The 144,179-nt window shown below is 42.9% G+C and overlaps 3 protein-coding genes across 6 annotated transcripts in view; 1 reads left to right on the forward strand and 2 right to left on the reverse strand.

The window, feature by feature from the left end:
* Positions 1 to 41,241: 41,241 nt before the first annotated feature.
* Positions 41,242 to 49,959, reverse strand: Slc35d3 (solute carrier family 35, member D3). 2 transcript variants are annotated; one of them, XM_006512916.4, is made up of 3 exons: positions 43,909 to 49,959; positions 43,153 to 43,635; positions 42,910 to 42,994 (listed from the first exon to the last, which is right to left on the reverse strand). In XM_006512916.4, the coding sequence occupies exons 1-2, from the start codon at positions 44,345 to 44,347 to the stop codon at positions 43,190 to 43,192; spliced, it is 885 nt and encodes a 294-aa protein (XP_006512979.1). In that variant the 5' UTR covers positions 44,348 to 49,959; the 3' UTR covers positions 42,910 to 42,994; positions 43,153 to 43,189. The 2 variants fall into 2 exon arrangements, with proteins under 2 accessions (NP_083805.1, XP_006512979.1); NM_029529.3 differs by lacking the exon at positions 43,153 to 43,635 and having other exon boundaries at positions 41,242 to 42,994; positions 43,909 to 44,784.
* A 3,455-nt stretch (positions 49,960 to 53,414) lies between these two features.
* On the reverse strand, positions 53,415 to 100,999 carry Pex7 (peroxisomal biogenesis factor 7). Of its 2 annotated transcripts, NM_008822.2 has the most exons (10): positions 100,784 to 100,999; positions 99,170 to 99,227; positions 97,888 to 98,038; positions 88,050 to 88,127; positions 87,575 to 87,683; positions 81,981 to 82,087; positions 80,385 to 80,498; positions 78,103 to 78,158; positions 62,619 to 62,718; positions 53,415 to 54,319 (listed from the first exon to the last, which is right to left on the reverse strand). In NM_008822.2, the coding sequence occupies exons 1-10, from the start codon at positions 100,896 to 100,898 to the stop codon at positions 54,251 to 54,253; spliced, it is 957 nt and encodes a 318-aa protein (NP_032848.1). In that variant the 5' UTR covers positions 100,899 to 100,999; the 3' UTR covers positions 53,415 to 54,250. The 2 variants fall into 2 exon arrangements, with proteins under 2 accessions (NP_032848.1, NP_001155297.1); NM_001161825.1 differs by lacking the exon at positions 88,050 to 88,127.
* A 26,426-nt stretch (positions 101,000 to 127,425) lies between these two features.
* Positions 127,426 to 144,179, forward strand: part of Map3k5 (mitogen-activated protein kinase kinase kinase 5) — a 208,650-nt gene continuing 191,896 nt past the window's right edge. The window contains exon 1 of one of the 2 annotated variants that reach the window (XM_006512739.4): positions 127,426 to 128,399. In XM_006512739.4, coding sequence (XP_006512802.1) covers positions 127,931 to 128,399 — 469 coding nt within the window. In that variant the 5' untranslated portion in view covers positions 127,426 to 127,930. The remainder of the gene's footprint in view (positions 128,400 to 144,179) is intronic. The other variant, NM_008580.4, reaches the window with a different exon arrangement.

The following is a 144,179-nucleotide window of genomic DNA, read 5'->3' on the forward strand; positions in this document are numbered from 1 at the left end:
TGTTTAAATGTAACAATTAATTTCTCTTCCAGAAATTAAACCCCGTGTTTTTGTAACATTCCTAGGTCATAAAGCATAACAAAAATGTATATTTATAAAGAAAACTTTTAAAAATTATTTTAATCTTCTCTCACATTTTACCACAGTTTTTCCTCCCGCCACTCCTCCCAACCCCAAGCCCAATCCCACCTCCCATCTCTCCCAGATCCACTCTTTCTGTATTTGCTTTTGAAAAAGACCAGGTCTCCCAGGGATATCAACTGAACATGACATAACAAGTGACAAATAAGACAGACTGTGGTGGTTTGTATAGGCTTGGCCCAGGGAGTGAAACTCAGGAGGTGTGGTCTTGTTAGAGTAGGTGTATCACTGTGGATGTGGGCTTAAGACCCTCGTCATAGCTGACTGGAAGTCAGTATTCTGCTAGTGGCCTTCAGATGAAGATGTAGCCCCTCCTGCACCATGCCTGCCTGGATCTGCCATGTTCCCACCTTGATGATAATCAACTGAACCTCTGCACCTGTAAGCTGCCCCCGATTAAATGTTGTCCTTATAAGACTTGCCTTGGTCATGTAATCTGTTCACAGCAGTAAAACCCTAACTAAGACACAGACATTCAAATATGTGAGACTACTGGGGTCATTCTCATTCTGATCACCACAAAGTTGATCTTCACAATTGCAGTATTTCTAGAATTGATGTATCTCCTATATTATAGGAGTCCCATAAAAATACCAAGCTACATACCATAGCACATATGCAGAGGGCCTAGGTCACACCCATGTAGGCTCCCTGATTGTCGGATCCATCTCTGTGAGCCTCTATGAGCCCTGCTTAGTTGATTCTGTGGGCTGTGTTCTTGTAGTGTGCTTGACCCTTCTGGCTTCTACAATCCTTCCTCCTCTTCTTCAGGGTTTCCCTGGCTCCGCCTAGTATTTGGCTGTGGGTCTGCATCTGCTCCCACCAGTTGCTGGATAACACCTCTCTGATGACAACTGGGCACTGATCTATGAGTACAGCGGAACTCCATCATTGGGAGTCACTGGGTTTTCTTGTTTGTTTGTTTTGTTTTTGGTTAACCGTGTTTGGTTCTGTCTTATGTCTCTGGGCTGTCCTGCCTCTGGTTCCTGGTCCTCCAGGCAGTGTCAGGTGTGAGTCCCATCTTGTGGTATGGGCCTCAAGTTGAACCAGTCATTGGTTGACCATTTTCATAAGTCCTGTGCCACCATTACCTCAGCACATCTTTAAGGCAGGACAAATTGTAGGTGGAAGGTTTGTGGCTGGGTTGATATTCCAGTCCCAAGGCTGGGCGCCTTGCCTAGTTATAGAAGATTGTCAGCTTAGGCTCTGTGTCCTCCATTACTAGGAGTCTTCACTAGGACCACTCTGATAGATTCCAGAGAGGCCATTGCACTAGGTTTATGCATCACACCCCCAATTCCAGTCACCTCTCCCATACTCTCTCCCTCTAACCCCCCATCTGATCCCCCACTCATTCCCATCTTCACTTACCAACAGTTCACCCACAAAATGCATTCTATTTCCCCTTCTTAGAGAGATCCATGAGTCTACCCTTCATCCCTTCTTTTTACTTAACCCTTCTGGGTACATGGATTATAGCATGGCTACACTTTACTAAGCAGCTAATGCCCACTAAAAAGTGACCACACACCATATTTGTCTCTCTGGGTCTGGGTTTCATCACTTGGGATGATTTTTTTTTTTTTGCTCCATCTATTTGCCTGCAAATTTCACGATGTCATTGTCTAAATAATTGTTATTGATAATTACATATGTCTCTTTGATTTCTACAAGATTTTAAATTCTTTATCATCTTTTATTTCAGTAAGCAGTGAAACAGGACTGCATTTGATAAATGTTCCTATAGTAACCATACAATCATATACACTCAGCCAACATCCAGTCTAATCATGAACATTTATCCCAACCCCCAGCTTGTTTCCCTGCATCTTCCACTTCTCTGTGTTCGAGTCCCCCACAGGAACTACTTGAACTATGCTTCATGCTGCCCTTGTTAGAAATATTTCTTTCCTTACTAAAGTTGCCATTTTCTGCCCATGGTTCATCTTGTATTTATGTATTATCTAACAAAAATATCTTTTACCTATCACTTATTTACTTCTATTAGTTTGAACAACATTGTTTTTTGCCACATTGTGCCAGAATAACCATTAGCCAATTAAAAATAAGATTGGCTGATTCCACCGATTCGTCCTAAATTCATTCTTCTACATCACCAGTTTGAGGGGCTTGTAAGTGGCGAAAACAGGAATTTTTGTAGCATTTAAATGCATCCCTACTTAGATCCTTGTTAGTCCCTATAACTGTCCCTCCTCCTACTAGACACAGACATCAGTACTCCTGTGATGTTTTCCAATGTGCTTCAGTGTGGCAAAATCAGAAAGACTACAGGCAAGTTCTGGTTTTGCTTTGCTCTTCATCCTCTGGATCCTTATTGCTTCATCCATTTAGTGATTTTATACCACACATCACTGGGGCCTTCAGAGCTTTAGGCTTGGTCTTAGGGTTTTAATGCTCTGAACAGACACCATGACCAAGGCAACTCTTGTAAAGGAAAATATTTATTTGGCACTGGCTTACAGTTCAGAGGTTCAGTCCATTATCATCAAGGCAGCATCCAGTCAGACATGGGGCTGGAAGACCTAAGAGTTCTACATCTTCATCCAAAGGAAGCCAGGAGCTGACTGTCTCTCATGTGGTTAAGAGAGGATCTTAAAAGCCCAGCCCCACAATGACACACTTCCTCTAACAAGGCCACACCCCTTAGTAGTGCCACTCCCTGGGTCAGTGTATTCAAACCACCACAGGCTTCATTTTGATTTTGCTTCATACGCAGCCACAGGAAAGCCCTGTGAGAAGATTCAAGTGCGAGAAGAGGCACTGGTGAAGAGCAAGCTGCTCTAATGGAAGCTGAGGAGTTGGGTGGGAAGTGCCTCCTGACCTTCCCACTCTCAGAACAGCCCTGGGGTCTTGAAGCCAAGGTTAGTGCCTGAGAATACATCCTGGACTAGGTGAACTAGGTCAGGGTGACGTAAGCATCACACAATCACACACCTTAGCATTTCCACCAGGATCGGAATCTACCACACATTTTTTATTCAGTCATCCATTCAACAAAGACTTAAGGAGGACTTACTGTGTTCTTGGACCCAAAGAACCCAAAGCTCCTTATCTAAGGAATGATCCAGTCCTCGAGAGCCATGCTCTCTGATGGGAAATCTGAAGACTCAATTCAATTCATCCAAAACTGTCTGGATTTAAGCAGATTTGCCTTCTCTACATATAAGAATTAGGAAACTTTCCTCTGTCTCAATTTATGTTTTCTTAAACATAGAGTTCAATGAATTAGATATGAAGTGAGGAACTATGTATAAAGCATTAAGTAAGAGCTGTTATCTCTAATCTACATTTTAACAAAGTAACTTCTTAGCTCATCCTCAGATATATAACATGCTAGTTGCAATGTGTCTAATACACTTTGAAGATACCTGCATCTTAGTTTCACCTGAAAATGGCCTGCCCAAAGTCAGTTTGTCATGTACAATCCCAAATCACCATGCTTCCTTCCAATACTGGCAGAATATGCTCCAGTAGAGTGGAGTGTGTATGCTATCTCTCCCACCCATCTCATAATCACAGCCATTAGATGCTTAATGATGGCAATGTTTGGTACCTAGGAAACAGCTTGTACCCATTTCTTACTATACAGATCAAAGCTACACAAGATATGTCAGACCACATTTATCCCATCTGGAACATCAATAGAAGCAATTCACCAGTATGGACGGGTGACAACACAATTAATCATATGACAGTTTCTTAGCCCCTCTCCAGAATGTTTGCGAGCGTTTCAGCTTTTAGATTGGGGTGGAGGTGGGTTATTTCCATATGCATGATGAAGTGCCTTGAGGATAGAATCCAAGTCTAGACAAGGATGGAACCCAAGTCTAGACAAGAATTCATTTATGCTTCATGTGCACATTGTTCTCATAGGCTATTAAAATATTATATTTTCAGAACTTAACCCTATAAGATTGCATGTGCAGGTTTTCCATTTATGATGTCCTGCATCATGTGGGTACTGAAAACATTTTGGATTTTGGAGCATTCCAAATTTTGAATGCTCCATCTGTATTGCTTCAGAAGGGCTTTGCAGACTGAAGTACAAAGGCAATGCCTACTGAAGTGCCACGTTCACACTCTCAGGACAGCCTTTGCACAAGATCTTACACACTGAGGAGTCCTGGGCGAGAAGTTTCTTTTTACCCACTTGGTGGACTTGAATAAAGCCCAAATCTCTCCAACTCTCCCCTATCTCTGAGTGCACACATCCACCATTCAGGGTAAACAGCAATCCCACTGATGGCTCTAGTGAACAGGTTTCCCAGTGGCTAGGCTGGGACTAGCAATCGGAGGAAGGCACACTTCAGAAATTCTCTGGATACACAGTGCTGCCCCAACCCTCAGCAGAAGCTGTTCCCATCATGCCCCACCCTACCCATCCTGATGGCTCACAACGTGAATGGTGAATATATTTAGGTTTAGCCAAGCAGTCTAAGCTCTGTCAGGTAGCAGCTAATCCTGTAACAATGAACATGTCACCTTCTCAGCCCTCTTCTCTCTCTTTTAAAAAGGGAAGAGTTTTCAGTAGGATTTCTAAGATTCCTTCCAGGGTTGATATCCGAGCACACAGATTCTAAACTCCTCTCTGTGACAGCCCTTCCAACATTTAAATGAATCTGTCACATCACCTCTCCTCGGCAAACATCCCCTTCCCTTTTGAGTGTCCCTGTCACTCCTGGTTTCCAGACCCCTCTCTGCTCTGGCCATTCTCCCCTGGAAGTAGGCCAGTTCATAAGCTCGGTTCAGATAACGGCCACAGTGGAGCCTGCCTGGGACTTCTCCCAGGGAATCTGATCACTGCCAGAACCAAGACTGGCAGACTCAATTAGAACATCTGGTCACCTTCCTGGTCCCCACAACCCTGTGTACAACCACCAGTCTCACTATCTAATGAGTTCGATTTAAAATTCTGGCTACTAAGAAAAGATGACAGAAGTGCCGGCTCATGGCTTAAGTAAAGAGACGCATTAAGAAAGCCCACTGAAATATTTACCCCAGTGCCCCCAGTTCCCAAAGAAAGGCTTGTTCTGAAGGGATGGACTGAAAAAAGGAGAGAAGAAAAAGCCATCACCCACCAGGCTAAACAGCCAGAGATGTTGCTGCCACCGTGTGGCAGCTGCTATATTCTGTCTATGTATGGACAGAAGGATTACCATCCAATGACTAAGACCGAGAACATCAAGGGAGCCTGCACACCTGACCAAAAAGCAAAACAAAACAAAACAAACTAACTAACAAAAAACCCCACCCGGATTCTTTCCCTCTGCTCCTATCACAGGTTTTCCTCTTAGCCTCTGTCATATCAGAAGGACACATTCTTTAAAGAGCTCCTCACACAGGATATCCATCCACATGGTAGCAAGGACAAACCAGTGTTCAGTCATACCAGAGTGTGAGACAGTTTCAGAACCATAGACGGTCCCTCCCTTCCTCTCTTTCTTCTTCTCTCCTCCTTCCTTCCTTCCTTCCCTCTGAACATCTCCCGCCCCTTACCTTAACCAATCTAAGTGTCTGGCTAGGACACACCATGTATCAAACTTTCTCATTCCTTTGCCTCTACCTGAAAGACAAAATAACTATTTAAGAGTGATTATTATTCAGACCAGAGAGAACACAGCCTTTACAGAGAGATGGTGGTAAAGATGAAAACTAAAAGTAAGGTTGGAAAGATACTTCAGAGCCGAGAAAGAAAAATAAGGGACTATAAGAGAAACCAGTATGACACAGCACCTCCTCCTGTGCATCCCACACACACTGCCCTTCCTGCTTCTTTTCATCTTTCTGTCTCCAGGATGTTGCTGCTCCACAAGGGCCTGACGTGTGAAGAGAGAAAAGGAAGAAACAGAATGGCCTCGAGGCAAAAGAGTCTCCAGAGGTACCTTTTAGCTATTTGCACACGCAGCCCTGTCATGTGCTGTGTCCCTGTTCTCTGAGGAGTTACCCCCTTCCTTATAACAACTAACCTCCTCCTGGCAGCCTGTTTCTGTCACTGCCTTTATGCCACTCAGCCTTCAAGAACACCTTACTGTTTCACTGCAAGAAGCATGGAACCGCATTCAGTGTACGTATAGTGTGCACACAGATATACAGTCTATCTATATTGTTACATTTTCAGAGAGGGCATCCAAACAGGTCCTTCAGGCATGTGAAAATGGGGTAGAGGCAGCAATGTTGAGAAGTTCTACCGCACATAACATGCACCTTAGAGTCAGAGCTTCTCAACAAACTCCCTCACTGTCCAGCATGCCAAGCAGAAAGGCTGTGTGTAATTCGGATTAATAAAATATCCTTGGGGGACAGAAGGAGGAAGGAGGGAAGTGTCTGCATCCATGTGTGCATGCAGGGCTACAAACAAGGGCAGACATTTAATGTGCTTAAACAAGGCACAGCATGGGTCTGCTTTGTTGGGGTGCCTAGGAGAATGAGCTTCTGACCTGATCTCCCCCCCAGAAAGTTACCCCAAGATTGAGGCACCTTGGTGGAGTTCCACTAGCCTGCCACTGGCTCCACCTCTCTCTTATGTGCCTGGCCTGAGTACACACCTTCTTCTGAGGGTCAATGCACCTCACCCCTGTTCAACTAGCTCCAAAGAAAGAAGATAGGATGTCCCCTGAGCAACAGATACTGCCCAGAGTGAGGAAGAGGGGATGACAAGCATAGATCAGGCCAATCATACAGTCTATGTAATTACCAGCTCAGAGAGCCATATCATTAGGAATAGCAAGCTTCTACATGGCTCCCATCATATTCTGCCATATCCTGATAAAGCATACCACTTTGAAATTTATTATTTTTATTACATTTTCTTTTACTAGCCATTAATTTAAACAATTAACTCTGGCTGTGTCTCTCTACACCATATGCACACGTATACTCTGGTCCCTTGCTTGAATGATATGAAAGACAGATAATACTGAGGCTCAGGAGCCAATAATTCAAAGTTTGACACATCAGCATGCAGAGAGCTTTGAATTAAGATAACAGCCTCACAACTAAGGCCTCTCTGATGTCCTCCCACACCCCACAGTCCCATTACTTTCTTCTCCCCCCACCCAAATGTACGGACCAGCTTTCTCTAATGATCCCCTCTAGGCAGATCTTCCAGTGGACTAAGTGGTAATAAGGAGGGCTGGGTGGGAACAGCACACCAGAGCACAGAAGAATTCATCACAGACTGAAGTCTGCCAAGGGTCATCATGGGCCCCAGATACCTCGTCCAACTGCCTATATCTTCCACATCTCTCTAGTAAGAGGACATTTAATCTTCCAATCATCACTAAGCTATTGGAGTTCAGTTCCCTGTGAGAGCACCATGCTCATAAGGAACTTGCGTACCCCCTCTCCGGTGAGCCTGGCTGCTGCTTGCACATTTCAGGAGGCTCAGTTCCAAACCTTGGTGGTGGAGGGATGGATAATTAGTTTCCTTTGTCCCTATTTGGAATGTGCTAGTAGACAGGCAGACAGACAGACAGGCACGCAGGCAGATGAGGGGGAAGGAAGAGAGGGAAGGAAGAAGAGTAAGGGAGAGAGAGTTATGTTTTTCCCCCCTGGGGATCAGGAAGGAAGCACAGATGTGAGGGGAAGAAGAGACTGCCGCCTTAACTTTTCTGAGTTACGTGGGTAACAGTAACTACCTTCTTCTCCTAAAAATCTTTATCTCCTCACTTATGAAAGAAAGAGTTTACTAAAGTCCCTTCTATCCTTCAGATTCCCTGTCTTGGAACATCCTCACAGTTTGGAGGTGACACGTGGATTGGGGGTAGGGGTGGGTATTCGAATTTGTCTGGCAAATATTTTATGTCCTCTTTGTGAATTTCCTGCAAGTTTGAACTGATCTGAGCTGCCAATTATAATGTTATTTGGTAGGAAGCTGCGATCTATTTAGACCCATCTCAGTTCCCAGTGAGAGAAAATTTGTACAACAGCAGCAGCCTGTTAAGTTCAGTTTCAAATAATCACACTGTCTTTGAGATAGATAAGAGGGTAGCTGGGTGGGCAAACAAAGAAAGCAGAGTGGACAGGCATCTTTGCTGTCTAGCTTTAGGTATAATTCACTGCGGGCACCAAGGAAATTAAGTGGCAGGTGTACATCTTTCAGCAATTATAGGATTGGACGTTGTCCCAGTTCTAAGAGCAGGTGCCTGGTGAGGTCTGTAGCCTGAGTCCACGTAGGCAGGGCTCTCTGTTTGCCATCTTTTCAAAGGGCTCAGTGGTATTTTTATTAAACTGCCCCCTTTCCACTGACACATCAGAAGCAGTATACTGGCCTTGCTAAGGGAGCAACAATGTTTAGGACTAATGACAAGAGTAGTCCCTGGTGATAGATACATTTCCCTCCCCACCCCACCCCCCAAAAAAAGATCTAGGAATTCACAGAGAGTTCCAAAAACCCCAAAGTCTATTTTCTTCTTATAAAATATTTCCTGAAAATAAATACACAGACACAACCACCGCACATACTCCAGGCCACTGTCAAAGTAGGTGGATTTTAAGATTCTTAAGAGCAATGATAAATGATGGACATTCCCACGGGGACATTTTTATCTGGTTCTCTTTTGAGGGCAGCGTTCCGTTAATTCTGTGAAGTGGTTGCCTTGTCTGGTTGTTCCCAGATCATACAGGAAACCCCCGTCAAGCAAAGCTCACGTTAGGACGAGAAGCTCAGACAGAAGCTTCCTCACGGCCCCTCAGCCCTGGCTCAACTGAGGCCTCAGCTGTCAACACTACCTTGTGACTGTCACTTTGCAGGCCACTTCCTGCAGCTGCCATCTGGCTGATTAGAAGGGCAAAAGGCCTCTGGTGACAAGCCCTCAGGACACGTCTCCAACCCTTTAGGAAACAGAAGGACAGGCAGGACTCTAATTAGAGACCTAGGGGCCACTAATAAATAGTTGGAGCAGCCTTCAAGAGAAGAACTCTCGCATCTGAGGACCAGAGCTCCTTGTGCATCATTTTCCACATCTCTGCCAGCACCTGCCCATCATCTCTAGTCTGGCCTATCCTTGTCTGCCTTTCCTTTCTTTTTCATTCTATTTAACTATGAATCTGAGTATTGAGCCCACAGCTCTGTTGTTAAGAATGTCTCCTCCTGTATCAGACCTTTGTGTTGTCTGCTTATATCTATCAGATACCAGATATGGAGCTAAATGCTGGCAATTCAAAGGCTGCAAGCAGTGACACCCCTCTTTTAAAAGTACTTACAGCCAAGATGATCCCATATCTTGTTCCATATCGATCCATTTCCCCTCAGTTTGCTTAGGGCACTGGCTAAGACTTTAGGCTCTGAGCCCAGAGCTAACGTACATTTGACCCCAGCTTCACCCTCCGCATTCTGCATTTCTTGTCTTCACTCATATACCAAGCAACTTACTCAGAACCCAGCAACTTTTAAGACGTCTTACAATGAGAAAGGGAGTAGACGCCATCAATCAGTCTGACTTCATGCACTAAGACACTATGCTATGTTTCTTCCCCAAATTTTGCCAGCCTTTCTCACTTAAAAATATAACACAGAGCTGGGCCGTAGTTCGAGAGTACAGCACATGGCTAGCATCCCTGAGTTCAGTCCCCAGCATTGGGAAAAAAAGAATGTTGAATATATATGTAAATCTTTCATGTATTTAATATGCATGTACATAATTATGTTTAATAATCTTAGTAGTATTCTATCAATACCCATTCACATAAATGTAAGAATATTTACAAATAAATACATTTCTCAACTGTTGAGTTTATAGATTTAACCAACCTCCTGGCTTAATTTTTTTTTCAGTTTCTTACTATTATAAACAACTGTTACCATTATCCTTACAAACACAGGGATATTATGACTATAATTTTTGGGGATCACCCCTTTCAAGGCAAAAACCCTCTTCCTTCTTTAATACTCTAATGCACTGCTTCTCAACCTATGGGTCTCGAACCCTTTGGAGGTCAAAGGGGTTGCATATCGGATATCCTGCACACCAGATGATTACATTACGATTCACAACAGTAGCAAAATCACAGTTCTAAGGTTGGGTCACCACAAGAGAAACTGTATTAAAGGGTCATAGTATTAGGATGGTTGAGAACCACTGGTCTAGAGGCTGATCCTAACGCGCTCCAGGAACCTCCAGTCAGCGTGAACTTCTGATTCTTCCGGACCTTTCCCAACACTCAAAATGGTTTTGTCATTTTGAGAAATGAAAGCTTTTTTAAAAGTATATACACATATTACTCTATGAACATTTCTTTATTAATTAGCTCCCATTTATAATTTGATTTCTTTTTGAAAATAGATTTTCCCTGATGTCTAATGGAGTATTAGAATTTTCCTTGTTGACTGTAATGTCTTTCCTATATACTAACATTAACCTTTTGTCTGAATTGAAATGTTTTCATTAACTTTTAATGGTGAGGAGTTTTGCCACCTTAAAATTCACATATCTGTCTACTTATAGACGAGCCATCAACTCCCAGAGAGTGAATTCATTCACTTTCTTGGCTTCTAGTCCTTCTAAAAAGTCATTTTTAAAACTAAGCGTTCCACACAACCAACACCAATGTGTTAGAAACAGCTGCCATGAGTAAAGGAAGAAATATGTTGTAAGGAAAGAATATAAAGATATTACTGTTGAAGGACCTCGACTTTCAGAATCGTAATTTTATTGTAAGTTTGAAGATAGGGAAAAGCAAACTGATGAACGATTCACAAACGTGGTGTGGACCCACGGAGCAATTGAAAGACGCTCCTGCATCCCAGCATTACAACTGAGCAAACAGAACTGAGCCACGCCATCTGGCTCTACAGCAGTCAATTTCTCTGAAAACCAAGACTCTTAACCAAACTGTTGTGGCGTACGTCGTTAATATAAGCATTCTGGGAGTAGAGAAAGATAAGAAGTTCAAGGTCGGTCCTGCCTTACAGGACGTGCTGGGACAAAAATAGACCAGAAACTGAGGGAATAACCAACTAAAAACTGCCCCAAACTGAGACCCATACCACGGGCAAGAACCATTAATGATGTTTCGTTATGCTTGCAGAAAGAAACCTAGCATAACTGTCTTCTGAGAGGCCCCCACCCAGAAGCCAATGGAATGAGATGCAGACTCTCGGGGAATCTTACAGAAGAGCTGGGAGAAGATTTAGGGACCGGAAGAGTACAGGGACTCCACAGAGTCAACTACCTGGACCCTTGGAGGCTCCCAGAGACTGAATCACCAACCAAAGAGTGAGCATAGGTCTCAACCTAAGCCCCTGCACATTCGATGTTCCCCCAAACAACTGCAGCAGGTGCTGCCTGGCTGTGGATCCCGCACTCCTAATGGACAGCCATGTCTGACCTCAGTGAAAGAGGGTGCGATTAGTCCTGCAGCGACTTGATGTGTGTGGGGTGACACCCAGAGGGGGGCTTCTCCTTCTCAGAAGAGAGAAGGGGAAGGGGAAAGAGAGAAGGGGGAAGCTTTGCATGAGAGAGTGCTGGGAGAAGAGGAAGGGTTGTAATGGGGATAAATAAATGAATTTAATAATATTTTTTAAAAAAGAAGTTCAAAGTGATCCTTTGATATAGCAGCCTTAATTTGGGCATTTTGATGACATTGTCGCTATGGTGGCATCTCACTGCTTTGGCTCTGGAAAGCTAATGTGGCCCGCCTACTGAAAAATGAAAATTCCAGGCCAGCGGGGAGTGGGGGGAGGGGCGAACATTTTCTTTTCCCACTTTTTTTCCCTCTTCTCCTCCTTCCTAGTATTTTCTCATTTCCTAGTTCATGTAGCAATGCTAGGGGCACAGGAATAACTTGCAGGGTGAGGGAAGAAGGTGGCTTGCTCCGGGGAACAGGTGAGGACGGTGGGTGGGATCAATGGGGTCAAGAGGATTGGGCGGCGATGGAGTCTCCACGCCCCCACTATACCATTCTTCATTCAAAGCACTCATATTCAAAAAAGCGCTCAGTATTGCAAGGCAGCTCTTGGCACTGGGACGGGAGCCTCTTCCTGGGCACCGGTCTCCAGGATCTGCCTTGATCTCATGACCAGGTGGCAGGCTAGACCGTCCTGGAATCCTCCCGGAACGCAGTCTGCACCCACCATGCTATAATTAACTCCTTATCGCCTCTGCCAGCTGCCGGCAGCCCACTACCCGACCCCCACTACCAGTAGCCACCGAGGTGGTAGTGATAGACAGAGACAAGATGCCCTTCCCAGTGAGGTCGGGCCGCAGCCCAGAATGCAGGCATTTAATTACCGCCCTCTAGGACTGCTTTTTGATACTATTCCTAGAACCAATTAGCCTGAACCTTTCATTTAAATGCAACTTGAAAATGCACAAACAAATGACTATGGCACTGTATTTTAACGGTTTAAACAACTCCGTTTGTTCAAGTAAAGCCGATAAATAGCTTTCCAGAAATACACAGAAGGGCACTTTGGGGCTGATGAAATGTCTAACAATGACAGCTGTGAAGCCACAAAGGAAGTACCACTTAGGTGGCATTTGCTAATGAGTTGTCTTTGGGAAGAGAAAGGGGAAAGTTGTTAGAATAATGGAAAAGGCTTCTCCCACCCACTTTATGAAATAAGAATCCCCTCCATTATCACTTTGAGGTATGAGCTGGTTGAAGCCGGATGGAAACAGGTGACTTCGCTGAATGAGAGAATGATGTTTCAGAGGCCTCTGATTAAATAGCTATCGTCTACCCAGGAATATCCCAGCATTATGTTATATCACACAATACATTATCTAGGCAGTGTGTGTGTGTGTGTGTGTGTGTGTGTGTGTGTGTGTGTGCGCGCGCTTAAAAGACACAGCAGAATTTCAGCAAAAAGCCACTGAGTGGTTTATTTCAGGGAACACAGTTAAAGGTTATGCTAAAAACTGAGAAACTAATTTTCTTTTTCTTTTCATCTTTGACATCATGTATTCAGAATTAGTTAACAACTGAGTTTCGTGAACTCCGAGTTCAAGCAAAGATTTTCAATTTTAATCTTGTTTTACTTCCATTCTCATTTAGAGATGGTTTTTAAATATTAGTTTAATTGATTTTCCAGCTGGAGCCTAACCCTAACCATGCTGATTTCGAATTACATCTCTTAACTGTGTAAATCCAAAAGCAAACATTTCCCTGAATTAACACAGACCTGTCAATCTGCAAGTGAGTAGACTGACCAGAATCTCAGCCTGCTCCTGAATGACACCGGAAATGATCACATATGTCACCCTAGAAGTCAGCTGCCATGCAAACGAACGGCCAGAAGTTTTGAAGATGAAGAAAGATCGTCTTTCCAGTTGAGAAAGAACCGGGCCTGGGTTATTCCAGCTCAAAGGGCATTTTAATTTAATTTAAGATGAGGAAGCAACCTCCAGATATAAATCTGTGCTAATGACAGACACCAAGGACACAGAAGCCACCTGCTTGGCCTGGACCGTGAGTTCCCCTTTCTGTCTTCTGATTTAGACCTTGGTAGACCCCCATTCTATTCTCCATCTTAGTTCCTTTCTTCATTAAATCCTGGAATAAAAATCAACCTCTCCAATGTTGTGTCTGCCAATCAAATGTGTGTTATTTTGTAGGTTTCATTGGTCTGGGTTTCTGTGTAGGAGCCAATAACATTGGGTACTAAGTCTGATGCTGGTGGCACTCATCATTGTCCCGTGAATGATACGGAGAGACCACACACAAAATGGAATGAATTCTTTTGTGTCCTTCGGCTGACTATTTTTCTACTTGACTTCTGTGGGGGTCTCCCTGTTGATTGTCCTCTGTACACTCTGTTCCCATCCTCCTCTTTCCCAGCCTTGAGATCAGTCCTGCTCCTTTCTCATTCAAGTCCATCATCCCAACTCCAGTGCTCCTTAGGTTCTCGGATCCTTAAAAGCCTCTGTAAGTTTTTTGGTAAGATCATCGGAGATGAAGAACCTGTGATCCTGATGTACCGGAGACTATCCAGAGAACATGCAGGCCCTCTGTTCCCATCCCTTATTGTACCAACATCCTCACCAGAAAAAAAAAAAAAAAAAGTGGGGCTGGGGAATCACTTATCTTACCCATTCTTTCTAGGGGATTCAAGTTTCTTTTCTGTGGGTTCTTGGTCTCACTAATAAAGGGATTTAAAAATTAACTCAGACGGGAGCTCAAGGACCATTTTATTAGAAAGAAAAACAACAGGGCGGGCAAGTTCTAAATCCCCAAGCTGCCAGGAAGAAGGAGCCAGAAGGAAAGGGGAAGTCATGACTTTGGAGTTAGATACTGAGGAAGAAGGCCTGGAGAAGGTTATCTTCAGAGAAACAGTGAGAAACAGAGAAACAGTGGGAAATAGGCTTAGGCTTTGGGCTGGTATCTGATAATAATAAAAAAATTAAGTCACACCTTTTATTCAGAACTCAGAAAAGCAGACAGGCTTATCAGTGCTTCAGGGAAGCTCTGTAAGCAGCCACTTAAGGGAGGGATCCTGGGAGGGGCGGGTACAGCATCTCATTAAAGGGGGATAGTTACTCCTCCCTTCTCCCTAGCGCCTCTTCAGGTGAGTTGAATTTCCTGTGGGGTAGTCTTCTGCCTACAGATTGCTAGGCCTAGATGGAATAATTCTAAGAGAGAAGGTAGTATGAAATATTCTTGCCTGATAAAATAGTTTATCAGATTGCCATATTTCCATACAGGGCCAGAAGTGGACCTCGGATTCCATTCTTTTGACAGTTAATGGGCCTCAACAGAGCACTTTACCTTTCCATTCTGTATGGGAGAGGCGATTGTGAAGTTATTATTTCAGACATTGTTGGGGAAACAGAGATGGGGTCCAAAGGTGGGAATTTCTATTACTGACTTTACATCACCAGGCTTTGGTAGTGCCCCAGAGCTTAAAACTCTTACAACCATCCAGAATGAAATAAATTTATAATCTGGTGTTTGATATCAAATGGTGTTTAGTCTTAATAAAGAAATAGTACCTGAATTTCTCAAAGGAAAGATCTTTTGTGCAGTCACCAAGCAAAGGGGCCAGGAGAGAAGACGAGGAAGAAGGACAGACATACAGGAGCGCACACACATGCACATGAACACACACAGAAGGGCAGGGTGCTCAAATTTGTCTCCCATATCAGCTGAGAGTGAAGTTTATTGGAAAGAAAAGGGGGGGGGGCTGCTTGTTGGTAAGATATTCAAAGCTGGGCAGTGGTGGTGCACGCCTTTAATCCCAGCACTTGGGAGGCAGAGGCAGGTGGATTTCTGAGCTCGAGGCCAGCCTGGTCTACAGAGTGAGTTCCAGGACAGCCAGGGCTACACAGAGAAACCCTGTCTCAAAACACCAAAAATAAAAAATAAATTTTAAAAAAAGGTTCAGAAAACAGAATTTATGGTTCTTTTGCCCATATGTAAACTGTCACAGCTCTTTAGAGGTCACAGGTTTCTTTGGGTGGGTTTTGAACTCGTGACCAAAATGTCATTGACCATTGAGATGGTTTCTGTGCATTTATTTCTGTTCTTGAAAAGGCAATTCCAAACCAAACCATCCTTGACTGAATTCTGGTAGCTTTCCCCTTGGTCCCCCACCAAATTAAAAACAAAAACAAAAACAAAAACAAAAAACTTAAGAACTTCGTTATTTAAGAAATGTGTGTCTAGATGTGTCTAGGTCTAAGCCGACTTCAGTGTTTGTGTTAAGCCTGTGTATGAGTCACTCCTGGGCAACAAATCCTTTTCATTTCACGTGACATCCAATCTGTCTTGTAGATCATGGTGGCATTGTTAGGATGTGTGCTCCTGGATGTTTTAAGGTGGGGATACATTCTGAGAGATACAACATTGGACAAATTTGTCCTTGTGTTAGTACCAAAGAGATGCTGTAGGCACAGAACTGATTATAGGGGCCTATTCAGATTTCCAGGTTCTCATCCTAGAACAAAGAATCAGACCAGGGAAAAATAGATGGTGAGAAGTGGAGAAAGATGTTAAGGAAGATAAAGGCAAGTGGACTAGAGAACCAGGAAGGGGCTCAGGGCCATGACTCCTGGTTCTTCACAGGCCATTTATACAGTACCCACATTCTCCCGTGGTCTTGTTCAGTGGGGTTTTCTTGTGTGTGCTCTGTTTTTGCTTGTTTGTTTGTCAATGTATTTCCTTATCTTATTTTATGAATATAAGTGCTTTGTCTACATCTATATACGTGAACCCCATGTGTGTCTGGTACCTGCAGAGGTCAGAAGAAAATATCACATCCCCCAGAATTGAATTACAAATAGTTGTAAGCTACCATGTGAGTACTGAGAACTGAACAGGGTCCTCTGCATGAGCAGTAAGGGCTCTTAACCACTGAGCCATCTCTCCAGGTCCTAACACGCTCTGTTGTTTGCAAGCAGTTCAGTTAGAAAGGGTTTCCAGTCTTCCTCTGACAATGAATGTTGATCATGGTGGCCTTTCTCCATGCTCCCCTCCTACCACACAGCCCCTTACAAAAGTGAAGAAAGAACAGCTAGAATGTTACTAGGCAACACCATCTTGTGGGACCACCACCACTGGTGTCTGTCTGTGTCTTGAGGAGTGTGTACCTTTCCTGTAGCCGAGCTCTTCTCGACTCATTTGGTGGATAAAGTTTCTCAACACTCACATCTTTTAGGAAATCGATGCTATGAATGGGAGCTGAACTCCATCCCCTCCCACTAACAATAGTACCATGCCATGAACACTTAGAGCAGCTTTTTAGCAGCACATCTAAATCACGACAGTTGTACTTATAATAGAAGTTTGGTTGATATTTAGAAACTAACATTAACAATATAAAGACACCAAGGCCCAACTGAAAAGAACTAAGAATCGTGATGAAAAGTCAACCCAGAAGGTCTTTAAACACTTAGGGTCCTATAGTCAAAGGAAATTAAAAGACAATTTCCATTTTTAACTATGTATTTTTTTGTTTCAGAAATATATTCACGCTTTCAAGCACAGGAAATATATGATAAAAAAATTGTACTGATAAATAGAATTGAAATATGATTTCAAAAAGTTTAAGGGACAAGGAAATGAATAAAAATTTCCTTATTGTGTTTAAATAAGACTCTAATGAATACATTAAAACTATCTAACAATTTTAGTAAGGCAAAAGTACGACTGGATCCTTTGCAACTATACATATTTAAGTTGAAAGTTTTGGATAATCAACTTTAAAATGTTCAAGAAAGTTCTGTCCTCTGGAAATTCACAAGCAGAAATACTGAGAACTCCGACTCTGCCTCCTTCCAGCCCCGTCCACATCCATGGCTGAGTGGCCGAGAGCACAAATACTGTTGCCGCGAAGTACCAAGCATGCTTTCCTGAGCCAAGGATCCGACGAGCATTTGTGAACTTCTTCATTTGAAAACACACGGTAATTTAAGCATAGTGCAATACCATCTCAAAGAGCATTTTGAATAGAGATGCGAAAATACCCTCAAAAATCAGATCCTATGCATTTGTGAGCGTGGCTCTCACAAGCACTTGGGATCCCCATTCATAAAACAGGGAAAATAATACACTTTACAGGCACCTCAAGGGGAGGTTTGAGTAGAGAGATGCAAAGCGTTTGCCAAACTGTGACTTACATTCAATACAGACTGCTGGTACATTCTGAACCAAGAAGGTATCTACAAACTAACTCCCAATTCTCTCTCTGTCTCTGTCTCTGTCTCTGTCTCTGTCTCTGTCTCTCTCTGTCTCTGTCTCTGTCTCTGTCTCTCTCTCTCTCTCTCCATACTTAGCCACCTGACTGACTGTGAATACTACCTTCAGGGAAGAAAAAGCAGTGTCTTTTGTTCACCCATGACAAGGCAAAGCTATACCCCTAGCACAAGACAGATTCACAAGAGATGAGCATGCAAATTTAAATGATGTTTCACACGGCACCAAAGCCCTCAGAAATGAAGTCTGAAGCCCCAAGGGAACTTGGGAATTGCTCTTCTTGGGTTTAATGAGTGATAGTCACAGAGGAGCTTGGCTAGCCAGAGAGGGAAGATGGCCTAATGATGATAAACTGGGGGTCTTAGCTAGGCCGGTTTGCTCAACTTCTTAGCAGCTTCTGTGTGTAGATAGGGCTTCTCTGGGATGAAGTGGTCTACTTCAGGTAAGGAGAATAAGAAAATTCCCTTATGGCTATGTTTCAAGAAAGGCAGGAGAAAGTGGGGTTTGCCTTGCTTACACAGCTTTCTCAATCACAAGGTGTCATATTTGGGGCTATCATGCTCTGAAGGTTCCAACCATCCCAATGTCTCCTGCTGGCCTCTCTCTCCTCCACCTCCACTGACTCATGCCCTTTCTGTACAAGCCTGTTCCTCCCTCTCAAGACACATGCTTAAGGACAAGCAGCTCTCTTTCCCTTTGCTATACACACACACACACACATGCTCATATATATGATATAGCATATAATAGATATTATAATATAATAAATATAATATAGGCATACTATGTTTATATAATATAAATTAATATAAAAATTAATGTAATAGAATAAAAAACCAAATAGATTCTAATTGTTTTGTATTAATTATTTTTATTAGTTGCACAGAGTAGGGAGTTTTATGACATGTCCACCACTCATAAAGTGTTCACAGATCAGCTTCACCACATTGTTACTCTCTTATCCTCTTCTTTTCCTGCCCCATTTTTGATAGTCCCCCTTTTATTTTCATAGCCTCTCCCTACCACCAGATTACATACATGGTAGAAATGTGAGCTGGCCATCCTGTTAAGTGTGGCTTAGAGTAAAATGACTTAACACAATGATCTCTAGATATACCTGTCTTTCTCAAGTGACACACTCCCATTCTCTATGGTGACATAAAACTCCATTTCCATAAAACTCCTTGTCAATATTACTTTCTCTGAGCCTTGGGATCTCCATTCATGGTTTTTTTTATCCATTGATTCCACAACTTGGCCATTGTGTCTGTCTATATTAGAGTAGCAACAAACACTGGTGTGCAGCCATACTGGGCTGACTTTGTTCCCCTTTCCCTCTCTCTCTGAGAAAAATCTCAGAAATGTATAGCAGTTCTATCTTTACCTTTGTGGGGAACGTCCACACAGTGCCATAATGGCCACGCTAACTTACATTCCCACCAGCAGTGTATAAATTTTCTTTTCCCCTCCCACTCCCCTCCCCTTCCTTTCCCCACACCATCTTCACCAGCATTTGTTGTTTTCTTGATAATAAACATTCTAACTGGGGTGAGATGGAATCTCAATGTCATTTTGCATTTTTAATTTGCATTTTCCTAAAGGCTAAAAAATGTTGAATAATTTTCATGTATTTGTATGGTCATTTGCATATCTTCATTTGAAAATATACTACCACTTGAAGATGGTGCAATATAACCTAACAGCATGCTTCCTGAGCAGTGTTATGAATGGAAATATAAAATAACGTCTCAGGAAGCTTGGATCCAACATGAATTCAGTGCATAAATATGTATTGTGTCTAGGGAAGATTTAATGACTTCTTTCACTCTCTGACTGATGGCATCCACCTGTAGGTTCACCCACAAATTTCCAGTCACCAAGCACTGAGTGACAAAGGCTCAAGACAACACTCCAGGAAGGAGAATATGCCAGGAGAGGAGACACAAGGCCATTTTGATCCTCAACCTACTCCACCCTGTTTGCTTGTTCTCTTCCTAGCCTAACAATACCAAATATATTTGCCCCTGGTGCTTGGTTTTACAGAGTCACATAGGTACTGTTTACTCAACCTGTCACTGCCCTGAAAGGAAGGAAGGTGTTCTCAAGACAGACACTTGTGTCCCTCTCTAGGCTTTCATTTTCCAAAACCTACTTTAATAAGGGTTCTTTAGCACTTCAGCCTCCCTTATAGCCCACGATCAAAGGTCGGGGAGGAAAATGGATAATAGGAAAGGGGGACATGGACCTGTTTAGAAGTAGTTCTTTGGGGAGACTCCCATCTTCATTGTCCGCAGTCTACTCCACTTGAATGAGCAGCAGTGCCTCGATCCAGAGGAAACCATGAGGCTCTGCCAATCGGCACATGTCTGATGAAGCAGCAAGAAGCAGCTGGAGCACCACCCGAAGGTTTTTGGTGCCTTTCTCTTTACAAAGTTACTGCAAGCGAAGATCAGAGATGAGAACAAGGTGAACCAATGTCAGAGCATCATCAGCACCAGCAAGGCAAAGCCCAGTGAAGGCCAGCAAGGTGAGCCAATGCCAGAGTGTCATCCATGTCTGTTGGCTGATACTTAAACCCTTTCCAAACATCACGCCTTCCCAAGTGTCCACTCTAGCAAAGCATCACATGTGTTTTTTCCAGGCAGCTTCCATAAAAACATGCGTGTATGTTCTCAGCAAAACGTCCTCTCATAAGACAGTTTCCAGAAAAAAAATCACAGACACAACAAAACCAGAAATTTCCACTTCACCCCTCACATCCACCACGAGATCGTTGACACAATGATCTTCAAGGGATTAGAATAGCCTAAAGAGTCTTGTGCTGAAAGAAAGAAAAGGGCTTTGACTAAAGCCTGGTGCCAGCCAGAAGAGGAGCTTGTCTCCCAGGAAGAGGTTTCACATACTACTAACCTGTCGGGCTGTGGAAGAGAGTCTATGGCTAGACTGTCAATGACGGATGAGACCTTGACCAGGACTTCCTGGTCAGACATACCTCTTGCTTAACATAAACCTCACACAAGGTCCCTCAAGACAAACTTGAGGTCCTTGTCCCTCACCCATCATGGCTAGGAAACCGAGAATGTCAAACGCTCCAGCTTAATGCATTGTCTTGCTTTAATTCAGACTGCCCCCCAAGCCGGTAGAATGGTGGCCCCCACAGTTAAGGTGAGTCTATCTCATAACCTACATCTTGATAATCTTCACAAAATATAAACAGTCCCTCATAGGTGTGCCCAGAGACTTGTCTCCTAGATGATACTGGATCCCATCAAGTAGACAATCAGTCCTAACCATCACACGCAGTATCATAAAAAGCAATTTCACCTCCCTGAAAATCCTCTGTGTGTCACCTACTTACTTTCCACTCTTCAGCCACTAATAACCTCTTTTTTGGTGCGTGTCTCCATAGTTTGGCACTACAGCACATTTTAAAGTAATGACAATCTTCCAACCTTCAGTAATGTGTTGACTCTCCTGGATTCTGAGCTTTTTGATGCCCATAAAATAAGTCCCTCACTAGGCTTCCTGGAAAGAGTTTTCTCCATGTTTCCTACTAATGCATACTGCTGTAGTTTTCCCCCAAATAAATGACTCAATTGATCTCCCTTTCAGAAAAAGACCTTGTACAAATCAACACAGTGCAGAATTATAAGTCTAAATTTCCTGATAAATAGAATATTCCAAAGAAAAGGTTCTCTTCTGCCAGTAACAGAGTCGGCTCCATCACTGCCTGATCTCAGAAACCCAGTCTCCTGGAGAGTTATTTTCATCTCCCTGGAAATCAAACTCACTGGTGAGTCCTGCATGCCAAAGCTCCATAAATGGATGCAGTTTTGACATCAGTGCTAATGGCTGTAGGGTAAGAGGGTGTCAGAGGAAAGCACAGGCTGGAAACCACTTTCCAGAGAGGAAAGAGACTAGAGGTGGCTAGGCACTGACAGGGGAGCCTGGATCCCTGAGGGATTCAGCTATGACTTGCCAATTCGTTTTATTCTCTCTTCAGTGGTCTCAGTAGCAACAACAGCAATAGAGCCAAGAGCTTGGTCACAGCTGAGGAACTAATGCCTGTGTTTACTGGTTTAAAAGATTTGTAGGAAAAAAATAGACCTTGGTTATTAGCTATGAAAGGAAGTAATTATCCGTGATTCCCATTTTATTAGTAAAATGTTGAGAATGGGGGAAAAGGGATTAAATAACATCTGCAAGAGATGTTCTCTCACCTAATAAAGGGAGTCTTTATTAGTAGCTGCTTCAGAAACAGACTGCCACAAAAGGCACAAAATCCCCTCCCCACTGCACGCTCCCCCCACCCTGTACCATTTGTAACTCAATAATTCGCCAGCCTCACATAATCATGGGATAGATATTCTTTTACTTATAAATTCAGTGGATCTAGAGTTTCATGTAGAATAGCGGTGAAGAAGGTCATTACTAAAGATAAGATTACTCTTAATCATTCAACATCTTTGAGTTTTTATCTTCTGGTTTATGTTAGTCCTTCTGAAGGGAAACAGACGGGTTCAAATGCGTCACAATTGGCCTTTACTGATGTTGCTTCAAAGGAAGAAGCCATCTTTATTGCTGTGCAGTTGTTGGACCCTTGCTTGGCTGCCATTTCATGCTAATGGACACTATCTTTTTTCTATTTTACAGTTAGGATTTGATTCCACATTTCACTTTGATGCACTTACAAAGAGAGATTCAAATTATCTGTTGTTTCCTTTAAGTGTGATATTAAAATCTCATCCTATGCCTTTCTTCTAGGTACTTCAGAAAGAATCTTTCAAATCAATAACTGTGTTCTATCCACAGAGGTTTAATGGAGGAGCAGGAGGCTGGAACGAGATGAAGGAAATGAATTGTTCCAGAGATGAAAAAGCTCCCAGGCATATGTCATAAGTTTGAGACAAATTAAGGAAAAGCGGGTTGGGAGGAGTCTGAGGCTGTGGGTGGCTGCCTCGAGAGGCTGCTCACAACCTGACATGTTTCAGATCTTTTGACACGGTCATGCAAGCAACAGAAACTTATATGGTTTTTAGTCTCCCAGGTAGCAGGGAAATGATGATGTGGGAGGATTAGGGGGGGGAAAATGAGTTTCTCATTTTTTTAATTTAAATTACTTTTGAGCTACTTCTAGACTGCAGCAGAGTTGATAAACCACCCAGTTCATATACTCAAACCTCCCAACTCCTCCACAGCTCAGCCAAAATTTCCCAAGGACTTGTTTTACCCAAATCCCAGCTCCGCTCACTCAGGTGGTGTGTGGAGGGACTGGTCTGTGTGGTCACTGTGTTCATGGTCCAAGAAGACAGGTAAAAGAAGACAGTCTGCCTCTAGTGAGAAAGTCAGGCTAATAAACACAGGAGAGATGCTGCAGGGAGTCAGCTGACTGTGCCAGGCCCCTAACCCAGCTGGGACAGCATAAGTGGGTGACAGATGTCTTCCCAGAGGAGGTAACAGAAGTCTTTCCGGAGGAGGTGACAGCTCACATCGAGTTGAAGGGTGGACAGAAGTTGTTCAGGTAAAGGGAAGACATCCCTATCAGTCTTGGCTGCGTTTTCCTAGATGTAAGATTTGCTACAGAACAATGAGGTTTGGAGAAGAGAGGCCAAAGCTGTGAGCTTTCATTCTGGGATGGGCGGATGCCACTAATAAAGGGAACTCATCCTGGGTTTGTATCAACAGCAGCATTACTGAGCCTAGTCCTCTCCAAGTGACTGTAGTCAGGGCTCCCTGGCAGGGATAAAAAGTGCAGTGGAACCCCTACATGTGAGGACCAAAGAACACGTAAGGCTCCCGAGAACGGGGCAGGCCAGAGGAGTTGGGGAGGCAGTGAGTGAAAGCCAAGGCATGGCAGACATCGGATAACTTGGAGCTCTGAAGAAGGGTGTCATGGAGGAGGAAAGGGGGGGACAAGAAGCACAAGAGGGCACAGCTCGGGTGGGAAGCATTTCATGGATGGAAATATCCCTCAGACAACCAATACAGAAAAGTAGAATTGTGCTAGAAAGTGGGGTAGAAAGATACACTTGGGTGCTACCAGAGTGTAGATAAAGTCATGGGTTAGGAGGAGACATGGAGGCTCCTCAATATCTAAGGGGCTCTGGAAAATAGACAAAAAAAAACAGTTAGGTAGATGAGCAGAATGAAAACTGTGAGAGTCCTGGAGATCCCAGCCTTAGTGAAGCAGCCCAGGTCAAAAAGGCAGAGTTCAGACCAAGTGAAGCTGGGAAATCAAAAAATAACAAGGATATAGACTCCGGATTTAAAAAGCAAGCCCAGTGCCAGAGGCAAAGTGTGTTGTCTGTGTGTGAGAGAGAGACAGAGACAGAGTCAGAGAGATAGAGACAGCTACAGAGACAGAAAGAAAGAAAGAAAGAAAGAAAGAAAGAAAGAAAGAAAGAAAGAAAGAAAGAAAGAGGAAAAGAGAGAGAGAGAAAGGGAGACAAAGAAAAACAGACGGACAGAAAGAAAGAAGGAAAGAGGGAGAGAGGAAGAAAGAAAGAAAGAAAGAAAGAAAGAAAGAAAGAAAGAAAGAAAGAAAGAAAGAAAGGAAGGAAGAAAGAGAAAATAAGAAAGAAAGAGAGAGAGAGAGAAGGAAGGAAGGAAGGAAAGAGAGAGAGAGAAAGACAGGCAGGCAGATTTTAGGAATGTGTCAGGCCGTTTCTTGCGGAGAGCACTGAGTGGTTCTCAACCTTCCTAATGCTGTGACCTTTTAATTCAGTTCCTCATGTTGTGGTGACCCGCAACCATAAATTATTTTTGTTGCTACCTCATAACTGTAACTTTGCCACTGTTATGAATCATCATGTAAATATTTTTAGAGACAGAAGTTTGCCACAGGAGTTGAGACCCACAGGTTGAGAACTGCTGACCTACAGAAATGTGTTATCTAGCATTCTAGAGGCCCTGGGTTCAATCCCCAGTACTGAAAAAGAAAATACACAATAATGTGTATATATACACATTTTAAAAAATATTCTTTTATGTCTTGCCCAGTGAGAACTCTGGCTCTAATCTAATCTCAGATAAAATAGCAAATACTAATGTATGAGGTCTGGAAATCAATGTGTCTGGTATATGTGGTCTGAAAATTGATACTCTTGCTGTATGTGGTCCAGAAATGTATGCTCCTGGTGTGTGTGGTCTAAGAGTAGATGGCCCTGGTCTATGTGGTCCAGGGATGCATTCTCCTGGTGTGTGTGGTCTAAGAGTAGATGGCCCTGGTGTATGTGGTCCAGGGATGTATGCTCCTGGTGTAAGTGGTCCAAGAATTGATACACCCAGTTGCACTGCAACACGTCAGAAGTTTGGCTGGAGTTTTCCACTTTGTTCTCTGTAAATTCTACCATGAACGTTTTTGTTCTGCCTCCATTCAAGCTTCAGGAAAACTGAGTCAAAAATGGTCTCTCGTTTGTCCAAAGCCTCCTACTGATAGCTACACAGCTGGTATGTGGTTCTAGAAATTGGTGGCAGGTGCCGGGGCTAGATCAGGGCCTTGCACATGATAGACATGTGCTCTACCACTGAGCTACACCACCCTATTCCTTCTAAGCTAAGGCACTGGTATCCTGGGGGGGTGGGGGTGCTGTGTAGTGACTTCTCCATAGAGATCTGTTTTCCATTAGTGAACTGTCAAAGCTAGGTTGGGAGGCCTCCATCTCAGATGCATCTGGTACACAATGCAGCTAAGAACTAAGTAGCCAACTATAGAAGCCAACCACTGACAATCAGGCTATGCAAAAAATCCATCTATTTGAATTCTTTCCTCTCTAATTCCCATCTATACACATGAGCACACAATCCAATTCTTTTCAAACTCTATTTAAATCTAGGAAGAAATTGGTTGGTTTTAGCACCATAAGCGGCTGGCTCAGCATGTTGGAGTCTTCAAGCACAATCCTTTTCCTTAGCAGTTTCAAAAGAACTCATCCAATAAAAGGTTTTAGGTTTTTTTTTTCTTTATATCAAGTTTCTTAGAATATTTAAATTTATTTTTTTCTGGGCATGGCATGCATACAAGTATATTGCAAATTCAGAGCCTGGAATGGTGAGAGGGGTTCAAGGCCATGTTGGGCTTCCCAGTGAGTTCTAACAGGTCTGGGATACAGAGTAAAAAGGCATTGAAGGAAGAAAAAGCCCTCTGGGTTTAATTCACAGCACAATAAAACAAGTGTAGGATCAGAAGTCTTGGTTCCACAGTGAGTTTGAGGCCAGACTGGACAATAGGAGATCCTATCTCAAAAACTATATAAATGAATAATTTACATCTAAACTTTCTTTTGCTCTGCGGTATGCAACAGTGAACACATCGGAGTATTTTGCTGGTAAATTTTCACAAGATGAACACACCAAGGAAACAGCACCCAGGTGACTGAATCTTTTGGAAAATTATTTGTTCTTTGTTCTCACAGTTATAAAGCTTACTTGGTAATTCAGCTCTCTACCTCAGAGTGAATTTAGAAGGGCTAGCTAATTATAGCTTTAAATGTAAAACACTTTGACAAACTTGAAGTACGTAGAGAGCTTCTTAAATTGATTATAATGTCACATGGTTTCTAACTGAAATTATTTCACCTGGGAGAATGTCAAACTGTCCTCATTAGCAAATCACAGAAGAAATGTGTTTGAAATTCGACTTAACAGAGACTTGTGAATTTTTAAACTATGGGCGCCTTGTTACCTGAAATATTCCTGTTTGGATTCTCTGAGTCAACCCCTTCCCTTTCCTCCAGCAATGCGAAGCTCTGTGTTGGAAACATTGCTTGTCTCACCATAAACCCCATGGACTGGGAGTTGGTCCTGTCCTCACAGGTCCCCAGCCTCAATCCCTGGTTTGCACACATTTTAACACTGCTATGAAGAGAGCCATAATCAGGTTCAAACTCCATCCATCCATGGGTTACCCAAGACTGCTGTTTGTAGCCAGGATTGTCAAGGCTTGAAACAGCTCAGGCAAGCTCAACACCGGAGTGGGAGTGATGAATTTAGCAACGGGTGCTTCTCCTACCTCCCTGGGTAGGGGCGGGATAAAGAAATGATCCCCCTGGAAGAGACCAATGGTAGAACAGGGTCCCTGACATAAGCTACAAGAAAAGCAGCACAGGATTTTCATGCCCAAACACAATGGTAGGCTGGGGAGTTGGCTTGCCTTGCAAGCATGAGAACCTAAATTTATTCCCCAGAACCGTCATGGAAAAAGCCAGGCAAGATCATCCATGTTTGCAGTTCCAGCACGGGACAGGCAGAGGCAGGCAGGTGCTTGGGGCTTGCTGGCCAGATAAGCAAGGCTACTTGGGGAGCTTAAGAAAACAAAAATCATAGACAGTACCTGAGGAATGACACTGGGGTTGTCTTTAGGCCTCTACACTCATGTGTGCACATATATGCACATATACCCCCACCTCACACACTGATGTCAATGGTGCATGAGGTATCATAGGATAAAGATGTAAACCAGAGAGTAACGACACTCCCTGAAGCACATGAAGGTCGCCTTAGCACTACCACTATAAATTTTGTTGTTTGTATCCACATGACTGAGGTTGTATGAAGCACTGCTTCCCTTTCCGTTACGGTTTGCATGTGATTTGTTCCCCCATAGGTTCATGTGTTTAATCACCTGGCCCCCAGTGGGGGGCACTGTTTGGAGAGAAGTTGAAAAAAAAAATCTCGTAAAACAGTTACCTGGTTGGAACAAAAGTCAACCCAGATCACTGTTTGCAGGAGGTCGTGGAGACTGCTGGACATGGGGCCTGGCTGGCAGACACCAGGCCACACAGGAAAGGCCTGAGGCTTGTAGGCTAGCTTGCTCCTTACCCAAGCTCTGTCTCCTAGTTCCTGAATATATAAAGACCCAGCTACACAATCCTGCCACTGCCACCCAGGCCTTCCATGGATGGTGGTGAGACACAGTGGTGGATCTGCCACCGCCACCCAGGCCTTCCGTGCCACGTGGATTGCACTATCTCAAACCGTGAGCCAAAATAAATCCCTGTTCCTCACCTTCAACTTGCTTTTGCTACATATTCTGTCCCCCATTTTTCTTAAAACACTAGGGTCTCGCTATGTAAGCCAGGCTGGCCTTGAACTCAGAGAACCCTCACTGCCTCTGTCTCTTTAGTGCTGGGATTAAAGATCGTACCACATGCTCAGCATTAACACTCTTTGTTTCTTAAACAAGGCCTCTGTGTGTAGCTCTGGCCCTAACACACTTTTCAATAATTATTTTGATCAATCTAGTCATTTACATAATCTCGGGGGATTAATTTTTCTTCTTCTTTTTTTTTTTGTTTTCTGTTTTGTTTTGTTTTTCGACACAGGGTTTCTCTGTATAGCCCTGGCTGTCCTGGAACTCACTTTGTAGACCAGGCTGGCCTCGAACTCAGAAATCCGCCTGCCTCTGCCTCCCAAATGCTGGGATTAAAGGCGTGAGCCACCACTGCCCGGCTGGGATTAACTTTTCTTTTGCTTCCCCTCTGAAAAGATCACAACGCATTGCTTTGGATTCTGGTTTATTCGCCAATCTGAGATTCATAAGTCACCTACTATGTGCATGCTTCTTGTCTTTCTAAGAATGTGAACTCTCTCAAAGCAAGAACAAAATCCTTTTTTTAAAAAAAAATCATTTATTAGTTAAAAGCACTTAAAAATAGTAACATGGATTGGAACAACAGTCAATAAATATCAGAAGCACTTAGTTATAATCAAATAACTGGAAGAAATCATCACATCACAGGCATGCAGTTAGAGCCACTGCCATGTTCAGCCAAAACCTCTGGCTTGTGTCATCTACCAGCCTATCTCTCTTGTTATTAACACCCTTAAGTTTGTCTCTATCCCTCTCTGTTTCTCTATGTCTTATGAAATCTGTTTTGGGGATTTGTCTCAAAAATCCAAAAAAAGACTACTCTGAATAACAAATAGTCCAGCCACTCACCTGACCCTTGGTGAGAAGAGTCCAATAAGCAGACATCCAATAAGCAGACTTCTTCTAATGGAACTCTTTAGCTACTTAATCTATGTCAATAACCAACTATCTATTTTTGTCTTAGGGTTGGCTAATTTTCACAAGGCACAGATAAAATTGCTTAGGAAATCGTTTCATCTTGAACAACTGTCCGACTCTTAGCCAATTATTGATGTTCTCTCTAGGAAAGCACAGTTTTATACTTCCTTGGATGCCCAAGTTCCACCCACAGTATAGTGCTAATCAATGTGTTAATTAGGTGATCAGTTACAGTCGTGTTATGAAAGTCAGACCTTTAAAGTCAGGCCACTATCGCACACAACAAGCAAAACAACTATCCAACAAGGTTGAACATCAAAGAAAGAGAGCAACACAAGTCCTCTCAGGATCCGAATTCCAGCTTCTTCAGCGGAGACCCAGGCTCCATCTCTTTCCAAAGACCTTTGCCCCAGGATAGCTAACAATGCATCCTGCACAAGTGGCTCCCTACAAAACATCTTGGATTATACCCTTGTGCTCAGCATCAACCGCTCTGTAGCATCGCAGGAAAATATCACTTTACATATCTTACAGTGGCAATTATTCCCTTAGCAGAGTACAACACCCCTGCTTGGGCAGCTCCGGAGAGCCCATGAATAGAGGGAAATGAGGAAGCTACTTGAGGATGTATGTAAATGAGCAAGGTAGGAATTTCATTGACCTTCTCAGACAAAGCGCTCTTTATAAATCTTGAATACTGGTATTACTGAGCATTTCAAATGCAAAATATGCACATATCTGTTTTGCTCATTAAGATGTCTGTTCAACCAAGTGTGCAGCACCTCATTTAAATAATTATCTAATGGAGTACATCACACTTCTGGGCTGTGTCTTAAGGGTATTCAATCAGGAGCCTCTCTAGCACGCTTAGGGATGTTTGTTAATTAAAAGATCTGGAGACTAAACTGGAGTATGTCCAGCTTGGGGAGGATCTCAAAGTTAGGTCAATAAAGATGATTGCCGTCACTATTTCTCATGAACTACCAGTGCTGTGGTCTACCAGACATTCACACATGCCCTCAGCTACACAAGGGTAGCTGTGCTGAAGAGGCCACTCTTAGAGAGCCACCCTGGCTCATCTTCCACAGCGGGGCTCTTCCTGTTTGTCTAGCCTTACAAATACCCCTGAGGGCCTTTTCCATTACTGAATCCAAACACAAAGCCAAACAACAAAACTCAGGAGTCTCCAACTCTCTCTGGCTTATGTAACACATTTCTCGCCCAGATTTAAGGATAACCTCATTTTTCATCAAGAGAACAATAACCCACTTTAATGAAAAGAGGAGAAGAAGAAATTATTCAACAATATCCCCAAACAGAAAATTCAGTGTGGTTTCAGCAAATTGCTAATTTTCAACTTTTCATACTAAATTTGTCTGGGGAATTTAAGATAGTTTAGAAAACAATTATAATAAGTCTAAAAACATGTTGGATGCACCAGCTGAGATTTGTGCATTCTGTACGCACATTCTTAATGCCAACCAGATTCAAAAAACCGAAATCACAGGAAAACTAATACAAACTGTCCCCAGCCCACTCAGTCTAATGGGAACACAAATACAGAAATATATACCAAAGTCCAGTGTCAGGTGTTTAATAAACTCTTCTAGAAAAGCCAGAGGAAGTTGGCAAAGCTATTTAGACAATAGGAATATCTACTTAAACAAACTGTGTTTAGACTATTTCTTTTTTTTAAAGACTTATTTATTTGTTTGTTTGTTTGTTTGTTTGTTTATTTATTTATTTATTATATGTAAGTACACTGTAGCTGACTTCAGACAAACCAGAAGAGGGCAGCAGATCTCATTATGGGTGGTTGTGAGCCACCACGTGGTTGCTGGGATTTGAACTCAGGACCTTCGGAAGAACAGTCAGCACTCTTAACCACTGAGCCATCTCGCCAGCCCATAGACTATTCCTGCAAAGCAAATCAATTCTCAATTTTGGGAAAGCAGGTAGAGGGGGCGTTGGAGACAGGGTTTCTCTGTGTAGCCCTGGATGCCCTGGAACTCAACTTTGTAAACTAGGCTGTCCTCGAACTCAGAGATCTGCCTGTCTCCTGTGTGATGAGATTAAAGGTGTGAGCCATCACTGCCCAACCAATTATTACTCTTTAACTTCAAATGAGGAACTGAGTGCTGGCCTGTGGCTCAGAGATAGATCACTCAGGGGTATGAGGCTCTGGTTTAAATTCCCAGTAAAATATAAAAGAATATAAAATTAAAAAGCAGTTGGGGTATAGTCAGTATTTTGTTTTACTTTAAGGATTTAATCCTGGAGCTCTTTGAGCATCTTGGTTTTCAAAGAGGAAACGAAATTCCCCAAGGCACATGCTCCGCCCAACTCTTTACTTCCTATTAGCATTAACTGCAGACTTGGTCATTAGGTGTAATACCTTTGTCAGCAGTTGGTTGGCTGTCTTCCAAAGGGAACCACTTCTCCAACTTTCCTTATGGGACTACTAAACTTCAAATTCTCCCTGGCCAACAACTTCTCTTGGACTTTCAAATAACACCTCTAACCATACACAACCTTTGTGTTGCTGCGGTTGAATGAGTGGCCACATTTTCTTCTTCATTTCATGATTTTCTCATCACAGGGTCTCCTGGTGGTGGTACTGGGATAACTCTCCAGGACACTGGAATTCCTAAGTTTATCTTGGATGCCACTAAGGTCATACAGCTCATCCTCTTGATGTTCTTAAAGAAAGGTTCCCCCTAGATAAGCCAGGTAGCACAAACCTCAGCTACTGAGATACTGAAGCCAGGGGGTAGTAAGTTCAAGTCCTGCTCGGGGAATGCATTGGGTATAAGCACAGCCTAGGCAATTTACTGAGACTGTCTCAATATTTAAAAATAGGAAAATAACTGAGTGCTAGTAGACTGTTAGTCTAGCATGTGTGAGCCCCTAGGTCCAATCCCCAGTACCAAAAACAGAGGGAGAAAGAGGAGGAAGAGAAAGGAGAGAGAAAAAGAGACAGAGACAGAGAGAGACAGAGAGGGAGGGAGAAAGAGAGGGGGAGGGAAAGAGAGAGAGGATATGCTGGCTAGTTTTATGTCAACTTCACACAAGCTATAATATCGAGGGGACCTCAATTAAGACATTGTCTCCATAAGATAGGGCTATAGACAAACCTGTAGGGCATTTTCTTAATTAGTGATTGATTGGGGGAGGGGGTCAGGTCATTGTGAGTAGTGCCATCCCTGGGCAGGTGGTACTGCGGTATTAAAAAAGCAAGCAGAGCGAGCCATGAAGAGCAAGCCTGTAAGCATCTCTCCTGCATGCCTTTGTATCAGCTCCTGCCTCCCAGTTTCTCTCCAAGTCCTGTGCAGTTTTGACTTCCTTTTGGTGTAGAAATGTAAGCCAAATAAACCCTTTGTTCCCCAAGTTGCTTTGGTCAAGGTGCTTCACCACAGCAATAGTGACCCTAAGGCAGTGATTGCAGGAGAAGGGGAGGGAGACAGAGACTCTCCTGCCTTGTATCCTTTCACCCTCTTCTCTGGCCTTTTCTTCCGTCAGTTCACTTTCTTGCTAGCTCACTTGTTCGTTCATTCATTCATTCATTCATTCATTTTATTACCATGCCCTTAGATTCTGCCTACCTTCATTAACATAACTCCTTGCTAACTCAGTGGCTGCTAACTACTTAACTAAGACCCACCTTTCTCCATTTTCAGGCATGCTAGGCAGACATACCAGGATAGCTTCAAGTAGGGCCACATTAGGGAGGCTTCTGATACACCCAGTCTAGTCATTTCCTTTTTATTAGTTATATTGATCACCTTCCCAAAGGAATAACAGAAACCCTGGCACAGATATTGAAAAAGAAAAAAAAAAAAACCCTCAGCTGCCAAGAGCTACTTCAAATATTGCTCAAAGATTAAAAGAAAGGCCAGGACAACTTCACCCATTGTTTTCTGTCTGACCTATTTCTACCTTCCCTGTCTGAATTGTTAACAATATTCTGTATTATTTTTCTAACACTGGGTATCCTAGGCCTTCAGAAAAAGTTTCTTTATGAACATTTTTATTAAATGAATTGAATCAAGGAAGGTCTAAAATCTAACTATGGTGAGCCCCAGGGCACCAGGATACTGGGCAGGAGCTCTGGCTGGGCTGAGTGGAAGTCAGTCTACACCAAGCCATTCTGTTTGGCTGCCTTTGATGCAGCCAGGTTCCTACATCAGATTCAATTATAGCATTTGCTTTTCCAAGAATGGCACTATAGGCAAGTCAGACTTACCTATCAGACCATTTCAAAAGGGTTTTACAACTCACAATGGTTTCCAACTGAATGAGAAAACTCAAGTTGAGCTTTCATTTCATAACTTGGAATTCTCTTTTGTCGGCCAGCCAACTAATATATTCATTGAGGGTTAGACCATGGTCCAAGAGCAATAGGCATCCAAAGTGTGAGCGCCGATAAGAAGATGGAATGCTGCCTCTCTGAGCAGTTCTGTCTAGCCTCTGTCTCTCTTTCTACAGTCATCTTTTCTTATGGTTATGAAATTAAAGAGGAAGATCTTTACTTACGAAACCATTCATCAACTGAGAAAGGCAGTGCTGTCCTGTGATTGCAGCAGGGTTCTGGAAGGCTTAGGTAATATTAAGCGAAGTGGATTTCCCTTTGTACATTGCAGTGACAGTAAGTGCCTACAGAAATGGCTGCTTACCAATTCAGTAATAAGGTCTGCAGACTGTATTGCAGCGTTTGGAAGATGGCCACTAGGAACAATGCAAAATGTAACTTTTTTTTCCCCTTTTTGCTTATACAGTTCACCAGAAAATTGATCATTATTCCTTAAGGAAGAACATGAACTAGTAGTTTAAACTGAGTTGCTTATTATAGACTACTGTAAAGATACCTGGGCAGAGCAATTATTGATGAGGAAGAATGGGAGTCCTCTAGAGAGCCTGGCAATCAGCAGAAAAGCACTCTGCATAGAGCTGGGCTATTGGATTCCAGTCATGACCTGTCTTCACTGCTGCGAAGTCAAGATGGGGTGCTACAGAGCAGAGATTTATAGCTGCTGGTGTTATGCTAAATCACACAATAGCACTCTAGCCATAACTGTATGGAGAGCCAGCCCCAAGATCAACAGCACTTCTTTAAATAGCAGGAAACACAGACGTACAGTCTACATGAAGCCTGGTAGCAAAACAAAAGTCAACAGATTTCATCATCGGGTCCAGATATTAAAATTTCCATGTTAATTACCCAAACAAGAAAATGAATAGATTTTTATCCAGACATTTGGCATAAAATACTTTGAATCAAGTTTTCTCTCTTCTATATACCAAGCAGAGTTGACACAGAGAAAGAGGTGCATCACACGTATTTGTCATCATAGCAGGGAGAGGTACCAAACAATGATCATTGGTCCTGTCCTGTTACTTAGCATGTCAGTGAAGGCATCAGGAAGCCAGGCTTTCCCAACATTCCTCAAGCTATGGTCAGCATAGTGCTCATCCTCTGACTGTCTGTCTCTCAGGGGGTAAACTCTCAGATCTCACATCAAAGTCAAGGTAGTCTCTTCCTAGCATAAAAAAAAAAAAAGAAGACCACTCCAAAACCTCTCCACACACACACTTGTTCTTTCCTCTCATTTGCTAGAACTTGATATTTTCCCTAATCCAGCCATTGGCCAAGAGACACCAATTTGTCATGATTGATTAACAAGAAGGTGATGCAGCCTGCCAGCCTTCCCTAAGCACAGCGTGGCTGGTACCTACAAAACTTTAGAGTTTGCTGTGTAAAGAAAACTGGGGAAGGGGAGAGGGCAAATGGACAGACCAGCAACTATGCATGTTGTAAAAATTTCCCATGATAACTTCCTACATGAGTTTGGTGTGGCCGAGTAAAAGGGATGGGGTGATGTTTAATAAGATACAGTGATAGTTAGCTTTGCCGTGGCTGTGACCAAACACTTGCAGAACCTACTTAAAGAGAGAAAATGTCTATGTCAGTTCCTGTTTTCAGATTATTCCATCCATGCCCTTACTGTAGGAGGCTTTGAGCATACGGAACATTGTAAGCCATATCCCAAAGCCAGTTTTGTATTTGCAGTATTTTCAGTAAAACAAGTTTGCAGGAGTGGGTTAAAAGAGCTACCTGAAAAGCAATTTCTGAAGGACCAGAAGGCACCATTCATTCCCAACAGGCAAGGTGAGAATTGCCCGGGGCTGGGGAGGATCGGGTAGAAAAGAGTAACTTGCAATGGATGCATGACTTCTTAGTATGATTAAAACTGCTCTCAAGTCAGACAATGATTGCCCTAGGTAGCTTCTCTGTCACTGTGACAAAACACGAAGCAAAAGCCACGTGGGAAGGAGATGATCTATCTCATCTTACAGCTTGTAGTCAATCGCTCAGGGAAGTTGGGGCAGGGACTAAAGGCAGGAACTGAAGGAGAGACTCCAGAGGAACACTGGCTTGATCTCCATGGCTCTCTTAGCTTCAGCCCTCTTTCTTGTATACCCCAGGACCTCCTGCCCAAGAGTGGAACCAAACCACTTGCTATGGACCGGGTCTTCCCATATAATCGGTAATCCACAGACTGTTCCCAGAGACTTGTCTACAAGTCAGTCTGACGGAAACAGGCTCTCAGTTAAAGTTCCCTCTTTTCAGATGACTCTAGCTTGTGTCAAATTGTCAAAAACTAGCCAGCACTGAGGTGTAACTATATCAATGCCTAATAATTAAGCACTTAAAATGAGCAATTTTATGGTGCCTAACATATTTGTATTGTATGCTAAAGATATTTTTTTAAAAATGATCAACATAAGAAGCCATCCACAGCTTTGATTAATGGAAGTAAGAGAGAGAGGATGCCACAGGAATCCTGAGAAGTCCAGTGAAGGCCTGGGCTTCTCAAAGTTCCAGAAGGTGAAAGATGTTTTAACTTAAGTATTAAAGGGGCCACTGATCAAATACTCAGTTATAATATAACTGAGCTCCTTTCTCTACTTGGCTTTGTCAGAGTGCCTCAACTCTCTTCTGGTCACTTACAAACAGAATTCTACACACACACACACACACACACACACACACACACACACACACGACCGCAAACACACATGAACACAATTTTTCTTAAAAAAGAAATTGTCATTCATTCCCATCTTCATGGGGGAAAAAAAGACAAATAAATAAAAATCAATGACTGCTTTTGGACCCGTTTGAGAACTAAAGACAAGGATCAAATCACCACCCCAAACTCTGGAGGGCTAAGTTGATCTAGAAAGTTATAACCAAGGTCTTACCTGAGTCAGAAGCCCCTGGAGCTATGATTGATAGAAACATCTAACTGATTATTTTCATAATGTGTAGGTGAGTTTGGCTGTCTATGACTACAGTGAATAACTAACTAGAAGCCACAGTCCTGGGCAAACTCGTACATTTATAGGTTTCACATCCAGGAATTCTACAATTGGAAACAGGCTCAAAAAGATCCCCTGGCCTTCAGACAGAAAAAGGTAAAGAGCAAGCTTTGTGAAACGAGCCCGGAGCATTTTCTGTCATACAGCATCCCCTCTCCAGATACAAAACTGTAGCAGAGCCTCTCTTACCTGAGCCCTGGGCCTTTAGTCTTCCTACGTTAAGCCTCTCTACCTTTCCTTTCTCTTGTGTGAGAAGAGAAGCTAAGAAACATCTGTAAAGGGAACAAAACTAGGGACATGGGTCCACTAGGACTTAATGAGAATGCACGGTCAAGATAGGGGTTTATATAAGGTTTGGATGGATGAAGAAGGATGACGGATAATGAGGTGATGGGTGGATGCATGCATCCTTGGGGGATGGAGGAACCACAGATAAAAATCACCCCATTATATAATATAATACTACTCAAAATAAAAACCATATTATTTTGCTTGTAGCACCATGGGTAGAACTGGAGAACACTGAGTTAAATAAGTCAGGCATAGAAAGACAATTAGCACATGTTCTCACTCGAATGTGCAAGCTAAAAATGTCAGATTCATAGAACTCAAGGGCCGAACGGTGGTAACATAGAGCCCGAGGAAGGGGATGGCTTACCACACACCGAAATACAGTGAAATAGAGAATCCTAAGGTCTCCAGTTCAAGGTGATCACTTACAACAACTTAAACATCGTAAAACTGACTAGAGGGGAATTTGAAATTTCTCAACACAAAGAAATGATAAATCGAAAAAAAAATGTTCTATATTCTCTTCTGCTATTGTGATGATGCTCTCCCGCCAAAAGCAACTGTGGAGAGGAAAGGGTTGGTTTAGTTCTATACTTCCAGGACATCATTTATACTTCCAAGACATCATTTATACTTCCAGGACATCATAGTCCATCATTGAAGGAGTTTAATGCAGGAACTGAAAGACGAGAACCTTAAGGCAGGAACCATAGAGGAATGTGTCTTGCTGATTCATTCACTGGCTCATTTTGATAGTTTCATTATAAATCCTGAGGCCACCGGCTTAAGGAATGGTGTCACCCACAGTGGGCTGGTCCCTCCTATAATTAATAATCAAGACAGCCCCTCACAGGTATACTCATAGGCAGATATTATCTAGTAATTCCTTATGTGAGGCTTCTCTCAGATGACTCTCGGCTATGTCAAGTTGTCAAAGCTATCTAGGACAAGACGGGAATGTCATTTACCACAATGCAGCCCCTGTACACTATTGTAGAACATTTCTCTCATAGTCACACCAATATAGTCCCACCTAATAGTCACACCAACAGGGATCCACTGTAATGGCTGGACTGCAATAGAAAGAGCTGAAGACAATAGAGAGAAAAACAGGTACAGCAGAGAAGTTTGGAGTCTAGCACTATAGTTGCCGCAAGCAGTACAATTTCTAGCCCTGGGAACAATACACCTCTCATTCAAGGGCCTATTTGACTCCGCTCCTGTCCTCTAGGGTATCCATCAAATGGTTTTTCCCAATAAGAAAAGCATCAAGTATTGTTGGGCTGTCCCTAGAAGGATAGTGAGGAGCCTCCTGAACTGAAATTCACAAGGAAGTTACAAGTCGTGAGGCCCCTCCCTGAGCTTACCTAAGAAATAAATAATTGCTAGGGGAGAGGAGACTCTTGTGAGGCACAGGTGCAGGCTGAGCAGAGCACCCCCTTCCTCCCTCTCTGGCTCGCTCCAAGGAGGGGCTTTGTGAGTCATCAGGCATCCTGGGAGGACCTTTGGAGATACAACTGTCTTTGAGTCAGTCATGCTCCTGAAAGCCCTCATTCCTGCTCCCTGGAAGAAGCCCCCAAACCTCATTAGCTACACTTGTGTCTTAGTTAGGGTTTTACTGCTGCCAACAGACACCAGGAGCAAAGCAACTTTTATAGGGACAACATTTAATTGGGGCTGGCTTACAGATTCAGAGGCTCTGTCCGTTATCATCAAGATAGGCACATGGCAGCGCTCAGGCAGGCATGGCACAGGAGAAACTGAAAGTTCAGCCTCTCCATCTGAAGGCTGCTAGGAAAGCAGTTAGGAGGAGGGTCTTAAAGCCCACAAAGACACACTTCCAACTCCAACAAGGCCACACCCCCTAACAGCACCACTCCGTGGGCCACGCATATTCTATCCTCCACGGCTTGGGTGGAGTCATTTCTTGGGTAGATGGTTGGTACCCTATCTGAGATGAATCTATTCACTTCTCCTCAGAGAAAGTCAAACAATAGACATGCAAAGTGACAAGAGAACAAGTCTAAAGAGACAAAGCAAAGGTCTGAATTGAATTTGGAGGTGTATGATACGGGTTTTAGGACTATCTGAGAGGGAGTTATAAATAACTATGTTAAGATCCCTTGTGCTAAAAGCAAGTAGTGTGTAAGAACGGATCGATACAGGAAGCCTGGAAACTAGGAAAGATTTTTATTTTTAAAGAAGAAGAAATGCTAAACACTGTTAACAAAAGCACCCAGACTGAAAAAGAAATGAAGAATTCCTCCGACTGGCTCATCAGCAGGACTAAACTCAACTAAGGAGAGTCAGTGAATTTAACGTGAACTCAAATAATCCAACCAACAAGCAAGCAAACAGATCTAAGGTGAGACCCCGTGTGGTGGTTAAGGCATTTAAGGCCAGCCTCAGCCTCATAAGAACTCAGTGCCAGCTTGGCTAGAGAAAAGCATCTCATGAAAAACAAAAACCCAAATTAATTAGTTAATTAATTTGATCTCCCTCCAAGTAAGAAAACAATCCCCAAATATTTTTTAAATGCAACAAACAAACAAAAACAAAACCCAGTCAAACAAAAACCCCTTCTGTCCGTTAGATTAGGGTTTGTGAATTTCTCGGTCTTTTCCTGAGCGTTTGCTATGAAGGACCTGGAGAATCCAGCCCTGTGACAGGAGGGACTGCTCGCTTATGGGAGTTAGGTCCCTGCTCAGCTGTACTCAGCACATACATGTGCACCTACCTCCTGTGTGCATCTCTGGCAATCCTTTCCCCAGGGCTTCTGATTGGCCTATGCCACAAGCATTAGTTTGAGCGCTAGACAGCATTCAGAGTGGGGGAGCCCAGCAGCAGGAAACTCATCATGACACTTTGATGTGTTGCAGAGACTGGTTAGAGGGAGTGAGAGAGCAGTGTGAGGCAGGATCCCCCCTGTGGCCCTGGGACCTGAAGACAGCAGAGGGATCTTGGGAGTCAGGTCTGGCCTGCCAGCTGATGGGGACCAGGAAATGAGTCCCAGCACTGACTTGTGGTCCTGTGATGTGTCCCAGGAACTCTTCATCTCTATCACGCTAGGTATTTTTGTTTTCGAATGTTCACCTTCCTCAGTTTCCACCCCTCGGCTTACACTACCTGTCTCCTCTTGTGTACTGGCTGCTCTTTGCATGAGAGACTGTGAGTAGAGACTTCCAAGGTTTGTCTAGAATGTGGCAGAACTTTTGTTATTGATCTTTTGGGGCTTTTCTTACCCTACCAGCATAATCTCTAACCTGATTAGACTATAGGGTCAAATCACCTGATTAACTAACAGTCTAAGTGATGACATGGGGCCATTTTAAATATACAATTAACATTTAAAACTACGAAAGTAAACACTGAGTGAAACTGGCAGGGATAGGCCTCTTCCAGTTAGTTTTGAGATATAGGTGCATTAAGAATCCTGGAAGGGGGCCGGAGAGATGGCTCAGTGGTTAAGAACACTGTTTTTCCGGAGGTCCTGAGTTCAGTTTCCAGCATGGTGGCTCACAACCATTCATAATGAGATCTAATGCCATTTGCTGGTGTGTCTGGAGACAGTGTACTCATTACATAAAATAAATAAGTCTTTTTTAAAAAAAGAATTCTGGAAGGAATTCTGCCTGAAGACTTCAAAGGGGCCAGGCCTAAGTTTACCACAGATTTGAGACTAGCTACCCCCACAGTCATGAATTCCTGATAACCCCTGTCTATTTTCCTAGTGAACTCTAAAAGAATGTTTCATCAAGTTTGTTGGCAAGAAAGGGTTCATCTTTTTGCAATATGTGCAAACCCACATTTGTGACCAAAAGGGAATTTCGTTCAGTAAAAAGCAATTATTCTTTGCTGGTGGGATAAAGAGAAATCCCAGGCTCCCTTCGACCTTGTTGCTCATCACCACTTCTCAGCTTGATATTGATGTAACAGGACATGGTCCTCTGGCCTGCTAATAGCAAAATTAGTGCTTTTTATTTTATTTTTCAAAAAGCCATTGTAATATCTGGTCATCCACTTCTAACTTCTGCTGTAGAAGGCCCTTGGATTTTGGTGGCACTCCTGGAAGCAACTGACTGCTTGAGAAAAACAATAACACAGAACTAATGATAACCACAATCCCATTTGAGTTGCAGATTGTGGAGTCCACTTAGGAGCTAAAGTCAACCTCTGCTCCCACTTTTTAGGTTGTTTTGATGTTTGTAAATGACAGAAAAAAGTAAGAAGCCACTATCTGAGCCGCTCAGGAAGACGCTGGCTAACAAGAGCAGCCTCCATGTCAGGGGACTTCTCTGTACCCTTTTGTTTATCTTTTCTCAATTTCTATTTGTATTGGCATCTAGTGTGGGAAGCTTTCCTTCTTCAATATGAGATGATATTTTATCTCTTTATAGTTTTTTTCTCTGGAAATTCTTTGTTGTTGTTTGTTTGTTTGTTTGTTTTGTTATTTTAAATTCAATTGCCATAGGTAATTTAGAAAGTTCTCAGTGGCAGCTGGGAGTGTAGCTCAGTTGGTAGAGTGTTTGCCTAACATGTAGCAAGCCCTGGGTTCAGTCCACAGCATCACATTAAACTGGGCATTACATGCTGGCAATCTCAGCACTGGGACAGGAAAAGCAGGAGGGTCAAAAGTTCAAAGTCATCACTGGGGGAAAAAAGAAAGTTCCCAATGTGTTGGCGCACGCACAAAGCCACTATATTCCATACATGAGAAGCATCTTCCAACAGAATATAAATGTGACTGAAACAAACTTAACACTTCATCTCTTTACAGATAGACTCACACTTTATTTTTTGACAAATATAAGATAGAAAAATATCGTAATGCGAATATAGCAGTGGCTCTTTTTGTAACAGAGTTTTGGGGTGTGCAGTGCAGACCAAGGTGGTCTGTTTCCCTCTGGCTGTTTTACAGTCAACACTAAATATAATCCAGTCACTGCATTTCCTCGAAAGAGTATTACATGGGAAAATGGGTTTTTTAAAGGTTATAGCATTCAGTAATAAATATTATAAAGCAAGGGACCCAAACAGCCTTTAACATATATAATTACAAAGAACAAACTTTAGACTTCATAATCAAAGCTAGGAACCCATGTCTTCAAAATAGCTTCAACATTTCCTATCAATATATAATAGAATACCCATTTTTTAAAAAAGAAGGAAGAAAAATACGAGTAAACACAATATTGCAGATGACCCGAAGAGTAAACAATTCAGTGTATTTATAAACGTCATTTCAACAATATACTCTTTGCCTAACAGGCAATAAAAACTAGTTCTGTCATCAGAAATGTGCCCCTGAATGTGACCTTTGAACTTACTAAGTGATACCATCATTACTACAAGCCATCTTTGGAAGGGGTGGCTGAGGGACTCTTGGTACATGCAGATATTTGGTTATGATTATAAAGACAAAAAAAAAAATGAATGTCCAGGAGTCTGAAGCTGAAGTCGCTTTTGATTTGGTTAAGCACCTGCACAGGTCTCTTCTTTCTGTGGCACCTCAGGCAAAGTCCCACTATTATTAATAAATAATAAATAGGTGCTAATTTGTCTCTGTCGGTCCCTTTCAGCTCTTGCATCTCTAACCCCCACCCCTCAGAATAAAACTGGAGGCCCTTCCTTAGACGTTATTTCTGCCACATAAAACGGCTGTATGTAATATGTACATACATGCATGTCTTTTTCAAGGACTGGGTAATGCCTCGTTTTCCATCAAATAATCCTTCTTCATGTACTTAGTTCCCCTAACTAGTCTCCACACTTCTAAGTAAGTGTCCTTTAAGGACCTCCTTCCCACCTCATCAGAATGCCCTTCTGCTCTTGAACTCCTAGCCGCCAGTGAAATCCCTCTGATGCTGCCCCTTGACTCTTGCCCACCTTGCTGCACGGAGTCACCTGCCCCCTCCGCACTCTCTGGCTCGCTATTTCCGCTCTTGGCGGGCAGCTCCTCCATAACGAAAGGCAACTGGTCCCCACTTGGCTGTCGCTCCTCTCCCTCTGCCTGCGATTCCAGATCTTCATAGTTGCTTTGCCTTCTGGTCTCCAAGAATTTGGCCACACAATAAATGATGGAGCCCAGGGTGTTCACCACAACGCCAGCAATGAATAGAGAGGTGGGCTCCACGTCGCTGAACGCCACCATGCCCACCGTGATAGTGGCGATGCTCTTCACCACGCCCACGAAGCTGGTGGTCACAGCAGAGTTGATGTAGGTACAGTGCAGTGTGGTGAAGTTCATGGCACAGCCGATCAGGATACAGGCCACGAATATGGAAACCATGGCCGGGTCCTTCCAGCCTGGAAAGGTCCAGGCGTGGATGGAGTCGGTGCTGGCGAAAGAGCAGATGACCAGCAGAGGGGTGGCGGAGACGGCGATCACATACTGTGCGGTGAGAGGCCCGTGCTCCGTGTCCGCGCTCGCCTTCTGGATCAGCACCAGGTAGGCTGCGTGCACCAATACAGCCAGCACGCCCGTTACGTACCCAATGGGGTCGCCCGTCAGGTCGCCAGCTCCTGAGCGCACCAAGACGGCAGAGCCAGCGCGGGAAAGAAAAAGAGAAGACACAGGGTTGGGTATCCACTCCAGGAAGCATGTCGCCTTGGGGGGAAAACCCTTAGCATCCCAATTCTGCCCACGAATTTTCCGAGTGCCCAACAGAAACCCTCCTTGCCTCCATCTCTGTGTCAAAATGCGACCGTCAAGCCGAGCTAATGTACCCGGTCTTCCTCTAGCCAGGGCGAAGGCCAGGGGGAGATCAGATGCTCTCTGGGTAGGCTCCTTGGGGTCCCTGAAGCCTGCACGGAGGCCACCTGGGAGGGTGGTTCCCGCCCCGTGGGCACCGGAAGGGACAGGGAACCCCAGCTAGCGGCCTCAACCGAGTGCGGGCACGGCCCCGGAAAGAGTGTTTCCCCTCTGCCCGCAGCTGGATTCCCCGGGGGTCCTCCCCGCCCCTCCTGCCCTTGAGCCCCGGGGCGGTTCCTTTTGCCTAGGGCCCGGGTACTGAGCCCAGGTTGCTCAGGCTTCACTCCCGTCTCTCCAGCTCCCCAACCCCGCGTGATCCGAGGAAGTTCCCGGCCCCCTTCCTTCCGGCTCAGTGCAGGGCTGGACTCCAGTTCTCTGCGCTGGCGACTCTCCATCCCTCCTGAGGAAGGGGCTGAACAAGAAAGACCCGGGTGGGGGAGGAAAGGGGTGGGGGTGGGGTGGCGGAAGCCTGGACACCTGGGGGGCAGGGCTGATGGAGGAGGCTTGAAGGCTGAGAGAGGCTGCGCTGGGTCTCAGAAGAAAAGTCCCTTTTGTGATCCCAAGGACCACTCAAAGCTCCCTGCCTCAGTATCCCCATCTGGCAGTGAGGGCGTTGCACCGAGTGGTCCCAGCGGTCTCTACCGGGTGGGTTGGGTGGACCAGGGTTGACGCGGGTCCCGCTCACCTGCCAGGGCGGCGCCGCAGGTGGTGATGAGCACGGCCGCTAGCACTCCGGGCGAGGGCGCGCCGTTCTTGAGCACCAGCACACCGATGAGCATGGTGACTAGGGGCAGGCAGCGCTTGAAGACTACGTACATGGGCAGGCTGAGGCCGCGCAGCGACCAGAGAGTGAGACTGGACTGCAGCGTGGAGAGCACGGCAACCCCAGCGAAGGAGCGAGCTAGGCTCAGGCCGAAGGGGGGCACGGCAATGAGCCCCAGGCGCCGCAGCAGCTCCAGGCTCAGCGCGGCGGTGGAGCTGGTCAGGCACTGCACCAGGGTCAGGAAGGAGAACTGGTAGCGGCTGATGAGGAACTTGAGCAGGATGTTGAGGGAGCCAGAAAAGACCCCGTGCGCGATCGCCACCGAGATGCCCAGCACGCGGCCCCGGCACAGCTGCCGCATCGCGCCGGCCCCGCCGTACCCCGCCGTGGCGGAGCTCGAGACTCGCAGGAGGTCGGCGGGGAGGCGCAGAGCGAGGGCAGCGGGGGCGCGGGCCGGGCGGCGGGACGAAGCGAAGGGCAGGGAGTGCGGGCTGGGCTGCGGAGGGCAGCTCCAGCCGGGCGTCCTCCCGGCTCAGCAGCTCCGCGTGCGACTGCCCCGCAGATGCCGGGAGGCGGGGGCGGGGGACTCCGAAAAGTGGCAGGGGTGGGGGACGGGTGTGAGAGGAGTGGCGGGAATCCTAGAGACCGCGACTTGGAAGTAGGTGAGGATCCCTGATGAGCTGTGTCCCGTGTGGTTCCTGGGTCAGAAGGATGCTCTGCGGAGTGCGGACTGGACCTGCTGAGGCGGCTGCCGCGGGGCGGGTGGAGCCTGCTTCCCTGGGGCATCCAGCGCCCACCGGGGTCGGCTCTCCGGGCGCGGCACCTCCTCCCTTCCCACAGTGGCAGAGCAGCGGGGTGCGTGCTGGGGGATCCCCTGCACAGCTAAAGACGGTATTAGAAACAACGCTCCAGCACTGAGCACCGTTCATTGGTCGCAACAAGTGACGGCGCCCCCAGCCCGGTGGCCCGCGAGTTGCAGCGGATTTTCCACCCACGGTCTCTCTCAGCGCTGCACGGGAAATGAGACACGTCGGTGCTGGAGGGCGGCGGGCCCCCTGACATTAGATCCCAGGGCCTTAAAAGAACCAGCTGCTGGGGAGTGCTTTGGAGCCCCGAAGTTGGCCTTTTCTGGTGCCAGGCTGTGAGCTTGGGTTCTGCGCCCCTCCCAGAAAAGGTCCTGAGATCCTGCGTGGCGCTGCAGGAGCTTTCCTTATGGAGAATGGCGTCTGGGCATCGGGTCGTGGGAATGGAGGGACACACTTAATTTAGGCAAAGATATAAAATAGGCAAAAGCAGACACTAACCGAGGGCAAGCTGATAGTACTAGCAGTGAAGGAGCGTGAGGGGAAGGAGCCCAGAGGCCAGGTAGAGATAGATGGACTGCTGAAATGACGAAAGGGAGAAAGCAGAGGGTGTGTGACGCAAGGATGAACCATAGACACTCCACCCTGTCCAGGTGTTCCGGAGAACGGTTTTTGAATTCCAGGGAACCGGCTTCAGATAGTAGGATTGTGTGGGTACCACTTTCCCTCGCCAGAGAGCACTCCTCTGCCCCATTGTGAAAAGTGCGCATGTGTTCCTCCCTACTTTACCTTTTGTGACTACCCCCACCCCCACTCGCTCCAGGTCCTTCCACCCCCACCCCAGTGAGGCTTTGATCTGAATTCACTTGCAGGCAAGTTACGTTCTGACCCTCAGAAAACTCAGCAGCGCAGAGCCACTAGCTTGGCTTCTGTAATTGCCAGCTACAGTCGTTTTTTTTTTTTTTTTTTTTTTTTTCCCATGCTATTTAAAATTTATAGTGATGTCCAAGCTTCCGCTGAGAAGCTAAGGATTTGAGGTCTCTGGTCTCTGTGTCACGTCCCTTTCAGTCACTGGGGTCTCATCTCTTAACGACTGGAATTTCAAACCTTTAAACACCACATCTCCTTGCCTGGGCACATGGGTACATTTCCTCGAAATCTTTTATCTTTATGGTTTTCCACTTCTATGATGCACCCAACCGTGGGGTACAGATGTAGAAACGGATTATAAGCTCAGCAGGAGGAAGAAATTGGAACAGGAATTAGAACCAGGTTCACTGCAGTTTCTCATGTGGGCCAGCTTTTGTATTGTGGGTGCTCTCGTGAGAAAGCACACCATCTCAGCCATAGGCAGGCTTAGGCTAGCGCCCAGCACAGCCACCTGCTGTGTCCCTGACAGGTGTGCACTCAGGTAAGTATGGGTCCCCGCAAAGCTGACTTTGCAGGAATAACCCCTAGCTGCACTGTGCTTCAAAGTTTCCGGTTCCCCAGTAGCTCTTGGGCTTTGGTTCCCCTGGGAACGCTTCAGTTTTATTACTGTAAGCTGTGGTTACACACTACTAGCTATTTAAGAGACTCTGGTTGACAAGGGTTTAGGAAAGGCTGAGGTAGTCATACAAATTATGAGTATAGTTTAAGAGTATATTCAAAATATACAGGGATCAAGACTGAACGTGAACTTTTTTTTTAACTAAGATTTTCAATAGGAGATTCCCGTTTCTCCTGACCACTCCAATTAACTGGGCCGCTGCTGCAAGCCATCCTATTATAAGAGAATGTTATAAAGAAGAGCCCCTACAGCCCTAGCTCTGAATGATTCATTTCTGCCAGCAATTATAATTACTTCCATTTTTGATACTAACATTAGTTGGAAGATTGGGGGCTGACTCAGCTACCTTACCCTTCTCATTTAGGCAAGACTACTTGGCTTAGTATTTCTGATCTACGAGGTATGAAACAGCAGATTTTCTCTGCTGTATTATATATAGTTCCCTAGTAGGACCTAACAAATTAACCCATCTCTAACAAAAGTTGTTACTAGGTAAGTTCCTAAAGAAAGTCAAGAAAAAGATAAATATCATAGTATATTTAGGAAGATCTGAGGTCACAAAGCCATCTGACCAATTGGAATCAAGTTACCAAAGGTCTAGACACACGTTCTTTATCTTTATAGCTACTCAATAAATATTAGTGGCATAAAATCAATCTTTCAGTTCACTCACTCAACAAATGTACTGAGCAACTATTTTATGCTAGGTAGTCAGTTGGGGGAGGATTCAAGAATGACTACTCTCAGCTGGCCTCTGGGGAAGCACCCATGGGGGGGGGGGGTGAGGGAGCACCAGGAAGAGACAAGAGCAGCAAGAGAAAGAACATCCAGGAAGGAAATTACATCAGCTTGACAAGGAGCAGAGATGGCTTTCAGGAGAAAGAAGTATGGTTCTAATTAAACGTACTTTATCCTTTTTAATTGTAAATGTGGCACATGCTCATTTGTTGTAGAACATATAAAGAAAACAAACTATAAATAACAAGCAAAGGCTGTCCTCAGTGTTCACCAGCTTCCACATCACACACTGCTCATAGCTGGCTGTCCTTCAGTCTTTTACACACGTACTCATATACAAACCCTTTTTATAAAGGAAAATTGGGAGATCGTTTATTTGGATGCTCATGAAGCTTGTTTTTAAAACACTTTGTGGTAATTAACTTTCAAGGTAGTCCCATTCCCAGTGAGCTCCCGTTTCCTTATTCACATCCTTACTGACTTCTTCACTGGACTGAAGTTAGTCTTGGTGACCAATGCAACATAGCAGAAACAAGCATGTCACTCTGGAAGCTTCAGTCTTGGCTTTTCTCTTTAGCACTTCTAGGAAGGTCTAATGCCCTCCCTCTCATATGGACACATCACATGGTCTATGGGGAGTCCACACGGTAATAGAGACCACATGTGACAGCTCATCCAAATGTCATGAGGAAACCTAAGGCTGAACAAATCAGCCAAGCCATTTCTGATTCCTGACTACTGGAATTGCAATATAGCAAGACAATGCATGTGGCTCTCAAATACATACCCTAACAGCACCATATTTTCGCATGTCAGAATATGAGTTTATGTTGTAAGCAGACACACTGAAGGTTAATCTTTAACAATCTTAACATGTGTACATATGTCAGTATGTGTGTGCATACCAGTCTATGGAGTCCAGAAGAGGGAAGGTGTGGGGTCTGCTGAAGATGGAATTTTAGCAAGTTGTGAGCTCCTGATGTGGGTGCTGAGACCTTAGCCTCTATTGCAGTTTCTGATACAGGGTCTCTCTCTGGCACCTGGGCTTGAAGATTAATTAGGCTAGGATGATAGGCCAATTAAGCCTCCTTTCTCTGCCTGTCCAGGGGTCAGATTACAAGCATGGCCTACCATATGCAACTTTTTACCTGGATCCATATTCTCATGGGTGCTAGTAAGTACTTCACAACTGAACTGCAACTGCAGCCCGCAGTCACTCTTTTCTTAAATGACTGGAGAAATTCCCTCCTCTTCTTTCCTGTACTGGGAACTTAACTCAGGGTCTCACAAATCCGAGGGAGGCAGGCATTTTCCCACTGAGCTACTAAGAATCCTGGGAGTGTAACTGCTGGGTTGTGGAAGAACTGACCATGATTTGCTGCTAGATCACACTTACCAAGACAAAGTATAACCACGCTCTCCACTCTCGAATTAACTGGATTAATTCACTAGATTGTGTCAGTACTGTAAATGCTTGCCAAAGCATTATGCAGAAACCAGGGGAGGCGACCTCACTTTAATTAGGATTTCTCTGCCATCAGCGAGGAAGAACATTTTGAAACATAGCAAACATTTGCTTTGCGACTTCTGTGAACTCTCCATTGGTATCCTGTCTACTTTTGTGTTGTCTAGTATTTTTTTTAAAAGATTGTCTTCATTTATGTGTAACTGTGTGTGTTGCTGCCACGTGTGTCCGTGCCATCTGGTTGCTTGAAGAAGTCAGAAAAAGGTGCTGTATCCCATAGGACTGGAGTTACAGGCAGTTGTCTCAAAGCGGCGCTAGGAGCCAAACATGTCTGGAAGAGAAAGACTACCACCCCAGCCTGTCTACTGATCTTTAAGAGTTCTTTATAAATTCTGGATACCGGGGCTGGGGCGATATCTCAGTCAGTGAAATGCTTGCCTCACAATCATGTAGACCTGAGTTTAGTCCCCAGAACCCATGTAAATATGATATGATGGCACACACTTGTTATCTCAGCACTGGGGAGGGCAAGATTCACCCAGGTGGATGAGGTCCAGGCCTTACCAGCCAACTAACTTAGCCTTCCTTATCACTGAGTTCCAGACCACTGACAGACTCTGTAAAATACCAAGGTGGAGGTTATCCTCTAGCTTGCACATACACTGTACATACACGTGCACCTGCACACACATGAACATGCATTCACACACACATAAAAGAGTAAATTCTGGCTATTAGCCAACAGGGGTTAATGCATCCTTGAAAGTCTATCCTTTCTTTATGTCCTCTCCCCACTAGCTCTGCTGTGTGGTTGCTATTTTAGAGTTTGCTGTCAATCTTCTTCTTTAGTCATTTCACATAACTTAAAATGATGAGTAAGAACTTGGCAAGCCAAAGGCAGAAACCTAAGGAACACAGACTAGCTTGAGCAAAGACAGAATGGAAAACTTGCATGATTCGGGCTTTTGTGAATATCTGGTGTTGTTGGAGTAACCTCGCAACAGGCAGGGACAAAGATTGAGCTGTCTGGTTAGGAAACGGAACTGTGACCCTACGAGCAGAGAGAGGTTTTTACAACAAAACTGGCAAACTCCAGTTATATGTTGGCTCAGTCTTTGGCAGCAGCACACAGGATGGTGGCTCTGAAGGTACAAAACTAGAAATAAAGCAGCTACTCAAGAGACTGGTGGCAATTCCTCAGAGAATCTAGGACAGTGGCGCTTGGGTTGAGGGGTAAAGGGACAGGACACTAAGTGACCTGTGCAGTGTGGAGGAGGAGCTATAAGCTGTTATGTAGGTCTTAGCTGACCTAAACTGATGTTTAACTTGACTCTTCCGTGCTCATGCTGGAGGGAGCTGCTGGTTTAGTTAGCAAGATGATTTTAGCTGAAAGAAAATGGGTTCACAGGCTCATGGGAGGGAGCTCCAGTGCGTGAAAGCAGGAGGCAGCCAGTATTCAGTTCATAAGCACAGAAGTTGGAAAAAAAAAAAAAAACTTGAGTAGATTGGCACATCTAAGGAGAGACATGTTAGGGAAGAAATTACTAAGGATTCACCTGTGGAAGAGCCAAAACACTGCCAAGACGTTTGGAGAAGCGTGAAAGACAAAGGCAATGTGGGCTCTGCCCATCGAGAGAGAAAATGGGCTTTGTGGGGTCTCCCAGGCTCAGATGCAGCTTCTTCCCTTTGGGGGCTGAAAAAAAAATGCAATTTTGTCAGTTCTCTCGAAATGATCAGAATCTAGTTGCCAGAGCTCACATCTCGATTCTTTTTTTAGCAAGCCAACTCATCCTTTTAGTCAGACTGTAATGTGGTATTGGAAGACCCTACTATTAAGGTAGTGGTCCACATGTCTGGGTAGCTCCCCAAGCTCAGTGCAAAATGGAGGACCCCCTTTCTCAGCAGGGCTTGCCCCTCTCCAGTGACCTTCTCTGTCTGGAGAGTGTCTCTAAGCACAGGTGCCTGACCTCATCGGGAGGATGGCCTGCACTATACAGAGCTTCCTGAACACACATAAGTCCCGCTCAGCCCTTCCCACGGTATAATTAGGTACGATGTTAGGATCAATCCCACCATTCCCTAAAAACCCTTATATACCTCAACCCTGAAATAATAAAGCAGAGCCCTCTCACTGGGGCTGTCTCTCTGGAAGTCCTAGTGTCATATTCACAGCTCTCTGAACTCTGCTCCCTCTGTCCCCATGGGCCTGGTGGCCAAAAAGGGAGACCCACAAAGTGGCAGGGGCAAAGGTTTTGAGTTAGCTATGCTGATTTCAAGTCAGCTTATTCAGCTGTGTACTGCGACTCCTGACACCCTGGCTTCCTTGTTTAGAAAGCAGAGAAAGTAATAAAGATTAAACTGAGGAAGTAAGTAATAGAGGTTAAAATGGACTGCATACTAGCTGGATGTGGTGGCACAGGCCTTTAGTCCTGGCACTGGGAAGGCAGAGGCAGGTGCACCTCTCTGAGTTGGCGGCCAGCCTTGTCTACATAGTTCCAGGACAGCCAGAACTCAAAAAACCAACAAAACAAAAACAACCAACAAAGAAATGTATAAATAACAAAAAGCAAAAACAAAACAACAACAACAAACCCTGCATATGTGGACCTGCTACACACTTCCCTGATGGCAAGAAGGGTCACTGCCTCAGTCACACTGTCCTGTCCCAGCAGGTTGACAGGCAGCCTGGAAGGCAGATAAGATGGATGCTAACAGGTGGTCAGGAGATTTGTGCTGATGTCCCGCAGGAAGGACTTTTCATCTAGAAGCTACCAAGAGTTCAAAACACATGACCTGTTGCTTTTCGAGCAGTCTCCTTTTCATCTCCCAATAGAAGCTCCAAAGCCAACACCCCTTCATATCAGGAAGTCAGAGTCTAAACATCTCTCACATCCAGGGACACAGGAGAAATGGACCAAAGGAGGTGCTAGGGACATTTTGCTGCTCTTGAGTTTTGTTTGTTGAAACAGGCTCTCACTTTGTAGTCCAGTGTACCTCAGACTCACTGCAGTTCAGGCTGTGGCCCTCTTGCTGCAGCCTCTAAAGTGCTAAAAGTATAGGCATGCACCACCACACTTGGCAAAAATCATTAAAAAAGCTTTTGATTTTGTTATAGGATAACTTCGTGTAATGTACATTCTGATTACACACTCCTCCAATTTTCCCCCCTGCTACACCCCTTCCTCCATTCGCGCCTCGTTCTTGAGATTCACTGACTTTAGCCAGTATTACCATGAATCTGGAACCATCTGCTGTAGCCTGTAGGGTCTTCAGTGAAAACACAACTGAAGACAATGACTGTTCCTCTCCCAGAATGTAACAGGAATCAGTAGTTCAGCCAAGAGAGGAAACTGGTAGTTTTTGAATCCTGAGGTCTATTACTTTGTTACAATAATCTCTCATATTCAAAGAGGAAAAGAACTGCATTCATTGTAAATGTTAATCTTTTACAGGCTCTGCTGATACAGAGCATCCACCATGGACCATTTTTTTATCGAGACACACTTTGTTGAGATGCTCTTAGTTCATGTGGAGGATAAGACAAGGAAAAGCTGAACGAAACTCCAGTCACAACTGTAAGGAAGAGCTGAGTTTCCCTGTTCACCCCTGCCCTCTTGTTAAACAATGTCCACTTCAAAAGGAGCTAGTGTTGCTGACCAGGATCCAAGAAAACAAGTGTTCCTCTCTGAATCACGCACTTAACAAACATGCTTCATGTGTTCTACATGCCAGGCCTGGTGATGACAGTCTGAGTCCTCAGACCGCGGGCACTGAGCTGCATAGCTGACCATGTTTTCCATCTATGAATCTGCAAAGCTTAGAAGCAAACCTTTGGCCCAGTCAGCGGCAAGTTACAGAACTCTGTGAATGCATTCTGGCTCCTCTTGGTCTCAAACTCTGCTTCTCAACTTAGGTTGTTTTGTGTCTTCAGCTGTCTTCATCTTGTGTTTTCTGGGATAAGACATAAACATGTAGGACATATGTACTTGAATTCATTTTTGTTCTGTTACAAGTATTTTTTTTTCCAAAAATTCTCAATAGTTTGGCCATCCAGTCTTCCTGGCATCATTTGTTAAAGATGCTGTCTTTCCTCCAGTGTGTATTTTTGGAGTATCTGTTAAATACAGACGGCTGTGGTTATGTGTGTTCATGTTTGGGTCTAAGGATCTACATGTGGTTTTGCAACAGCTGGCTGTTTTCATTACTATGGCTCTGTGATATTGCTTAGAACCTGGTATGGTAATCTCTTTAGGGCTGTTCTTTTTGCTCAGGACTACCTTGGATGGTCAGGGATCTTTTGTGCCCCACTATGAACTTTAGGATTTGTTTCTATTTCTGTAAAGAATGTCATGGGATGTTGAGTAGAACTGCATTCAGTCTGTAAATTGCATTTGGTAGGATGGTCATCTTGACAATATTAATTCTACCAATCCAGGAACATGGGATGTCTTTCCATCTTCTAACTTAAGGGCTTCTGAGCTGGCTCGGAGAGAAAAGGTGCCTGCCACCCAGCTGGAACTCTGGCTTCCATCAGTGAAAGGGCAAAGATTAAGAACCAACTCCTGAAAGCGGTCCTCTGATGACCACATTCCTGTGATGCCCTGACACACACATACATTCACACTAAAAGTAAGTATTAACAAAATTAACATTCCCAAAAGCTTAAGAACTATAATTTCTCCCATTTACATAAAGCATATTTGACAAACAAGTGCTATACAAAATGTTTTGTTTTACTAATTTTTCAACTTTAACCTTTCCCAGTCAATATTTATAATATTTCATTAAATATTTAAAAAGTATAATTTAAAGCCACCTTAAAGGGCTATAACTAGAAGCCTTTGTAGGATCAAATGCTTTTGGCTCAACAGGCATTTTTTAAATTAACAAGTTTATTTATTCATTTACACTAGGAGATGGACAGGGTTTCATTTGGTAGCTCAGACTGACCCAAGACTTGCAATCCTCCTGCCTCTGCTTCCCAAGGCCTGGCATTATAAATGTGTGAAACCATGCTTAGCTAACAGAGAGAAGTCCTGGGTCCAGTACCTAAAAAGATGTGGATATAAGGCATTCAAAACAAACTCAGCTCCCAGCACTGTCCAGCTAACAGCTCAGCAATCCTGAGAGAATGCCACTGAGCATATATGCAGGCAAATGTGGCACTCAATAGGGGACTTCCAAGTAACTTACATCTCTGCTAGCATTCATTTTTGACCATCAGCTGCAGCTACATTAAATATAAAATCATATCCATACAAACAGTACATTCTAAAAAGGCAACCTCATTGACATGTCATAAATGATATATGATCAAGAAATGTGGTTTATTTTGATTTTTATCAACAGGAGTGGTTATATTGTACATCCAAAATGACAAATTAATAACAAAATATATTACTGTCCATGTAATCTACTAACCTCCCATATTTTATGTCATTTTACAATATAGAGATAACATTTTAATAGACATTACAAGATATATTATAACAACAATTATTCTTTAGGATTCCAGAAAACATAGTTTATGTACCAGGACTACAATATGACACAATGTCTTTATCAGATGCCTCAAAATGTAAGTTTGAGAATTGTGAAATCTCAGTACATGTAAAGGCCTAATTTTTCCCTTTCAGTAGTTAGTGCTCTGATGCTAGCTAAGTAAGCAGTCTGCCAGTCAGTATCTCTTTCTGACTAGAGCAGCGTGTCTTAACCAGGAACCGTGAGACAAACAGGGTCATAGATCTTTATGGTTTCATCCCAGGAACAGTCTGCTACCTACAAAACACAAACAGAGTCAGAAAAACATGCAGAACACAAAATTCAAAGCTAGCAGCAGATGCAAGCTTTGATCACTGGCATGTAAATTGTCCACAAGAAAGCATAATTTTAAATACAACACACAGGGCTGTGTTTCTGATTGAAAGCTATTTTTTCTCTTAAAGATACATTTTGGGGACTGCTTCTACCTGACTGGAAGTGCCCGCACATTTCCTCCCTCGCTGGAGAGGTACAAAAGCTCTTGCCTTCTGAGACAGTGCTGAAAAGCTGTGCGAGCCTGAGAAAGAGGCTACTTGCTCAACAGACAGTTTAACATGTTCCTGACAGTAAAGACATAGGGAGGGAGCAAAGAAGAGCACGTGGCCATAATACTTGGAGAGACCTGGATACAGGCAGAAGGTATAAGCTGGGTGTCAGTGGATGCACAAGGTATAGCTCTTCAAACCACAAAATGGCTCACCTGAGGTTAGTCTGGAACACACCCTAGCATATCCCATGGGCTAGCACCAAAACTTCACAGAGCTATAGCTTTTTTTTGTTGTTTTTTAATCAAAACTAGGTAAATATAGCCATGGCATATCCATAACAATGTCACCACAGATAGAGTGCTTGAAATCAATGACATTGGTGAATATTTTAGCACTTCTGTGTGCCAACTACTAGGTAACATTCTACACAGACCCAAAGATAGGAATGAAACAAATGTGTCCAATAGAGTTCAAAACTAAAACATCAGAGAACAGGGGATAGAGCAACCACTTATCAGTTAACAACACTGGCTACTCTTCTGGTGGACCCAGGCTCAATTCCCAGCACCCTACAACAGTGCAGCGCCATCTGAAACTTAAGTGGTCAGACATCCTCTTCTGACCTCTGTGGGCCCTACGCACACATGTGGTACACAGACATGCATGCAGGCAAACCATCTATATACATTAAGATATATTAGTTAATTAATAAATAATAAATAAATATTAAAACCAGAGGACATATTCAGTACTAATGGTGTTATGGATTCAGCTTGAAGACTATACTGAAAGTGGAAACTACATAACCCCAAGGTGAAGTTATTCCTTAAGAGAAAATCGTAAGTTAGAAGTTATAACTTAAGAGGAAAATTGTGAATACTGGTGAATAACTTTCCAGAAGGATAGTAAGAAAGAACTTGGTAACACATTTAATGACAAAAGAAAGATTAGCATGGTGGCCTTTAAATAATAGATGGAAAGACTGGGAAGGTTATCTGCAACCAGTGAAAGACAGAGACTTTTGGGTAAGGTGAGACGCTGCCTCCACAGGAGATAGTGAACAAGAAGTGGCAGGACGATGAAAACTAGACTGTTCAAAAGAGCAGGAACACCTAACATCATAGCACTCGTAACAGAACAGCTGAAGGGATACCAGCAAAAAGCAGGGCAGGACTCGGGCCCAGCTCCCTGGCTGGGGATGGGGACTAAGATTAGCTGGTGTATTGTCCTGCATTCTATGACTGTGATAAAACACTGACCAAAAGCAATTTCAGGGAGCAAAGGGTGTATTTTAGCTTATAGTTTGTAGTCCAGCATGAAGGGAAGTCAGGGCAGGAACTAAAAGACAGGAACCTGAGGGAAGGAACTGAAACAGAGACCATAGAGAAATGCTGCTGACTGGCTTGCTCCCTGTGGCTTAGCTTTCTTATGCCACCCAGGACCACCTGAGAAGGGGTAACACTACCCACAGTGGGCTGAGCCCTGTCACATCTATCATTAATCAAAAAGATGTCCTACAGACTAGCAAACAGGCAATCTGCCTGAGGCACCTTCTTAACAGAGGTTCCTCCAAGGTAGCTCTATCTTGTGTTAAGCAGGATATTTAATCAAACGCTGGAGCCACCTATCCAGCCCAGTTTACCACGGAAGAGACGAGAACTTGCCAGTTCCCACAGACGACTTAGCATCCACAGCTCCTTAGCTCCAGCCAGGTGAAGGGTTACTGGGTTTTAAAGCAGGGAGGCTGGTCCAAGAGGACAGATGTGTGCTACTGCTTCCCACTCTCCCACCTTACTCAGGACACAGCCACCGGCTAGAACGTAAGCTGCCTCAAGGTGTACAAACTGGGGTGTTTACTGGAAGACAGTAAAGCTGACCAGATCACAGACTGCAGAGCCTAGCGTGGCCAGCAGCAGATCCTGGTGGGCAAAGCAGGAAAGCTACTAAGTGACAATTTATGGTGACATCTGATCCTTGTCTACTACATTCATGCGAGAGACGGGGTCTCCAAGTTCAACGTGCAACCCTTTTGTAAAGGATGACTCCACCTTTTTCACAGGGTGAAGTATGGTTTTCATTCTTTGACTTTGAGACAGGGTCTCAGGCTGTAATCCTGACTGGACTCATATGGGCAGCAAACCTCCTGCTTCTCTGCTCTGGCGTGCTGATGTTACAGGTGTGTGTCACAAACACCTGGATGATGTTTTTAACTCGGATTCTTATTGGTTTGGAGGGCTGAATTCTACATCTTATGCTTGTGAGGTAAATGTGCCATTTTTTAAATTAGAAAGCTTATACTCAAATTCAAAGTTTAAATCTTTTTCTAATGACTAATAGTCCATTAATTATATAGTAGTGCTTTCTAGAGAGACCACATATCTTTCAAATGTAACTAGTGGAATTACATCATGAGAAAACAGTTAATGTTTATTAGATATGTAGAGATGATAAACTGAAATGAATAATGCCCATGTTCCCAAAGAAAGAACTGTGGAAGCAATGTGTAGAGAAACACACACAGATCTGCACTTGGCTTACACTCTGTGAACTAAGAGTCAGTGAGCATGCAAAAGATCAGGACTAATGCTACAGAGAACAAGGAGTTCTAAAGATAAATTAATATATAAAGAGAATTCCAGTTATATAAGCGGTCATATTACAGGCCAAGTACCACAGACCTCACAACAGAATAAGGGCTCCCCATTCAGACATAATAAGGATAAAGGAAGAAAGAAAACGCAAGGACTGTATGAATCATGATCAGAGAGGAAAATATCAAAGAAAAAAATGTCTTAAGTGCAGGTCGGTAAGCTAGTTAACAAGGGAAGACGAAGAGCTCTTCTCAGCAATTATCCTTAAAGAGTGACTGCAGACGTTTTATTTGTCAGGTTTTAAACCTTTAAAGAGATCTTAACACTGTCAAGAAGAAAGGTGGTGTAAGAACGCCTTTGGACCTATTTTCTCAGATCTTTAAGAATAGAGACATTAAGAAGAATGAAGACTATAAATACTCAATTCACAGATAACATCAGCAAGGTCCTGTTAAGATCACAAGGTTAAAAAAAAAAAAAAGACATTTTTGAGTGGGTATGAAAGATACTGCGAGGGAGAGGTGTTTTCTAAGAGAATAAAATGTGAATAAAGGGTAAAACTTCACTGGCTTGTAATCAGTGGCCACACGTCATAAGAAGGATAATTAAAGGACATCAAAACTAACTTTAGCCATCAAAGCCATCAACAATGGAGAGCATGGCAAACTTTACTTAACTACAAACTCTTTCCAGCTCCTTAAAGCTCAAGCCCCAGAACAGAGTTGAATGTGACTTCCAAGGTTAGTCCCATGATCCTTCGCATCTTCTGCACTTGCTGTCTTAGAAGCATACAATGGCTGGATGAAGCTGAGCTTCTCCAAAGGACTCATGGTCTAGATGGCAACCAGACAAATGTGAATAAGATCACGACAGACAGGTCACCACGCTCTATTTAAGCTGCCAACTGTCAGGAACCATGTGAGGGCCCCAAGTGAGACAACACAAAGAAATGATAGGCTCAGGTTGCTGACTCACAACCCTGTGAGCAGAGAGCAAACTGGTTGAGGCCACTAAACTGTGGAGTAGTTTAAGTACTAAAAGAGAACCGTTAAGAGAGGAAGAGGAGAGGGAGAGAGAGGGGGAGGGAGTGCTTGTTCAGTGTGGGAAAACTGATGGGATAGCCTCTGGGCTCAGAGCAATAAGGGAGACTCCCTTCATCAGAAGGGCTTTTCCTTCTGATTTTGTCTGGAGAATCCTAAGCCCACCTATAGCCTCAATTAGATTACAGGATCAATTTCCTTTCTCTTGTTCAGCCAGTACCTGAGATTCCTGAAGTACTTCCCCATGCTAATGAGGCATTCTAGGTACCCTAAGCTCCCAAGCCAATGACCTTTGCCCAACCTGGATGTTCCTACCCTTAGTCCCCCAAAACTTTATAAGCCTTGAATCACCCTAAGTAAAGCTGATCTGCCTTCTGTGTTTTCACAGAACACACTCGCAGGACTATAGAACCCAGAGCAGGGAGACCCACAGTTCCGCATTTGTTAGGCCCTAGTTTGAACCACAGCTGAACTTGGAGGAAGAAAACCAAATGTGTTCTAACTCTACTAAAGTTACATATGCGACAAAAGGAAAAATATTGGTTGAGATCATCATCCTAGCTTTAAAGAAAAGAAAGGTTACTGTGTAAAACAATATATAAATAAAATGGAAGAAAAAAAGCATAAATTTACAGCAAAGAGTATGGCAAGAACATGAAAGAAAAGACAGAATGTAAGTGGGTCTTAGGACTCAGTGTTGGAATATCATTTCTTCAATAATAGTCTAATAGTTCAAAAGTCTTAATCAAAACCAACTCTCCAGCATTCACTTGCTTTTATGGGCCCTTAACTGGCATGGGCTAGACCATTTACAGCACAGTTGTTGATAGGATTGGTCTTACGGGTTTTTACATACAAGAGCAAATGATCTGGGAAGAGAGGGAATTTTCTTTTCCTTTTCAGTTTAGACACTATACTTATTTTACGCGTTTGAGTGTTCTGTCTGAGTGTATGCCGTGTGTCACATGAAGACTGGGTGTTTGAAGGTTAAAAGAGGATTGGTTCCCTGGAACTGGAGCTATGGGTGGCTCTGGGCCATCAGTGGGACCCACTGCAGAGCCTCTGCAAAGGCATCCCACGCTCGTCATAACTGCTGAGCTGTCTTTCCATCCCCAGGGCTTTTCATTTCTCTTTCCTGATTAATTCCTCTGGCTAAGACTTCCAAAAATATTCTAAACAGAAACTGTAAGGGTGGGCGTCCTCTGACACGTCCTTACTACAGAGGAGGCGCTTTCAGTCTTATATTGGCTATTACAGTGAGATAACTATTTCATCCTCCCTTAAAATTTTTGGTCAACTACCCCTTTTTCTAAATGTCTTAAAGGTTTTATACATTTATATTTATTATTTGCTCTTGCATGTAAAAACCTGTAAGACCAATACTATCAACAACTATGTAAATGGTCTAGCCCATTCCAGTTAAAGGCACATTAAAAGCAAGTAAATGCTGGAGAGTTGGTTTTGTTACAATTACCTTCAGATAATAAATAGTCAGAAGAATGATTTTTTTTTTACAATGGTGTCTATTTGCTTATTAACTATCCCCTACGAACAAGCCTTATCTGTCTACCAGATACCCCATTTAAATACCGAAAATGAGATGTCTCAAACATTAATCTTTTTAAAAAAAACCTGTGTATATGCGTGCACATGAACATGGCATATGTGTGGATATATGACTGTAGGTACACATGGAGGTCGGAGGACAGTTTCAGGTATTAGTCTTCCCCTTCTACTGTGGTTGAGCAGAGTCTCACTGTTGAGATACACATTGTTGCAGAGGCCAGGTTAGCTGTCCCAAGAGCTTCTGTAGACTCCACTGTCTCTGCCTCCCACCTTGCTGTCAGAGTGTTGGGATTACAGATACACACTAGTACTTGTGGCTGCCCTTGGGGTCTAGGAATCTGAACTCAGGCCCTTATTCGTTGATGGAAAATGCTTGGTTCAGTGGGTCATCTCCCAGCCTCTCAAACAAACCTCTTAACTGTTCTATTTCATACTGCCTGGTCTTCTCCAAGCTCCCAAGCTCAGACCCCTGCCCTCCTGCCCTCCAAGGGCAGGGCACCTTGACCCTCTGCCCTTTGTCATTAGTGACCGCCACTGTTCTATCTTCAAAGGTTTAGGGAGAACCATAGGAAAGTCCCAGCTCACCAATATTCTTTTCCTCTAGGTAATTTCAAGAGATTACAAGCTGGCATCCTAGCTTTCACTTTACCTAGAGTCTATTAGCCTACAGCTACCAGAATTGTCTTTCAAAGACAAATCAAAATTTACCCATTTCTGTTCTTTTAACAAATCCAGTGTGGTCTGTATGCCCCCATACAATTCCCAACTCTTCTTGCATCCCATCATTTTCCATCTTGTTCTCTAGGCTCCAGCCACAATGACTTTCTTAATGTCCTTCACAAGGTGGCCATCAAGTCAGCAAGAGAGCCTTCACCAGAAACTGACCTTGATCCTTTAGCTAGGACTTCTGGTCTAGCAAAAATAAAGCTACCTAGCCTGTGGTATTTTGTTTTAACAATCTGAACACATAAATTATCTCACATTCAGCATTTTAAAAATATGGTAAGTAAGCCCATACAAATTTTTAAATTCTAGCATTTAAAAACTAATACTGTAAGGCAGGAAGAGATGCATTTTTTTCATTCTCTTGTGTTAGCTGCTCCCTGATCCCAGGGTCTGTGGCAAAATGTTATCATTGCCAGTTGACTCTTCATATCCTCAATATCTGCTCACTCAACAAGATCTGAGATAAGCCTCAGTTCCTCTGCATCTCTTAAGTCAAATATCTATTCTAATTATATACCCTTCCCAGACTTATCACAGTCGCCCAATGGTCTGATTTAACAGACTAACTTCTTTATAATGGCAGGAGACATGTTTATTTGTAGTCCTCCTCAAATGTCTCTAGTCAGTACCTCCACAAGGTTCTGCATATGAAAATGTATGTTGAAGGGACATATGAGAGGAAGTAATCCTATTGCTACAGTCTCCTGTCTGGCACATCTGAATTATGGATTACAAGGTAAAGATCCCTGCTTCTTCACTCTTAGACGCTCTCAACAACAACTACACTTCCTTAGTATACATGAAATTTGGTTAACCAAATGTTATTGACACACATCAATTGCCAAGCTACAGACAAATAGATGCCTTGCAATAAAATCTCTAATTGTTTAAGGATGTATGTTCTAGTTGATTAATAAACCTCTGATTGGTCAGTTTTAATAACTCTGGACTGTAGGAGATCTAGGAAACAGTGGATATTTTTCAGGCTGGCATGAAGAACTACCAGAAGCAAGGACAGAGAGGAGCTACGGGTGGTTTCACAGTTCTGGAAGGCATCTACAGAGAACAGGTAATAAAACTATGTATCAGTGGATTCTCAATGCACATTTGTGTCTGATCCTTTTGTACTGCCATGTCTCACTGGTATAATAGCAAGTAAATACAACAGCCTTCTCCTCAACTATCAATAACCAAGGCTTTTCAGGAAGGAACTAGATTATTTAAGGCACATTATATTTACACTAAAGACAATTCTCTTTCATTTTCTTTTTTAATAGGTTATTAAGCGAGTTTAAAACAATTATTTTGCTGATAACATGAATATTCAAAAGCTTATTGGAACTATTTTAAAAAGAATTGTGTTGTTAAGTTCGTAAAGTAAAATAAGGCTGTGTGGTTGTGGATATAAGAGTGAAAAATGGGAGTTTTTTCTTTTTAACCTCTAAAATTTAGCACAGAAGCGAAAGTCTTTAATCAGCCTAGAATGCCCACGTGTGGTCAAGCACCTTACCACTTAACATATGAGCTTGTGAGGTTATTTCTGGTCTGACTTTACAATTTGTAGCACTAAAACAGCCTTTTAATGAACTCTGAAAAAATATCTCAAGTTCTCAAGAGGACAGAAGAGGAAATATTAGTTTATTGACTGAAAGAGAACTTTTCTCCTGCTTTGTTCTCTGTGTGAGGCCTCCCATTGGGCCGGGGTGTGGGGATGAGGAGACAGAGACAGTCTGTCAGCTGTGGATGCCCTGTGCTGAGAGGACTGCAGGCTCCCGAGCTGCCAAGCTCCGGGGACAGAACCCCCCCCCCCCCCCCCCCCCCCCCCCCCCCCCGGCCTCAGGGAGAATCCAAAGTCTTCAGCACTTTAGACAGGACATTTGGAGGAAAGTTCCGTTTCCTGTTAGAGAAGTCAAACCTTCCCTCCCTCCCCTCATTTATTGCCCAGATCATCAGTGACACACAGGAGAGCCCTCCTGAGGGAAGCTGAGCCACTCTCTTCCTCCTCTGTCCCCTGCCCTCTCACACTCACTCACAGGCAGAGACGTCAGGTGAGCTGAGTGCACACCCTACGGGCCGGCCGCAGGGCCCATGTCAGAGCTGTGCGTGTAGAAACTGCATCCATTACCTGAGTGGGGCTCTGGAGACTCAGGTCTAAGCCACAAGTAAACTCTGTGTGATGCTCCACTGTTTCCAGAAGCGGATCAGGCTTTGAAAAATTCCAGAATCTGTGACAATAAAAAGGGAGAGGGAGAAAAAGAAAATACAGTTGCTAAAACCCTTCTACTAGCAAGTAGATATATGGCATTGAAAAGATCTTATCACAGCAGCGCAACTGACTCACAATGCCCGTCCCACTGTTGATTTGCATAAAACATCTATTAAGGAAAGTATATACCCCATTCTGATAACTCAAAGAACAAAACAGCATTACTAATCTGCCAAGTTTTTAAAAATTACTGTGTTCTCATTTTGATAGCTTATAAAATGGAAGTTTAGAACATTTTTGTTTAGAAAAAAACTTGTTAAACTCTGAAGGTCATTTGGGATGAGAAACAGTGTTTCCTTCCGTTCCTAGGTGTTTCTCAAAGCAATCATGTCTGGAAAACAAGAATATTGGATTAGATGAACTCTTAACATCTTGTGATTTTTAAATTCTATTTCATTTCTTAACAAGTAATATGAAAAGCACTTAGGTTTAATTTACATTTCAACAGCAATTCAAATTCTTTAAAGTGAATCTGTTCTCTTGTGAATATCACTGTAAATTCTGAAACCTTCTTTTCAGGCCTAGCCTCTCTTAGAGATTCCCAATGAGCGTCATTTCCAGAGCCAAGCCACTATTTTATATTCTACTTCTCCTTTATAAACTGAGAATGACAATATTTACCATAATACAGCTCTGATTTCTGTTGTTCAGAAATTTTTTCTCTATTTTCAATGTAGAAATTAGTACTTGAGCTTTCTAAAGCTTTGTCTGCTTAGCGTCTTTTTATTTATTCTAAACACACTATAAACACACCAGCTCCCTAGGAATCGTCTCATAGCTCAGCTTTCCTAACGATGTACAGTGTGGAGCATGCTGGAGGCTGGGCTGGTCTCTCTGAAAGAGAGCAAACACACAAAACCAACAGGCACGGTTTGTTTAACCTGGTGGTATTATTTCCCTAATAAACACAGTGCTGGCCTTATTAAGTTTTGAAAAGGACTGTTGCTATGGATAATCTCCTGTGTGGGTAGCAGAGAGATACTAAACAAATAGCTCATTTATCTGATTACTGAGAGCTACAGAATATTTAGGGAGAGGATTTTGCTTTTGAAAATGTGTCTTTTCAAAATAAATTGAGGGTACAAGCCACAGACCTCAGAAATGCTAATGGTAGTTTTCTTGTTTTTGCATACTTGTTCCTAGACAGTGAATTGTACAAAGATCAAATTTTCTGAATCTTAATGATGTTTATGTAAGCAAATGTTATAAGTAAACTTGTAATTGTACAGTTTTGTTTCTAAAAACTAGTAAGACACTAATTTGCATTTTTTGAGACAATAATCAGATGATTTTGCATATGTATTCAAAATGTTCTAACCATTCATAATGGTTTTTAAAATATGCATTTAGTATGACAAAAATGAATTAAGGGAAAGCTAAAGGTAGGAGAGTAAGTCGGACCGGTCAAGGAGATTAATAAATAACAATGCATCCCCATGAAGTCGTCTGTATGCGCTTGACAGGAAGAAGCTTGAAGACGCTAAGCTTTCGAGCGGCCACCGGGAAAGAAACACATCATCAGGCCACTGCTCACTCGGGAGGAAACTCTCGGTTTGAGAAATTATAGACTAGATATCCTTTATATAATGAAAATGTTATTGAGACCTCTTGAATACACAGAGATGTGCCACCGGCTGCCACTTGTCAGTCAATGGCATCCCCCAGAGGATCTTTAGTGGTCAGCTGGATAACCCGGGTACTCGGCTCTTTGATTTCACTGTGGAGTTAGGTTTATTTCGATAGTGGGTAAGCTAAGTCATCTTTATATAAAGGGTAAACTTCTTACAAGTCTTCAGAGAGAATAATGAACTACAGGACCCAGGAATACAATTCTGTTATTGCTGTCATGAGCCACTTAAGGTAATGCCTGAGAACAAGAGTAGGCGTCGTGTACTGCAAAGGCCTGAGACAGGGCTGCAAGCACGAGGAGGCTGAAAGACTTTAGGAATCCGTCGGTCGGATGTGCTCAGTATGCAACCAAATGGGCCTGCAGGCCTCGGAGCTCCAAACCCAGTCAGAGCCACCAAACTTCAGGAGTATCAATCAAGTATTTGTGTGAGTTTATTAAAAGAAAAAAAAAAGACCTCAAACAAAATTCACGTTAAAAGTTCCTATAATTTTAAAAACTAAAAGCCTCAAAGTAAAACGCCAAAACAAGCTGTCATTACCAAAGTATCTCAGAAGCACACATGAGAAGCCCTGAGGTGAAAATGAAGAGAGGCTGTAATTCAGAACAGCAACAGGACAGTGGCCAACCGTGGCCAACCGTGGCCAACCGTGGAGGGAGAGCTGTGCTTCTCCTTTCTTCTCTCTGCCACGTTTTTGTTTCCCTTCAGTTTTTTGGGACAGTCTTATGTAGCTCAGGGTAGCCTTGAGTTGAATATGCATCTAAGGCTGGTCTTTTTTTTAATGAATTATTATTTATTTTTTGGATATGAGTACACTATAACTGTCTTCAGACACACCAGAAGAGGGCATCAGACCCCTTTATAGATGGTTGTGAGCCACCATGTGGTTGCTGGGAATTGAACTCAGTGCTCTTAACTGCTGAGCCATCTCTCCAGCCTAAGGCTGGTCTTAAACTCCTAAGTGCTGGGATAACAGTATGCTATGCTACACCCTACCTCTGAAGCTTCAATTTTCTCAAGGAAAACAAGAGCCAAGAAAGTTAAAAAATATGCACACGCTTATACACACACACACACACATGCACATATGCATATATAGATATGTATGTATCTATGTGTAGATACATATATATATATACACAAACACACACACACACACACACACACACTAATACTGCAATTTAAATTTATTTTTGGTACACTAAAATGTATTTTTAAAATATCATTAAATGTGGTATATCTAAAAAAAACAAACTAGGCAGTATGCCAGCAGACTATGATTATCTTCAAATTTTAAGTAGTTTTCATAAGAGAAAAAAATACTTGTAATAGCAGCCATGTGGGTGCTCCAGCATGTGCACTTCCAGAATGGATACACTCAACTCCAGTCAACCAACGAGAGCTATGAGCGCCCCAACAAGAGCTATGAGCGCCCCAACGAGAGCTAGGAGCGCCACCGACAAGAGCTAGGAGCGCCACCGACAAGAGCTATGAGCGCCCCAACAAGAGCTATGAGCGCCCCAACGAGAGCTAGGAGCGCCACCGACAAGAGCTAGGAGCGCCCCAACAAGAGCTATGAGCGCCCCAACGAGAGTTAGGAGCGCCACCGACAAGAGCTAGGAGCGGCAGAGTGTGTTTCTCTAGGGCTCCTTACTGAAGTGAGCAGCCTGCTCTTTCCTTGCAAGCCTCTTCTGGACTCGGCACAGAACAGGGGCTGTTCTCTTCTGGTAGGAGTCGCCCAGAGACACCATTAGCTGGGCAGATAAGGCGCAGTGTTTCCAGTGCAATGTTTGTTTTGGTGCAGCATATACACTACTTGGAGCCTTTTTGTCTCTTGGCTGATAAAATCACCCACTATTTAAGCTCTCTGATGGGAAGTAAATACAGGACAAGACTCCAGTGATTACAATATGACAGAACCGTGGAGCATTTTTCATTTAAATTGGAGATTATATTACAAGTTACTTTTTGCCTTCTGACTCCACTGTCCTTTAACAAAGCAAGTATAAAGCATTATTAAATAGAATATCAAAATGATTTTAAGAATTAAGCAGGAGCTAGTTTGTTTCACTGAGATGTAATCTGAAATATCTATAGTAACACTTGTGAAGTTTAGGCAAGAGGTGAGTCTAGCACAACTTTTAAAGCACTCTTAGAACTTATCCTTCCCTTGACTAACTGCAGCCTATGAGCTGGCTATCAACTCTTTCTGACTCTGCTGCCACCGGAAAAGACAAGGGCCTGCTTTGGCTACTTTCTGTGTGTTGTATGTGCGTTAGGTATAGCTGTGTTTCACGGTTTTAAATACATGGCACCACCATAATCTACTCCACTTGTGCTGCTAATGGTCAAGTCTCTAGAATAAAGAGAAAAAACAAATGTCACTTCTTTCAGATTCAGGGACAAGGAAGGTGCTGTATGAGAAGCCACCGACAGTCGGACTGTCTCTTGTAGCCTAGGCTGACAGTGAAATCACTGTGCAGTGCTCATTTGGAGAGAGAGGTGATGGAAGAAGCCATGGATTAGAGATAGATTTTAGTAGAATAAGTGGGATGGTTCATGGAACAGAGAAATTCAGAATGAGCCATGTTTCTGGGTCTGTGGATTAATTTACAGACCTAGCATCCTCTCGTAGCCTCTGAGCTCCTTCAACTGAGGGACAAGGTCTTAGTCTTTGTACCTTTTGCATGTATAAAAGTGTCTGACACAGGCTGGACACTACTTGGTGAGAGCACTAAAGTGGCATGTGAAAGGCTGTGGGTTCAATCCCTAGCACTGAGAAACGGTGTCTGCTCCACAGTCCCCAAAGGATGCCAGGGGTGGATGAAAAACAAATGAACACACTGAGCACATGCCAGATAACAGAAGCCAGACGCACACAGAGAGACCCAAGTAACGGGCATGGACTCAGCCCCACCTGTGCCTGAAAATTCCAACTCAGCGCCATCCTGGAAAAGCTGACCTTAGGAAATGTTGGTGCCCAGTGAATTAAGTTTAGGAGCCACCATGTAAACGCAGTGCTTCTTAAGTATACTTCAACAGACACAGAATTGATAAATCTACCCTCAGACCAAGAGCACTTTCAGGCAGAAAGAAAAAGCCAACAAAGTGATTCTTAACCCTGGCTACACTGAAATCAACTGAGAAGAAATGTTAAAAAAAAAAAAAATAGCCGTGGTGGAGCACACCTTTAATCCCAGCACTGGGGGTGGGGGGGGGTGGGGGGGCAGGTGGATTTCTGAGTTCCAGGCCAGCCTGGTCTACAGAGTGAGTTCCAGGACAGCCAGGGCTACACAGAGAAACCCTGTCTCAAAACAAACAAACAAACAAGCAAATAAATAAACAAAGTCAATGACTGAGTCCCCACTGTAGAGGAAGGCATGACCCAGCAACTGCATCACTGATTTTTAGTTTTCAAACTTAAACTCACATCAGAATCACCTGGAGGACTAAGTACAAACAAATTGAAAGGCTCTGGAATTGCCCAAGAAGTTTTGGAAGAAACAAGTCTTAAGTGCTGGTTAGGTGGCTGTCCCAGGATGGTACTGTGGGAATCACTGCCCCAAGACCGCTACAAATGAGAACTTATTCACACTCTTTTGACTCCATCAAGACTCTGGGGAGGAACAAATACGTTAGAGATAAAGTCCCAGAGGTAAAGTAACACGCTATTATTTCATGTGAATTATCTTTGCCTACAAGGCTGTTTTCTTCTACATTATTAATAGAACGCAATGAAATACAATGTTAGCTCCTTCTTCCCAGTAATAAAAAAAATTAAGATGATCCAAGCCTGAGTCTCACTTTATCTTCAGCAAGGTTACTCAGGTAGCACCATGGATGGTGCTTTTGTGTGAGGGTCTGGGGAGATAGCTTAATCAGTAATGCGTTTGCCGTACAAGCACGAGGACCCGAGTGCCACTCCCAGGACCCATGTAAATAGCCAGACATGATATGGTGGTGACAAAGTCAGGAGGCTCAATGGCAGCCAGTCTAACCTAATCCAGAGAACCAGGTTCCACTGAGAGACCCTGTCTCAAGACAAACAGACAGACAGACACACACACACACACACACACACACACACCTGCTTTTATACATCTGCTTTTGATCATCACCCAAATTTCAAGGTACATACAGATGTATAAGTTCATTTCTCAGCTTAGGGACTAAGCTAGGGACAATCTCGAAATCCTCGATACCATACCTAATGGTCTAATCTACCTCTTTACTCAATCAGGGGAGCTCAGGAGATCATGCAGAGGCACCATCTAGGATTCTCTGGGTAGTTTTGATGAATACTCTGAAGCTTAACACAGGCCTGCACCAACTCAGCCCCCTACCTTCTGGAACATAGAAAATTCCATATGCTAAAGCCCATGCCAAAACTCCATTAGGCAAACAACTTGCATTTAAAACCAACACCCTAAGGAAATGATGAGCCAGCATAAATGTAAACGTCCATAACAGAGTTCAGAAACTTCCTCCTTCGTTTAGTATCTTTGTAAGCACTCAGTTCATGCTCGCTCTCAGCCGCTGCACTGTCTCTTGCTAGCTGGCATGAACTCAAGTGCTCACCTCCTACTGTCACCAAACACATCTTCTGCAATGACTTTCAAGAAACTAGACATGCCTGTGGTTACAAAAGAACTCGATTGTTTAATGGCACATAAAATCCAACACTGAGACTCATGATGAAGTCATGGGCCCACTATTTGATTCTTACCACTTTTAGGGGAGCTTAGAGATAAAAATCATAGCCTAGGAAACAATTTTACAACGAGGTAAAAGTTATCCATACTTATCAGCATCTAAATGCTCGATGATCGGCACCAACGGGAAGCTATTTGGTTTTTTTGTTTGGTTTTGATTCTGGAGCTAATAACTGTAACAAAAATTAAGTTTAAATAAATTAATGGTTAATTTTGGAAAACTATTCAGCAGTTTTCAAAGATGACTTTTAAACAGCCACAAATATCCAGAAGTCATACCATGCTTACAATGTTCAAGGTGAAACATTATAAAAATTCTAGACTTAGCTTCTCTGTCAAAATGAATTAATTATAATATTTCAATTAAAACCTTAATCAGATCAATATTTTCAAGAGGCAAGCTCCCATTCATTACAGCAAGCATCAAGCCTAGAGTACATGATGAATTAAAGAAAGCCATTAGGCTGATGGGAGGCTGGCTCTGGGAGTGCTCATGGCTGCGGTCCACAGGCATGCAGGATGATGGATAAAGAATGCCACATCTCAACAGGAGGAGTAAAGAAAACGTTCCCATAAAGCTCATTGTGTATGTGCACAAAGAGTCATGAAAGAGGTTTCATGAAACCTCTTTCATGACTCTTTGTGCAACTCAATCTTAAATATTTTAGTAAAGAGAAATAAAATTGGAAAAATTTTATTTTTCAAGTAAATTTCAAGAAACTGGACATCCCTGTGGTAACAAAAGAAGTTGACTGCTTAAAAATCCGACACTAAGACTCAAGATGAAGTCATGGGCCCACTTATGAAATAGTATCAATATCAGTATCTTGATCAGTAATGTCACAAGAACAGCACATTTGACTGTTAACTCCCCTGGGAAAGTGGGACTCAGAGCTAGGGAGAGTTTTGCAGAACAACAGGCAGCAGATGATACTCTCTAGCAAGAGCATCACGTCCAAACAGTAAGAATCATTAGACTCACAGCCACTGCCCAGCTGGGCTGACTGTTCCTTAGCTACACCACATGAAATACTTAATGCTCCCGCTGTGAAGCCGCACAGCTATGGATTCATCCACCAGGGCCGCACGGTGGTAGACTGTCTGTATAGCTTACAGCCGCTCTCTTTTCTTACCGTAACTCCCTACTCAGCAGGCACTGGGCACAGAGATAGGGAGGAGCCAGGAGCCAGACAGAGAATAAGAGAGGAGACATGAGGAGCCAGACAGAGATGAAGAGAGAAACACAGAAAAAGCAGACCAACAATGCTGTTTCTTTTCTTGTGACAGGACATGGAAGTATGAAGAAAAGAAAGGAAAGCCGCCCCCAAGAGGGGCTGGAAGCCGCAGCAGCAGGTACTCAGAGTGAAGGACCTCAGCTCCTCCCTCAGACCCGAGAAACACCTCCCCTTTCCACTACCTGCAAAGGGTTTCTGGTTTACACACACATGCACATGCAGGCGCACACAAGCCTAAATAACAGAAAGACAAGAATCTGCTGAATGTAAGGTAAATCATATGGTTTATACTCTGTATAGTCCATTCCACTAAACTGAAGCCACACTCTAACTGGAGTTTCAGGACAGACCTCAAGCGTGAACTGTTTGCTTCTGGGCTTTGGGAGCATATTAAACTATGACCAGCTGACTCACAGAACCCAGTTGATCTAAGTAAACAGCCTCACTCTTGTGCAAACAGCGAGCAGGAGGAAAGACCAAGGCTTTCTGCTTAGCTACCTCCGTACTCTTGAAAAGTGCAATGCACAGATGCGGTCCCTACTGCACAGATGCGGTCCCTGGCCCAGCGTCCAGGGCAGCTCTCCGAAGCCTGGTTCCTGGGCAGTCACCCTCAGGCCTTCTCACTGTTGCTTCTGACTATACCCCGCTGTCCTAGATATTAACTCAGAGTTTACTGAGCCTGGTCTCATTTTCAGATGAGCTATACTCTACTACAGAGCAAAGGCAAAGTGACATAGCCTTAAGAAAACAGAAACCCACACAACAAAGCTTATTTCATTGCCTTACTGAGACTATAGAACAGAACTCTTAAAACCGCAAATTATCTGTCAAAATCCATAACGTTTGCCCTGGAACTAATCAGCACAATTCAAAGCAGCTTCACACTGCACTAAGCCAAGGCTCACCCCTTCCCCCTTTCCATCTAATCTTACGCTCGTGTCAGGCTGCGGACTACACGTGCACTTGGGTTGATCCTTAAAGAAAACTGTTTCGCTGGGCAGTGGTGGCGCACGCCTTTAATCCCAGCACTTGGGAGGCAGAGGCAGGTGGATTTCTGAGTTTGAGGCCAGCCTGGTCTACAGAGTGAGTTCCAGGACAGTCAGAGCTACACAGAGAAACCCTGTCTTGAAAAGCCAACAAAAATAAAATTAAAAAGAAAACTGTTTCACTAAAGAATTCTGAAAATGTTCTGTACTCAAAAATCAGGTATTTAAAATCAAAAGGTCTCACAAGTTCTTCTTTAATGAATGTTCTCTCATTTTATAGGAAATTATTTTGATTTTTTTAACGTGGCATTTAACTTACAAAGTTATAGTTCATTTCATGAAAAGATCTCTCCAATACAGCAATAACTGATACAGGATTTACACATGTCATCTGGGAAATAATTAACAATTTATAGCATTTACATGTTATTTTGTAACTGTAGGACAAACTGAAAACACCTCCATGTGAGCCACACACTGATGGGGTCCCCAGTACAACTTCCCCAAGGCTTTCAGGCCACTCTACTCCCTGCAAAACAGCAATTTCTCTTTAGAAACAGTTTCTCATTCAAACAGGATGCATTAAATTCAGTTCTGTTAAGGCCTACTTCAAACATAACTACAGTGAGATCACGTTTTTGAGCTTTTATCATTAGGATAACCAAAGTTGTCATAATTTGCTGTCTAATTTAAGTTTACTTACATTTGTAAACATTTATGTAGCAGATCCCAGTAACTAGAGATAAACAATAAAAAATACAATTCTATCCTGGAATCAAACAATGTGCTCTGTTAACACAAAATGCATTTAAAACTAAGTGTCCTTGAAAGAATTAAATAAACAAGGGAACAAATATCCTTCTTTTTTAAAAAAAGCCAAAGGCAACTACATTGAGATACCCTCCTAATATCAGAGATATCATCCAACTGCAGCAACATACAAAATATGCTTGGCTGACAGAAATGTTTAATACATTTCAAAGATGTAGCATTTAGATGCATCTTTGATCATTGTATTAATTCGGCTGCAGTCCTTGAGAAGGTTAACCATTAACATCATACCACTAGTCTAGGCACAGGAAGAAAGCTGTGGAGGAATTAGACACTATCTCACAGGCAGTGGTGAGATGCTACAGGGCTGCAGCTCAGCCATGCTTCTTGTCTCTTTCCCTGAGCTTTCGATGGGTAAGGGGCTAGGTATAGTGGGAATGAACGGCTGGAGAGACAAAGTACACAGCCAGCTCTACTATCTGTTTACTTTGGCTGACCTTTTTTTAGGGGAAGGGAAAGAAGAAGAAGAATCTGCCTGTGGGACTCTCTGCTAACAAGCACAGCGATCAGAAGCGCATCCGCCTCAGCAGAGCTGACACTAGGCAGGCAGATCCCATGGGGAACGGGACAGTAATGAAGGTATTTTATTGGGAATCCATTTTGTCCAGATTCTAAGTTAGCAAAATCCAATTAAAAATCAGCCTCCTACTTTGCAATAAAATAACTGATTCTTATCTTACTCCAAATTAAATATCAAGTCACACTATTAAAAGGCATTAGTAAGAAACACTTTAGTGTATTTAGCATGAGTAAATATTTTACTATTTCATGAAATTTTTTATTTTGAAATTATCAATCCATGCAAAAATTCAAAGACTGAAATAATTTAAATACCATATATCCTTCTTCTAGTTCACAACTATTAAAAATTTACAATATTTTCTTAGCGTCCTCTCTTTACATACATGTATGTGTAATACTTTTGCTAAATCATTTAAAAATAAATTTTAGACATTTTGCATTGTCTGTGATTTTACTAGGCTTTATAAATTTTAATCATAAACACTGGATATAATTTATTGTAAAACAATACAATGTAAGTACAAAATTTTAAAAAGAAAACTAAAATTTACTGAATATCTTATATGTGCCAGACATGATGTGAACGGCTTCTATTTAATTACATTTAAATGTCATAAAAAATATGGAGGAAATGAAGGCTGAAGGAGATGTATGGCATAAGAGATTAAATATAACTCGATTAAATAACTGAGTATATCGTTTAAATATACCAAATAAATATTAAATATGCAATAAGTATTACTAAGTACAAACTATGAAACACAGGCATGGCCACTTAGCTCTGGACCTTAGCATGCTGCACATATCCATTGCCACATGGCGACCCTGTTCTGGCTCCTGCTGTACTATATACATCACTAAGCTCACTTCCACCTCACCTTCACAGGGCAATAAAAGTTCCTACTCACACGGCTCCTCAGTGGCTTTGAGCAATATAATTATCTTATTAATGTAATGATAGGTAAAGCATGGATGATTAATACTTCAAGTCTTCCTGAGGAACTTATATTTTAAAATAGGAAACTTATTACTATTAGCATCTATTTTAGAACATCTGCTATTTTTTAGACACTAACTATGTGCCAAGAACATCTGGGGGGCTACTTCATTGAACCTCTAAACATTCCTGCAAAGGTGTCACCCTTTCCATTCATCCATGGCTGGAAGGTGGAAGGGGCAGTCCTGCACCCCTAGTCAACTGACTAAAGGTCCACTTATTCATTGCATTCAGAGATGTTCAGCCCAGAGAACGTCCCCAAGCTTCTCTAAAGGGGAAGTGATGTGAAGAGCAGGACTAGTCCCTGGTTTTACTTCTCTCCCAACGCCAAGGGGAAGAGAGCAACAAAAGGCCAAGTGTAGGCTGATTGTTTTTCTTGCTTTAAAATAAAAGAGACTACTCCATCCTAGAAGATTAGATCTGATGAAACGGCCCTTATGTCCAAAGACACATTGTTTTCTGCCTGAATTGGTTACTGCTAATTCTGCCTTTAAGGCTGACAATAACAGGACACTTAGCACTTAGTGTGTCAGCATCTCACTGGGTCATCACAACAATCTCGTGTTGTTGTTCCATCATCTCCACTTTACAAATGTAGAATACGAGCCACACAGTTTTCAGGTAACTTGCTCAAGTTTATATGCCTAGTAGTAATATACACCCGGCTCCACTATGAGGGCATCCGAGTATCTGCTGACCCTAATGATTTTATGAGTATGTCTTCAATTACTCTCTATCTGTGTTGATGACTGCATATCTCTCGCTATACCAACAAAACTGAAAGGCTTAAGCCTGCTTCTATTCTCCAGTCTTCCTTTTTATCATTTCCTGCCATGGTCTGAATGTAACTGTCCTCTGTAGGCTCCTATGTTTGAACACTTGGACCCCAGCACAGGGTGGCCCTTGAAGTAGGACCTCACTGGAGCAAGAGAGTTGCTAGGCCAGGCCTTATGGTTTCTTTGCCCCAGTCCTGTCTCAGCTTCCTGACTGGGGTAGACACAATGTGAACCATTCATGACATCTATATCATTTTGTAACTGAATGGACTTGAAACATTGACACTGGTAGGTCAAGAGAGACTCCATGTAGAACATGAATGCACACAGTTTGATATCAATAGCGTTATATTCTTACCATATTTTTCTTGCCAAAATACATATCTTAAAAAAATAAGCTATCGGCTGAGTTGTTACTACCAAAGGCCACATATAAAAATATTATGAAGGTTAGAATATCTATGAAAATATCAAGAATCTGAGGTGTTAACTGAGGCTAACATGATCATTTTAGCTTTATCAACTATGAAAATTCTATTTGAACTACTTGAAATATATTTGCTACCACATAAAAGAGAGCATATTAATCTTTCTAATAAAAGTCATTATTGGACGGCTTTTTTTTAGGTTGTTACGTACCACATACTTAATTTGCTCATTTTATTAATGAAATGCCTGATGTACTTGGTATGAAACAAAAAGCAAGCACTTAAAACTCAAAGCACGCTCTACACATTGTTAGCACCACACGCATGGCTTGGCAGGATAAAGAACCAGCCTAGCAGAGAGGGTGAAAGGCGAAGGGAATATGCTGAGACCTGTGATGCTAACATTCGCAGCACACAAGAATGCACTGTGGAACAGTTTTCACCTGGATTGCATTTATTTATTTGTTGGGGATGGCTTGTATGAAGACGTCAAAGGACAACTTACAGGAGTCGGCTCTCATTCTACCATCTAGGGACTAGAGATAGAACTCAGGCCATTGGGCGTGGTGGAGGCTTTACCTGCTGAGCCATTCCAACAGCCCTATTATCAAACACTTTAGACTTAGTATTATCTTGGGTGAAATCTAGAAAGAATCAATGTAAAGAGATGTATCCTGGCAAACCCATTACAAGTTGAAAATACTGTAAGTTAAATTGTATTTATCACTGGGAGGTAGTGGCATATGACTTTAATTCCAGCACTCAGAAGGGAGGGGTGGACAGAGCTCTGTGAGTTTGAAGCCAGCCTGGTCTACAGATCGAGTTCCAGGATAGCCAGGGCTACACAGGGAAAGCCTGTCTCAACCATCCCACAAATGTGTTTATCACTCTGAATCCACATAACACCACAGCTGTACAACACACTACTGAATCTATGCTTCTCCTGGACATTACAGGGTCACAGTGCTCTGGATTTCTCCTGCTGACCAACATTGAAAGAGAAGATTGGGAAAGTGGTCAGCCCTAAACTTATATATTCACAAGACATACTAAATAGATTCAGCAGGCTATATGTATATATCGTGTACTGTTACATATATGTGTATATGTGCATATATGTATAGTGTTACACACACACATGTATATATAAAACAATAATAATCAAAGAAAAAGAGGCCAACAATTTTGAGAGGGAGTGAGAAGGTGACATAGGAAAGGTCTGAGGAGCCGGGCGGTGGTGGCGCACACCTTTAATCCAGCACACAGCACTTAGGAGGCAGAGGCAGGTGGATTTCTGAGTTCAAGGCCAGCCTGGTCTACAGAGTGAGTTCCAGGACAGCCAGAGCTACAGAGAGAAACCCTGTCTTGAAAAGCAAAAAAAAAAAAAAAAAAAAAGGAAAGGTTTGAGGGAAGAAAAGGGAAAAGGAAGAAAGAAAATAATGTAATTATATTTTAAGAAAATTTTAATTAAAGCAAAAAATAATTGCTACTAAAATTAAATTTTTTAATTAAGTTTTTAAAGAGAGTATTAGATCATACTGCTAGCCCAGGAAAAGATGCAAATTACAGTTTCTGTTGAAGACACACTGCTTTCACATAATAATAAAAGTCTCAAGCAGAACCAGCGAAAGTCAAGGCCCATCTTTATGAAACATAGTGCTTAGTCACTAAAGGGAGTTCAACCATATTTTTAATAAAACCTGAAGTTTCTACTCAAGCTTTATTAAATAATTAACAACAATACAGGGCTGCTGAGATGGCTCAGCAAGTAAAGGCTCGTGCTGCCAAGCCGGATGACCTGACCTGAGTTTGACCTCTTGGTCTTCCTAGGAACTCCAAGCAGCTTATAACCTCTACACACATATCCTCCACACTCGTATAAATGAATAAATGTAATAACAAATTTTAAGGCACCAAAACAAATAACAGATAGTCCATAATATGAGGCTATATACTAGGTTTAGAATTTTTATGACTTACTCAACTATGATCTACTATACAAGTACAACTTGCAGCTCCTGTTAGATATGAGGGACACATATGTAAATACAACATTTTACATACTAAAATATCACATATCCTCAGTTTCAGAATAATGGAGAGTAACAAGGTCTCAGCATGCAACCTCAGTTGGTAAAGGTGATCAGTTTCAGACACTGAGAACTTTGGAAGCCACAGCTCCTCATCTGGAAGTGTCCCGAGTCACAGTGACAAGAGTGCACAGAGAGGACTGGGTCTCCTCTGCACCTGCTCAGCACCCATCCTTCCCCGGCAGCTTCTGGAACGCGCTGCTCTGGGGTCTTTCCCCTGCTTTTGGTGGCGTGCACCATCTGCCTGCCAACATTAAGTCTATGAACGCAGTGTCCTGCTCAGCTCTCTTCACACAGTTCATCTCCACTTAGTGAACTCACTCTTGCACGCTTGATCACCAGTAAACTGATGGACTTGAAGATCCACACACAAAACTCTAACACCCAGCAGATAACCTACAGCTCCGCAGCTCCAGCCTGGAGATGGCTGGGTGGAGGGCAGGCAAGCAATAAGTCGTGTCCACCCCCCCCCCCCCCCCGTCCCTGTCAAAATGTGGCTGGGTATAGTGGCGCAGGACTCCAACCCCAGCCTCAGGAGCTAAGAGTTTTAGCATCAGAAGTCCAGGGTCACCCTCAGCTGCACATGGAGCTCCCAGGTACAGTGCACCAGGCAAGACCCACAAGAGGAAACAAAACACCCCCACACCACACCACACCACACCACACCACACCACACCACACCACACCACACCACAGCCTGGCTGTTCTGTGAGTTGACTCCCCAATTTGTCTGCATCCTTACACAGGCTCACTCCAGAAAAGCAAGTTAGAGACGGGTATCTCTTCTTAAGCTATCACTTCAAATCTGCTCTGTCAGAAGAAAACATTATGAAAAAAGCAGCAGAAATTTTGTCAGAACAAACTCTGACTAAGAAGAAAGGGGGAGGAGCTCTGAGTAGTTAATGCAATCAGGCAATGTGAGTGCAACACTTAGTGTCCCCACACAAGCAAGGACAGACGTCAAGCACGAAGGACAAGAGGGTGTGGCTTCCAGACTTACTTGTTAGGAGGAGAGAAGAATAAAAGGCAGGAAAAGTGGGTACTGTTAGTAAAGCAATCCCTCAGGTCTCAGCGAAGTTGCACACATACAAACACTACTAAGTGTTGCACACAGGATGTATTAGAGAGGTCTCTGTACCTTACAGTGAAGTCATAGGAGCAGGAGGCCAGCACGGAGGCGTGGAACGGTGAAAACTGCAGGAGAGAGAAGTCAGACAGTCACGGACTGCCACTCCACGTCACCCCAGAAACACAACCACTTATCACAACTGCACCTTCCTAGGCCTTACACACTTATGCTGACCTTTCAAATAGACATTTATAGAAAGATCTTTTATTTTTACATTCTCCAAAGAAATCCCGCAAGCTTCACAGAGATAATTTCTAACATGCTTTCTACATTTGATGGAGGGTCTCATGAAGCCTAGGCCAGCCTCAACCTTGCTGAGGGTCATCTGAACACTCATCCTCCTGCTTCTCATTCCAAGTGCTGGGATTACAGACATGGACCACCCAGTTATGTGCTAATGGGGGTCACACCCAGGCCTCTATGCTAAGCAAGCAATCTACAGCTGAGTCACCTTCCCATCCCTGTAACTGTACCTGAATAGCACTTCACACAGCGTGCAAAGTATTTTTTTTACTATATTACCTTAATTTGTCCCCACAAAAAATCTGAAATACAGAAAAACTCTGTCTACCACTGAAACCTGTCCCTGTAAGACCATTATTAAAAACACAGGCCGGGCGGTGGTGGCGCACGCCTTTAATCCCAGCACTTGGGAGGCAGAGGCAGGTGGATTTCTGAGTTCGAGGCCAGCCTGGTCTACAAAGTGAGTTTAAGGACAGCCAGGGCTACATAGAGAAACCCTGTCTTGAAAAAAAACAAAAACAAAACAAAAACAAAAAAAACCAACAAAACAAAACAAAAACCCAACAAAACAAACAAACAAACAAACAAAACACATAGAAAAGCTTATTTTTATTTTTGTAGTAGATGGTAGTTATCACAAAAGCCGACAACTGGAGTGAGAAGAATCCATAACTAAGGATGGCTCAGGCCCTTCTACAAAGCTCAGGGAACACAGGAGGAGATGGAGGACTGTGGGAACTGGAGGGGGAGGACTGCTGTGAGACACTGTCTGTCCTCAGCACAAGACAGCTGCTGTCCTCGTGAACTCTCACAGCTGTGGCTGCCTTCAGAAGATCTGCCCCAGGTCAGGACAGAGCACACAGGAGCACAAATGGATGAGGGCTCCTAAGGCCCATCTCTAACTGAAAGCTACTGGCAGTTAATGGCTACACAGGAGGGGGAGACGGTTTTCCCTGGTGGAATGCCCAGACTCCAGTGGGTGCTTGTACATCCATGTGCACGAAGCAGCTCTAACTGGGCTCAGTGGATGAGAGAGACAGAGAGACAGAGAGAGACAGAGACAGAGCGAGGACACGAAGCTAGGAGGGATGTATGTGCCAGGGTCCTGGTGGAGTTGGGGAAGAGTAGGTATGAGCAAATACTCTGTATGCATGTATGGAATTCCCAAAGAAGTCAAAGTTAAATCTACTATGTACTACATATTTAAAATTACATTGAGTAATACAATCTAAATATTAATTTAATGCTATTTGAAATATGTAAAATCGGGATATTGCACAACTATCATATTGGAAACAGCAGTAAAGTACTTTGTAGCTGTTAATGTAGAGAACTGATAATCAGGAGATGCCACTGAGTGGGGAGGTTTTCACAGCACCACAGCAGAATCACCTGACAGGAAGCTGGGGAGATAAACTAACTTCCCTCACTATGCAGGCACACCTACTAGAGGCACTGTTAAAAGGTTTGCTCTCCTTCTGTTCACACACCGAATCGTTTCTACATCCTGCATAGTTTTAACTTTTATATACACTGTCATGCTAGAGAAAAAAATTACTACCTCTCCATTCACACACTCTCATCAAATGGGCAATTGTGAAACATATTCCCTAAATATAAACTAACACACTTAGAAATACTGTTAAAAGAAATAGTCAGCTGGGTAATAAGGTAAGAAAGTTATTTTTAGTTAACATCAAGTAGTGAATTTTTATATCATTCCAGCTTACTCAAATATATAACCTAATTTTAGCTTCCAATATCATCCTTAATTGGATGACAAAAACACACACAACAATCAACAATGCCGGCACTTGGGAGGCTGAGGCAGGAGGAATATAATTTTAAAGTCGCCTGACCTACAGAACGAGACCTTGTCTCAGGAAACCCAGAGCGGAGGGTGGAGCTCCGTGGCAGGGCATTGGCCTAGGATGAGCACGGCCCAGGCTCCCCCCCAGCTCTGTAAAACTGCATCCCTAAACACTTTGTACAAACTTCACCGACTACTGGTTACGTTTTCACTCTGTATAGAAAAGAGAAAGACTTACTTTCACCCTCCTGATAGCATATGTGTGACCGAGAAGTTCAAACACAGGCTGTCGCACATTCCTTAAGTCCCAGCCTCTCAAACTACAGTCAACCGCACCTGTCACCACCAAGTTCTGAAAACAATTCAGAAAAAAACAAAACAAAACTATGAGATGTTTGCAATCTCTCACTAGAAACTAGAAACTAAAAAATACATTTTTGTAATTAAATATACACCCAGGATCTATTTTTTAATTGCATAATAATCATAGAAAGGAACCAAAATAGCCATTTCGTAGCAAAATCAAAACTATATAACTACAGAGGACAGGAACTATGTTTAAAGTGTATGATAGAACACTACACACAAGGGACAAAGCAAGTCTCAAACAGCATTGTAGATTTTCTAACTTACCTTTTCAAATACTACGCACACATAAGAGGTTAAAAGATATTGGACAAATCAGCTGATCCTTCTTTTTAAACAGTTTAAAACATACTGAGGTCGTACCAGATATTAAAGGCAGGCTGTGGTTGCTGGGCTGAGAATGTAGCTCAGTAAGAGAGTGCTTGCCTAGCGAGTATAAACACATTTGAGTCCGATATGCAGGAAACACACACACACACATAAACACACACACACACACATACATGTATGCACTCACATATGCATGCTTACAGGCACTCATATGTTCATGGGTGGGGGAACCCCTTTCAAGGTGACTCATAGTTGAAAAAGCAGAGTGTTAGTTAAGTTTTGTTCGGTTTTCTAAGCCTAAATATTTCTATTGAATATGCATATTGTCTTTCTTTTTACTAAAAGAGTTCTGACAATGTGGTATTCTTTTAATTGTCACAAGTGAGTTTAAAGCTGGGAAAGCAAAAACAAGGTAGGTATTTTCAGTTTTCAGCTACAAGGCCTGTTGAGGCATACAGATAGTATATTAATACAATCAATTTATTCCTGAATTCCTGCTTTTAATTCTCACACTCAGATGTTTTAACTGAAGCATTACAAAAAGTTTCACATGGGCACCACCATCTTATACAAGCATGAAAATTAGTTCAGCTTAAAAAGAAAGATAAAACAAAATTCTTAAAACTAATGGACTGTCAAATTAAAAACTGGGTTATAAACAGTTCAACAGTGAGGTTAAGAGCAATCACACATATACAAATTACAAAAATTGTAAAGCAGTTTCCCAAAACAAACAAGGAAGGCTGCACTGTTGAACTTGTAAGAATATCTGTTCCTGCCGGGCGTGGTGGCACACGCCTTTAATCCCAGCACTCGGGAGGCAGAGGCAGGCGGATTTCTGAGTTCTAGGCCAGCCTGGTCTACAAAGTGAGTTCCAGGACAGCCAAGGCTACACAGAGAAACCCTGTGTCGAAAAACCAAAACAAACAAACAAACAAAGAATATCTGTTCCTTTCTTTGCCTGTTTTAGGAGCACTTAGGTCCAACTAATACTAACGCAGGTCAGTCCCTTACTCACAACAAGTTACAGAGACGGAGTTTAACCTAAGGGTCCAGAAACAACATCAAAGTGCTCATCAACAGGACAGATAAGGGGGTGTTAACACTGGGAAGAGTGCTCTCTACGGAACCCCTGTACCTCATTGTATTTACACCAGTCACAGCTCAGGATTTCCGTCTGATGTGCTGGAATCACAATCCGTACTCCTGTGGTCTTCACATCCCAGATCCTCAGAGTCTGATCTCCTGATAGAAGAGACAGACTTGGTCAACCCCACATCCTACTGGGTGCTCTGTGCAAGAGCAGGCTGGTGGCGAGCCAAGGGGAGATACGTCACCATCAGGATACTCACCTCGACATATTCTCAAACCATCACAATGCCTAAGAACTACTCACAGTGATGAGCAACAGAGAGGAAAACCATAATAGTGGTTTTACATCAAAGAGGAAAACTCAATGATGAGATGCCAAAATGGAGATGTTTTCAGCCTTCAGAGGATCTGTTTGTTGTCTGCACTGGTGCTGAAGAGAGAGCTGGGGCCTCAAGCATGAGAAACACACGTTGTACCACCGAGCCATGCCTCCAGCTCTTCCTTACGGTTTTTATATTTACTACATTTTAATGGGACAGTTGGAGGAAACTTTTCTCCTTTGAAAAACAAGCTCAAAATTTTAGAGAACAGCTGGATGGTGGTGGCACACGCCTTTAATCTGCCCTGGGAGGCAGAGGCAGGCAGATCTCTGAGTTTGAGGCCAGCCTGGTCTACAGAGAGTGTTCCAGGATGGCCAGGACTATACAGAGAAACACTCTCACAATAAAGAAAAAAGTATAAAGATTATATTTTACATTATTCAAATAAGATTGGCATTGTTTAAATGAACAGTCACATTAGTAGATGAAAGCAAGTAATATTTGGGGATCTAAGAATGGTAGGGATAAAAGAATAAATTTAAATGTACCAAATGGGAATAATTCTGGTACATGAGAGAGCTATCTTCAATGGCCCTAAAAATAATCACCATCCAGTAGAATTTGTTTCAGAATCTTCAACAGCCAGGATGAAACAATCTCTTGTGGCCTCTGAGCATTTGGTGCCTACGGTAGTCTAGTGTCTGGCCTATACCCATACCCTTCTTCCAAGAACAGCATATCCCTTCCATACCAAACAACTCTTAACTGACTTACAACTCTAGAAGCACTCCAACCTTAGCTCTCAGCCAAAAGTGAACGCTCAGTTGTTTTGCTTAAAACAAAACCAACCCAAACAGACAAAAACCCTATAGGATAAAGAAAAAACAGCCAGCCCTGCTGCCCTCTTTGGTCTGACCACAAACATGCAATATTATTTTACAAGTTTTTTAGGATCCTCTCTCTTAAAACAGAGTTTACCAAGCATACCATCTGGAAGCCCCTGGTAACCAAGCATCTCACCACATACAGAGAGCTGAGCTGCAGAGTGAAATTACAAAGCAGGGATAAGATCACCACAAAACCTGGTCTGAGCATCACTTCCCATTCTGAAGTATGCTCTCTGCAGCTTTCACAAAGACTTAGAATAGCGATAGTTCTGTCACTCGCAGGAAAAGAAACACAGCACTGTGGAGAGAAGAAATGGTATTCTCCCTAGCTTTCTGCCTCTAAAGAGAGTCAAGTCCCAGAGGGAACATTTGGTTCAGCACGAGGGTTTTACTGAGTCATATGAAATGCCAAGTGATGCTTGCTAGCTTCTCCAAACTTTCTAACACCTAAGTTGGAAACCATACAGTCACTATGCCATGAATAAGACTGTCTCAAGTCCTATGGGCTTGTGTTCCCTGGATAATTACCTCATCTGCATGTGTAAACAGATTTCAAGCACTAACACATTACAATGAGTACAGAGTAGATGAAGTGACTTATTTTAGCACAGGGAAAGGAGGCATTAGTGTACACTAAGCAGTATTTGTCATTAAAAGGCAAATATGGTCACCCTGGTGGCAGGAGGACAGGAGCAGTGCCTTACAAAAAGCAAGGGTCCTCTGGTGCAATTCTATTTCTTGATACCAGTGCTGCTTACAAAGATGTGCTATGAAAAGTATCAAGTTGCAGGCTAATTTTACACAATTTTCAAAGATGTATAAAAGACGAAAACGACACAGGCTGTAAAAATGGCTCCTCTGTATAAATTTCCCAGTCACAGGATCTGACCCTGTACCATCACACTCAGGTGCACTTCCTTTTAAAAGCCATGGTCTTTAGGAAACCTCTCTGCAGTTAAAAGACTTCCCTGTAGATGGGAGGGCTCTACTTCCTTGACCGACAGCACTGTTGTTCAGGGTTAGCACTCTGTCCTCATCACTGTGCTTCTGGGTAAGAAAGGGGCCTTCTAGCCAAATGGTGCAATGGCATGCCCACCTCTTCCAGCCACTGGGACAGATGCTGGGTTTTTCTTTGGTTGACTTTTAAAAATGGTATCTCCAGACAGTGTCATCCAGGCACGTATGAGGATGTTAAGGTAGTGCCACAGGCAACCTGAATTCCCAGCACCCTTCAAGTTGCAGACCAACACTGACAGCAGACCCAGGAGAAGGGGCAGTACTGTAACATGGCAGGAAGTGTGGGGACGTTGGGAGAGGCTGCAAACAGTCTAAAAGTGTGGTATGATGTGAACGGAGCAAAAAAAAAAAAAGAGTACTTTGGACCCCAAATAAATTAATTTATTGAAACACCAGATGCCTGTCAGATGTAATATGACTTTTCCTTAAAGTAGAATGAAGCTTATCTAACAACCAGCTGGAACCCACACATTCAGGCCTGGCCATAATTTATGCAATTATATGGAGTCTGCAATAACAATAATTTAGTTTTCGTGGTTCAAAAGAAAGCTTACTTCGTATGAATCCTCTTTATATAAATAGTGCAAATATTCTTCCTCCCTGTGCCACATAGTTTATAAACATGAATTCTTTGTTAATATAACCATCACAAACCACACAAAAATAACATCCTTAGAGAGCTTTCTCTCGCTCTCTCTCTCTCTCTCACACACACACACACAATTAAAACTTCAAGTAATTACAATAAACAAATTAACATCTAATGGCAAGGTAAAAAGAATTAAAAAAAGAATTTTTAAAAACTCACAAGTTTTACTTCTTGACATTTTTCATGTATTAAAACCTATGATTGTTACATTTAATTCCTATTTTAAAAGTCACAAGTTAAATTACCAGCTTCAGTGGAAGGGAGGCAGGTTTCAGCTCATTTTGAGTCTGTGTCACTAATGCATTCAGGTTTGAAACCATCCCTATGAAACCACAGAATGTAAGGCCACGGGAGGCCCCTCTTCAGGGGGAAACCATGCAGATTTCAATCCAACTTCCTTCCTGACAAGAGCTTTAACTCCCTCTATGTTAATGGTAATGAACTGCAGTCAGCTCAGATTGTTTTACAGAAAGCATGAAACCTGTAACATTTACATTACCTTAGAAGGATTAAGGATGACGAAATCAAGCTATATGCATGGCTTTACATTTTAATTCCACATTAAGTGCATTATTATTGCCGCTGTTTACTTGGTACACACACCAAGCCTTATGAGCAGCTGTGCCACAGGAGGATGTAAACCACACTCAGGTATGCAGAAGGAAACTGAAGATCTGAGCGTGTCCCTCCATAGGCCAGCATTGTCCAGCAAGCAGGAAACCCTGGACTTGATCCTCAGCACCACATAAGACCTGGCATTGCAAAGAGGATCAGGAGTTGGAGGGCCAGCTGGGATTAGATGAGACCCTGTCTTTTAACAAAAGAAAAAGAAGAGAAGCTGGGGACCCAGCTTAGTGGCAGGTTACTTGCCTAGTAGGTGTGCTGCCATGATCAATCCTAGAACTGAAAAAAGGAGAAGAAAACAGAGCCAGAAAATAATGTATTACTAACTCATTACAAAAGAAATGATGGTTTGGAAAAGATTTAATTCCAATCACAGACTTTCATGAAAGATAGAATTAAAGCCAAGGAATTATAGAGATAATTTTACAGATACTGTGATAAGCTGACAGAGCATAGTGGTCTTCATTTCAGAAAAGAATACTGGTAATTTTTATCAAGGAAAAAAGCATTTCTTGAATTAATGATATCTTCACACATAGATATTACCATTACTATCAGAATCTCAAAAATTACATAATCTAAATGGACTTTGTGTACAGTTACCTAAAGGTAAAAAGTTGTCGTCAAACAACAATTCAAGAATTTAGGGGGGCTGGGCATGGTGGCGCACACCTTTAATCCCAGCACTCGGGAGGCAGAGGCAGGCGGAATTCTGAGTTCGAGGCCAGCCTGGTCTACAGAGTGAGTTCCAGGACAGCCAGGACTACACAGAGAAACCCTGTCTCAGGAAAAAAAAAAAAAAGAAAAGAATTTAGGGGAAATGAATAAATAGTTCTTAAGTTTTAGAGTTAAAAATATAAGAAACTAGCAAAGGATCTCTGAATTTTACTCCTGTGACCCATTTCATATGATTCAGCTGTTCAGGACACTGATACAATGTACTGAGAAAGTCGCAGCCTGTCTTCCGCTGGATTGTTAAATAAGGGGACGATGGCTAGAAACTCACTGCCTCTTCCCTAGCTACTGCCTCCTCCTCTGAACACCTAATTCTTTGTCTCGCTCCAGAATTCTCAGGATCAACAAACATTTCCCATGAAAGGCCAGAAGTAAGTATTTTGGCCTGGAGAGCTATTAGGTTTTTGTAACAACTACTTAATTTTGTTAGGACTGAATAAAGGCAGCCACAGATGATGCGTAACTGAGTTGATTGGGCTGTGTGCCAACTAAACATTACTCACAAAACCTGTCTGTGAGTCGTGTGGCTCTGAGGGCTGGAGTGTTTCCACCTGTGCTCTCTGCTGCCTTCCCCGGGTACTCTGGTTAATGGAAACGCTCTTAGTTAACCAACCCTGAGCCAAGGACACAACTATATTCACCAAGTCATGGGTCTCAGCTCCAAACTCAGCCTACTCATTGAAAAGCCCACGTGTGCCTCATAGGTTATCTAGTGTTATGGAACAAAACAAAAATAATAAAACAAACCACCGGGCATGGTGGTGCACACCTTTAGTCCCAGCACTTGGGAGGCAGAGGCAGGTGGAGTTCTGAGTTCGAGGCCAGTCTGGTCTACAGAGTGAGTTCCAGGACAGCCAGGGCTGCACAGAGAAACCCTGTCTCGAAGAACCAAAAAAAAAACAAAAAAAACAAACAAACAAAAAAAACAAACCCTCCTTCTTAAAATGTATTTTTAATTATGTTATGACATTATAAATAAAAAAAATCTGTCCATACAAAAAAAAGAGAAGAAGAAGAAGAAGAAGAAGAAGAAGAAGAAGAAGAAGAAGAAGAAGAAGAAAAACAACCCTAACATTTATTGTTAAAAAGGGTTCTATCTACTAAAACACAATCTGGGACTCAGTCCTCTGAAAATGTTTGCCATCAGGCTGACAGGCAGGGAAAGAAAGAAAGAAAGATCCTAAGGGCTGTGACTCTAGTTCAGTGGCAGAGCACAGACTCTGGGCTCAACCTCCAGCATTGGGGGGGGGAAAAAAAAGGAAAGAAAAAATTAAATCCCCTAAGAGCACAAAATGGGTATGCACTCCCATTTTCTCTGAATCGAGAGTTGACGGCGCCACCTACTGGTAAAGAAGTAGGCCACCCTTCACTAGTAAGTCAGGCTTCTGAGAACTCAAAACTTACTTACCTGAGGCTGAAGCGAAACAACCAGGGATGTGAGGAGACCAGATTGTGCTGTAAATGACACTCTCATGGCCCCTAAAGGTACACAGAGAATTTCCAACAGTTGGATCCCACTGAAAACAAATGAGATCAATTAGTCAACAAAGGTAAACAGAAACACTTTTGTATATACCATGTAGCACTATATGTAATACATATATACCTCATGAATACCATATACATTTATATATACATATAGGACATATATGTAAAGATTTTTAAGGTTTATTTTTACATAAAATAAGGTAGTATTTAAGGCACAAAATAAGATAATTATTGGGTTGTAGTCAAGAATAGTTTTTTAAATTCTGATAAACATTTTAATAAATACTTTTGAAGAGAAAACTAATTGATCACATGTAAAGCTACAGAACATTGTAGGAAACACTCCAACGGCAGTGTGTAAGGAAACTGGGTGTAAGCGCAGTAATACTACATACCACTTTGACAGTTTGATCCCATGAGCCAGACACAACAAGTTGTTCACCTCTGGTTTGGCTCCAATCAACACTATACACCTAAAAAAGTCAAGTCTTCATGTTTAGGAAGCAAACAGCACCAAGACAAATATTACGTCTTAGCTCTTTATAACAGTGTCAACGGCTAGCAACTAACTCACTCTACGAAAACATGACACAGTGTCCATTTCTACATGATGTCTGAAAAGCAGAAAGGTGAGCCTGTCCATTCTCCCATGCTAACTCCCTAGAGACTGACTCCATTCTGCCTTAATACAAGTCTACAGTTTCCAAATGTCCTTCACCATGCCAAATTATACATACTTTTAAATCTACCAACTGATTACTACTTATAGCACCACAAAGAAAAGTCAAAGCAGACAAGACAGTCATCTTGAAAAGCTTGCTCCCTCGGTGTTCATCAGAAAGTAATAAAATTCAATTACTCTCCCTGCCTGGCCTTCCTTAGAAGAACAGTTTATAGAAAACAGTGCTGCTCCATCCGACCTCTTGGCAGGCAGCTTTGGCTACACAGCAGTGCTATTCCGGGGCACACTCCTCCATCTCAGCACCAGTGCAAGAAGCCGACTGAGAGCTTACACACTGTTATTCTACCACTGTATAGAGTAAGTTATGTACACATCCCTACCATAGCGTGTGTCCAGTGACACTTGTGTCTAATGATCCTCTGTGAGAGCAGCCCAGACATACACCTGGGCTGATTACTGAGTATCATTAGCCAGCAGGCTACTTTGAGTCTTAAAACTTTAGCTCCTACATATGTGTAGGAAATGTTAAGTGTTTGGGTTTGCTTTGAAGAAGTTTCAGGGGAAACATCATTAATACTGATCTGCACTTTAGTAAACTTTTGATGTTTTGTCACATAAGACATTATGGTGGTTTGAATAAGAATGGCCGCCACAGGCTCATCTATTTGAATGCTTATCTACCAGGGAATGGAACTGTTTGATTAGGAACTGTGGCCTTGTTGGAAGAAGTATATCCCTGAGGGTGGGCTAGGCGCAGTATCTTGGCCCACAGGCCCTAGACGTAGCTCATAGCTATTAATCCAGTGTCTCCTTGCGTGCTGCCATGCTTCCCACCATGATGGCGATGGACTAAACCTCTGAAACTGTAAACCAGCCCCAATGAAAAACCTTTCTTTTATAAGAGTTGCATAAGTGATGGTGTCTTTTCACAGTAAGAGAACAGTGAGTGACCAAGACAGACATGAAATCCAAAAAAGTCAAACTTAGAACAGTGGTCAGCACAGGCCGAGAGGGTGAAGGCAGAAGTGACTCTGGCCAAATGGTACAAACTTTTAGTTATAAAATCAATACATTCTAGAGATATGAGGTTAATAATCACGTATGCTTGAAAGATGCTAAGGAAGTTGATCTTAAGTGTGCTCTCCACACACACACACAAGATGGTACCTATATTAAGTGATGCTAGAGTTAATCAACTTTATGTGGGATCAATACTAAGTGCGTACTCAGTGGACTATGGTAAACCCTACAACCACTGTTTAGATGTTAAATATAATTGTTCATTTGTTACCTATACTTTTATGAAATTGGTGGGTATAAATTATTAAAAACAAGTAAATAAGTGAAAGATTTTATGTTTTGTAACTCAAGGATGTTTTTACATTTCTATTTCTTAAGATGTTGGTTATGCTCAGCGTGATGTCACACGTCTATACCCAGCACTGGGGAGGCAGAGGCAGGAAGCCAACTTGGTGAACAGAGTGATTTCAAGGTCAGTCAAGGCTACATATGAGACTAAATCTCAAATTCCCAACAAACAGACTGTATTAAAAGAATATCCCCAGTGCTTCACACTCCATCCCAGTCCTGCCCTCCCACTGCCCATGTCCAAGCAGGAAGAGAACAAAACAAGCCAACAAGAAAAGTGAGGTTAACAGCCCTTGACTGACATCAGAGATTGTCCTCTGGCTCTAAGTCCATGTACACTCTCAGTCTGACACACACACATGCTCACACCCACATAAGCAAAAAGTTAAACTAAGCTGAAGTTTAAAACAGACTTAAGAACAAAAAGATTGCTATGATGGAAGACCATGCTCCTGCAGGACTTGAGGCTGGCCAGAATGTTTGTGGGCTTAAGAAGCAGAAGTAAATCAGTGACAGAGATCCACCAGAAACACAGACGAGGCTGGGTGTGGTAGCACGTGCCTGTGAGCCCTGTACTCAAGAGTTAGAGGCAGATGTATCAGGTTGGGGTGCATAGCAAGATGCTCACAGGGAGAAAAAACTATAAAAGGAAGATTCAGTACCCAGGGATTAGGGAACACTGAAAGATTTGGGGGAACGGTGAGTGAGGGCAGTATTTTAAAGGTAGAAGCCTGGAAGAAGGAAGATACTATGACACATTACACATTCAGAGTATCTAGGACAAACGTGCAATTACCTCAAGTTCTAAGAACAGTTTATACAGTCTGAGAGATGCTTGGGAACACAGATGAAAAGAGAAACCTGGGCTCCATGGAACCAGCCTCAAGTCAATTCACTCCACTGTCAACAGACACTAGTGTTACTTAGTAACTTAGTATTAGTAGCATGAGCAGGAAGGTGAGATGTTTGCAACGGTAGACAAGACCAGCCCTCACGGACCTTACCCTTTAGAAGAAGGCAACTATAAATACATAAACATAAAAACATTGAAGAAGTAAAGCAGAAATACAAGACATAACAAGGGCAGCCAGTTACTTCTCAATACAATTCAGGGGGAAACATGCCATCAGAGACCTGAGCATTATACACTGTTAGTCTTTGGGAAGAAAGAGCAAGGAAAGACTTGAAGCAAGGGACAAGCTTACCCTCCACCCAGGAACACCAAGAGCCAAGAATTAAGAGAAGAAACATCTTAAAGGGCCATGCCTAAAGTTTGCTGTGATTCCTCTCAGACTACTGCCATCAACCATTAGCTACGACTTAAGAGTACAACAACTCTCTGACCACCCTCCCCATCCACCCCTGCTTGTTTTTATGCAATATGGCCTCTATCCAGCTTGAATAAGAGCATATTTGTAAATACAGATTAATGCCACTGCCTTGTTCAAAGCCTTTCAACATTATGTGGCTCCTGCAGCTTTTCAGCTTCACTTGGCATTATATGAGTCTCATCTGTGGTGATTTGTATTGCCCAAAGGTCAAAATCATGCAAAACTATGCATGCCTTAGGAGCAGAGCACATACATATGTAAGCAAAGAAAGTGTAAACAGAAAGCTGAAGAAAGTGGTTACTTCTAGCAAGAAGGAAGGATGAAAGGGAGATGGACGGATTATAAAGAGGTAATCAGGGACTCCAGAGCATAAGTAATGCCTTATTTCTTAAGCCACATGGTAAATATTCAAGTGTCCAATGTACCATTTTTACATCTTACATATATGTATAAAAATTTCCAACCATACAAGTTAGCAATGCCTTCCTACAGATCTCAAGGGGCAAATGCTAAGTGGTCAAGCCATGCTTCCTCTGTCCTTGCCTTCCTGGCACTTTGCTTCACCTCTCACACTGCTGCTATCTTTTCTGCCTAGTTCTGCATTCATACTCTCCCTCAGAATCAAGCATGCTCACCCTGCCCCGTCCCAGTCAAGGGTCTGCTCACCGGCAGCACTGTGTCCACTCAGCCCTTGCCGTGGCCTCTCTCCCTAGAGCAATCAAGAACCCAGGATACACTGCAGACCTGCTCGTTTTCCCAGCTGGGCCAAGCACAGAAGCTCACTCTCAGCAGAGCTAAGGGAGGCTTTTGGAATGCATAACAAGCTGGGTGAAAGACACATCTTGATCTTTGTGTGCTGACCATTTCCAGTGTTTCTTCTCCGTTTCCAGTTTCCCCCTCCATGACCACTGGAAGAATGAACACTGAAAACTGTCTAATTAAATACAAAGAAACATCATGCAATACCTGGCTAGTTTCAAAAGCAGGGTCCTATAGATGAAATTATTCTTGGCACTAAATAAAAGTAATTGGAAAAATAAGAGAGAGAAAAACAAATAAAAAAAACATTGACAATATTTTGTGCCACTTTGGCAAAGCTGTACTTCATCAAAACCAGTTTGAGCAGATATATTTTATAACAGAAACCGACTCCCAAAGAGCCTGTGTTATCTGCCCTAAAGTAGTGCCCTTTTGTGAGGTGATCTACTTAAACAGAAATAGTCAAATAGACACTTGCTCTGAATTTTCACTTAACCCGCACGAACACAAAGAGACAATGATCCTCAAGCCCAGTGATTAGAAAGGACTCTTGCTCTTACTGTAGGAAACCCGTAAACCCTTTTCACTGCGGAGACTTATGAAGTTAAAGCAATGGTTTTCCAAACAATTTTACACACTGGAGTCATCTAGTACTCTAAAATAACCTTGAAAACTTGCCCCAGACCCGAGACATTGTAACCTAAGCATGAAAAAAGGTGAATGCATCTTAGATAATGCTAATGTTCACAAAGTTTGAGAACATTGCGATAAAACAAATATTATGCATACTTTTCTCATTTTAAATTTGGAGATTTCAAATTTCTGTGTTGTAGTCTAGCCCTAACAGCTACCACCTGAAGCAGGTCAACTGAGAATGTAATCTGCTTCTGTAGCTGGTAGCCGTTAGACAGGAGTATACTATACATGGAGCCTACTGGGAAATGACCCACACTGTTTCCCAACTTCCTCTCCCACCAATGTACCACACATAATGCATGCTCCAATCATACCATCTGATTCTGTTTGTTTGCATGACCCCAAACTACTGGAGATTAACATGTAAGTCTCATACATGCCTAGTGCACAGTATGTGCTACCACATAGGCATGTCTACTGCTCTTAATTCAAGTACAGGTTTTAAAATACTACATGGTGCTCCTTTAATAATGGTGGCAGATAATATAACCTACTGGCAGTCAAATTCAAAGAAAAGTAACTAGCACATTTCTAACAAGAAGGTAGTTTTCTACATAGTCAAAGAGCTTTAAATTGCCATTTTAAAGTATACTAAAATATACCTGCAGTAATCTACTCTAAAATAAAATAAATGGTTGATTGCACCTTAACATGCAAAAGGAAATACATTTGCTGATTTTTCCCCTATAATTATTACAACCCTTTAAAAGAAAAGAAGAGAGGCTGAGTGTGGCTCGGCAGCAGAGTGTTTCCCTGGCAGGCACAGAGCACTGGGGCTATCACCAGCATCACCAAAAATGGAAAAAAAGAAAAAAGTACCTTTGGTAGAGAAATCTTTCATGGTATTTTAAGTATAAATGTATCTCTAAATGGCCCATACTAATGTCAAATATATGGTAATCATTGTATATTAATATTTTATTGGTATTCATCAAAGGGTATATTATTAATTCATATTTAAAAGACAAGACATAAATCATTCAGCACATTATTACTATAAAATAAATAAATACACTTTCTCTGTGACAGAATAGGAACATGGCACTTGAAAACTACACATCTGCAAGAAGAAAAAACAATTCCAAGCTGGGGTCGTAGATCAATTAGTAGAGCACCTCTGCCTAGTACAGACGAGGCTCTGGGCCATGATTGCCCTTCCCAGCACCACATACACTGGGCATGCCCAGACAGACCTGCAATCCTAGCATTCAGGAGTCACAGGCATGAGGATGAGAAGTTCAAGGCCATCCCTGGCTACATCAGGAACTGGAAGCTAGCCAGGACCAAAGTGTCAGACAGAAAGGAGAGCAGGAGAAAGAAGTGGGAAAGAGTAACTCTGCAAATGGAGAAACCTTGCTACTCAGTGAGGAGAACAAATGTAGAGTGTTTATGAGTAGCCTAGCTAAGTGGAAATGAGACACTGGAGTAAACAGCGCTGACTCTGTACCCGCCTCACAGCCTCTCTGCTTTGTCCCAGTCACACAGCGCCGCGCCAAGTCCTGAAGCAGAAACATCATCTGAGTTCTCAGTCCACCTCCCCGGGGGGGCCTTGTTGTTTGTTTTCTGTTGTGTAGTTGTTGTTGTCCTTGATGACTTTGCAGTCTGTCTTATTCTTCCTGACTGGGGCTTAAAAGATGCAGTGGCCTCTGCAGACACCAATTAGACAACACAGAGAAGAATCTGACTCCTGCTTTGATGTTAAGTTTGGCCGCAAGCACCTGTACCCATCAAGTCACCTCACCCACCACCCCTTGATGTTAATTAAGTTGGTTTCTTTTTTCTTTGATTCCACCAAGACCGTCAATCCCAGAGCCTAAAACTGATCTAAATCCTGGATTTCTCCTTTATGTTCTGAGGAAATTCAAAAAAATCATCAGATACCACTACAAAAGCCTATGCTCAACAAAACTGGAAAATCTGGATGAAATGGACAATTTTCTAGACAGACACCAAATACCAAAGTTAAATCAGGATGAGATAAACCCTCTAAACAGCCCCATAACCCCTAAAGAAATAGAAGCAGTCATTAAAAGTCTCCCAACCAAACAAAGCCCAGGACCAGATGGGTTTAGTGCAGAATTCTATCAGATCTTCAAAGAAGACCTAATACCAACTCTACTCAAACTATTCCACAAAATAGAAACAGAAGGAACACTATGCAATTCGTTCTATGAAGCCACAGTTAAGCTGATACCAAAGCCACACAAAAACCCAACAATGAAAGAGAACTTTAGACCAATTTCCCTTATGAATATCAATGTAAAAATACTCAATATAATTACCAAAAACTGAAACAAAACAAAAATTAAATGTGATTTTTTTTCAATGTCTTCTCAGTTCCTTTAAGGGAACCAAACATTTTATATTAAAGTAGTATTTTAAATGATTTATTTTAAGATTCAGAAATGTGTCTAAATATATATTTTTCACTTATAACTGTAAAGCTGGAATGCAGTTTTCAGTTATGATGAAGAGCCTTGAGAAGGAATGAACAGGTTGACAAACCCACAATCTTTGGTGCTGCATCCGAAGCACGCCTTGTTCACCTCGGGACATTGCTTCAGGGCTTGGACCAAACTTCTTGCTCTGAAAGGTAATGGGTGCTGAAGCTGAGACTCCTGCACTAGGACTACCTGGATGCTGAGCGGTTTGTTTAGGAAACACCCTGTCTGGTGGGAGTAGGAGCTGCGTCCCTCCCAATCAGAGTTGAGGATGCTGAAGAAGGATACATTGCCTTCAGGTGGACGTAGAGCTCGGGATTATTTGGTCTTCAGGGCTCAACTGAGAATGTCAGAGGCAGAAGTCTACATTTTTCCCCACTACATATGTACCCAAAGAAGTCCCCAATAGCTACAACAGGAGGGAGCCAGGAGCCCATGTTTGTTAGACGCCATCTCAACGACAAAGCCCCACTTTCTCTGAAATGAACAGAGTGACAATTCCTATTTCCCAATCTCGAGAGACAGCCGTGTACTCCTGATCCTGTGGCACTCTGACCTTGGACTCAGCTTCTAGAACTGGGACAGACTTCTGTTATCTACGAGCTACTCAGCCTATACTGCTTTGTAGGCAGCCAATGGGCTTTCTTGGATTACCACATACCCTGGGACTAATCACAGAAACTCTGCCTCTGAATAGCAGCCCACAATAAGACGGAAGTCAGCATCAACACACGAGGGTGCACTGAGACAAACATCTGAAAGGCAGTTAGTTCACATGAACAAGCTTACCAGTAAAATAACAACAACCACAATAGCAATCAAACAGAAAAACCTGTCAAAGTCACTTTTAACTAAAGCCAAAGCATCCTGATGCAGATGTTTATCAAGAGTTGCCTTTGAGGAATCTAGACAGATGGCTCAGTGAGTAAGACTGCTTTCTGCAGCAGCATGAGAATAAGAGTCCAAGCTAATCCCCAGGAGCCTCATGAAAAGGCCAAGTGTTACTGTGCATCTATAGTACGGCACTGTCCAGAACAGAGACGAGAGGCCAGAAGAGCTTCCTGGCTGCTAGGTTAGCTCTGAGTTTGGTGAGACAACTCGTCTCAAAGAAATAAGGAGGAGCCTGATAGAAAAGGAAACCTGCATCCCCTATAGCCTCTGAGCACACAAACACACAACATACATGCTGCCCCATACACAGGTGCAAGCACATAGGTGCACACGTACAACACACACAGATGCCCCCACACAAATATAATCCAAATAAACCAGCATTAAAATTTTATGTTTGAGAAGAAAACAATCTAGAATAGTACACACATGACAAAGTTTGTCTTCAGCACAGCACATATTCAAAGCTTCAGAGAATAATGTATGAAACAAGAATTTGTTGCTAAAGAAAGCAGATTTGAGCACGAGAGAAGCCATTTTTCTGACCATGATTAGTACAATCTAAAAGTCAAATAACTAATTCCAGAAATAGAAAAATTCATAAAGGTCAGCCATCAGGGACATTGCAAACAGAATTTCCTAGAGAATATAAAGAGACCACTAGGTATATGAAAATGATATATGCATTAATTACATATCTACTTAACATATGTTAAAAACAAATACATATCTAGGAATCTTGACTATTACAAACAAATAAATGTATACAGCTGTGAATCTGATGGCTCGTGACTAAACAAACAAATGCATGCAGCTGTGAATCCCATGCCTTGTGCTTATTACAAATAAATGTATATAGCTGTGAGTCTAATGGCTCAGACTGTTACTTTTAGAGGTGATGTAGCAACTGAAGGTAACTTAAAGGAAACCATTAAAGCAGCACCCCACTTCCATTGCCCAGTGATTTTTCCAAAACCATGGTAATTTACAACCATATTATTCAAGGAGCCATCCCAACACAATAAAGTAATTTTATTTTTAGAACTAATTATAGAACTATTGAGTTTTTTAAAATAGTTATAACTATACAATGTTATCTAGGATACTCACATCACTCAGTTTTTTTTTAAACAAAACAATAATGACCTTCCATGTAATGAACACTTGTTAAAGGCCTGAGATGAGGCAGGCATAAAGGTAGGTAAAAGCTAGAAAGCAATCTGTAAGTCGTCACTGAAGGCTCTATTGCTAAGGTATAAAACCAAGAAAGAATGTCTTCATCACATTCCTTAAAACATATGCATGCATTTTGGTATTTCCAAAGTATAAACTAGTTCCTGCGCCTCATATTACACACACACACACACACACACACACACACACACAGAGTCCAGATGACACAAAAGTCATATTTAGATTTACGTTTAAATTTGCTTTAGGGGGCTGGAGTGATGGCTCAGCAGTTAGGCATGCATACTGCTCTTGCAGAACACCTGAGCAGTTCCCAACACCCACACCAGGCAGCTCGCAAACGCCTGTAACTAGTTCTCTGGGGAAACCCAGTAATTCCAGCTTGCATGAGTGTCTGAACTCACTCTTGTGCACGTGTGCGCACACACAGTCACACATACAAATTTACAAACACTAAATCTTTATTTTCTTTTAGTGAACTCAGCCTCCTAGTTGGTACTTGATGCCGCTGTTGGAATACATTGAGTCTTACTGAAGCCTGCAGACAATCGTGAGAGAGCCTGCGAACAGCCCGCCCACCCTCTCCTGAGGCACTGCGTGTAGGCGTGTTCATAGGGCATAAGGAAGGCTGAGGCCCTCTGGAGGGAAGGATGCCACCGTGCCTGCTAGAGGCACTGCTGTTGCCTAATGAGAAGCCTGACCTTTTCTTGTCTTGTCTTAGGCTAAGAAGTACTTTATGTTTGAATAACAGAATAATAAGTGACATCTACTATGAATAAGAAACATTAAAGCTTAACCTTGTCCCCTGAAAGCATTTCCCTGTGTTCATCCCAAAGAGATTTCAAACAAACAATAAGGGAAGCCATCATCATACCTCCTGCGTGTGCTCTTTATAGACTTGGAGAGGGCCTGTGGCTTTGGCAGTGTCCCAGAGCTGCAGTGAGCCATCACCACTACAGGTGACAAGGACATGCTCATTGTTTTCACTCCAGGTAACGTCAAACAAGCCGTCATTCCAGTCAAAGCTACGCCAGAAAAGAAAATACATGCACTGCAGATCACAAAATGATTAACATCTTAATTTTATAGTTACTGTTTTTTTCCTTGTTTTTCACATATTGTAACACACATTACCTCAGATGATCTTGAAAACTACAAGAGATAAATAGAGCAGGTACTCCACAGTGGCCTGGAAGCACAGCCCAGGAAGGGCAGGTAGATAGCTCCAAAGTTAAACTGAAAGGAGGTTTCCAAACACTCATATGAGGTATCCACCAAAGACATGCTGACATCACCTGCTTTTATTGTAGTGCACCTGTGACTCACAGCATGCACTTGTGAGACTTTCAAAATACGGAGACCAATCATTTCAAATACTCCCACAAATCTTTCTTCATCTGAGCTACGAGCAGGTAGTGGCTTTCTACAGAATCTCTTTCCTCTGCCTTTGACTAATCCTGATAGAAGTAGCGTGTGTCCATCACTCAACCTGGAAGACAGGTCCAGAGAGAAACACTGGGCAGTCCACAGGATGAGCGCTAGCTCTTGCTTAAGGAAACTAAATTACTAAGACGCTCACTGTTTTACGTTTTAAATGTATAATTTATAAGCAGACACTAGTAAGCTTGAGAACATGGCATAATCATAGTTAGCAAAAATAATTTCTATATGATGCCAATGTAAAAGTTTATTTTACATCATAAATTAAAAACCTATTAGTTCCAAATATTCAAAATGCAACTGCATTAAGACTTTGACAGAGGTTGACTGTATATGTACACTTAATAATTAGAGCCATTATAATGGTTTGAGGAGAATGGCCACCACAGGCTCTTAGGTTTGAATACTCAGTCCCTAGGTGATACAAGTATTTGGGAAGGATTTAGGAGATGTGGTATTGCTGGAAGAAGTGTGCCACTGGGGCCAGGCTCTGGGACTTCAAAAGACTTGCCCCATTCCCAGAGTGGATCTCTCTGCCTCCCATCTGTGGCTCAAGATGTGAGCTCTCAGCTGTTCCTGTAGCCATGACTTTGCTCCACCATTATAGACTCTGACCCTGACCCACTAAGATTATAAGCCTAAAGTAACTACTTTCTTTTGTAAGTTGCCTTAATCTTGATGCCTTATCACAGCACCAGAAATGTCAATCACTTTACCTTCTAAAAATCTGAAGTCCAGATTCATTTTGATCCAATACTAATAGAGTTCCACAGCCTAGAAGAAATACAAAACAAAACAAAGCCCTAAGTCATGTTGTTTAACCTCCTGGGAGTCATCTATGATGAAATCTTAAACATTGTGGACCAGCTTTAACTACCACAAATTTCCCATAAAATAACTGCAACCGTATATACAGAACAATTAAAAGTTACATAGTATGCTTCAGTCCTTAAATATCCAACTTACCATCTGGCCAGACTGGAATCGGAACACCAGTCTGGGGAAACGCATCAGAGTGCCAACTCACACCGGGCCTGGTGCTAGGCACGCAAACCTTTCAAGCTGGAGCTAATAACAGAAGACAAGGAAGGCTTGTGCTTACAAACCCCCAAGACTGTGGTTCTCCCCTGCTGATACACGCAGAACACACCAATCACAGCATTTTAAGACAGTATATGTGGAAATACCATATACTCGTTGGTCAGGTGTTGAAAACAACATTAACTTCAGTTATGTGCCAACAATCAATAATTTTTGCTGAAAGACTAATGTCTCTTTCTCTCCCCCATCTCACACTCCATTAACATCTGTTCAAAGGGAATCTGCACTTGAACTTTACAAGGTAAGATGACTAATTACTATGCTCACATGCACATTCAACTGTTCAAACTAGAGTCTTCACAGAATTTCGCTTTGAGTTTTTGTGATCAGTGAGGTGGGTAAAGTGTTAAAGATCTTCCACTTAAACGTAACTGATGAAGAAGAAAAAAAAAAGTCAACTGTCAGGTCAGAGACCCGACCCCTTCCATGTGCAGAGCCAGCTTCTAATCCCAGTACCCACTTGGCAGCTGACAACCATCAGTAATGGATCCAACACCCTCTTTGAATCTTCTCTTCTGACCTTAGCTGGCACCAGGCATGGTTCACAGACATACATACAAGCAAAAAACTCAGACACACACACAAAAAATCTCTAGAAAACAATTCCTAATTATACCAATTTCTTGTAAGAAACCTTTATAAAAGTCTAAAGTTTGATGGCCAAGAACTGTGAACCCAACCGTGAAAGCACTAAGCACTAATGGACAAACTATACGGAAACAAGTTTATTTACCACTACTTTTCAGAAATCGTATTTTTTTCCTGCAGTAAACAAGTATTACAGATCACTGACATTATGCAATGGTTTGCCATACACTGCTCCTGTGCATAAACAGCAGATGGGGTATAAGTTAAAATAAATGGCTTGAGCACTTAGACATCTCTGCACATTTATCCACTTCCCCTAGAACAACTAAAAGCGAGCACAGAATTTTCTAGTTTTTTTTTTTTTCTTTTTCAAGAAAGGGCCAGCGTCTCCCTAAGTCTCTGTTGAGGATGGCTTTGAACTGGTGGCTCTGTTGACTCCACCTTGCAAGTACTGACAAGTGCATCCTTCTTACAGAAGGGAAAGGACTAGCTGTAGACTTCCCCTGGGCTCCAATGCCAACTCCGCAGAAAGGGGGACCTAGGAGGGAGGGCCGAGCTCTGTCGCCCCCTGGCGGTGGCGGCGGCACCGCGCGCTCAGCGGCGCGTCCTACGCCCGCCCCGGAGGCGCGGCCCGCGCTCACCCGCGATGCCGTAGTGCTGCGCCGCGGCACAGGCCAGGCGGCCCGGCAGGTACGGAGAGAACTCGGCCGCATAGCCGTGGCGGCCGGGCACCCGCAGCGTCCGCGCCGCGCTCATTCCGCTCGCCCGCCGTCACTCGGCCTCCCGGCCCGAGCGCGGAAACAGTCTCGAGGTAGAAGTGCCCCACTGCGGCTCACTGAAAGTCCAGGAAGGCCGGGCGGAAGTGACGACGCCGACGCCCGGAATCCTAGATTTTGATTGGGCTACATAGAAAAGGGAACTGACGCCGCGAGGACCATTTTTCTTTTGGGCAAAAATCCAATGATTTGCTCTAACTAAAATCAACTGGTCTTTCAGAGATTATTCTAGACCTAAAAGAGAAGATACTCGCTAGGAGTCACTTCAGACAGTTGTTCACGTTTAATTGCAACCTCCATGTTTTTTTTTTAAATAAAAACCTTGTGTTTTTATTAATTGCTTGAACTTTAAAACTTTGCTATTCTGACATTTTCCTGATGGTTACGAAATAAAAGCCACAACAAACTCGGAAAGCAGTTAGTGAGTCCAAGGGCAACGAATGGAGTACTAGGTTGCCCAAGGTAATTTGAATCCAGACAACAATGAAGTTAAAGGATAGGACTATTATCATGTGCAATTTGCGGTCTATAGGTTTTATGTAGTTAGTTGCACTATGCAGATATATTCCAGTAATTAAGGAAGACTTGGGCTCATTAATTTCTTCATTCAAATGTTTGCCAAGCATATGCAATGTGGTAGATGAATGTGCAGTTTGCCAAACCAAACACTGAAGAGTGAAAGAGACTTGTTAATCATTAAACCAGTCAACCTGCACAGACCAAGTCATGTACCAAGCTTGGTGCTAGACTTTTGCATTCAAAAGACCCACTGGGATACGTGGTTGAGCTCAAGAGATTACAAGACTTGAAAGCTGTCAAGTGTAATCAAAATGCTATTGATGCTGTGATGAATATACACAGATGTTTTTAGGGTAGGGTGTCAGGGAACATTTTAGAAAGGAGATAATCTAGGGTGAATTCATACAAATGACTTTCTCTAACTAAAAAGTTGGAAGCCATTGTGGGATCAGGAGAAGGGTGAAGAACCCAGGAAACCTAAAACCGCAAGGGATGGTAGCTGCCAGGACTCAGTCTAGCCTGATAGAGAAAGAGCACTTTGGGTAGATTCCACCTGGTGAGAGAAAATCAAATGCTCCAACATGAACTCTTGTATTGTACCCCATGCCCAAGGAACTGTGCTGCAGCTTAAATAATAGAGATCTGTGCAAGTTTTCAGATATGGATCATTTAGTGAGTTATCATTCCCAAGCAACAGTAACTGGAGGCTAGAGATTGGCAATGGAGTACAGTTAGAGACTTTAGCAACAACTCAAGCAGAAGATGCTATAGTTGGGTAATAGTGTTTTGTTGAGAATTATGGAAAGGTGTGGAGAGGGTACGCTTAAGGGTCAAATGAAGACAAAAAGCTTAAATGGTTTCCAACTCTTAGTATAGTACTTATCTAGACACAGGAATTGTTTATTGAAATAAGGACAATGGAGCATTAATAAACTCCAGTTCTGCATGTTGACTGTGTACTGTGTGCAGTACTTGAATACAGCACAATGGAGTCCAGCCAAGCCTTCTTACTTGCATGTAGATAATATTTAAACCACGGAAATTATTTTTATTTAGCAAGAGAATGGAATGAGAGAAGACAGATAAAGGCAGATTTGGGGCAAACAGCCACATGGAAAGCTGGCAGTGGAGAAGCTATGGAAGGGAGAGAGATCCACAAGATGGGGACTGTAGACTCATTTATTACTTGGGGCTGGAGAGATGGCTCAGTGGGTAAGAGCAATGACTGTTCTTCCAGAGGCCCTGAGTTCAATTCCCAGCAACCACATGGTGGCTCACAACCATCTGTAATGAGGACTGATGCACTCTTCTGGTGTGTCTGAACACAGGGACAGTGTACTCACATATGTTCACATCACATAAAATAAATGTCTCTTAAAAAAATACTGCTCAAGCCAGGCATGGTAAATGAATGCCTTTAAACCCAGAATTTCGGAGACAGAGGCAGGTAGATCTCTGAGTTTGAAGCCAGCCTAGTCTACAGAGTGGCTGTCCTGGGGACAACCAGGGCTACAGAGAGAAACCCTGTCTCCAAAAACAAAACAACAAACAAACAAGAAGTATTTTTCAAGCTTGGAAGATTTGCACACTATTTTCAGATGTAGATTTAAATGCTTAGAAATTAGATTTGCATCAGGCAATGACACAACAGAGTTCTTATGGCTATGTAAGTATCTGTTTAGGGGCCTGGTATCTCTGTCCATAGCAGTACTAAATGCAGACTGGACAAAATATGGAAATTATTCCAATAACAGCAGATAACCTATGCAAATATTCTACCATTCAACTAGCTATAGCCCTGTGAAACTTTACAAGGGTGGAAGACAGGAGGATCACTGGTATTTAACTGGTCACCAGTCTAGCTCTGGGTAGCAGGGGAATAAGGTGGAGAGTGATAGAGAAGGGACATCTGATAGTCTTCTCTGGCCTCAGTGTGTACACCAAGATGGCTACCTGCACACAAATGCACATAAAGCACACACACACACACACACACACACACACACACACACACGCTACTCTGAGTGATTCTCATACGCTAACTACAGTACAAAGAATAAAAGCACATTTAGAGTAAAGTGTTCAGCTTTGTCAGGAACTTAGAAAATGGAAGCAGACACTGGACCTGTTAAAGGGATGGTATGCCCCAAAGCAATCCAGGATTCTGTGTCGGGAAGGCAGAGGGAGCATGCCCTCACACACACTAGGCAAACACACTACCAAGAGCTACAACCCAAGTCTCAGACTGAGTTTGCTAAGATAGTACATGCAGGGTATCACTTGGGCAATGGAAGGCCTGGGAATGATATGATATCTTCCTTCTGGAACCAGAAGATACCACCAGACCTGAATTCCTCACATGGCTCATTTTTAGTTATTGCCAGCTTTACTGCTTTAAGTTGAAATTTGAATTCCAGTGATATTTCATTTGTATTAGGCAATGAGTATGCTACATGTAATACTTGAGTTACCTTGGAAGTTTACAAGCATGGGAGGTATCTGCATGCCTGTTTGTTCCAGGAGCTTTACACTCAGGTAAACCTGAGGTCCAGTGCATGTGGTATCATTTCAATTACACTACCTGTGTGCTGTTATCAAGGGTGACACAAGATGGCTTACAAAATCCTGAATCGGTGTCAACATGAAGACCTCTGTTGCTCATGTTTGCAGACACTCGAAAGTTCAATTCCAAATTAAACTACTATTCTGATTAGATAAAGAGCAATTTGAGCTCATGAGTAAAAGAGCAACTGGCCCCTACTTTTCAAAAACAGAACAATTTTGTTTTGTTTTATTCTCTCTGCATATCCCTGGCTGTCCTGGAATGCTCTCTGTAGATCAGGTTGGCCTCAAACTCACAGAGAACCACCTGCCTCTGCCTCCAGAGTGCTGGGATTAAAAGCATGCATGGACATTGCTCAGCCGAGAACAATTTTTTTTTTAAAGAAAGTATGATGCATTAAAAAGTAACTCTGTTGGCAATGTTAAGTTAACTGAAAAGTTAGAGTCATGCAGACATATACTGTATGCCAACTTCTCTCGAGACTGGTATTCCTCTCTGTTAGCTTTCAGAGAAAAAACATTCAAGAACCTTAAAAATGAAATTAATTTCCTTTCTCCATCTCCCTAAGACAATTTGCCCCCAGATTTCGTCTGACCGGCTTCACTGTTGCTGGTTTGCTTTGAAGCTGACCCCAACCCAGGAATGGTCTTACCTTCCTGTCTCACAAGGAAACTCTGTCCTCTTAAGCTTCTCCATGAATCTGAACGCTTCCAGAAATTCCAACCAACTATAAAATCGAATTTCTGATTTTTTAAAAAGAATTCATCATAAGTCTATGAGAATTAAAATTGCTTTTCTTATTTTTCCTTTTTTTCAAGCCATAGATCGTCTCCTCTTTGTAGCAAATTTGATGAATAAAAATGTTTGTAAGATGACCAATATTAAGACAGCTTTATAGTGGAGAAAGCATGGCTGAGTAGCAGAAGACTCTGTGTTTTGAAAAAAGGCACTTGGACATTTGGGGTTGTGTTCTATTAAATGAGCATAGTGGGTCTAATCTTTTTTAAAAAATCTTTTTATTATAACTTTAAGGCTTCTTATAAGGAAAATCCACCATACTTGGAAGATATTTCTATTCAAACTAAGTCCAGCAGAGGGTAGCCAAGCTTTAGCCTGTGTTTCCGTCATGGCAGGGTAACATTTCCTGTCAGTGGAGGACCTGTCAGGGAATCTTAGTTAACAAAGCAAATGGTTGAAAAGTGTGCTCCCTGAGAGCTATAAAGCAATGTCCCCCAAAGTTAAAACTATCTTGACCTAAATTCATTTTCTTTTTAAAAATAGTATTTTTTAGATATTCATCCAAATATCAAGGATATATATTTTTATATAAATTTTTAAGAAAAAAATGCACATACATGGTAAATAAATATCTGGACAGTAAATAATGAGAAGTCTTTTCATGCCAGATCCTTTAAATTTGGGTTCTAATTTTCAAAAAAAAAAAAAACCTTTTATATATCCATGTATTCTGAAATTGAAGATTTAACCAATCTATGGAAAATATTTGAGGAACCAATTATGTTATCAACCATGTAGTGACATTTTTCTTCTTGCCTCTTTCTCCAGACAATACAATGTGTGGCAGGAAGTTCTCTGAAGACTCACATCTATTTTGCAGAGCCAGCAGGCCGCCGCTGGCTGTCTAAAACATTAGGATTTGCAGAGCAATGGACTATCCCACATCAAGCGCCAACGTCATCTTTGGCTAGCTTTTGTTCAATAACCCTTTACTATCAATATCTGTATCTGACTTAACATCAGTTTGAGTACTAGATAAAACCCTTGGAGAGTCTGGCTAAGCAGACAGAGCACCTCCTCCTGACTGTAGCCCAGCTAGGTGACTATCTTCTCCACTACATAGGGGGTTGGAGGCCAGACTGGGCTACCTGAGACTTTGTTTCAAACTTTTAAAAAGTTGCTTTCTAAGGGGAAAAAAAGTGAGTGAGTGAGTGAGTGAGTGAGTATGTGTGTGTGGCCTCCTGGTAAATAAAATCATAAAATGATTCAGTGAAGAAAAGAGGGAAATATGCCGCAGTTTCTCTAGGAAGAATGGAAACATTGGACGTCAAAATTGAACAAGACTTACTTACTAGTCCTTGTATTCTTTTATTACTTTTTAATTGTATACTACAAACAACTATAATAATCTTGGGTATTATTCCATATCAACCCATATTTTTATCATATACATTCTTAGCAACCCAGAAGGCTCCAAATTTACTTGAAGTGATATGGGCATATTTTTACCCAAAATAATATTGCTATGAACGGGCTTTGTAGTTAAGCAGATTCAGGTTTAAAAGCAGGATCCATCACTAGTCATCAGGACAATGTGGTCAGTGTTCCCCTTCAGCGTCCTTATCGTGCACGGATTTAATGATTAGTTCCTAAAACAAAGATGTAAAGAACCCAGGATTATGCTGGGCACAGAACATTCTGCCACATTGTCTTAACTTGTGATAAACTAGATTCTGCCCCTGTCCCCTATATCAAACCCGTGTACTAAAGCTCTAACTTCTCCATGTGACTGTATTTAGAGATGAGCCTACATGGCACTAATTAAAGCTAGGCAATACCATGAGAGTATAGTCCACATACAGTAGCACTGGTGTCCCTATTAGAAGAGACAGAGTTGTCAGTTCTTCTCCTTCTATGGAAAGGCTTGTATACACTGCAAAGGCAGCCACAGAAAAGCCAGAGGAGTCCTTTCACCAGAAACCAAGCTTGCAGGCACTGTGATGGAAATCTACCAGAAATGGGGGGGGGGGGGGAGGAGGAAATGCCTGGGTTTTTTTTTTAATTAAATTTTATTTTTGTTAATTTTGGATACATTTTGAGCATATTCTTTCCCCTCCCCGAACTCCTCCTAGATCTTCCTTGCCTCTCCACCCCACCCAATTTCATGGCCATTCTCATTCAAAAGGATAATCAAAATAAACTAAAAGAACAACAAGACAAAAACCACAGACAAACAAAAAAGTGCTTTAAAAATGTGGATTCTGGCAGGGCAGTGATGGCCCACGCCTTTAATGCCAGCACTTGGAAGGCAGAGGCAGGAGGATTTCTGAGTTCAAGATCAGCCTGGTCTATAGAGTGAGTTCCAGGACATCTAAAGCTACACAGAGAAACCCTGTCTGGAAAAACAAAGCAAACAAACAAAAAACATGAATTCTGTTTTGTGTAGGGTAACTACTCCGGGTCCTGGAGCCTCCCCTGGAGAGTGTTTGATACACCCAGTAACACTCCACTGGAGGAAACTAACTTTCTCTTTCCCAGCAGGTGTCAGTTGCAAATAGTTTCCTGGGGTGGGACTTTGGGTCCACTTCCCCTTCTCTGTGCTGAGAGTTTGTCTGGTTTGAACCTGTGCAAGTCACGCAGGTGTGTGCAGTGACAGAGTCTCTGAGCTCATAAGTGCATCCAGTCCAGTTGTGTCTAGATGACAAAGTTTCCCCTGACTCATCCCTACCTCTTCTTCAGCACGGCCCCCTGAGCCCGGAGGGTAAGGGTTTGATAAAGCCATGAAACTTAGGACTGAGTGCTCCAGGTCTCTCCTGCGTGTCTCCACGTTGTCCAGTTGTGGGTCTCTATGTTAAATAGCATCTATAGAAGCATCTAATAGAAGCTTCTCTCATGGGGGTTGAGCTGCAGCGCTCTGAACTGAATCCCACCATAGCACAAAATGTCTGTTTCTTAAGCTACCCAGTCTGGGATGTTTTGTTATCTTAGCTGAACTGACTAATTCACTGCTAAAGGAATTTCCCTTTTGTAGGCAGCACATGTGATTTGGAACTCGTTCTTAATGCAATTATTTCTAGGACAAAAATTGATAAGTCGGATGACTAAAAATTCAGAAAACGTAAAGGAGTTTATTAACTGGTTAACTGCTGAGAGTGCTTGAATATACTGCATCCTTTATTACATACATTAGAAATCTGAGACTTGGCTTTGGTTTAGACGCTCTGTGCTCTCAGCCTTATCCCCATTGCTTTTGCTCACCGTTCTGCCAAAAAGTAGATGATAGAAGTTAATGGCACTCTGATGTCACCAAACTCAGGGGTACTGTCGTGCTGGAGCCAAAAACAAGTCCTTCCCAAGAAATCCTTCTTCTCTCATTTAAGAGTGAGATTTCCAAGGAGAAGGAAAAGCTGAGAGAGGAGAGTTCACTGGATGAGCGGAGTCGCATGCTCTAAACAGCTCTCTAGAAGGGCTCAATGGAAAATGAGTAAGCCAGTGTGGTGGCATGATGCTTTTAATTCCAGCACTCAGGAGGCAGAGGCAGGGGGATCTCTGTGAGTTCAAGGCCAGCTTGGTCTACAGAGTGAGTTCCATGACAACCAGAGCTACACAGTGAGACTCTGTCTTGAAAACAATTGAACAAAAATATTAGTAGGGGGTCTAATATTTAAACTTAGGGTTTATGCATGTAGTTTTTCAAAAGACACAGCACCACGAAAAAGTACTTTATATATACAATAACTGCTGTATACATACAATAACTGTTGTATATATACAATAGCTGTTGTATATGTTGCCTTAAGTCCGTCCTTCCAAAGTATGCTGTCCTAGTATCTTCTGTCTTCAGACTGCCTGTTTAGAGGTAAAGACATACACATGCTTACAAATAATGTTGAAATTAAGATTACAGTGAAAAGATTGCTGTCTGTGCAGTGTCCACTCTCCTATTCCTTTCTAATAAGAACACCCTAAACTGGTTTAAAACTACAGTTCCCAGACTACCTTGCAAACATCCCTTTTGTAAGTAGACATGGTTGGCTAGGGCATGCCTACTGTAAAGGAGCTGATTCAGCATGTGGAGATCCCTCTTGCTGATAACTTCTCCCTGTCAGCCAGCAGGATTCAGAGACAGCCCCACACTGCCACCTTCAGCAGCCTGAGGAAATTGACCAGCACTTTGGGAGGCTTCTACCCAGGCCATCCAAGTTTTGTAGTTTCAATGCTAAAAGGGATTTCAGGACTAGCCAGTTTAGGAAGCAGAATCGGTGGTTCTGTTTTGGAAGGTTGTAGAAGCTTAAGGTGGCTTGCTGGACTTAGTGGATCACTGGGGTCAGACTCTGAGGTTGTGTAGCCCAGGCCAACTTCATGATTTTTAGTTTAGATGCAATGTAACTACTCCCCGTTCCCCCCTGCAACGTCTTCCCTTAAACACCTTCTAAGCAGATCACATCAATGAGAAAAATAATGAAGTAGCCAGATTGTGGTCACAATCATTAGATATAGCAATCATCTACAACCATGAGGTGACTCTGGGTGTAATCTATGATATGGGGAATAGAAAAGAGGAATAATGAAGGCATCAAGAGCCGTGTTGAGCTGAGATCAACAGAGGCCAGGACTAACCAAATCCTGACCTGTTTCTCACCAGAAAAAAGATGGAGGTATCATTGTGCCTTGTTGTATCTGGATTTCTGTTACATGTAGTCACTGCACGGGACACACATTCCTTGGAGGTAGATAGCTTTACCGTGCACTGATGTTTAAAGAACTTAACCTCACACCTTCAGATAATACTGCTGTGGAGTGACTATAGCCTGTTATAACGCTTAAAGGCTTTGCTATAGTTAGACAGGATAAACTGGAAAATTTGTAAAACTTTTTGAATTTGCTCTATACGGGTTAATAAAATATTGAAGTTCAAACAGCTGGAACTTTGGCAAAGAGAGGAATGGGAAGATTTATCCAATCTAAGTTAAAAATAGTGTGGTCTGCCTGGGAAGGACAGAGGTTGGGCCAGCTGGAGTAAACTATTTATGGTAATCCTGGCTATAAAAGCAGTCAGGTTGGGTGCGGTGGGGTTGGTGCTCCATGCTGTGGGATACATAATTATAGTATTGTGAAATAATCCATCTCACCCAGGAGATTTTCTAGAATATGTACAATTAGACAGATAGCTATTAAAACCCTACTCCCACGCCGGATTCCAGGCACCTTGAAGCAAAGTTGTGTGCTTCTAATTATTTTGTGTCTCTGACACCTTAAAGAATATTCATTATGTAGTAAGCACACGATAAATGTTGGGCAACTGGAGTTGAACTGGAAAATTAAGAAGTACATTAATTTTCTTCAGCCTCTTGCTTTGCACCCTTTTCTCCAATGGCGTTCTGAGGGGAGTCCTGGGAAGGGTTTCTGGGGAAATAAAAGACTGCCCAGAGCCCATCACTACAAATGTGTTCCCTGCCCATCACTACAAATGTGTGCTCTTATTATGCAAGCTTATAATCTGATCACTTAGGGTCTCAGACAGGAGATTGGGAGTCAGAGCTGGGAGCCAGCCTAGACCACATGGTGCATTAAAGGATGACCTGACATAGATAATACCCCATTTAAATGCATAAATAAATTATTATTAAAAATAAATAAACAAATACTGATCTGGGCCTGGTGGTGCATGCCTTGAATCCCAGCACTAGGGAGGCAGAGGCAAGCAGATCTCTGAGTTCAAGGCCAGCTGGTCTATAAAGCAAATTTTAGGACTGCCAGGGTCACACAGAGAAACCATGTCCAAAAAAAGAAAGAAAGAAAGAAAGAAAGAAAGAAAGAAAGAAAGAAAGAAAGAAAGGAAAAGAAAAGAAAAGAAAAAGAAAAACAAAATAAAGAAGAAAAACTAATCCCCTTTACTCTACTTATAATAATAATCCTGAATATCAGATATGTAAAAATTATTTCCTGTCAGGTGATGGTGGCCCATACCTTTAATACCAACATTCACATTCAGGAGGCAGAGGCAGGCAGATCACTGACTTTGAGGCCAGCCTGGTCTACAGAGTGAGTTCCAGGACAGCCAAGTCTATACAGAGAAATCCTGTCTCAAAGAAAAAACATTTCCCAGTGTTATTTTAACTCTTTCCCAGTACAGTACATTGATCTGTCTGTCTGTCTGACTGACTGTCTATCTGTCTGCCTATCTGCCTGTCATCTATTTATCATCTATCCATCTGTCTGTCTATTATGTCTGTCTATCATCTGTCTATCTATCATCCATCTATCTGCCTGTCTATTTGTCTGTCTACCATCTGTCTATTAATCATCAATCTATCTATCTATCTACCATTTATTTATCTACCCATCTATCACCCGTGGAGGCACAGGAATGCTTACACATCCTGTTGAAGGTTGCAGTTACTTTGATCAAGACTGTTACCAATGCTGTAACCTTTGCAGAGGACAAGGACTACTGAGCTTGGTCTCAGTGTGCTCCACGCTTCTCAGTTCTGCCTTTACTTCCCAATCGCAACTTTGGTTTCTTCCTTTGAAAATGGTGAGTATAATTATATCCATCATCGTAAAGTTTAAAGAAAGAGTTAAGCAAACCATTCTAAGTATGTAGAATAGAAATCACACATCCCCAACACTGCAGTGTGGGAATGTGTCTATTTTATGTTGTTTCTGGGAACAATCAACATAGGTTTGGTATGGGGGGAGTGGCTCCTGGCTGCAGTGGCTCACTCTGACTCATGGCTTCAACAAGTATCAAGGAAGGCAAGATGGACTGTTTCTGGGAGGCTGGGAATATGTGGGGTCTTTTTGTGGCAGCCCTATCCAAGAGAAGAGTACTAGCCGGGCAGTGGCGGCACATGCCTTTAATCCCAGCACTCAGGAGGCAGAGGCAGGCAGATTTCTGAGTTCAAGGCCAGGCTGGTCTACAGAGTGAGTTCCAGGACAGCCAGGAATATACAGAGAAACCCTGTCTCAAAAAAACCAAAGAAGAAGAAGAAAGAGAAGGAGGAGGAGAAGGAGAAGGAGAAGGAGAAGGAGAAGAAGAAGAAGAAGAAGAAGAAGAAGAAGAAGAAGAAGAAGAAGAAGAAGAAGAAGAAGAAGAAAGAAGAAGAAGAAGAAGAATGCTCGAGCCAGAACCAGAATTCAGTATAATTTTGAAACTCCAGCCCCTAGTAACCACTTTGTTAGTTAGACCCCACAGGCCAAAAGTTCTACAGTCTTACTAAATAGCAGTAGCAGCTGAGGACCAAGGGTTCAAACACATGAGCCCACAAGCGATTTCAGACTCAGACTCTAACAATTTAGAAAGGCTTCTTGGTATTAGGTCAGTTTCCATGGTTCTGCAGAGCCAAGAAAATGAAGATGTTTGTCTTGCACACCTTACTGGGATTCTCACCAGAAGTCACACCAAGAGGGAAGGCACCAGGGTACTTAAGCTCTTTACTCTATCTGCTATAACCTGGGCTCCAACCAACCCCCTCGGCTGCACTTAGACAAAATCCCCTTCGTGGTTAGAATGTGCCATATGCTAGCCATCATCATCATTGTTTAGGGTTCTCAGCATTTCTGACATGAAATAGCAGCCATTTTGGGTAAACATTCATTGCCTCTTAGAGAATAACTTCCAAAGTTTGCTAACACCATAGAAAACAACTAGCAATTAAAAAACAATGTAGGTGGGCATGGCTACCTGTCAGGTTTCTATAAAAGATGCGCACTCATATTAAAGTTGTTTTGCTTTTATATGGTGACCTTATAAACCTTCTAATTACAAACGTTTACCAAACCACGTAGTTTTTACGAAGCTAGTTTATTCCTCTTGTAGAGATTGACTAGAACCAAAATGCGCTGTGTTTCCAGCCAGGTGACTCATGATCATGAGTAAATTAACCATGTTTAAGGCTGTCTGTGGTCATTATAGGTTAAAAACTTGAAAAAGAATGGTTAATTTCCTTGTTCCTCTGAGCCCTGGCCTGCATTGTTCTGGGTATGCAGTAAACCTTTAATGGAGGTTTGATAGGGGGATTCCAATCATCATCTTAAACCATCAAGCATTATCTTCAAATACATCATGAACATCTCAACTGATGAAGGGCTGTAGAAGAGGCCTTTCAAGCTCCAAGAGTCCATAATTAGGAGATAATTATCCACATTGCTCAGTTTTGTACTGTTCCTCACTTGTTTTTCAATTGTCCTTTCTAATTAGAAGATTTTGAACATGTGGAATGGAAGATGATACAGCCAGTGAGAAAAATGGTGTGGTAGTTCCTCAAAAGGATTAAACAGATCTGTACATGACACTACACTTCTGTCATCTAAGCACCCAGAGGCATAGGCAGGAGGATTACAAGTCGGTGACCAGCCTGGGATATATAGTGAGACAATGTCTTTAAAAGAAAAAAAAATTAACATAGAATTACTACATAATCCAAGAAGTCCACTTTGGGATATATTTTTAAAATTGAAAGCAGAAACTCAGATACTTTTAAGTCTAGCACTGTGTTGTTGTGTGTGCACAAGAGCAGAAAGGTAGAAGCAACCCAAGTAGCCACTGACAGATGATGTGGTCTGGATGATTTTGTTACAACCCAAATTCATGTACTGAATGTAGCCAACAACATGATGGAGGATCCTAGGAGGTAGGACTATTGTAAGATTAGTGGCTTTGAAACCAAAGAAAGGAGGGGGGAGGGGAGGGGGAGAGGGAGAGGGAGAGGGAGAGGGAGGGGGAGGGGGAGGGGGAGGGGGGAGGAGAGGGAGAGGGAGAGGGAGAGGGAGAGGGAGAGGGAGAGGGAGAGGGAGAGGGAGAGGGAGAGGGAGAGGGAGAGGGAGAGGGAGAGGGAGAGGGAGAGGGAGAGGGAGAGGGAGAGGGAGAGGGAGAGGGAGAGGGAGAGACGCTTTCCCCATTCTATCATATGAGAACCCAGCAAGAAGGTTCTGCCTATTTGTGAACCAAAATGTGAGCCCTCTACATCTGCCAGATTTGCTTGTATCTTGATCACAGACTCCAGGGAAATGAGAAGTAATATCTGTTGTTTAGAAACTACCCTTTTATAATGTTTTTGCTGTAATAGGACTATGACAGGAAATGACCAGTTAAATGAAATGTAATAAGTACATAATAGTGGGGTACTATTTAGACTTAAGGTAAAGAATATTTTTATTATTAATTATTTTATTTATTTACATTTCAAATGTTGTCCCCCTTTCCAGTCCCCCCTCCATGAGCCCCCCCACCCCATCCACTCTCCCCTTTGCCTCTGAGAGTGCCCCTCCACTCACCCACCCACTCCCACTCACCCCTCTAACAGAAGTGGCCTTCTCTGGAGCATCAAGTCTCAGAGGTCCTCACAGGACCAAGTGCTTCCTCTCCCACGGAGGCCAGACAAGGCATACATATATATGTAATGGGGGCCACAGAGCAGCCCATGTATGTTCTTTGGTTGGTAGCTTAGTCCCTGGGAGCTATGGAGATCCAATTAGTTCATACTGTTGTTCTTCCTATGAGGTTGCAATCCCCTTCAGCTCCTTCAGTCCTTCCCCTAGCTCTTCCAGTGGGATCCCCAGGCTCAGTCCAATGGTTGGATGTGTGTATCTGCATCTGTTTAAGTCAGATGCTGGGCCTCCCAGAGGACAGCTATGCCAGCCTGCTTCCTGTCTGCAAGTATAACATAGCATCAGTAATGGTGTCAGGGTTTGGTATCTGCAATGGATATTCATAAATGGATGAACTTTGAAGATATTATACCAAGCTGAATAAAGCAGTAAAGAAAGAATACCATGTGTGTTCACTTATACATAGTGCCCAGAGTCAGTGGTGATTGGTAAAACAGGGAGAAGGAGGGGATAGAGAGTAAGATTAGTTGATGGGGATGAAATTTCTGTTTGATAACATGCAAAAGTCTGAGAGTAAATGGTGGTGATGCATAACAATGCAGATGTACTGTCACAGAACTGTACACTTGAAAGGGCTAAAGGTAAATTTTATAGAATGTATTCTTATTATGTAAGAAATTAGAATCATAATAAGATTGTTGGTATAGAAAATCTATTTCCTTCATAAAAAAGAGGAGGAAGAGGAAGAGGAGGAGGAGGAGGAGGAGGAGGAGGAGGAGAAGGAGAAGGAGAAGGAGAAGGAGAAGGAGAAGGAGAAGGAGAAGGAGAAGGAGAAGGAGAAGGAGAAGGAGAAGAAGAAGAAGAAGAAGAAGAAGAAGAAGAAGAAGAAGAAGAAGAAGAAGAAGAAGAAGAAGCAGCAGCAGCAGCAGCAGCAGCAGCACCACCCCCCTACCAAACTAAAACTTCAGGTATCCTAACATAATGTGAATGTAGCAGAATATACATTTATTTTCCCCTTTGCTTTATGGATACCATCAAGAGAACAAGGCTCAAGTCACAGACCTGAGACTGAGCCTTAGTCCTAGGCTTCCATGATTGAGAGAGTCTGATATCTTCAGGTTTCCTTTCAGCCATTGATCGTATGTGACGATGGCCCAGCCTTGTCTGGGTGGCAGGAGAGAGGCTGAGTAGACACCTCCTCTGCAAGCTCAACTCAACTGAAGCACACAGTCACAATGTTGGGCTAATTTACAGTTGCGTGGTGATAGCATCTCACCTCGAAAGGTCGTGAGGGTTAAGTAAATGGCAGGAGGATGTAACTGTAAATTCTCAATCAGCGGAGGTTATTTTAGCTGTGTGCTTTCTAGGTTGACTTTATCCTTAGTTCATACAGAAAGGGAACCTTCTAGATCCTATTATCTCAGAGTCTCTTTTACTGTCACTCAGAATAAGGATTCTCTTTGCTAAGATTTACTTACAATAATTTGTGAAAATTCTTACCTCCAAAATATATCATTGCCCATTAAAATATTTTCTCAGACATTTCAATAGCTGCGAAATGACCTAAATTCAACTTTATTGAAAATGAATATCATTCAAAAAGAAAAAGAAAGCCCCTGTGTTGCTCTTAAATATTCCCGGTAGATTCTAAGAGCAATAGCTGATTGCTTATTTTAGTAGTTAATTATCACCATGTAAGAAAATTTCCCTAATCTTAACACTTGAAAACAACCATTTAGTATCTCTGCGTCTCTGGATTTCAAATTCATTCTGTCACAAGGCTGCCATCAAGGGGTGAGACCGGGCTCTGTTCTTACCTGAAAGCTTGACAAGACGACCTTGGCTCATCACCATCATTGTTGGCTGGATTCCCTTCCTGCTGGCTAAAGGCCAGAGACATCCCCAGTTGCTCACCACAGAAGGTTTCCCATATGGCAGTTCACAACATGTCAAATGGCTTTTCTGAGAGAGAGAGAGAGAGAGAGAGAGAGAGAGAGAGAGAGAGAGAGAGAGAGAACAGGAGAACATTGAAGGGTTCTTGTAACCTCATCTTGGAAACGTCTTCACCCTTTGCTGTGATCTCTATAAGCAAGTTATATCAACCACACTCTTCATGGTGATTATGGGATTTATGCAAATGAATATAGAAGCACAGCTCATTGGCACCATCTCTGAACATTTATACATCAAAGGTTTAGAGATGCTTACCTACCACTTTGTAAAAGTATTTGAATTTAACTTTTTAGAAAATAGTATTATTTCCTGTTCTCTTTAGACTCATAATTATGTTCTTTTATTCTCCTCTTAATTTTTTGCTAATGTTTATACTTTTCTATATATACTACTATTATATATATATATATATATATACTTTTCAAAACTACTCTATTAACTTTCTTATGCTATGTCATTACACATATATTATATATGTAAACTGAAATTTCAACTAAAATATTTTACTGATATTATATTCATTTATTATTAACACCAGTAGAAAGTAAAATTATGACTATATAGTATTATATCAATCAAAACAACACATAAATTTAATTAAATGCAATAAATAATTATTAAATACAAAAGAGAACATTCTGTTTTACTTAAGCAAGGATACTTGTTTTTCTCTTTATCTTTTTTTGATCATCATTTAGAATGAGTCAAGGTGTCAAGTTAAAAACAGTAATGAAGCATTTGCTAATGACATGCATTAAGTGTTTTATTTTCAAGGGAATTCACATCGTATTCCCGTTAAACCAATCCACACTTAAAGGGCACATGGAATAAATAATAAATAAGCAGAAATATAGTGGATGAAAAGGAGCCCAGCTTAAAAGTTCATGTGGATTTAGAGTATTCAATAAACTTCTGGGGGAAAATAATGGAAATATTTTCTCTGCAAAGTCTGAATAAATGTTCATGGAAATAGAAAACACCAACTTAGTCCCTTAAACAATTCTTAAAGTCAAAAAAGTAGGCAGTGGTGGCACACACCCTTAATCCCAGCATTTGGGAGGCAGAGGCAGGTAGAGCTCTGTGAGTTCGAGGCTAGCTCACTCTACAGCTCGAGTTCCAGGGCAGCCAAAGATACACGTAGAAAACCTGTCTCAAATAAAGAAACAAACAAATAAATAAAATGCAATCTTAAAGTCTTTCTTCTATGTCGACTGTGCAGGGCACAGCACAAAAGGGGAAGATTCTTCCTTTTTTTTTTATTAAGGATTTTTAAAATTATATTTATCTTTTTTTTAATATTGTAGAAAAAGGGCATGATTCGTGGCTCACCTGTGGAAATCAGAGGGCAACTGGTGGGAGTTGGATTTCTCTTCCTATATAGATTTCAGGGATTGAACCTAGGACATCAGACTTGGTAGCAAGCATAGTTGCCTGCTAAGCCATCTGGCTGGCCCTTCTGTCTTTTAAACAAAGCTGTGCTCAGGCAGACATTTTACTTCTGAGCCCAAAGAATTCTCCTGATTCAGTCTTTCAAGCAATTGCAACTGTAGGCACAAGATACTTCATAGAGTTTAATTTTTAAAGAAGTAGTTTTACTGCTTTTCTTGGTAGTGAAAAATGGAATTGCTAAAGAACACAATAATGAAAATCAGGGCACGGCTGTAGTGGCCATTGTTACCTATATGAGACCTGCGTGTGACTAAGACATTTAGAAATCCAGCATGGGGAGGGGAGGGGCTCACCTGGCTCAGGAGCTCTTGGCAATTGGTAAAGGCTAGAGGTCAGATTGTTATTTTCTTTGGCAGGTGGACACTAAGAGGTTATCCATTCTCCAGTGGATAGAGCATCCATGAACATGTGGGAAGCACTAGTTTCATCTAGTAAGTTATTAAAAAAAAAAAAAAAAAAAAAAAAGGAGGATGTGAAGTTTGGAGGGAGATACATTGTGGCTACTCCAGCAGGAGTTGAAGGCAGAGTGTAGGGTAGATATAGTTATGATACATTGTATGCATGTGTGAAAATTTCAAAGAATAATTTTAAAAATTCTACTTAAAAATAGAGTGCTGGGTAGTGTAGTACACACATTTAATCCCAGCACTTGGGAGGCAGAGCCAGGCAGATCTCTGAATTCAAGGACAGCCTAGTCTATAGAGTGAGTTCCAGGACAGCCAGGGCTTCACAGAGAAAACCTGTCTCCAAAAACAAACAAACAAACAAACAAACAAACAAATAACAAACAAAAACAAACCCCAAGCAACTCCTCAAAACAAACACACAAAAATACAGAGAGCAATGTCAATGGTTAATTAGAAGAGATAAAATCTATGAAAAGCCAGAATGATTTTAATAGAAGGCAAAATTCTCAAGGAGAGTAAATAAAAGAAAATGCAAAGTTATACTGGCCTCATTTATGTAGAATTATATACTATGTTGTTGTATATTAAGTTATACTGGCCTCAAGTATGTACAACATAGTAAACATCACTTATGTCAGGGAAGTGATATCTTTCCATGTAAGATCATGCCAAAGAAACAAATTGAGTACCCATCTCTAGTTCTTTTTTGGAAGAAAATATATTTTCTAACTACTCTGAATTCTTTTCCCCCCATGTTTTTGCTTTAACAGAGTGCATTTCTATACAAATAATACTGTTTTTAAAATATACTCTTGTCCTTTTGCAATTTAATGTTTTGGGCATTTATTTAAGTATGTCTCATATGTGTGTGTGTGTAATAGACACACATGTATACACACACACACATACAAGTATATGTGATGTCCTGATCTCAGATAAAGTAAGTATACCCTTTTCACTTTTTTTTTTCTTTTTCTTTTTGAGACAGGGTTTTACTATGTAGTCTTAGAAGGCCTTGAACTCATGATTCTAGTTTCAGCTTCCTGAGTTCTGGTATTACAGGACTGCACCAATGTGTCCATTCCACACTGGGATGTGGAAAGTGATATAAACGTTCAATTCTCCTCCTCCTTCTTGTCAGTTCACCAACATTATCCGTGTTTGACAAATTTGTTTTTGTAGCTTCACTATTAGTTTTTTAATTTAATTGTGCATAGCGTGTTTCAATTAGTTGTATTTATTGTCCTAATCTCTGTTCAAATTCTCCCATATTTGGTCATAGCCTCTGCAGACTGTTTTATGATACAACCTATCAATGGGACACATCGTAGGTTAATAGTATTGTTTTATTTTTAGAGAATCCTTTTCTAACCTTTATTATTAAAACCATGTATAACATATCATATTTCCAAACTCAAAAGCTATAAAATAAGAAATGCTCTAATAATGTCTTAATATATGTTTTAATCATATTTAATAATAATTGTTAAATAGTATTATTTTAAGTTAAATCATTAAATCATTGTTAAATTATTAATATGTTATTAAAATAAAATTTAATAATTATTATTATTGTCTTAATAATAATGTTTTTAATTGGATATTTTCTTTATTTATATTTCAAATGTTATCCCCTTTCCCTGTCCCCGACTTGCTTCTATGAGGGTGTTCCTCACCCACCCACCCACTCCTGCCTCCTTACCCTGGCATTCTCCTACACTGGGGCATGGAGCCTTCACAGGACCAAGAGCCTTTCCTTCCACTGATGCCTGACAAGGCCCTCTTCTGCTACATATGTGGCTAGAGCCATGGGTCCCTCCATGTATACTCTTTAATTGGTGGTTTAGTCCCTGGGAGCTCTGGGGGGTCTGGTTGGTTGATATTGTTGTTCTTCCTATGGGGTTGCAAACCCCTTCAGTGCCTTCAGTCCTTTCTCTAACTCCTTCATTGGGACCCCGTGCTCAGTCCAATGGTTGGCTGCTAGCCTCTATGTTTGTCAGGCTCTGGCAGAGCCTCTCAGGAGACTCTATATCAGGCTCCTGTCAGCAAGCACTTCTTGGCATCCACAATAGTGTCTGGGTTTGGTGACTGTATATGGGGTGGATTCCCCAGGTGCGATCCACTTTCTCTTCTATTAGCTTCAGTGCGTCTGGTTTTATGTGGAGGTCCTTGATCCACTTGGACTTGACCTTTGTACGAGGAGATAAGAATGGATTGGTGTGCATTCTTCTACATGCTGACCTCCAGTTGAACCAGCAGTTTGTTGAAAATGCTGTCTTTCTTCCCCACTGGATGGTTTTAGCTTCTTTGTCAAAGATCAAGTGACCATAGGTATGTGGGTTCATTTCTGGCAGTCTCTGGATGGCCTTTTTCCTTCGGTCTCTGCTCCACACTTTGTCTCCAAATTGTATATCAGGTATTTCCAGCTTTTGGGCTAATATCCACTTATCAGTGAGTGCATACAATGTGTGTTCTTTTGTGCCTGGGTTACCTCACTCAGGATGACATTTTTAGTTCTATTCATTTGCCTAAGAATTTCATGAAGATTCTTGGTCTCTGTGGTCTGTGGAACTCCTTGTCCCTACCCATCACTGGGGGCAAAGTATTTACTAAAGAGACGTGTGGGGTTCCTCTCCATCCTATAAGCCCTGAACTTGAGCCCAATCTCCAAGAGAGCCAGCACAAGCCCCTCTGAGAAGCTCTGACAAGAATGGGACCCTCTGGATGACCTCTGACCTGCCACCTCCCTCTTCAGGCTCCTCCCACCCTGGTCCTTTCTAGCCCATCTTATTCTGCTTCATCCAGAAGATTCTTTCTAGGGTCAGCATTGTGGCGCCTGCCTGTAATCCTCCCATATAAAGCTCGCCGGGGGACCAGCCTGGGCTACATTTAGCCCTGTTTCAATACATACATACATACATACATACATACATACATACATAAAAGAATTTCATGAAGTCATTGTTTTAAATAGCTGAGTAGTACTCCATTGTGTAAATGTACCACATTTTCTGTATCCATTCCTCTGTTGAGAGGATAAACAGGCTGAGAAAGAAATTAGGGAATCAACACCCTTCACAATAGTCACAAATAATATAAAATACCTTGGTGTGATTCTAACCAAGCAAGTGAAATATCTGTATGACAAGAACTTCAAGTTTCTGAATAATAATGTTTTAATAGTAATGAGAATGTCTTCTCTATTTCCACCCTTCCCACGGTTTTGGGTTTTTGCATACTATGAGTTACACAAATTTCCATTAGTTAATTTTGAGACAAGTTCTCTGCTGCCCAGAACTCATTGTTGTAGCGCAGGCTGGCCTTGAACACGTGATTCTACACCACTGCTTCCACATGAAGGCTGGGATCTATATCATCATGCTGAACTCACGGTTTACTCCAGTAAATAGGCAAAAACGTATGCACCCATGTAACAACTTCAATGAAGTCATCCAACAATTTTGTACATTAGCAAATCCATTACACACATCCTGGGGCCAACCTGCCCTCTCTAGAGAACTACAGAGAACTGACCCACTTTACGTCTCTGTAAGCTATATCTGTCTTTTCTACATTTTAAACTACTGCTATATGCATTTCTGTTATTCTTTATCTTTCTTTCTGGTTTTTGATTACCCAGTTATTGCTTTTATTATTATTCACACAACTTTCATAACACAAACAGCCCTTTAAATCACCAGTAACTTCAGTAAACTCCACACATTTGTGGTGCACAGCTCAGAACTATTCAGAGAAGAGTCAGCATAGCAGACTTGAGGCTACTATTTTTAGAAAGGTCAGTGTTCAAGGTTGGATTTCTGAGCATTTCCTTCATCCCCTGCTAAAAATACCTTGCTGTGCCTAAACTGTGTGCAGAGAGCATGGTTCATGCAGGGCACCTCCTTTGCTTATGGAGTTTTGAATCTTTGTCAGCTTCTGGGTTCCCAGTCTCTGAGCTTTCCCGGTAATTGACACTTGACAGGCACTGGTACCACACACTGCTGAGGGGATCATGTGCTGTGTAACTCTACTGGGAAAATTCTTAGCTAGAATTTTGTGCCTGATTTCCTCTGGACATAAGTTTGAACCACATGTAAGTCCTCTTGGTGAATCTTGTACTTAGGGGAGATCTTGAGGTAAAATGTTACATTGTAAAAGCACGTGTATTTATGTACTGCTTCGAGTACTTAAGTTCATAGATGTCTTCCATGGTGTCTAATCTGTTGTTAATTGCATCTAATTAGAAATACATTTTAACCTGAGCAAGGTAGCACACACCTTTAATCCCAAAACCTGGGAGGTAGGCAGATCTCTGAGTTTGGGACTAGCCTGGTCTACAGAGTGAGTTCAAAGACAGCAAATGTTCTACACAGAGAAGCCCCTGTCTCAAAAAACCAAAGCCAGTTTCTAGACACTGTTTCCAGACCAGTCCAATTGGTTCTGTTTTGTCTTGATTTTCAGTATTCTCGTGTGCTCATTTGCATCCTATATTTTCAATAACTAATAACTGTACTAAAGTCTTCGCTACATCATCTGGCCATTTCTGTGACTGCATTTTACTAGTTTTTCTCTTTATTAAGAGTCATGATTTTTTTTTTTATTGTTCTTGTTCAGTAAGATTTGGTACATGTCATGTGTGTTTTACCCACTGAATACTCTTGGTCCAGCTCTTCGAAAGTTTAGGTTTTCTGATTTGGTTTTGCTGATAAGCAAATAGTTACTTATGGGTGAACTTTCTGGTTTTTAGGCTAATCTAGGCCATAACTAAAATACCCTTTAGAATGATCTGGTTTCAGGTGTGGAATTTGGGGGGTCTTTTTCAAATAATGATTTTCGATTGTATTCATCCTCTTTGTATTTTTTAAATATTATACTATCAGCAGTGGAAAAGGGAGAATGGAAGAGATGCACCTTCTGATAAGAAGGAAAATCTAGATAATGATCAGACAGAGTCGAGAGGTCTGAGGCTGAGCACAGAATGATTGCAATTCCTCTAGGCTGAGGCAGATTCCAAGAGCAGGAAGCAGAGAAAATTTCAGGAATGTGTGTACAGGACTCTTTAAGTCTTTTGTTGAAATGTTATCCAGGACAACTATAGGATTAAAAAACAAACAAAACAAAACCAAAAAAACTCCACGACTTCAATTCTGGCAAGAGTCACTTCTGGGCATAGCATCAAGTATCAGGGAGGCCTAAAATGGACACTTTCCTCAGCTAACACTGAGCCAGGGATAACTAATGCTCCACCCCACCCTTTCTTAGCTAGGGTAGAATACATGTATTCACACCTGAAACCAGATCATTGTAAACAAAAAAATCACGACTCTTAACAAAGATACATTTTATAAGCATAAATTTATATGTATTTTGCTAGATATTTTAAAGATTTATTTATTATGTATATGAGTACACTTCAGCTGTCTTCAGACACATCAGAAGAGGGCATCAGATCCCATTATAATGGTTGTGAGCCACCATGTGGGTACTGGGAATTGAACTCAGGACCTCTGGAAAAGCAGGGAGTGTTCTTAACCACTGTGCAATCTCTCCAGTCCAATTTTGCTAGATATTAACAATCTCACTTTACAGTTGTTGTATATATGTGTGTATGTATATATGTAGGTAGGTATGTTTTGTTAGGACAAGTTCTGGTTAGGTAGTCTAGGCTGGCTTCAAATTTGTGATCTTTTTGCTCAGCTTCCCAAGTGCTGGGATTATAGGCATGCGCCAACACACCCATGGTTTTCATTACTTCCCATTCCACTAGAAATGAGTGAAGGGGGCATTTCCGGTTTCATTGGAGACTCGGTGGTGTCATGTGATGTTTTTCTGGAAGCTGTTAGGTGAAAGGCCATGTTCTGTTTTGCTGGGGCAGAAGCTTGAGAGGACACGTGATGATGGGAAAGAGTATTAGTATAACCCAGCAGACAGACTGTAATGCATGGATGATGCTCTGCAATTGGTTGGGCTTCACTGACGCCGATGATGATATGTATGGCATTGGTTCGCCTGGCTTTCTTCACAGATCTTAGCTTGTGGTGACTTTGTAGAGAAAAATGTACCAAAGAACTTCTGGACGTGTTCAAGCTGCTTCTGGCTGCTTCAGCCGACTCACGCCCGTTGGCGGAGCCTCTCGGTTTCTCCTGGATCCAGCCACTGCTGCCGATTTAAGTGAACTGGACCAATGATAACCAAGAGTGGAATCACTTCAAAGAACTAAGTTTGTGTTGCATATAATTTTAAGATGCATGCTTGCTCCTTGCCGGTGCCAGCAATGGACATCTCACCCAGTTCCCATGGTTGGCTTTCCCAAGCCTCTAACAACCGCCCTTTCTTCGGCCCACCTAAGTTAACTCGGATGGAAAACACCAGGCAGCCTTTTATATTTTAAAACTAGCCAGATAACACAACTGCTGGTCGAAGAATTTCTTGCCCCATCCTCCTTAGCCTCAGCAGAGCCTGTGGAGGCTACAAACTATCTGTTCTCAGAGTTACAAGTCTGCTACTTCCTATCCACCCCATAGCCTGGTCCGAATCCCCTCTTCCCCTCTATCAACTCCTCCTTCTCCTGGGACCCGGAAATCCCACCTTATCCTTCACCCAACTGTTGGTATCTGCCATCTTTATTGCCCAGTTAAAATGGGGAGAAGGTCCACATGAGTACATACTCGATCCACTCCTCATCTGGGCAGCCCCTCTTTTTTTTTTTTTTTTTAAAGATTTATTTATTTATTTAATGTAAGTACACCGTAGCTGTCTTCAGACACACCAGAAGAGGGCATCAGATCTCATTACAGGTGGTTGTGAGCCACCATGTGGTTGCTGGGATTTGAACTTCGGACCTTCAGAAGAGCAGTCGGGTGCTCTTACCCACTGAGCCATCTCACCAGCTCCTGGGCAGCCCCTCTTGAGGAAGCAGAATGAGCATCAAAATACAAACAGCATCAGGGCAATCCACAACACTTCTAAACAGGCCCATTAACCATCTTTTTCCCCTACCTTTGATTGGTGGGCTATACGGGAGGTTGAAGCATTTAAGAACCCTTATTAAAATAGGTTTTAAAAACAATAAGCCTACAAATAAGAGTGTCTATTTTCTTACATCCAGTCTCAAAAAGTGTGTTGGAAAACTTCAGGATTTTGCCAATAGATTTAGTGAATGTGGTTATATTACTATAAATTTTAATTTGCACATATTTCATTATCAATAGAGTAGGATTTCTTTTTATACATGCAAGAGTCACTTATATTCCCATGATCATGAATTGCATATGGCTTTGTTTCTTTCTAAAGAATGTTTTTAGGGGCAGGAGAGATGGCTCATTAGCTAAGCTTGCAAACTACGCTTGTGGATGACCAGAATTAATTCCCAGTCCCTACATCAAGCAATTCTCAGCCATCTGTAACTCCAGCCCCAGGGACTGACACCCACTCTCCTTTGAGGTCACCTGCACTCACACGCAAATGCTTAAAGACAGACAAATAAAACACACCTTAAAAAAAAAGAAACGTTTTTATCTTTTTCCTACTTTTAGAAACTCATGATTGTGATATAACCGTATTAGATAACATTTTATTTGTCTACACTACATTTGCCATGGAAAGATTTTGTTATCCAGTTTGTAATTTTTTTCCTTTTAGATTAAAAAAAAGATTTATTTATTTTATGTATGTGAGTACACTGTTGCTGTCTTCAGACACATCAGAAGAGGGCATAGGGTCCTATTAAAGAAGGCTGTGGGCCACCATGTGGTTGTGGGAATTGAGCTCAAGACCTCTGGAAGAGGAGTCAGTGCTCAGAAACACTGAGCCATTTCTCCCTTCCCATTCCTTTTAGATTTTTGAATCCCAGTCCTGAAGTTACTTTCATCCCTCTTTTTTGTTTGTTTGTTTGTTTGTTTTGTTTGTTTGTCTTTCAAGACAGGGTTTCTCTGTATAGCCCTGGCTGTCCTGGAACTCACTCTGTGTAGACCAGGCTGGCCTCGAACTCAGAAATCTGCCTGCCTCTGCCTCTCAAGTATTGGGATCAAAGGCATGCACCACCACTGCCCAGCGTTACTTTCATTCCTTTGTTGTAAAATGCTTGCCCTTATATGTATTAAGTACTCAGTTCCATTTTCAATACGTATAAAATTTGCCTGGTGCAATGGGGTGGGGAAGGAATCTGTCCTCATGTTGACCCTCGGTGGCTTTTTTCCTCCAGACTCATCTAACAGGGGAGATTTAAGAAGCACGTGTAAAAACAGCCTGCTGATGTGTGCTTACTGCTTATAAACTGAAAGCTACCTTGCTACTCAGTAGAAAATGAACTAGGTGACTGTTTTAAAGGAACTGGAGTGACAGATGAATCTCCCAGACTTACAGTTTGCTTGGGGAGTACAATAAAGTCACAAAAAGGACCTTATTATTTGGAAACTATCAATAAAATACTGTAACAATTTAAGAATTGGGCAGTGTTCTGGTCTGAATGTGTCCCTCGCCCCCAGATTCCCCTTACTTAATACTGTGTTAAGTAAGGCTTTGGGGAGTTTGACATCCAATTTACATTTTGCCTCTTACATTTTGGCTTACTAACCTCAAGTTAGGAAATCCAAATCCTTTACGTATTGCAGCTTGCCTTGGCTTTCCTGACATGACCTACAGCATTCTGGGAGAGTTCTCTGGGAATTTACACATCTGGTTTTGCTTCCCAAAATAAGCGGGAGCTTTTTGATCACACTAAAGCAATCAAGCCTTTTCATTTGTGTATGGTTCAGTTTTAAAAAATGAAATAAGTTAACTTCTCTCTTTCAACTCTGAATGATAATTTTCCCATGCATTTTCTATCTTAGGTATCTGGCATTTTGAGGAAGGGGTGACTTTAAGATGATATATGAGAGTATTAAGTCATTCGGCAATGGAGCCAATCAATTACTCATTAACGATAACAGCGTAAGCAACTGGAAATTTTACAATGAAAAGTACCAGCGGCTGCCACGATAAATTTAGCCGACCACTTCTAAATTTAGCGCCCCTGTCACTTATAAACCACTTTCCATTTGAGGCCTGGGCTGTAGGGCGCTTGTTGGATCCTCCCGCCTCTCGGCACGCGTGTTGCCACGGTGCATCCAGCGCCACGCGCTGCCCACGAGCGGACCAGAACGAGCGAGGCGCGGTGGCTGCGCCCAGCGCTGCAAACGCCTGGCGGGCTGACCGGGACAGTGCGGGTTAGAGACTCTTCTTTTGCGCCGTCCCGCAGCGAGGCGCGCACAGGGTTTCAGCCCTCTTTCCCAGTTCTCTGAGGTCCCGGAGCAGTGGGTTCGGTCCAGGCTGCAGCTTCCCAGCAGCGCCCTCCTCAGGGGCGGGCCCTGGCTCTCTGTGCTGCAACGAGTGGGCGGCCACAGGCGGGTAGCCGAGAGGACGGGCGGCTGCGAGACGGTCGCTGGGACTCGGAGGGCGCGGCGAACCGGTGAAAGAGGAAGGGAAGGAAGGAAGGAGGAGGTGGTGGTGGAGGAGACGGAGTCGGTGCAAGGGAGCTGTTGCGGAGCAGAGAGGCGGATCCTTTCGGGAGCGGCCACGGAGGTTCCGGGACGCGGCTCGGGGTAGCCCGCCCACCGCGCGTAAGGTGTTCTCCAGGTAGCGCCGGCACCCAGAGGGCGCCCTCGCCCGGCCCGCGCTCGGCAGGCGACAGCTCGCGGCTCCCCGAGCGCGGCGCCCTTGAGCCGGGCTGCGCAGGTTGGCCGCCGACTCGTCCGCCCGCCAAGAGGAGGAAGCTCTGTCCCTTCCCGCTCGCCGCGGCCGGCGTCCCCACCCCGTGGACTCTCCACCCTGCAGCGGGCGAGCGGCGTGGCCACGGAGGCGCCGAGGAGGGGCGAGCCGCCGCCGGGCAGCGGCGTGGCCCCGGGGGACAGGGCGCCCGAGCGGAGGCGGCGGCGGGGCGGTGAAGGCGCGGCGCGCGATGGCAGCTGCCTAGCCCGGCGCGCGCGGAGCAGCCCGGAGCTGTGGCTAGCCAGACGGTGCGTCTGGGCTGGGGACTCCGGGGTCGCCGCCGTGGCAGCCCGGCAGGCAGAGATGGGCACCGAAGCCGGCGAGGGCATCACTTTCTCCGTGCCGCCCTTTGCGTCCGTGGGCTTTTGCACCATCCCGGAGGGCGGCAGCTGCCGGAGGGGAGGAGGAGCGGCGACGGCGGCGGAGGGAGAGCCGAGCCTGCAGCCCTTGCTTGTGCCGCCGCCGCCGCCACCGCCGGGCAGTTTCTGGAACGTGGAGAGCGCGGCGGCTCCCGGCACCAGCTGCCCTACCACCGCCCCCGGGAGCAGCGCCACCCGAGGCCGGGGCAACTCTGGCAGCGGGGGCGGCCGGCGTACCACCGTGGCTTATGTGATCAATGAGGCGAGCCAGGGGCAGCTGGTGGTGGCGGAGAGCGAGGCCCTGCAGAGCCTGCGGGAGGCGTGCGAGGCGGTGGGCGCCACCCTGGAGACCCTGCATTTCGGGAAGCTGGACTTCGGGGAAACCGCCGTGCTGGACCGTTTTTACAACGCAGGTGAGTGGCAGCTCGGCTCGTTGCTTTGCCCAGCCGGTTTCTCCTGGCTGTCTTGGTTGGGGGGGGGGGGGGATTTTTGTTTTGTTTTGTTTTTCGTGGGCGGGAAGCAAGCTTCCTATTTACATCACGCCTCACCTTGAGAGCGGCAAGAGTGGTTGCAGGACTATTCAGGCCGGCCGCTCCTAGTTGAGGGTGTGCTGGTGCAAGTGACTGTATTTGTGCGGGAGATCCTCCGCTGATTTATTCATTATCCGGCAGCGAAGACCCTGGGTCCAAGTACAAGGCTCGGAAAAACACTTCCTCCCACCATTGCGAATAATTGCTTCAATCACTTCTCTTCAGTTAGGAGGTGGGTAGGTTTTGCTTTTGCAAACACACACCTGTGGCCCACTGAAGTGATGTTCTGTTCTCTGTGCAGTCTTGGGAGTACAGAAATGCCCTTATGCTAAGCAGCCAGCTGTGTGCAGAGTTTCGTTTGAGTTTTCAAAGCGCGGCCTGACCTTCCCCAACTCATTTCACCTTCGAGTTTTGGTGGCTTCAATTTCCCATTCTCTTACTACTTTGAACGGTCAAATAACTATATGTTGGAGTAAAAGCACCGTGAAACACACCAAATGTGTGTGATCTTTGTTAGAATCTTGCCCAAAGAACCAGTTTTTTTTGTTTTGTTTTTTGTTTGTTTGTTTGTTTTTTTAAAAAATTACCTCAGATACTGTGGTGAGTGGAAGAGTTTATAATTTGGCATGGTTTAAAGAGTTCCCATGCAATTTTAATGACAGATTCGGTTGACTATTAAAGTGATTGTTAATGTAATCCACCGGAATGTCTCCCTTTTAGTCCATTTCAGATTTCAAAAACTGTTAAGAGAGTTCTGATGACTAAAGCAATTAGCCAGCCGTCTGTCAGCAAATGTTAGGAATGGTTGTGTGCTACTGAAATCCAATGGGATCAAGTAAATAGACATGCTAATTTTTATAATCGTGGTGGTGGGAAGCCTGGTTTTTGTCTTCAAACACAGTGAGCTTCTCCCATTTGTGATCACAAGGTTTTGTACTTCAATCTAATTCTCTTACAGCCTCTTTAAAACACCTGAAGGAGGCTTATGTCTGCTTTGGAATTCAGCCAAAGCTGAATATTTTAAGAACAAGAAGAACTTCATGTTAAGAAAGCCAGACTAAATAAACTGAGACTTTCTGGTTTGGGTATTTTTTAAACAGTCTGTCTTCATAACTGAACATGAATTTAATATATTATAGCTTGGTTCTTGGGGTGGCTAGTTATAAAAATTACATAAACATAACTTTTCTAAAAATTATAGCACTCTTATTTTTGGATTATAATTTGGAAGACGCTTCAAAGAACCAAATGATATGAGAGGAAAAAAGCCAAATAGGAACTTGAGCTTATTTTTATTGCAATGATAGAGTAGGCTTATTTTTCCTAGGAGTCCAGAAAAAAAAAAGTCTTAAACCCTCAGCTAATATGAAGGAAAGTTTCCTAACAAAGCTGTCCTCTGTTAGTCTCCAAATACCATCTCTGCAAAAGGAGAGAGGGTAGAGGAGAGCAGGCATGTGAACTCTGTCTCACTCCGGCCTATGACCAGGCCTGAGATGAGAGTACTATTGACTTATTAGAAGAGACTGGCCCTGGGACTCATAGTCAGTGGCTTGCCGTTGCACAGTGCTGGCATTAAAAGTTTACGGGGGTGGGGGTGGGGGTGGGGGTGGGGGTTGCTTTTGTGCAGAGCACATTTGCTATTAGAATCAAGGGAAGTACTCGGTTTTCAGATCCTGGGCTCAAGAGCTGGCCAGGATCTTCAGAGACCTGTAGGTACAGTGAGGGACAGTGGAGAGGATATGCTCTGGGGACTCCCCTGTTAGTGGCCACCCTCCCAACCCACTGGTTCTTCCAACGTAGTAAGGCCTGAGTCTAATCACTGCCCAGCTAGAAGATACCTTACTCAGCGTGAAGCTAGCTGTGATGGAAAGAAGATGTTGCCAGTTCACTCTAACCCTTGGTTTTTCTAAACTGATGACATTGGGCTCGGGAGTAGGCCAGTTTGGGGTTTCCCCTGATTTCTAAGAGAGTAATTGCTCTCCTTCCACCAATGGCTGGTCAACTGTTGCTCAAAAGCTGGCCAACTGTTTTGCTTTCTGTCAGAGGCCAGATAGTTAAAGTATTCTAGACTCTGACGTTTTCCAGGTCTGACACAGGTTTCCAACTCAGCTGTGAGAACTGCTGTAAACAGTCTTTAAAGAGATGATTGTACGTTGATAGTTGGAGGTCAGCCTGGACTCCTCAGTGAGTCAAAGGCCACACTGAGCCACACAATGAGACTCTCTTTTTCAGAAACAAAAACCAAATCAAGCAAGCAAGAGAGCGTGACTGTGGGTACGCAAACTGTACTAATAGATGTTGGTAGCTTGCAGGCTGGCTAAGCATATTAACTGTGGGGCCCTGGAACATGCTGGCCTCTTCTGCCCTACCTCATGTGGAGATTGAGTCCTTGCTGGGCACTGAGAAGAGCATGGCCCCTCCTGGCGAAACTGAGTGTCCAGTTATGCACTGGGTCATATACTCACGAGAAAGGCCTTCTGTGCCTTACAGTAGAGTTTCTTTATCTGGAAAGTTCACCAGGGTAGGAGTGGGGAGAGAACTGAATCGCATGTCAGAGATTCCCCCTGAATCCTGTATGGATTTGTGAAAGAGAGAAAGCATGAATATCGTAACAAGGGCTTTGGGGTCTGGATTCCGGTCCAGTCTCTTCTGTAATACTGAGTGAGTCAATTCAGACTTTTAGAGGAGTAGATAGATGGTTGGAGAGATCTGTTCTTTGAAATCTCAGTATTATTACTGCAAGTGACTCGTTGTACTTCATAGAGATTCATAACTGCTCCTTTATGCCTGCCTGTCCTTGGTCCTGAGGAGATCAGAATTGGGGGGTTGGGGGGGTGGGAACCTTTGACTTGACTGTCACAGAGCCTGTGAGGGTCGCCCAGAAGCCAGAACTTTCCAGCACTCAGCGTAGCTTTTTAAAGGAAATAGGAGAAGCCAGATGAGAGAATAAGCAAGAACAGCCCAACCTGGGTCTTGCTTAGCTGTTATTTCTTCCCCAGTGCCAGGAATCCCACCTGGAGGCCTTGTGCATAGCAGACAGGAGCTTTGTCACCAAACTGCAGATCAGAGCCTGAACGACTGCATTTGGAAAAGGACAGAGCCCAAGTAGTCCAGTTTAGAACGGATAACAGAAAAAAAGAGTGCTGGTATTGTTAAAACTTCCCCTATTTTCTGTACTGTTGTTTTTTGAAGAATACATCAGAGTTAAAGTGTTCACTGAATTACGGGTTTTATTATTATTTATTCTGGCTTGTTTCTTGACTATGTCTGCCATCCCATTCTGTCAAGTAAAGCTGACTCATGCTTAATTAATGCTGCTATGAAAAACATTTATGTGTCCTAAAGGTAGTTATGGCTTTACATATAAGAGAGTGTCACTCAGAGGTGGCAGATAGCAAGCCAAACCACACACCTGCTCCAAGCCCCTTGTATGGTAGGCAGTAAAATTCTGTAAAGGCCACAGGTGTCAGTAATACAAGGTGCTGCCTTTGTGGAGAGACTGTAAATGTTCAGAGTGTGAAGTTACTGTGCAATGGAGGATCCTTGAAGGTCCAGACCTCTGGCTTCTACCTCCTGAGTGCTGGGTTTACAGTCATCCATTTATGTAGCACAGGGGATTGACAAGTGAACATTCCCAGCTCTTACAAATACTTAACGGGCCTTAGCTTTGTGGTGCATTGCTGGAATGGCCTTCATTATCTCCGTACTTTGCATATGAAAACGCCGGACTATAATTCTGTGTATTCACTTAGGTTAGTTAATGTGTGATTTAAGATTAACTTCCCACAGAGCCAGCTGTTCCAGGTAGCAGATCCTGGAGGCCTCCTCTAGGAAGCCTTGACAGCCCAAGTGTGCAGAACCCGTTCACTCCTGTAAGCATCCAGGAAATGCTCCTCATCTCTTACTCCGGGGTTTGGATACACTTTTCAGTGCACATCAGTGACTTTTGCTCTAATGCAGATTTTGGTTGTATCTTGGGCATTGGTAGGAGGAGCATCAACTTGGATTAGGTGTAGGGGCAAAATACTCTCATCTCTTCCAGCTTTCTCCTTAGCCTACTCATTGCTGTCAACTCCCTGCTGATGTAAGGCTTAGGGATCTTGCTTGGCTCAAAGCCACCTACCTCCCTCTTGGTGGGCTCTGGATTAGATGGACTACCCACTTCCCCTTTCCCTGCCCTGAGCCATTATTGCATCTCTGGGGCCTTCCTCTTAGGCTGACTCAGTACAGATTGCAATCTCTTACTCGGTCTTTCATGCCACAGCAATAGCGGGCAGCCGGAAGGAAGCGTGTGCTAGTTGAAGTTTTCATCCGAGTTGTGCTGTCTGTGGAGTAGAGTTCATGCTGAGAGTGGCCTGTATGCTGCTGTGCCAGGGTGACATCTGACCTGCCACGGCTTTGCCTCGTTTGCCTCAACCCTCCACCCCCAACCACCCCTTCTTAGGACTTCCAGTTTTGTTTGGTAAAATGAAACATGACCCTTTACCTGTCTACCCTCGACTGAGTTCTTGAAAGTCTCACTGCTGACTTCTGCACTTCTGTTTTCCAGTCCAGCCCAGATTTTGTAAGGAGGTCATTTGCTTTCAGGGAGAGGATGAAGCGATGAAGTGTGTATTCCTAACGAGCCGGTTGTTCCCACGAACCAGTTTAAAAAACAAAACAAAACCAAGAAAAACTCAAGAGACGTGAAATGGAAATGTCTTTGGCAACACTTTATTTCTCTAACCGAGGGTATTACAGCATAGAGAAAGAAAGAGAAACAATATAATGTTCTTAAAAAGGAAAGATGTTTTTATACTAAAAAATCAAGTTGTAAGGGATGGGCAGAGTGGCTCAGTGGGTAAAGTTCGTGCTTCAGAAACACGAGGACCTGAGTTCAGATCCTCAGAGTCCACGTGGGAGCCGAGAATGGAAAGGGAATCTGTTATCCTAGTGTTGGAGACAGGAGTGTTGCAGGGGCTCGCTGGCTAGCTGGTCTTGCTAAAATGGCTTGCTCAGGGTCAGTGAGGGACCCCATAAAGGAAGGCTCCTGATGTGGACCTCTGTCCTCTACACGTATAAGCACAGGTAAACACCAACACAATTTAGCTGGAGACAGTGGCGCATAGCTCAAAGCCAGAACACGTGCCTAGCATTTGGAAGGACCCGAGGTCAGTCTCCAGCACTGCAGTCAGCAACCACACAAGAGGAGGACGACAAGAGGAAAACTCTAAGTGTGCCCAAGCCGTGTCTTAACACAGAGGTGGAGGCAGGGGAATAGGAGTTCAAGGTCATGCTTGGTTATATGACCATTTTGAAATCAGCCTGCACTATATAAGACCATGCCCAAGACAGAGGGGGCGGGGGAGTGGAGGAAGCCGAAGAGAATAAAGGGTAGGTCTTTGCATATAGTAAATGTATAGAAAAAGTCAGTATTATTCATTTTCCCAAAATACCATGGGTGAGTGAAAGCTTTGTTTTGCCGATCAGTGTAGCAGTTAGCATTCTCAACTTCTGGCCTGAGCTGTCTGTGGCCTCTGCTTTTCAGTCACTTTACTTTTCAAGAGAGACACACCTCAGTACAGCTATCAAGAGAAGAACCTTGTACGTTCATGGAAACCAAGCAACTGGCTTACCCACTTCTGTCTAGTTAGACTTTAAAAAGAGACTAGCCCCAGTGTTCACCCACGCGTGCTTTTTTTCATGCACTGACTTACCTTGGGTCAGCCGTTGCTGCCCCATCGAAACACAGAGCACAGTGCTCCCTCCTGCTTTCTTGGTTAACTGCCTAGCCGAGACGAAGTATGATTTTCCTAAACAAAATTTAATAGAAACCCTGCAAGGGAAAAAAAAAGAAAAAAGAAAAAAAAATGTAGTGTGGGGGAGAGGAATCTAAAAAGAAAAAGTTCTCAGTATAAAAAAATAGATTTCCTTTTTAGAGCTCCCATTTCTTACCCAAAATAGCCAAGCACAAATCGTCACGACTGGCCTTGCTTCCTGTTCCTATGATTGTGGTTCCTTTCCTAAACGTGGCTGGCTTGGCCTGCTTGAGACATTGTCATCTGATAGCCGGGGCTGGCTCCCTCTCTAGGTGAGACCCATGTGTGAAGCACAGCACTGTCTTTCCTCACCAGAGGTCTTGGCTGGTGACAGTTTCCTGGGAGTTTGCCGACACAGGTCAGTTCCTCTGTGGTAGCCACGGGGACTAGGCCCTGCTTCCTGTTCCAGAGGCCTGGTTTGAGCCCTGTTTAGTTCTTGTTTGGGCTCAGTTGGTTCATAGTTTCTTTGTGGTGCAGCGGGATATTGACAAGCATAAAGGAGTGTGCAAGTCTTTCCACAGAGCTCTGTGCAGTCTTAGTGCTTCATCTAGCCTGTCTCTTCAAACACTGGTCCAAAACAGCAGAACTACACAGGTGACTTCTTTCTTGGCCAGGGATTCTAAGACTTTCTTCCCTCCCCTCCAGTCTCTTCTTCTCCTCCCCCTTCATTTTTATATTGACTTAAAGAAAATGCATAAAAGCTAAGAGACAAACCCCAAGCTACATTGTGGTGATTGTCTTAGGCGAGACAAGAGGTAATTGAAAGTGAGAATGTAAAGACCATCTCCTACATAGCAGGGCAGGCCCCTGAGACTCAGGGTGTCAGGACATAGCCCTTCCAAGCAAATGTCTTCTCTTACAGTAGGTAATCAATAATAAGGAAAGCTATTGCCCTGGGTACATGAGCCATTCATTCAGACAGTTGGGCCCCTTTACACAGCGAGTCTGAAAATGCCCACAACCACTCAGTACTTTCCAGCACCCTTAGCCTCCTTCATACCTGTCAACTTCTTGCTCAGCAGACACTCGGGAGAGCCGCCTTAGTGAGTATCAGGGAATGCCTGTCCATCGGCTCACTGACCACAACCTATATGAAACCAAGGATTTCCCAAGCCAGAAAACTCTTCCTCATTTAAGAATCTCGATTACATTGGAGCCTGGGAGATGACTCAGTTTGCGTAACGTGTCTACTGTGCAAGCACAAGGGCCTGGCTGGGTCCAGAGTTTGAGAACCCACATCACGGAAAGGAAGGCAAGAAGAAAGGAGGGAGGAGAGAAGGGAGGGAGGGGGAAAGAGAGGGAACGGGAAGAGAAGGGAAGGGAAAGGGAGGGCAGGGGAGGGGAGGGAAGGGGAGGGAAGGGGAGGTTAGAGCCAGGTGTGGTAGCTGACTCCTGTAACTCCAGTGTCAGAGGGTGACTTTGTGGGAGAAAATAGATCCTTGCAACTCATTGGCCAGCCAGTCTAGCCAAGCCAGTAAACTTTTAGGTTTAGTAAGAGACCCTATTTCAGAACTGAAAGATAGTGATAGAAGACAGATAGCCCTTAACCTTGACCCTCCACATGTATAGCCACATGTGCACCCTCCCCATCATGCACACACGCACACTGATGTGTACGCAGTTAAAAACACTGGTTGCTATTACACAGCTTTGCTGTTTGAGAAGGGTCTCCCTTTGTAACCCGTCTCACCCTGGCAATCCTCCTGTCTCAGCTCAGTGTTGGAATTATCAGTATGCATCACTATACCCAGCTCAAATGCCTCTTGGTGTCATATTCAAGCTTTCTAACTTGTTTATTGTGAAAAGTATAGTTTAGAGCTAGAAGAGCCAGGACCAGGAGAGCCAGGACCCCAGAGAGCCAGAGCCTGGAGAGCCAGGCCCAGCAGAACCATTCTTGTTTCTCATGGCTGCTGCTTTCACCCCCACCTTGGCATTTCTGTGTGTCTCGGTCACACTGGTACACAGATGGTGTCACATGGCCAGCTCAGAATCCAATTTGGAGATTGACTACATTAGTATTAATCAAGCCGCCAAATAGGAATCAAATCTTTCCAACTTTTAAATCACTCAGGTTGTTTCCCCACTGTCACAGTTGGTATATGTACAGCATGCCAAAGTACTGCAGGTGTCCTCTGAGGTGACCAACATTTAAAACACAGGTCTGACATCTTAGTCCATGATGGTAGCCACTGTGAGGGTGGGTCGTGGCAGTGACACTTCCTTCTGGTTTCTTCTTGGTAACACATTTCAGTGACTTCTTACTGACACCAGGTGACATTTTCCTATCAACACCATCAAAGGAGGCAAACGCTGATTTCCAGTTGCTTGGACTCATGCTTTGTTCCAGGGAAGTCTTGAGTCAGATTCTGAGTCAAGGAGTCAAATGGATCACAGATTATGATAGATGGACCAAAGAGGCCTTTTTGTGGAAAGATGCACAGAGGCAGGCAAGGACCACAGCCTGTTCCCACTTTTCTGAGTCTGATTTGCTTACCCCTAATGTGATAGATAGCACATGCCTAGTAATTCAGTTCTGATAGGCTGAGTACTTGCCTGAGATGGTAGATACATGAAGAGCTTTGAAATAGAAGGCATAAGTCTTTGGGAATAAAAAGGTTTATGTGTCTGTTTCCATGGGAACAACTGATGTGGAAGAAGTCAAGAATTCCCTGTATTCCACATTCCCCCCTACCCAACTAACTAGAAACAACAGTAACAGCAAGAAACAGCCTTGGGGCTGGTCATCTGCTTCAATAGTAGAGCCTCCATCTGCCATGGCCATGGCCCTAGGATTGGTCCCCAGTACCTCCAAAATAAACAAATAATCTTAAAACGTAACCCAGACCATCTCAGTAATAAAAAGAGCATTGGAAAGGTACAGCAGACCTTCAGACATGCATGCAGCCTCTGCCTAAAGACCACAGCTGTTAAACATCTGGATAGAGTTGGGCCATTTCTCTTGGAGCCATTCTGGAGAAAACTAAAATCTCCTCTCTCCTTTGTCAGTTTCCCTTCCTGGGAAAACCCTTTCTTCCTGGAAAGTGCTCCTTTGTTCTGTTGTAAACTAATACTTTCAAATTTGTAAAGCCACAAACCTACACAAATATGTGAAATATTTAGTTAACTCGTTTAAGAATGTGTGTGTGCATGTGTGCACTCACCTGGGTGTAGAGGCCACAGATCAGTCTCTTGCTTTGCTTTGCTTTGCTTTGCTTTGTTTTCTTTTTTTGAGAAAGTCTCTCCTTGGTACCTGGGTTTGCTGATGGCTCCACTGGCTGCGTCCTTCTTGTCTTTCTGTCTTTCTGTAATCTTCACATCTCAGTCTCTAGAGTCACCACTCCTGACCAACTAACATACTATTTAATAGGAAAACCAAATATAATATGTATATAAATGGTCAATGAGAAATTATAGGAGATATTGCTACACATATAGCCAGAAAAGCGGAAATGAATTTGGTAGTAGATGAAATACTGGCTACTCCTGTGTAAGACAGGTCTGTAGGTATAAATATTGGAGTCATCTTTTTTCTATAAGATAGAAATCAATCTATACCAAAGATATTCATATGTATCTCTATAGAGAGGAAACATTTGCATTTCTGTCAGGTGTGCACATTACACATTGACATTGCCTAATAACCAATTCAACAGATGGACAATGTAAGGAACATTCGCCTTTCAAACTGGATAATTAACTCCCAGATGATATGCCACAAGGCCCAGCCCTCCAGTGAAAGGATCCACTACTTGCTCTTGCCCACAGTATGTCTTTAACAGTTGCCTGGACTGATGGTTTGTCAGTCTCTGCATCCCTAAGCCTGTCTTGCAGGAGCTCCAACTGACTTAAAGCAACTGTTGCTTCCTTCTGTCTGCTGACCCTGCTGTCTGAAGCTGTTCCTGCCCTGAAAAGGCTCTAGAACACTGTGCTGTGGAATTGGCTCCTGGTCTTCATGGTTGGAATCATGGTACCATTTGAATAGCAAGATGTCAGTCCCAGGGTTTTAATGAGATAGTAAGAGGTAAGGGCTCTGTGGCCAGACACCACCAAGCGTGTGTCAGGATAGTGCCTGTAGAGCTGAGAAACAGCTTCATTACTATGCTGGGAGACCACGGCTGTTCACCAATGGCTGTTGTAGAGTATATCTAATCTCAATTAAGGGGCTTCTACCCCTCCTGTGGTGTATTCAGTTCCCGACCTTTATAATATGCCTTTATCAGCACTAGAGCTGGGCAGATATCTATCCTCTATGTTATTATGTCTATATCCCTGCCAGTAACCCCACTGTATGATTTGCCATGTTTTGTCTGGAATACCCTTAACTCCAGTTAGCCATCCCTCATGGCCATTATTTTAAGATTTTTACCCCATGGCATCTTCCTCTCCTCTCCTCAATGGTCTCCTCAGACCCCAAGCCCAGGAACCCCAAACCTATGTCTCTTCTGCCCAGATGTTGGCTTTCAGCATCTTTATTTAACCAATAGTTTTAAATTAAGGAGCAAGGTGACATTGTACTGTGTGGAATCTCTCATTCCTGAGAGCAACCAGGCCTTGGGGGCAAGTATTTATCACTATAATACATATCAAAAGATTAAACCTCAGCAAATGGCCTTGTTATTCTACACAGCTTCAAATAGACTTATTTTGGAGATTGAAAGTAAACCTGTTTCAGAGGGCCTTCGACTGCTGTAAAGTTCTACATGCCAAAGACGTGACTTACAGTTTCAGGCAAGCCATACCTTAACGTGATTGTCACATGCTGGGTGCTGTGCCTGGAGCTCCACACGTGTGATCTTCCCAAGTTTTAAAAAGCTCTGGGAGGCAGACAGCATAAGTTGAATGCCAAGTTACTGAACGGCTGGGCCAGAATGAGAATAGTAAACAAACAAAATTCCTTTTACATAATAAAAGGTAAATACGGATTGGAGGCATTGTTAAGGCTGGACCACAGCTATGTTATGATTTGTGCATAAAAAATGAGGCAGAGGGTGGGGGGGATGGCTTAGCGGGTAAAGCACTTGCTGCACAGACCTCATCCTTGATTAATCAGAGTTTAATCCTTGGAACCTGTAGAAAGGAGAAAGGAGAGAACTAACTCTCCAGGATTGACCTCTGACCTTCACACATGGGCCCTGTCACATGTTCAACCAAACACACAACACATAGAAATGTATAAAAGTTTTATATATAAACATATAAAAGTTTTTTTCTCTAACGAGTTAGAAGTATGCCCTTCTCTGAAGGCTCTTCACAACATTGTGCTGGATGATCACCAGATAACTCCTCTGAGAGCTTGCATCGCACCTTCCAGCCCTAGTAGCCAGCAGAGTGAAACTTCCAGGGCCTTACCAGCATGGTTTTGCTGTTTTATGACTCAAGTTTATGGTGTGTTCAGCAATAGAATTCTGGAGGAAAACCAAGAGGGATGGCAATAGCTTACCCAGTTCTGGCAGTGTGTGTGTGTGTGTGTGTGTGTGTGTGTCTGGGATAACTTTATGGGTATATTCACTGGTAACATTTGTGATTGTTGGGGGTCACATGTATAGGGTAAACATATGTTGATCTCACTATCACAAAGCTAAGGTTTGGAAGAATTTGTCTTGAGAAACCAGTTTTGGTTGATACAGTGAAAATGTCAGTCTTCGGTTTTGGACAATAGAATTTTATCTTCCTAAGAGAATCTCTAATTTCTGGGGCATACGTAGTGTCTACTGTTTAGCTACAGCAGAGTAAGAACAAGGCCTATTTTCCTGAGCACGAAACTCGGCTTACAGACCCTGCATTTCCTAACGTGGGCAGGTGTGGGTAGAGCAGGGCTGGGGTACAAGTCACTTGGCATGGTCCAGTGATGTGCTTGCCCGTGAGCTGTGGCAGAACAGTTGGCTTACGTCTTCTTGCCAAGCAAACCTGTCAATATTTTCTGTGCTTAAAGTACAGTTGACTGTCAGTAAATGTGACATAAAATCAGAAAGGCAATGCTAGCCTAAGTTCCTAGCAGAGGTCTAGATCCCTCTTGGTCTTATAACAGCTGTGAGTTCTCAACTTGTGAGTGAGTCGTGACCCCTTTGAAGGCCTAAGAGCATTAGAAAACACGGGTATTTACATTGTGAATCGTCACAGTAGCAAAATTACAGTTATGAAGTAGCAACGAAAATAACTTTATGGTTGCGTGTCACTACAGCATGAGGAACTGTATTAAAGAGTCACAGCATTAGGAAGGTTGAGAGCCATTGTCTTATTGATTACCAATGTAGAAAATTCATTTAACCAGAACATATGATGTGTGTGTGTGTGTGTGTGTGTGTGTGTGTGTGTTGTTACCCTAGGACAGATCCTTCTGTATTTATCATGTCATTCAGCAGATCTCTTTCTGTTGCCTCTGAAGTCTGATATTATGGGTTGTCAGCATTATGAAATATTCACGCAGACACTTCGGCTTTTGACTTTATTACCAGTAATTTATAGGAAATTCGTGTCAATACTTACCAGTCCACTTAGCATATACTGAAGTGAGTAGTACGTTTGTCTCATCAATATTAATCTTGCTTGTATCACATCAAACATTTGAATTTAATTTACTGTTATTATTAGTGGGGTGGGGGAGGAAGGGGAGAGAGATTGGGAAACACCTGTGTCACAGTGCACGCGTGGAGGTCAAAGGACAACTGCATGGAGTTGCTCCTCGGCTTCGACCTTCCCCTGAGTAACTGGGCTTAAACTCCAGTCTTCAGGCTTGAATTTCCAGGTACAGAGAGTCTCTACTTCTCCACCATGCGAGTCCCTCAGACCAACATTTTAAAGGACAAAAATTCAGATGATCGTGAGCATACCGGTACACGCCTAGTTTGTTAATTTTTTAAACATTCTTTTGAAGAGACAACTTAGATGCAAAGACACACTAATTAAGAAGGGAAATTGCATTTAAGAGCTGGCGACACGTGAACAGTCAACAGTGTTCCTTAGTGGCGCTGTTAGAGATGGGCTTACCTGGTGTCTTTAGAAGTTGAGGCTGAATCCTTCTGTAATTGATACTCCAGGATTGGCTCTTCTCATCACTTATCTTCAGGGTGCATGGCTCAGGCTGGTTTGGGATCCTCCTGCTTCATCCATTGAAGCGTTGGAATCCCAGGCATGCCCCACTGCACTATCTCAGAGAGGTCCCAGAAGGCAGGAGATTGTTTGTAGTTAGAAGCTACCATTGTGCTGTAACCCTGCTTGGGAATGTTGAGGCAAGCTTGTACTGAGTTAGTTGTACGTTGGCATTCCTCCATTTTCCCAGAGGACAGCTATTCTGACCACATTTGTTTTTTCCTTTTTCTTTTTAGTTTTTTTAAAAATTTTTTTAATTTAATTTTTTTTGGGGAGGGGGGCGGTTCAAGACAGGGTTTCTCTGTGTATCCCTGGCTGTCCTGGAACTCACTCTGTAGACCAGGCTGGCCTCAAACTCAGAAATCTGCCTGCCTCTGCCTCCCAAGTGCTGGCATTAAAGGCGTGCGCCACCACCGCCTGACCTCTGACCATGTTTTTGTTTTCTCCTAAAAATACCACTGGGCACCCTGGAGTTAGCTGGCGAGGCAGACACATGAAGCAATCCCCCCTTTTCTGTTTGTAAACGCCGTGCTCTTCGGATTGTTCTTGGTTTATTTGTCAGATAGTTAGGCGTGTGTTGTCCAAAGAGAGGTCTGTGTCAGAGGATAAGCCACATTGCGTTTGAGAAGATTTTCCAAGAACGTAAAAGAAGATTTGGCTTAAGCTCTAACTTAAGACTCTCAGGCTTCCTGTGCGTCCAGTCTTCAGTTACCTGACGCAAACCTGGGGAAATGAACTGGAGACTTGGGCTAGGGAGAAGCTCTTGATGACTTCATCTTTACTTTATGAGACTTTTCTTTTCAGCACTTGTAACTTCCCAGTTACCCACAGAAGAGCCTCTTGGCCAGCTTTTGAACTACAATATATATCTGATATATGGTCACAGGGGAAATTCCTCCTGAATCCAGCAGATCACAAAGCTATTTATGAATGTGACCTTAACATCCACTTCCATCTAAGTTAAGGATAACCACAGAACTCTGTATCTTTCTGTTTGTTCTCTAAGAGCCATGGAAGTTTCAGCTGCATGCTTTGGTTAGTAGCCTTTACTCCCTCTGAACCAGATCTTTCTTAAAGATTGGTTGTGAGATAATAAAAATAGCTGTTTAGCAGAGAAGGGCAACACGTATCAGTAATTCCAGCAACTGGGAAGTGAAGCAGGAGTTCCAACCCAACCTGGGCTACATAAGATCCTGTCTCAAAAAGCAAAGCAAGGGGCCAAGGAAATGGCTTAGCCAATGAGCGTGCTCGCTGTGCATGCCTGATGCCCTCCCTGGGTTCAGTCCCTGCGAGGTTTAGTCATTACACTGGAGGATTATTTAAAGTGATTTGAAAGAGGAAATGGTGGTAGAGGATTCTGGGGCAGGGATTAAGACCAGATGGGAGGGAACATTTGTGTCTTGGTTCACATCTGGGGGGTTCCAGACCATATGGAGTGGCTCCACTGCTTTTTGGCCTGTTCAAAACTGAGCTGAACTGTTCACATCCTCAGCTTCAGAGAGTGAATGAGAGACGCCCTGCTTCCCACCGTCCTCATGGCGCTTGCCAACAACCTAAGAACACCCCACTCTCCCCACCTCTTACAGGCTCTACTGCCCAGTAGCACCCTGGGCCTAAGCCTTAGCCACAGAGGCACCTCTGTGGAGACGGTCATGGTCAAACCAAAGCAGAGGGCTAATAGGTGAAGTTTTCTTTTTACATATATGTAATTTTTGTTACGTTTTATTTAGTAGTTTTGTGTCTCTCTGTCTCTGTCTCTCTCTCTCTCTCTCTCTGTGTGTGTGTGTGTGTGTGTGTGTGTGTGTGTGTGTGTGTGACTGTCTCTGTGTCTGTGTGTGTTTGGCAGCAAAATGCCTTTACCTGTTGAGCCATTATCTTACCAATCCAAGTAAGATGTTTAAAAGAAATAACTGGAATTGAAGGTGACAGAATTTTAAGTAACTTTGGTCAGGGAAATTTCCAGAAAGTGAGCAATGTTAGATGTCAGGTAGAGGGGTCTGAGCAACCACTGAGTGAACAAGCAGAAGTGAGTGATTTGGAAAAGTGTGTTTCTCAACCTATGAAATGCCTCAGCTGGGCTACCCACCCCCTGCTGTGCAGGTCCCTGTCCAGTTCCGACAATGGAAGTTATCCTCTGCCCCACACACTGCGCTGTGACTTTCTTCCCAGGCCCCTCTCATTCACACACAAAACAATAGTAAAGAAAGTAACAATATAAAAAGTAAAGAACGGGCATATTTGTGAAAGGGGCAGAGAAAGAAGACAGTTTTAGCAGAAGCAGAAGAAACTGCTATCGGCAGAGAGTACACTGGTCCACCCTGCCATTGTCTGCGCCTATGGGACAGGGCTAGGTCAGTATGCCCAGCTTTGTGAGAGCATGGAATACGAATTTCCAAAGACTTTATCATAGGAAGAACCTTTGGAGTAAGGTTAAGAGAGTAGTAAATGTACACAAACCAGATTAAATGTACTGATTTTGTTTTGTACAGTGTAGTCAGTACAACCAAAGGTCAGTGCTTCCCGTTGTTTGGTCTGATTTGGGGGATTGACCCTAAGGTGCTATGCACGTAACATGGGTGGTCTGTCATTGAGCTAAACCTCCTGAGTATTGTGTTCTAATTTTAATTGGTTTAAAATAGAGTCGCTTTTCTGGTGCTATTTGATAACTTAGGTGTATTTGAATTCACCATGAGACACCTTAGGCCTTCGTTACTGCTGGGACTTAACTTTATAGAAGTGTAGGTCTTGTTCGGGGATCGAAGAAAGGCCAGGTGTA

Source organism: Mus musculus, chromosome 10 (genome assembly GCF_000001635.26).
Source record: "Mus musculus strain C57BL/6J chromosome 10, GRCm38.p6 C57BL/6J".
Taxonomy (NCBI): domain Eukaryota; kingdom Metazoa; phylum Chordata; class Mammalia; order Rodentia; family Muridae; genus Mus; species Mus musculus.

Coding starts and splice junctions, on each gene's coding strand:
- Slc35d3 (NM_029529.3), bottom strand. CDS start 44,347: ATGCGGCAGCTGTGCCGGGGCCGCGTGCTGGGCATCTCGGTGGCGATC. Junction 42,995..43,908: donor CTGCGGCGCCGCCCTGGCAG/GTGAGCGGGACC, acceptor TGGTGCGCTCAG/GAGCTGGCGACCTGACGGGC.
- Pex7 (NM_008822.2), bottom strand. CDS start 100,898: ATGAGCGCGGCGCGGACGCTGCGGGTGCCCGGCCGCCACGGCTATGCG. Junction 98,039..99,169: donor GGACTTCAGATTTTTAGAAG/GTAAAGTGATTG, acceptor TTTCTGGCGTAG/CTTTGACTGGAATGACGGCT. Junction 87,684..88,049: donor GGGATCAAACTGTCAAAGTG/GTATGTAGTATT, acceptor ATTTGTTTTCAG/TGGGATCCAACTGTTGGAAA.